Raw genomic sequence first — 143,133 nt, 5'->3', positions numbered from 1 at the left:
TTTGATTGGGGTTATTGGTGGGTAATGGGTGGGGTTAGAACGGGTTAAAACTATTAGAGGAGTTAGTGAGGTACTTAGAGAAAACGCTTTGTTAAAAACAAAGAAGAAATCACATGAAGCAAGTTAATTGCTTGTTTCAGTGCATGCAAAAAAGGCCTTTATTGATTTCAAAATATTTCAAAATATCCATCGAGCTTTTGCGATTTTACAAAAATAAAATTGCGATTGCAGTTCATTAGCAATATGGACAACAGGCTGTGACCAGCTGGCTCGCACCTGTTTCTGCCATGCATCATTAATTGCAAAACAAAATACCAATAATTGTGTGATGGAAATAGGCCGGGGTCAGCAAAACCGTTCGAAAACAACATGTCTTTCAATTTCTTGCGTGTGCATTTTGACGGAAAGCAAAATGCTTTTTTTACACGAAACGCAGATGTAAAAGGAACTCGATAAATATTGGTAGTCCCGGTGTATAGCCTAACCAGAAGTAAAACTGCCTTCCCGGCATACTTTTGTGGATTTATAAGTTTAATTTTAACGAGAACAATGCTGCTTATGCATAACCCCATGTATTTATCTAGTTAACACGGTGTGATGTGAAAATGCAGTGTTACACTGCTTCAAATAATAATTGATTATACTTTTTTTTTGGTTGTTACGATGTTTTAGCACATTTTAACTCCATAATACTCGAGGTGAAAGTACGCCGGAACAGACTTCATGTTTTTCTCACCAGGCCATCGCACCATCTCTCTCTGAGTCGTGGCCCTAGCAGCGTACTAGTCCCGCGAGTTTTGAAATCGTTGCGCAAAACCTAACCCACGGTAACCTACTTTAAGAATGTCCGATAACATCAGATCGCAGCCGATACCCGATGCCATGCCAAGTTGTAATATCGCTATTCTCCGATACTAGGGATTTATCGGTGCCAAAACCACGATATGTCGCGCGCGGCCGCCCGTGCAGAAGCGCCGCTTCTTTTGTTAGGTGACGATTCACTCTTTAACTCTGGCGCACAGTGCCGGTATTTTTGTTAGGCGACGATGACGTTGCTCTGCCAGCGATGGACCGGGAGTACAAATGGCAACCGACAAGTACAAACTTTGACATTTATATATATAGCCTACATATGGAATTTTAAAAAGTTTTTAAACATTTTGCCCCTAAACGCGTTAGAGAAATGCAACTTTGCACAGACTAGCTGAAATGAATTATTTCCGTTTTGTCGAACCTGTAACGGGTGCCTTGTTTCGACAACGGAACATAATAACATGGCTTATGTCTAGGAGAAAAATAAACACACGTATTGACATTTTTAAAGGTAGCTAACAAAAACTCAAGTCTATGTTATATGTTATTTATCTAAAAAACAGTAAAAAACAGCTTGTGGCAATATAATGGTTTTACGGGCAAAACTTTGATAAAGAGTTCCGTTCTATAATAATTGTTAAATATAAAAACTTAATATCTGATACCTATACTTCTGAATGGGCTTGGATATTCTTACTACGTCTTACTACAACTTTCAGCCATTATGCTCCAAAATATTTAGGAAATGTTTTTCGATAAAGTTGTTTAATTAACAATTAAAACAAAAACAATTAAAATAAACCTGTATACCATTTTATTGTCGGTATAGCTAATTTTTTTACATGAACTCCTTCATTGTATTCAACTTGTGATATTCAATTCTTATTCATTTCGTTTCGAATAATAACTGCTTTTATCTTGATGACGTCTTGTGGAATTTATTCGGAAACAGAGAATAATAGTTTAAACACCTCCTCGAACAAACAGCAAAACGTCTAAACACCTGATCATATGCTGCCAAACTGCAACGTTTTGGTGTTAATTAGGTATTTAATCGAATACCAGTGTAAAGTGAATTAATTTGAAACAACCCGCTTATTTTATTACTATAATAGTGGTTGAACATCATCCTAACCAGAACGCAGCTGTTATTTCTATTACAACATTTCTAAAACTAAATAGGCTTTAAAAACTAAAAATAGATATCCTTGTATGACGAAAATTTATGTTGTTAGTTGTTATTTTGAATGAGTCTCGCATGTGTTTACCGACATTTCAACATTACGCACCACACACTCCCACCTTAAACTGGTGGGCGCCGTTGCTTCCGGAATACACCCGTTTACTTTCAATTTGCTCCACTGCATTCTCTAAAAATTAAATTTACAGCAGTGGCACATCTAAAACTAATGAAGCAGTAAAGAGTGTCAGCAGGCTTCGTGGAGTAGTCTTGAATTTGCTTTACCATAATTCGGTTAGTTTTTTATCAGTAGGCCTACACAGAATGCCAATGATAACGGCACACATAATATAGTACACATATGATGCCTTACTTACCGAACACCGAAATAAGTCGGCCTAATCAGGATTTTTGTAAAAGCAAAGCCAGAATATAGAAAAACAATTCGCCTGCGTAGCTCAATCGGTAGAGTGACTGTCTCGGTTCGGCCGGAGGTTAAGAGTTTGAATCTCACCTCAGGCTAGTTGTTTTTCTAGCCTGGCTTGCACAAAAATTTTGATTAGACCGACTGATTTTGGCAAGCCTTTGGAAGGTATCATGTGGATGTATTTATTATCGCTTTATCTTGTTTAAAAGACCTAATAAACAGGGCGCGCGGTTACAAAACCAGCGCATTTGCCAGCGCTTAAACTAAACTTGAAGCGTCCAAGGGAAACGAAGATGGTAAGTTCGCAACGGTTGTCCGTCTTCGCAATTGGACTCACTCTTGTCATACTGTACGTCGATACATCAGCAGGTAAATATACACCGGTTTCTTTTTTTTTGCTGTAATACAAGGGTCCCAGAACTACGGCCCGAGCCTGATCCGGTCCGACGGGTCAATTAATTCAGCCCGACGCGTATTTCCTCAACGAACATAAAGCGAATTTTAGTTAAAAAGTTGTCGAAAGCAATTTAACTCCCGAGTCCGACTCCGGACAAAAAGAAAACGATTCCGACTACGACTCCGCAGCCCTGATTTAAACTAAATTTTAATGACTTTTAAAACTGTATATGCCAATTTATAAAGGCTTTCTACAGTTGTTATACCACAGTTTTTTCATTATTTTTAGGCCTGGAATGGTTAGGCCTTTCAGTTATCCGGCCATTTATGAAAAAAGTTTGGTGTCCCCTGCTGTAAAACGTGTTATGTCTCAACTTATTAAAATAATTATTATTTTTATGTCAGAAATCTTGTTTGCATTTGATTGCTAATTTACTATTTAGTAAGAAATGTGCCTTTAATTAAACTACAATTTGTTAAATCGCAAGCCGTTGTTAAAATACTGAAAAAAATGGATGTCGGCCGACTACCAAATGCTACCACTTGGTCAAGTATCAGGTTTGTCTTGATAAGTGGGACGCCCCTAACTCACGTTTTGATAACAATCGTGAGAGGCTAGCATAATTTTCCTTATAAACGTTTGATGTAGAGTTTATTATAAGATAAAATTGGGCCCGTTTTAACTGGTTCTCTTTTCAATTAATAAGTTTCCGTGCTAATTGTGCACTCTTATCTGTAAGATACATGATTTCTTCAACCTTCCTTAAAAAAGGAATTCTTTTTTTTTCGGTTAGTATCTCGTTGTTGCTGTCAAGAGTAATTAATGCATTAAGGTAATCCGGAAAGTGAAGAAACTAAAAAAATGCCAGCATTCTAGTCGAGTCGAATTATATCTATGCTTGTCGGCGTTAAAATAAGTTTAAGGACCCCTGGCCTGAAGCCAAAGCAAAATACTTTGATCTAAAACGAGGATGATGTCCTAAACATTCATAGGACAAAGATTCTGAAAAAATAACAATTTGCAATGGTGAAAAACACCATAAACAAATAAAACAAAAAACCCTTTAACGCAGTGTTTCTCAACCTTTTTAGCTTATGGACCGCTAAAATTTCAAAGCAAATTTTGCGGACCAATGGACCTTTAAAAATTAAACTCAACCTAAAATTATAATTCCGACAAAAGTATGCAACCTGAAAGCATATAGTTAAAACTTTTTTTATGAGCAATATGTCGCTGTTTTTTTTGATATCATACGTGTTATACGTGGTTCTATTGCTAAGTTTTTTATATACGTGGTTCTAAGTTTTTCACATAAAACTGGTCATAAAGTTTAAGACTTAAACGAGTTGTAGCCTACTTTTAAACAGTTGGGCACAGCACTTCAATTAAGTCTATATGTTAAGTCACAATGCTACAAATTACAGAACTGGCGAAGTTATAAGTTTGATGGACAAGCATTTACATCTTGCACTTTGCAATTGAGATATGGAATTGTAATATATGGCGGAGCGTCAGGTAATTTGACGCGGCCCGGCGGAGAACCATTGCTTTAATGGGTAGGTTGGATCCATCTGCTCTGTTATATTATGAAGCGTAGTGGGTTGCGAGAAAAAATGGTAATTAGTTCCTCCCACTCAATTTCAGTTGAATACGTTGGCGAACTAAGCACCTGTGGAAATAAACCAACGCCTATTGTGATAAAACGTGTTTTGTCATTTAGCTGCTGTTTTTGCATGTTGCATTCAATGATATCGTTCAAATTTAACACAGCTTCATGCACTACTCCACCTGGTGTGGTCCAAGGAACTCTTACCCCCCCTTCTGGCCCTCTTGGAGGGTTTCTTAATGGTTCAATAGTCACAGTAGCTTGTAATATTGGATTCGCTACTTCTACGTATGCATCGACTTGTCTTGGTGTAGGCAACACTTGGAAACCAGCAACTTTGACATGTACAGGTAAAACAAAGTTGGAATGATATATTAGGGCAAAAAAGAGAATCAGGACCGCTAGTGCCCGTTTTAAAGTGCATATAGTCAAAGCGATAAAAATACTAGGCGATACGTCACATATCACATCACTATAACGAGGGCAATCGTAGCAACACGGTGTCCTTGTTCCCCAGAAAATGTATTTAGCAGTATACTTGGAGGTTTAGATTAAAAACGAGGCGAACCCACAGCGTAGTGTTATAATGCCATGAGCCAGTGTATGTTTTCCAATGAAATTGATCGACAAAAAATCAGTTACCCTAAAAGCTATGATTTAATTTAGGGCATGAATATGCTTTTCAAATTCAACTTACGGTTGTACATAGTTATAATGTCTTCACTGAAAACCGATGACCAAGCTTTAACAGTTATTATTTAACAGTAAATCACTTCCACTTGCTTTAAACAGTCAGTCATGTTGTTGTTCAGAATATAGAATCATGAATTTTTCATGTTTTTTTTGTATAACGTAATAGGCATACCAATTAACTATAGGTGGTATAATTTATGGATAGGCAACCCACGGCCATCGGGCTGGATCCGGCCCGCCAACGCAAATTATCTGGCCTGTTGAATATTTTTAAAACTAGTCATGAGGTTATGACTCACAGATTTTGGCTATTTTAGCAAATCAAACTTTTCGTGCCTTGCGCAAACCTTATTATATTTTCTGGTATATCAGCGTGAATCGTCTTAGCCGCTTACCACAAAGCTCTCATTAAAAAAAGTTTTTTCGATTTGTACAATATGGGTATTTACAATATGACCATTGTAACGTAGAAAAGACATCTCCAAGGCCACTTCAACAAGATAATTATTCGATGATTGAGGAGTACTATATTATAGTGCTTAAAAATATCAGTTGGGCTTTGGGTATTTCACAACTTAAAGCAATTGTAGCAGTATTAGATGTGAAAAGTAATCCAAATTTATTTCTCTATTTTGTAATATTAGCATTCGTTATGAAAGACTGTTTAATACCCATGCTTAAGGGAACAAGGACGCAAAACTTAACTTAATTTTTAGCAAAACATTTCTCGGTAATTTATTATAAAATTTTACAACAGTTGCCACAAACCGTTTTGAATTTCTGAAGACCCATCCGCGAGCCGGTAATAAGTTACCTGTATTTAAATTTGGTTTAAACCTGCTTTTTTAAGTTTGCCTTGACACTCGTCATAAAATTTTCCATATGCCACACCTATACCAAGTAACCGTCAGACCCAAACAAGAATCTCTGGTCTATGCTTTTATGCCTATAGAGTAGTCGTTTGGTCAAACTTTTATATTTTTATCATATGTATCCAGCTATCGAATGCGCGGCATTGACTATAAGCAACGGAGTTGGGACTTCTGGAACAACAGCTTTCAGCGGATCCATAGCTGTTACTTGCAATGCTGGATACGCCTTAACTGGATCTGCCAACTTGACATGCGACGGAACCGAATCCGACAACTGGTCGACTGCTCTTCCCACATGTGTTGGTTAGTATACTATACCAGACATATGTGCAGTGTTGCAAGCAAGTCATTTTGAAATGACTTAAGTTCCAGTCAAGTCGTTTAAAACGTCAAGTTTTTTTGTAAAAGTATAGCCAGTTTATTATATAACTGAACTCGTTCCTGTGCTCGTTATTATTATTTACAATATGTTCCGTCACTTTGGAACTTTCATGGCTTTTTTTAAACATAAACATAATTATATTATCTCAGTTAATATTATATGACTAATCAAGTTGTTAAATTTGCAAACTTTTTTGTCAATTCACCAGATTGTCTTTTAATTAATTTTCATAAATATAGATGAAGCTGTCCCAAATCTAATAAAAGTACTCCCATTATTTTATGTAAAAAATATTTTTTTAAATGAGCGCAGTACATATAAAAAGATAATCGTGCCTTTACAGCTGCATGTACTGCTCTACCTGGCGTGGTCCAAGGAACCCTTTCACCCAATGCTCTTCCTGCTTCTGGAGGTTTTCTTGACGCTGCTACAGTCACAGTGACTTGCAATGCTGGGTTCGATATTTCTACTTCAACATCGACTTGTACAGCAGCACCCAACACCTGGACTATACCCACGTTGACATGCACAGGTTAAAGCTAACCTTTCTCATATTGCACGTTCATTAACGACACAAGTAAGCGATAAATGCCGACACAGAAATACCAACACCGTGACCTGTTGCCCCCAATATTTACCGGCATACTCCGGTATTATGTCATATTTCGCTTTTCTGTTTTCCTTTTTTTTCTTTTGATAAAAATGTTAAAGCATTTGCTAAACTACGGTTTGGTATAAAGCCGGTGGTTAATATTAATTGCTTTAACTTAAAGAACGATTTAAGTTAACTTGTTTCAAACATATTATTTTATTAGTAAAAATCTACGGATTCCATTGGTTACAATTGTTTAATATTAAAATCAAAGACTTAAGTTTGAATTAGGTTTATTTTCTACCAAGTCCATACCTACTTGAGTTGATGCAATAATGGTTTGCAGTGTAACTTGACTTTTCGAAATACAAAGACTTTATATAAATTTACGTTAACATAATTTTTAAAAATATAATTAAAATAACCCGAGTCCGGCTCTGGCCAAAAAAATAAACCCGAGTCCGACTCACGAGTGCGACTCCGGTCAAATGTGCGATTTCGTCAAGTCCCAAGTCCGGCCCTAAGTCTACTCTACAGCCTGTATTCCGCCAATTTACGAAACTAAAAAAACGTGGATATTCAGCAATCCACTTATAGGGGTGTCGTTTTATTCATACACTCACAATACATGGTTGGAAAATATTCACCATATACTATTCCACCTTTACATTTTCCAGTTGGCGGCCATATCAGTTTTTTAATTTGGTATTGCGGATGCGCATGACGGATTCGGGACTCGGGTAGTTTTACGTGGTCTTACTCGAGTCCTGAGTCCCGAGTCCGACTCCGACTCCACAGCCCTGGATTCTAGTAAGCAACGAGCACGTGAAAAACAATTTCATTCTTGCTACATATTCCCCGTTGGTTTATTTTAAAATTTTCCAAACAGTTGCCACTTGCTCCGCTCCACCGACCCTGATACAAGGGACTTTCCCAACACCTATCCCTGTTGGTGGCTACACTGGCACGGTGTCAATCACCTGCAATTTTTCATGAACAATTTTCAGTGATTGACTTCCAAATTTTTCAAACAGTTGCCACTTGCTCTGCTTCACCGACCCTGACACAAGGGACTTTCCCTTCGGCCCCTATTGGTGGCTACACAGGCACAGTGTCAATCACGTGCAACATTGGGTATAAGGTAGCTGTTGGTTCGTCGTATTCTTCGCGATGTATTGCGACAGATACCTGGAGCCCAACTTCACTGACTTGCATTGGTAATGCATTAGCGTACCTTTTCATAAACACATAGTTTGAGTTAATAGAAGTATACAATCTTATGTACCCTAATATGTAAATATTGTTTAATTGGTGTTCCAAAGGTTGTGCATAACAGTTCATAAAAAGGCGTGTTTACTAAACTAAATGCACTTAGGTTAGAATTGTATAATCCTATATTTTATCGGCTTTAAATGTCAATCGTAAAAGACAAAGACACCAAATAAACTAGTAATAATAAGTTCAACAAATTAACAAGTTCATAAGAAGGTCTTACTACGCACAAGGAGAGTTTTGTTATAGACATAGTTGAACAACTGTGCAAGTGAATTTAAGTTTCAAATGTATTACGCTGTGTAACTGTAAAAAAATCAAAGTTTTATGCTTTTTACTTTACTAGCACCTTGACATTTACATTTGAAACCGTTATATTAACGGTACTATTTCTGATATCTGTATAAACTGCTATTTTCTTTGATTTATTTTTATCTTCATCTTTCTACTTTTGTATTTTATTCTTTAATACTTGTACTTTCTGAAAAATAATAATAACATCTATCCCCAGCTATTGAATGCGCGGCATTCACTATATAAATAATGGCGTATCTTCGCTTAATTTTCCAAATAAAAAACTAAGTCGAATGAACTTTACATGACATAATATCATGTTTTTAGTTGCAACGCCTTACAAACAAATGTTTCGTGGGAGTTGTACTGCTACTTAAATTGATATTTTACTTCATGTAAACATAGTAGGCTACCAACAGTGCAGTGCTAAACTACACGCAAAAACAGATTCTATTTTTTATGAACTTTTTTAAATGATTTACTTTCAAATTTTCCAAACAGTTGCCACTTGTTCCGCTCCACCCACCCTGACACAAGGGACTTTCCCAACACCTATCCCTGGTGGTGGCTACACAGGCACAGTATCAATCACCTGCAACTCTGGGTATGAGGTAGCTGCTGGTTCGAATTCTTCGCATTGTATTACGACAGACACCTGGAATCCGACTTCGCTCTCTTGCATTGGTAATGCATTAGCGTTCCTTTTCATAAACATAGCTTGAGGTAATAGAAGTAAACGACCTTTTGTACCCTAACATTTAAATATGTTTAGTTTGTGTTGCAAAGGTTACGCAACAGTTCATAAAATGTGTGTTTAATAAACTAAATGCATATTGGTTATAATTGTATAATGATATATTTTATCTGCTATAACCTTCAATCGTAAAAGAAAAAAAAATAGTATTAATACGGTCAACAAACTAACAACATCTTAAAAAGGCGCACGAGGAAAGTTGTGTTATAGACATTGTGAAACAACTGTGCAATTGAGTTTGAGTTCCAAGTGTATTATGCTGTGTAACTGTAACAAATCAAAGTTTTATGCTACTGTCTTGACTAGGACCTTCTCCTTTAATTTTGAACCGTTAAAAGAACGTTACTATACCTTAATCGATAAGCAATGCTCTTTCTTGTAGTTGTTTTTTTATCCTCATCCCTCTATTTTTGGATTTCATTCTGTAATATTTATACCTTCCCTAGAATAATAATATCATATATATATTCAGCTATCGAATGCGCGGCGTTTTCCATAGCCAACGGAGTTGGAACCACTGGAACAACAGATTACAACGGAGTCATAACTGTTACTTGCAATGATGGATATGTTTTATCAGGCACAGCCGCCTTTACATGCGACGGATCAGAATCCAACAACTGGTCGACTGCGTTACCCATATGTGTTGGTGAGATTAACTGTTTACATTTGCAAGGGTATAAATTCTGTTTTAACGAACGAAATCAAAGAAGACAATATACAGTAAATAATAAGGTATCTTCACTGAGTTTTCCAAATAAAAAGATAAGTCGAATAAACATTACGTTACATAATATCTTGTTTTTAAGTTACCGCGTCACGTGTGTTGGTGAGTTTGACAGTTTCTATATGTATTCTAACTTTTAAATATTGTCCATTTGTGTTGCAAAGCTTACGCAACAGTTCATAAAATTTGTGTTTGCTAAACTAAATGCACATTAGTTATAATCTTAAAATCATATATTTTATCGGCTTTACCCGTCAATTGTAAAGGGGAAAACAACAAATTAACTCGTATTAATAAGGTAAACAAATTAACAAGGTTTTAAAAAGGACTACGCACGAGGAAAAATTTCTGTTTGATTTAGTTGAATAACTGTGCAAGTGAGTTTTCGTTTCATATGTATCACGGTGAATACTGAAACAAGCGGAGCTTAATGCTACTGTCTTTACTAGGGCCTTGTCATTTATCTTTGAACCGTTAAATGAACGGTACTATTCCTAATATCTATATAGCCTACCCCTACAATGTCCTTTCTTATATTTGTTTTCATCCTCATCCTTCTATTTAAGTATTTAATCTCTAATATTGGTAATTTCTCAAAAATAATATTAACATATATCTTCAGCTATCGAATGCGCGGCATTAACTATAACCAACGGAGTTGGAACCACTGGAACAACAGCTTTCAGCTCAGTCATAACTGTTTCTTGCAATGCCGGATACGTTTTATCTGGAACAGCCACCTTGACATGCGACGGAACAGAATCCAACAACTGGTCGGCTGCTCTACCCACATGTGTTGGTGAGTTTAACAGTTTAAATTTACAAGGGTATAAATTCTGTTATAACGAGTGAAACAAAGAAGACAATATACGGTAAATAATAAGGTATCTTCCCTTAGTTTCCAAAATAAAAAACAAAGTCGAATGAACATTACGTTACATAATATCATATTTTTAATTACAACGCCTTACAAAAAATGTTTCGCGGGAGTTGTACTGCTACTTAAAATGATATTTTTACTTCATCATGTCAACATAGTACCAACAGTACAGTGCTAAACTGCACGCAAAAACAGATTCTATTTTTTATAAGTTTTTTTCACTGATTTACTTCCAATTTTTCCAAACAGTTGCCAGATGCTCTGCTCCCCCGACCCTGACACAAGGGACTTTCCCAATTATCCCTGCTGTTGGCTACACAGGCCCAGTGTCAATCACATGCAACACTGGGTATAAAGTAGCTGCTGGTTCGTCGTATTCTTCGAGTTGTATTGCTACAAACACCTGGAATCCGACTTCACTGACTTGCATTGGTAATTAATGCAGCGCCCCGTTATATAAACATATAATTTGAGGTAATAGAAGTAAACGATCTTATGTACCTTAATATTAGAACATTGTGTGGTGCAAAAGCTACACAACAGCTCATAAAAAGTGTGTTTGTTCAATTAAATGCATATTGGTTAGGGTTGTATAGGCCTAATCACATTTGAATCGCCTATAGCCGTCAATCGTATAAGGCAGCGTTTCTCAACCGGTGCGCCATGGAAGGCTGCCAGGTGCGCCGCGAGCAAAAGGAAAAATAATTTAATATCTAAAAAATGTATGTTTACCTTCCTTCTAAGCTTAGCTTGTTAATTCCACAGTACTTTCAAGTAGAAAACACAAGAATACCTACAAAGCTACAATATCTAAGTCAGATAATCCATCCCATATTACTAAGACAGCCGACATAATAACGCCAAATTCGCATTAATGACCACGACAGAAAAATATCTAAACTAGTAGACCAAAACATGTTGAATTAAGCCCCAAATTAATCGGAATAAGGCAAAATTACGCCCAGGACTGTAGGGAAAGGGTATGGGATGATTAAGGGACACCTGTTTGGCATTGGACGTTTGCTGTCGACGTTTGGGCGCCGCTGTTTTGATTGTTTGCCTTTGTTTGGGCTTATAGGCCATGGTTGGTGGTGTTAGCAATTGGTTAGGGTTGAAAATATTCGGGAAGTTAGTGATAATTATGGATGGTGTTTGGGTTAAATAAAAGGTTGTATTGGCTTTATTTTGGCCATTTAGGTTTGATTGCGATTTAGTCATTTTTACGTCTTATTCCCAACTATCTTTTATTCCGAATATGACGTTGTTCTTATTTTGGTCTCAAGGCTGGAGTCTCTTTAAAGGTATGTGCAACTATAAAACCTATATAATAAAAAATGGCAAGCAATTTAAGAGAAATACAGGTACACATCAAAATTTTCGCGCTTGCTTCGCTTGCAAAGTGCGCCGCCACGTTTTCTAATGTCTCTAGGTGCGCCCCCAAGTAAAAAAGGTTAAGAAACACAGGTATAAGTTAAACCTTTTAATTAACTCGTAATAATAAGGTAAACAAACAACCAAGTTCTTAACAAGAAGGTCTTACTACGCACGAGGAGATTTTCCTATTGAGATAGTTGAATAACTGTACAAGCGAGTTTTCCTTTAAACTGTACCACGCTGTATACTATAAAAAACAGAGCTTTAATCTACTGTCCTTACTAAGACTTAGTCATTTATCTTTGAATTAACGGTACTATTGCTAATATCTATATAGCCTGCCCTACAATGTCCTTTCTTATATTTGGTTTGATCCTCATCTTTCTATTTTAGTATTTTATTCTTTAATATTGGTACTTTCTCAAAAACAATATTAACATATATCTTCAGCTATCGAATGCCCGGCATCAACTTTTACCAACGGAGTTGGAACCACTGGAACAACAGCTTACAAAGGAGCCATAACTGTTACGTGCAATGCTGGATACGTTTTATCTGGAACAGCCGCCTTAGTATGCGACGGAACCGAATCTAACAACTGGTCGGCTGCTCTACCCACATGTGTTGGTGAGTTAAAAGTTTAAATTTGCAAGGGTATAAATTCTGTTTTAACGAAACGAACAAAGAAGACAATATACGGTAAATAATAAGGTATTTTTCCTTAGTTTTCCAAATAAAAAAGTACGTCAAATAATCATTACTTTACCGATACATAATATTTTGTTTTTTAATTACCGCGCCATATGTTTTGGTAAGTTAAACAGTTTAAATTTACAAGAGTATAGGCCTAACTTCTGTTTTAACGAGTGAAACATAGAAGACAATATAAGGTAAATAAAAAGGTTTCTACCCCGAGTTTTTTAAATAAAAAACTAAGTCAAATAAACATTACGTTACATGTTATCTTGTTTTTTAATTACCTCGCCTTACAAACAAATGTTTCGTGGGAGTTATAATGCTACTAAAATCGGTAGTTTTTATTTCGGGGCAACAAAGTACCTACAGTGCAGTGCTAAACTGTACTATTAATCCAGCTCGCAATAACAGAGTCAATTTTTCATGAACATTTTTCAGTGATTTACTTTTCAAATATTCCAAACAGTTGCCACTTGCGCCGCTTCACCAACCCTGACACAAGGGACTTTCCCTGTGGTTCCTGCTGCTGGCTACACAGGTACAGTGTCAATTACCTGCAACACTGGGTATGAGGTAGCTGCTGGTTCGTTATATTCTGCGCGTTGCATTGCGACAGATACCTGGAATTCGACTTCGCTCTCTTGCATGGGTAATGCATTAAGGTTTTCCTTTCATAAACATAATTTGAATTAGTAGTTTTGCACATTTCAATTTACCTCAAATAAGATATGTGCTCTAAAAGTTGCCCAACAGTTCATAAAGAGGGGTGTTTACTAAATCAGGTTTTGTCATTGGATAGGAAATATACTGCTGGTTAAGCAATACTCGGTTATATATTATGCCTGGCAACAATAGCTTATTAATGGGCAATATGTTTACAAACGCTTGCAAAGAGCATAAGCCATGACGAAACAATACATATGTTATTGTCGGATTTAATTTAAGGGCACTTAAGTCTTGGTTTGAGATGAATTGAATTAAAAAAGATTGAGAATTTTTTACTGGACTTCGATTAATTTAGACACAATATAAACTTGATTCAAGCGTTTGTGATCAGAACTGTTGATTTAACTTTTTGTTCACGTATAAAATACGATGCTTGTTATTAGTTTAGTTTTGTATAGTTACTACAGGACATTTTGATCAGAATCGAATATGTACAACAGTTAAAGTTGTTTGTGTGGTTATGGCTTTTCTTGAACCTGACAAAGCTTTTTTAGGTATCCTTGTAACCGTTAGAACAAATACTGAGTATATAATTTACGAATTTTATCTGAATTTATAACGACATGTATTGTGTGCGAAACGTTTTTGTTCAATTTTAACTAAAATCTGTTTGTCATGCTTAAAAGAAATCACATGTATGGCCTTGGACGTTACCAATGGAGCTATCATCCCTACTTCCAATCTCACGTACATGGAAACGGTAACTGTAACATGTAATTTCGGGTTTAAGTTAAATGGATCAGCCTCCCTTAAATGTGATGGATCACTGGGTGATAACTACAACGTGACAGCACCTACGTGCAATGGTAGGCTGAACTTGTTTATTTGTATTGTACGCCTATGTGCATTTTTATTGCTGTACTGCACGATAAGAAGATAGATGCGAGTATTGAAGAGAAGTCAGGTAATCTCGAGATAAACAATGGTTGTAGCGAATAAAAGCAAAAAATGAAAAGTGTAATATGTAAGACTATTGAAATAACTCGCACTGTCTGTATAATATTCTATACTTATTCATTGATACTGACGAAATAGATGTAAGACGAATGTGTTTGTTAAAGTAATCCGTAGATTTGGTGATGAGTGAAGTGAATGAGACGAAAAGTAGTCACCGAGAAAAAATGTTTTCGCTTCTGTGCCATGTAATGTAGAAGAGGGTTGCCATTTAGATGTAATGTAGGATAGGGTGGTGTATTATTGAGGTCCACATGGGGTTCAACCTTCGAAAATGTAACTAGACTCTAAACACATAGACAACAATATACGATAGCATGTTTTCGACCAACGTATGGATATAGAAAGATTGCGTAAGTCGAAAACCTTTTTGAAAAAAGTATATTAAACTATATTGATTACCTACTGAAAGGTAAATTACTTCAACTTACCGTTTTACATGTAGCCGCGTATACCAACGCTCATATAAGCTTACTAGTAGTATAGCAAGACTATGTATTTACTTCTAACATTCAGCGTATTTCAAAAGCCACAGTCTTTGACCAGGTTACTGCCGAAATGGTTTTTGTTTTACCATATTACTCTTTTTACTATTTATTTTATTGCAGACATTGATAAGTGCAGTGATGGCTCACACAACTGCACCAGCAACGCAGTTTGCACAAACACGGCCGGCGGTTTTAGTTGTGCTTGCTTTACTGGATACATCAAAGATCAAAAGGGAAGTTGCACAGGTAATCTTTGCCCGACAAAGAAAATGTAACTATTAAACAGTTGAAGTGAAAACGAATATAAAACAAGTTTTGTAGTGCTGTCCAAAAGTGAAAGGGTACTCATCAATTTGTAGCATCATTTCTAAAAGGACTTGACGGTATTAATAAACCGCAAAAACAAAATTCATAAATCTTGCAAATCGTTCGCTTAGAAATACATCACAAAAAGTAAAGCTCCTTATTGTTAAAAAAATTGTTACTTAGAATAAGTCTACCCCTGTCGTTAGTCAGTTCTACACATATGTGTACAATAAGATCCTTTGGCAAGTATCTATTCCCGACTATGGCGCTATTGTATTTTGCTTTCCAGCACTTTACGTTCACGAGTTCAGCCAAAACCTCTCGACAGAGGCAATCACAATTCATGACAAAAGCTTGGAACAGCGACTGGCATCTTCTCTGCTGCCAGCATTCAGCTACGGAAACCCTAACATAAAAAACGTAATCGTACTTGAAATCACCAGCAATGCTACGAGGTTTGTTTTGGTTGTATTAAATCGTCCGTTTATCGCCGATACCCGATTTTAGGGCGTAGAAACTTGTGCAAAAATTGAATTTTAATGAAGGTATTATTATTGAAATTAATAGCAGAAGACAACTAAAGTTTTTTTTTCTCCAGAAAATTTCACTCACAACTCGGTTATGTAAAAGCTACAAAGTATCAGACCTCAGTAGTTTATGGTATACTCGATTTAGAAATCTTGTTTATTGATTTTTTAGTAAATAGGATGAAAAGTCTTGATTTTGTGGGGCGTTATTTTGTTTGCAAAAACACTTGCTCTATATGTGACGTCACAATTATCCGTGTTTTGCTCCGACAATAAGGAGGACTCCAGCCTAGGCCATATTGCGATGAATTTAGGACAGATCTTAGATATAACCTCGATTAGAAACAACAAAAAATCTCATATAAAACAACGATTTTTTTAAACAATTGTTACCTCATTCAATTCATAGATAATTTTATCCTATAATAAATTCAAGCATTTAATTGTAAACAATGTCACCAACTAACGAAAATGACTGACTGTTTGCAGATATCTTGTTCAACTTTCGGGCATACTACAACCAAGTTCTAAGCTGCTTCAAAGTTACCTTGAGTACAGCAGTTCCAACTCGGTTACTTGGGTGTCTGGATTCCCCAATAGCTGTGAGTCGGCTTTACGAGTAATGAGTAGCACACGATTTCCAACTGACCTTTTCACATTGCAACCAAGAAGTCGAATACCTTTAGTTTACTTAATACCATTTAAACACATATATAACCTATCTTAAGTATACGCTTACTCTAACACGTTCTATAACAAACTCCGCTCGTTTAAAATATTTAAACCTTTTGCGGCAAACATTATAGTTTTAAATTGACAGCTTTTTGTCGGGGACAAGTTTACAACGGCTTCCACTTTCCGGAAACGGCCGTCGGGAAACTGAGCTACTCCGGAGAAATGTGTCCCAACGGTATGACTAGTAGCCTTCTAAAATGTTGATACAAACACAGTTGTCAAGTTACAGCTTTTGATCTGGCGATTTTAAAGTCGCACAGATTTACGAAAACGACCGCATAAACAGGCCTAACGCTCTCCTACAGATTATCAAAATCTGCTTCACTCAAATAAATGTGTGCATAAGCAAGTATACTTTTATAGATAAAAGTTCTTGTCAGATATTTGACACGAGATAGACATGTAGTATAGGTACTCTTCCTATACTATCCAATAAATTAGGCTAGATATTACAGTTATATTTTTCGACAGCTAAACGTTTTGAAACTTGATTCACAGAAACTTATATTTCGTTCGGAGGCGTGTAGTGACTCGGTAGCACACGACAGAGTTCATACTCCTGCTGTATTGTACCAATGGCCTTCTTGCTGTATCTGTTTATATGCTCAGTATACTCTCTTCGTGAGAGACAGACTCTGTCTCCCGTCAGGCCAGACTTAACTTCTCTGGTCTCCCTTGCTTCTTCCCTACTCGATCTTCTGTGATGGAATGAAAAATACAAGCTAACATCACACTTGTTTAAAAAATACAGCAAAGTACCATTTATTCTTTGTATAGGTAGATAGATACACCATTAATGTATCGATTCAGGAATCCGGCCCGTCAAGTACCTACTTCATTATATTATATGGGTCCCGCCGTCTGGAAAGGTTGTCCGCACCTGGTCTAAACTCTAAATATAGGGGTTAACGTAAGCTTTGCCTGTCTAAATTATAATTGTTTGTTATCCAAGTATGACAGAATTGGTACCGTGCCGGTGACTGTATATTTTGAGATAAGTGTGGTATAACAACCATTACTTTTCAAATTACTCAGGTATAGTAAAACAGCAAAGCTTTGGTGTTGACGTTTTTGTAAGTGGATTCAATAAAAAACATTAGCAATATTAATTTAGATTTAAATATTATGATTCTTGATCAGAACGAATCTTAATATATCTTGTTAGGCGAATTATTGTATAGTCAACCAAATAAAACGGTGAACCAATATTGAGGCGTGACACTTGGGTTTTGAAACACAGCATTACATGTAATACCCATTTCTATGTAGACATTAATAAACCCTTTATTAAATTAAACATAAGTGGTGGTTGTTTCGTTGTTTCCAGGTTATTCTCAGGCTTCAATAAGTTGTAGACCCCATCAATACATCACCACACATGGACAGCTGCAAACTTCCCGATTCGACAACTCGAGTTTCGCAAATGTAAGCTGCCAACTCAAGATTGACGACATTAAGGTAAAATATAATCAAATTCACCATAAGTGAACTCACTACAATTAAATGTTTAGGCGATGACCTAACTGTAACGGTTTATTAAATTGACTTGACGTTCAGAATTTTCTTTCGAATATAAGAGTCTGTCTAAGTACAAAACAAAACGTTTTTTTTATTTCCTTAATGTTGGCTCTCATTACTAATAGGTCAATTTGAATTTTTTTTGTACCAATATAGTGTTTTACAACATGGTGATACTCGGCCACTATTAGAAATATTTATGAGTTAGCCTTGCCATCTTGGTTAATGGGAAAACTGCAGAACGCAGGGTAAAGTGATTGTTCAGGCTCGCAAAGACTATCTGTTTTTGAATAATCTGACAAAATCCAATTGATATGCGATAATCTCTGCATGAGTTAATCCTGAAATCTCTTTAAGATCAACCGGTAGTTTACATAACAAAGCATTTTAGACTCACATGTCATATCGACAATATCATTCAACAAAAATCGTATTTGCTTTACGAAGTGATACCAGAAAATGGCTTTAAATAGAACAATTGGGAACGGGTATGTTACCAAGCGTAATATGACTAACATACAACTTGCAGGTCAACGCGACGGCGATGACCCAAGCTTCTGTGGAAAAGAGTGCGAATAACTTACAACTGATCACATCAGGATCATCGAACCTAACATCAGAAGAGAGGATTGCGATCTTCAATTTCGTCGATTCAGTCAGTCAGAGGGCACAAGCGGGAAATATCAACGTGAGCTACTGTTACCTACTTTCCAACTAAATTCTCCAACTAAAATTTATGGCTTTTGGACAGCACAGTAGAAAAATAACGGTGACCTCCGCTACAACTAAACTCAGCAGAAACTTAAACCAACAACTTCGTTTAGGGCAAAAACATGATTTAACTAACCTAAATCATCATTTAACGAAACGGTGCTCATCTAGGCTAATAAATACACTTTCTTTATTTAATATATTGCCTAAACATTACCCACACATTCCTATTAAAATGTTAACTGATTTAAATTTCTGTGTTCTTAACAGCAATCTAAATTAAAGATGCAAGCAAGGTATTTACTTCTTGTGTTTTATAAATTAGGTTTAGTTAATTTGAGTAATACACAATGTGGTTTATGTATCAACACAGACAAGATAAATCAACGTTACACTATTTTTATCAACATTTTTGTAATTTAGGTTAAGTTGCTTTAGTTGCGTATTTAGTAAAAAGTGAACATCTATAAATTGCGTCCTTTTAAACTTATTCATTTTATAGGTTACAACATCATTGCTAACGGACATTGTAGCCACAACTTCCCACGTGGTTGAATCAATCTCGAGCGAAGCGATACCAGAAACTGGTTTCACTGTTAACATGAGTCAAAACATTTTAAAATCACTCAACGTACTTGCACAAGCGGTCAAACTGGACAGCAACACTTCTTCAGTGCTGGAAGTTGCAACTGAGTCCATAACTCTTAAGGTTAGAAGATTAATAAGCGCGTTAGCTCGGCCTGGCAATTTAATATATGTATAATATATACGTGTATCCGCAAGCGACAAGTTTAAAGTATATATATTAAACATAGTTGCTAAAAAATCCTTGTAGGCCTTAGGGCAGCATCATTTTAAGCTTTTTGGGATAGTATTCTCAATAAGGTCAGAACACATATAAAAAATAATAGTAGACCATATGAAAGCATACTAATAATAAAAAAAAAATATATTAGACCATATAAAAAAATTAATATCATACCATAGGAAAGTCTCTTAACTCTAAATCTAATTTTAATCGATGAAGTTAGCTAAAATTGGTTTAGTCTATCGATTGATAAAGGATTTCAGCACTTCACCCGTTTTAAATTCATTTGTTTTTCGTGGTGCCAAAAATAAATCCATTAGAAAAGTTTAAAATCCTTAAACAAAAGCTGACAAGATTCATATAAAATGGTAAAATATTCATAAAAAATGCTATATAAATTAAAACAGAAGGCTAGAATCGTGTACAAATGGGTGAGAAAAGTAATATTTTTTTACCCAAAGGTGTCCGAACACAGTTTACAGTCAGCTGCCTCGGGCTTGTGGTTCGCTCCAGTGGAACAAGTTCGTGCTGACAGTAGTGACGTTTTCGCCATGAATCTGTCTCTTCCCAGCTCTGCATTGTCGCAAGCCAGTGAGAAAACCAACCAGTCAAGACTGAGGAGCGTGTTTTTCCTGTACAAAGGAGATTCTCTCTTTCCGTCCGAAAATAAAGTGAACTGGGTAAAAACGTTGATAATGGAGTGAGCAGGTGTTGATATTGTCGCGGTGTTAAAGAGAAGCCATAACCATCATACTTTTAGCTATGTGCTCAAAAAAAAGAGATATAGTACAGTGTTCTCGATCATTTAGCAAGAGGAAACACCCATGCATTTCTAAGGATTAAAAAAGTACGGCATAGGCCATTTAGTTTTAGGCAACAATTTAGCTTACTGGTATTCAATTGATTGCCAGAACTAAATATAGCGAGATACCATAGTGAAAATAATTACAGTGGAATGTGTTAAAAGTTAATAGATAAACCTAACACGTTTCAAGCAAGCTTTTATTCTTATTTAAAAATTAAAAAACGGTCGTAAATGTTAGGTTGTGTCAAACTATATTGGGCATCTATCTTTCTACAGGTTATATCTGGTGAGCTTGGTAACGGCATTGCTTTAAAGAATCTTAATCCACTAGTTTCCATACAATCCGGACAAGAAAAAACTAGACACGGACAAAAACTACCCCTAACTAAATTAAAGGTAAGTAATATAAACGCAAACATCTTGAGGCAATTTAGCACGAGACAGAAGTACAAAACATGTTTGTTCTGATTTAACAAACAAGTTTTCTTTTAGAAAACCAATGTTTTGTAAATTACCTTATTTTTTCTCATCAACCTAAATATTAGCCCGTGTGACATTTCGGCTATGAGTTTGTTTGTTTATTCTTCCTGTACCTTTCTGATTGTTTTTAAACTCTTTTTTTCATCTTTGTTTCGAAAGGTGAAAAAAATAGATCAAAAATGTGCTTACTGGGATTTCAAAGCCGTCGCTTGGAAGACCGATGGATGTTGTCTTGACAGTAAAGCTAATCCTCCAGTTTGCAAATGCAATCATCTAACCAACTTTGCTCTTTTAGTGGTACGATTTAGAAATAAAATTTACATTAAAAGTTAGACATACTTTTAAGTATTTTCAATTAAGAAATCAAAGCAATATTTCTGCTAAACACTAGCGAACATTTAAAAACTATAGCCTTGATTTTCCAACTCATTGAACTTCTACGTTTAATATCTGATAACATCTTAATAATTTTTTTTTGTTTCAGTCTAAAATCGAGGTTCCGGCAGATGTAGCCCTCGCAGCAGTCAGTGACGTGGGTTGCGCACTCTCAATACTTGGTTTCTGTGCAACTGTGGTGCTGTATCTCATAAACAAGTTAGTTACGTTTCGTATGTAGCGTTACTTCGGTACAAGTATTTTTTAAGGACTGTTGTTAATTTATATGCAAATATGATCATCATGAGTTTGAGCGTCTGTTATAAAAATTATTCCGCTTAATTTACCAATGGTCGGGAAAAAATATTCCCATAATGGGGGTTTACCTATTTCATTGCGTTGTCATATATAACTCAATAAACTGCGTTTTCCAATTTTGCAGAGAACTTCGCAAGAAAGTCACCAACCAGATCCAGCTGCACATTTACTTCAACCTAACAGTTGCCTATATTTTATTTCTTTTTGGCATTGAAATGGTTGAACACAATGAGGCTTGTACGACGATCTGTGCCTTGATGCAATTCAGCTTTCTTACGGCCTGGCTTTGGATGGCAGTCTACAGCAACAAGCTTTACAAGTCCTTTACCAATGTAAAACAATTTCCATTTGTTTTGTTTAGGGTTAAAGGAAACTTGAACAAGTTGAATTTTATAGAGATATTAGGCATAATGCGCATTTAATTTTACAGCTTTAAGCACTTTGTCTCACTGTAAGTTTATTATGGTAGTCATTTGTTACGGCAGCACACAATTTATATTAGTGTCTGGGACAATGAACATTAGCAAGATTTTCGGACAGGCGACATATCAATGTCTTAATAAGTATATTCCATCCAACAAGTACACTAAGATTTATTAACAAGCAACCTTGACTGGAAAAAGTTTAAACCACTAGAAATAGGTTTGTAAACCAGTAGAACTTATTTATCACTTGGATTAAAAACAGAATCAAAATATTGGCTTTTACTTGATGCAGCTTGTCAATTCCACTTCTGGTAACTACATTTTAAAGGCGAGTTTGTTTTCCTATGGACTTCCTATTGTAATTGTTGGATGCAACCTTTGTCTCACACACCTATACTTTGACAAGCAACAGCAAAACAAAAACCTCTGCGTAAAAGGTAAACAAAATGTTGGTTTGCAAGATATTTGGTATACGGAAAAGAAATCTTAAACACTTTTTAAAAAATCTTGGTGGAAAACATAGTTTATTTCGTTTATTATTAAAGATATTTTAGGTCAAACCATGAGTGGCAATTATTATAAAAAAGCTTTATGAAGACATAGTTTGTTTGAGGGTGATCAAAGGTACGTTTTTAAATGAGATTTTAGGGATCGAAATAGTATGTCCAAATTACGAACAATCTCTAAAAAATACAGTGCTAATAATATCAATATGTTTTTGAACACATATTGGTATTGTAGATGAAATAGTGGCTGTCACCAAATGTAAGCCTTTGGAAAGCCTAAAAGCTGCAGTCCGAAAAAGGCCTATTAACATTTTAGCGCTTATTTTTTTGCAGTTAAAGAAAATGATTAGGTGCATTAGTGCAAAAGCGTTCGTATTTCGTCTGGTTAGTTTTGGAGAGAACCGTAAAGGCATTTCTACTAAATTGAAAGCAAACAATCTAGAATGTGTAAACTGTAATTCGCAGTGTTTTCTTAAGCATTAGCGTAAAGAGTGTTTCCTTTCACAGATGACCCGGCGTTTCTTTCTTCAACTTACCGTGCCGAGAACATGTGCTGGATCAAGGGATACTCCCTCTACTTTGGATTTCTCCTCATCATTGGACTGATCTTGCTCCACAACCTTGGGGTGCTTGTGCTCGTAATAAGGGAGATTTCTTGCAAGAGAAAGGCGGTAGGATGTTCTCTTTTGTTAGATTTGGGACTGCCGAGAATAGGTGCTTATAGGAATTTGGCGTAACCAAACTAAATACTCGGAACAACGCTTCTTAACCAAAGGGTCAATAGAGCAAGTTTTCAATTGGGCCACGGACCTAGTGGGAAAATCTGTTTTATTTCTGAAACTATATATCTCTGACTTGCACAAACTGCAATTTTTGTCGCCTAACTCCGTTTTGTTTTTTACATTATGCATAATTTCAAGCTCTTTTTACGTATAACGTGACTTTTTGAAGTGACATATCTGTTTTGACTTTATTGTTTAGATTACCTGACACTTTTCTCGGCCATACAGTAACTGTATTTGTGGTAAATCCGTTTAATATTTGCTTTTTTACGCATCTAGCGAGGCACAATATTAACCTATTAAAAATTCGATTGTTGTTTTACAGTCTCAAGAAAAGTGGGGCATACCACGATTTCATTCCATTTACAAATTTTTGGGATGATTTAAAATTTGGTCCCAGGAATATATACACGTTTTGATAACAACTGGGTTAGCGTAATAAGCACAAATACAATGTTAACTTTTCTAGGAAAGGATTAATCACAAAAGTGCTCGTTGTTACATTGGTTCTTATCTAATTGAGATATTTACGTTCAGTTGTTCAGTTTTGTTGAATTCATTCGCAAGTTTGGGTCCCTAAAAAATGACCTACCCCTACTTATGACCCTAAATTGAGGTGTTACACCTAAGCGGAATAAAGTTGAATCACACTTTCAGCACGAGTTTAAAATTGTCAAAGATTTTCGTTACACAACTGTATAGAAATAACGACTGCTGTGTATAGAAATAACGACTACTTCGCGTGAGAAGTGCAAATTCTGTTTCGACCTAATCAATGCATCTTAAACTAGATGAAAAGGCCAGAATTTACACAAATATACAGGAATGTCATTAAGCCCGACTTACACAAATTCAATCTAATAGTCGGCATTCAGTTTAAGAAACACTCTAAAGAAAAATCCAAAATAATAAAAATGCATGTTGAGCCCTTGGAAAACTAAGTCGTATTTCTTACAGATTCAGTCGACTGCTTCCAAGGAAGATCGTGGCAAAAACGTTGTCAGAGCTGTGACTTTGTCCTTTACACTTGGAATAACCTGGATTTTTGGATTCTTAATGCTCTTGTCAACCGACCCAACTTATAATCTCATCCTGAGCTGGATATTTTCCATCTTTAATGCATTCCAGGTAAGATATCATTTTGAGTAATCTTAGGGATTGTAAGATAACTTGGACCAGATATACCCTGTAGAGTCTAAATTCATTGCAATGAAGACTCAATTAAAGTTGCAGTTCCCTTTACCGACAGCTTTGTTATTTAAAGAGTCCGATTTTAAGTTATTTTCATGTAAGTAAGATAAAGCCAGAAAAAACTAGCTTGTTGTGAAATTTTCGTGTCTTAATTACGGAACAATTTTTTTACGTTAAAAATGGTTTATCCTATTGGCCTCATAAAGATTTCAGGTATTTACCATTGCTAACATGTCCCATTATTATTGGTCAGTAAACGATTAAAAGACATTAAATTTAAAATTGAAATAAATATGTGATTCCAGGTTATATTAAATTAAGTATATCCGTTTTTTACATTGTTTGTCAGGGTATAGTCGTCTTTTACATTCTTTGTGTGAAACGCAAGGACATGTTCGACTTTTGGTGGCAACCGGTTACAAGCTGCTTTCGCCGAGTAATTCAAACCGTGGGTCTTAGATTCGGGTCATCCGACATCACTACAGCTACCCACTACTCATCCAGTCAACCAAACCCTGGTAGCTCAACAGCCATCACAGTGTCAGAAAAGCTTTGCCCAGGCGAATCTGTCAACGAGAATGCTTCAACTTCTCGTATGTAAAAGATCTAAACATTAACTTCATACCATATTATATGGACACTGTAAAATGGTGTTTTCGTTGGTGAATTTTCCTCGCTTTAATAGACGCAGAAAAATGATAAATGATTATATGTAAAATAATGTCACGAATCTCTTTCAACTAACAGCTTCCTGCGTGTGATTCCTTTCATGTGTTTAAAAACTTCCTAACTGAAAAAACAATTTCTACAAACTTGACATGTTTAGGGGTTTATTTTCGGGATGAGTTATTTTGTGAATGTTCAATATGATAATGGATCCAAATAGTTTTCCACCGACCTTACATAAATGGTAACGCTTTTTGAACAACATTCGATGGTGTGACATTGGAATTTCTGTTTTGTTGGCATTTGTGTTTGTTGATAGATTTTAACCTTTATTAGTACTCTTAATTTCGTTAACGTTATTTTGGCCTTCACAAACCGATTCATTACGTGAAGGTTGTTGTTTGTTTGACAACCAATCTTTTTTAACCAAATAATTATTATTGAACATAAATACCAAAATATAGCGCATCTCTTTTGTCGCAGAACAACAAATTAAAAAGTAAACACATATTTACTTTTATTATATATAAAATATTAAAACATTTAAACTTCTGTCTTTTATACTTAAAACAAGCATTAAATCAGATAAAATTAATAAATGCATCTACAAAATAAATTTTCAGACCTGTTTTAGCTACTAATACTAAACCACAATATATTTATTCGTTTTTAATTGAAGAATTAAACGATCACGTGATATTTACATTTCTTAATACCAAGGTATAATAGTTAAGTTGCATTAAATTTTCCATAATGTTTATAGCCAAGCGTGATTTTTTTCATGAACTTTAAGATTCCCTGTCCTGACAAAACATTTTCCACAAACTTTACATTTGTAAGGTCTTTCGCCAGTGTGAGTTCGTTCATGAATTATAAGATTTCTTGCCCAACTTAAAACTTTTCCGCAGACTTTGCATTCGTGTTTTGTTTCTCTAGTGTGAGTGTTTTCATGAAGTTTAAGATTTCCTCCACCGCTAAAGCATTTTTCACAAACTTTGCATCTGTAAATCTTTTTTTCGGCAGTATGAGTTCGTCCATGTATTTTCACATGTCCTTTCTGACTAAATTTCTTTCCGCAAACTTTGCATTTGTAGGGTTTCTCTCCCGTATGAGTTCGTTCGTGTATTTGAAGATGTGCTGCCTGGCGGAAACATTTTTCACACACTTTACATTTGTAGGGTTTTTCACCAGTATGTTGTCTTTCATGCGTTTTAAGAGTTGATACATGGCTAAACCATTTTTCACAATTCTTGCATTTAAAAGGTTTCAATCCAGTGTGAGTTCTTTCATGTATCTTAAGACTTTCTGCACTGGCGAAGCATTTTGCACAAGTTTTGCATTTAAAGGGTTTTTCTCCGGTATGGTATTTTTCATGCGTTTTAAGATTTGCTGCCTGGTTAAAACATTTTCCACATTTCTTGCACTCATAAGGTTTTTCACCAGTGTGAGTTCTCGTATGAAAAGTGAGATTGCAAATTGATCCAAACCGTTTCCCGCAAACCTTGCATTCGTGTTTTTTAAAATGAAACGTGGACAAATGTATATTGAGACGGCGGTGGTCTTTAAAGCACTTTTCGCAAATTTGACATCGAAACTCTGAGTTTTTTCGTTTGTTATTAATTTTTTTATTTTTCGTTGTAAGTTTGTAAAGTTTCTTTTTCCTTTTTGAAGTTGTTTGGCTTCTGTTCTCCATTTGAGTTATACTTTGATCCGATTCAGTTTTTTCTTCACAATAGGACTCTTCACAAACGCGTTGACGTTCTTGTGATGAACATTCTATTGTCGCCGTAACAAAACTACTTAGTAATATACCATGGCTCTGTGTTTTCAAATCTGTTAGTTCGAGACGTAGTTGGTGATTTGACATATTGCTACACCTGAAAAACAGATATTAGCTTAAATCTTTTAACGCAATCCAATCTAAGCATCGGCAAACAGCGGGGGTTGGACAAATTATCTCCAAACACCGCATTGGTATTCACTAACGGTGTGTATTATTGTAACTGCGATTTTGTTTAAATCAAACCGCATTTCCTCGGATTGTTACCGCTTTAAGAGTTCTCCAGTGCCCCTAATGTATACTTTCTTTACTATACAGCTAACAATATGCTGGTTATCATGGTGTAGGCAATGACCATTTAAGCAATTGATTCACGTCCTGTTTTTTGCAAGATATCGTGTCGCAAAAAAACTCGTTGCATGTTTGTTCTCCATAATTCCCTTTCTCCGTTATGCAATCTGCTACCTTAATGTGGATTATATTCATCTATTTTCCAACATTTTCCTTTGCCCAATGTCATTTAACTCCAAAGCGGTAGAAAACAATTAACTTTTCGATCGCTATACCCACGACTACGAGACGTGATTTGATGCGCAGCTATATTCACTGAAAGCAGAGCTAGACTTAATTATTGGAAGAAAATAAGAAATTCTGACAACATGCAATGTTAGGTTGCTGCGGCAGTTATGGTAGTAAAACGGTTATGGTTTGTAACTGTGGGCCAGATAAAAAAAAAACGTTGTCGAAATTTATTAACTTAATTATTGTTATAGGGAGGAAAAATGATTAACTATCAATAATAACAACTGTAATGGGCCTTAATAAATTTTTGTACAGTTTTATATTTCATCATAATTTAGTTTCAAATTGCATTCGACAACATTTCAATTGTACTTCATCTTCATCAAGGAAATAGGCCGCGGGCTGGATCTGGATAACGTGCCGTAGTTTGGTGACTCATGGGTTAGTCATTACTTGCAATAATTATGTTTGGACAATGTAAATGGGTTTCAGTGTAATTTCAATCGAGTTCTAAATCTTTCAAACGAGTCCAAAACCAGGGAAATTAGTCAATAGGACTAAAAATAGATATAACAAAATTAGGAAGCTTAATACAAATATCCGACAATCGAATATACGGGCCTTAAAGTCGGCTTTATGACCACATGCTACTTGACTTAATTATTTTGGGCACAATGACTTGACTTAACTCTTTCCGACAAATGACTTCACTTGACTTAAGTCGTTCTGACAAATGACTTGGGTTGAATTGAAGTGTTTACATGAGGCAATTTTATATAAAATTAAGCTATATATCCCAATTATTGCAAATAAAACATTTTGCTTGCTATATATGACACGTTCTTATTTTTAGCACAGGTATGACTCATAACGTTTGATTTTAAAGGCAATGACTTGACTTAAAGCTGACTTTCTCTAATTATGACTTTACTTATACTTGACTTTGACTGGGACTTGTTATTTAATCAAATAGACTTGACTTGGACAAATGACTTGACTGGTACTCAGGTCGTTTTGAAATGGCTTCTTTACAACACTGTAAACTGCACTGCTACCAGTTATACATTTTAGTCCCTCCAAAACGAAAGTCTTTCTCACTTGGGCCCAAATAAAAAGAAACGCCAGTCGTTGATAACCTTTAACCCTAGCATCAGTTAAGCGTAAGCGGTTTGGGCGAAGCTTCATGGCTTTTATACAACTGCATAGAAGCTGACAGTCGACAAATAGAATTACTCTTAAACAGACGGAAATATTTCACCAAAAAACAGTTAGTGCATCTACTCGTACTCACAAAACAAACCTACCAACACATAGTATGATATTAAAAGCAAACCTAGTATCGCAGATATGTATAAGTCCTCAAGGTACAGTACAACTTTGCTGTAGTTTGCGAAGTCGATCGTAACTAGATCGCTAAACAATGAGCCTACAAACCTTGCCAGTGTTCTTGCGCAACAGACCGGAACGTAAATAAAACGCGTAACTGTAAAAGGAGAAAACAAAATGGAGTCGCCACGTGCTTGCTTCAATCGCAAGCATATACTTTGTGGAAAGTAATATTTTTAATTTTTTCCTATTTTACACAAATTTCCCAATAGGTGGATTATGCAAAGTACAACGCCCGATTGCACTCCAGTCTCTTTTCGGTAAAGATCTTTGGCGTTGAATGCTTTCCCAACATCCCGTAACGCAATTCGCCATGAAATTTCACCAGCTTCGTGAACTTGCAACGACACAACTTTTTCTAGGGTATATATTCAGGGGCGCCCGCAGAAAATTTTCCAGGGGAGGCAATCAGGGGCGCAACCAGAAAAGCAAAAAGAGGGTAATGAATTTTCAACTTACGGAATTCCCCTATTTTTCGTCTGACGTTAATGAATAATGACGTCATAAAACAGTGACAGTATGACGTCATAGAATGGCGATTGCAAGACGTCACAAAAAAAACTAATCAGAAACAGCCAAATACGTCCAGCAAAAGTCGTTAACAATCCTGTCAGGCGCCAGCTGCGAAACCACAGTGTGCAATCGTTAACTTCAGGCGAAAAAATAAACAAAGACCGGGAAATATGTGTGATTAATTGTGGTAGAATCACACATAATTCGACTATCAGCAGCACAGTTTTCAAGTTCCATGAACGGAACTAGCGCTAAATTACAGCCACGCCTTTGACCACCTGCAATACTACACGAAGATCGGTTTTCCCGGGTGTTATCATACCACGTTTAGCGCAACAATTGCGCCGAGCTGTGTGCAAGTCCGCTAAATTACAAGCTGCGTTTGAGGGGAAATAAGTGTCCATTGCACACTTAGCACGTGATCTCAAAATATGCTTAAAAAGCATAATTTTGCGTTAACCATCATTACATAAAAGTGGAGACTTTGAAACGCGACAGTCACCATTATACCTCCTTTTAAGAATCTGCTTCAGTTAAACAAATGTCGATGTTTACACCAACATCGGATATTAGCGAAGAGACCGAACATCGAGTAACATACTGCGTATAACTCGACGTTCTTCAGCGAGAAAAAGAGAAAGAAAGTTTGACTTAGCGTTGTCAGTTGTCGAATACACACTTGCCAATTAGTCAACCAAAACAAATAACGAAAGGAAAAAACTATCCGGGGTTTACGGTCGACCAAACAAAAGACAAAAAACGGCGGTTTGCGCTCGATTTTGGTTTTGCATTAGATTAAAACGCGTGACCCAATTACTTAAAAAGCACGCCGCTTCTAGCAGTTTGTTAACCATGACAAAAACGAACAAAAATCAATAATATCACTTACAAAAAGAGGGGGTAATAACTCCCGCCCCCCTGGATACGCAACTGGGGGCGATGTATAATAATGTATAATATTTTTACCCTTCATAAGTGAAACATATTACACTTACAAATAATACTAATAATCGCATTTGAAATTCCAGGGGGGGGGCAAGTGCCCGCCCTTGCCCCTCCGTGCGGGAGCCCATGTATATATATCGAGTTTTTTTTTGTAGTAGGCTAAAGCAGTGCTTCTTAAACTTTTTTAGTTTAGTTCACCCCTAGCATCTATCTCCAGATTTCATCCACCCTTGTCTCATGATATGATAAAACTAACTGGTCTTAATAAAACAGCACAAAATGACTTGGGTTGTTTCGCGATCTATCATCCATTTCTGACGGTTCAACCTTACTCCAACCTTTTCGGTTGGTTCACCCCTGCCAAAATTTAATTCACCCTGGGGTGAACCATTCACCTGATTAAGAAACACTGGGCTATATCTTATCAATGAATAACCAAATCCCTTAGCAAACTATCTTGTTTGTTTTTAGTATTGCTGTGTTTTACGTCTCTCTGCCAGTCGATGAAAAAATTCCAAAACCGCCGATTCTCAGTCCTTGGTTACCGTATTCAGCTAAAACTAAAGGTAACATGATCTACATTATTGCGATTACTGCCATTGTTTGACTATTTGACGAAAAGCCACCAGACCAATGACTTTCGATTAGTTGCTGTTAGCTCTTACAAAAAATCGATAAACATCTGTTGAAGAACAATATGTAGGCATATAGCAAAATTTGCAACATATTAACGAAGTTTTCGACTGACATGCATAACGCTGTATCTATTACGATTTACATAGTTCGTATAATAAAATATGTTATGCCACATTTTAACCATTTCAAACGGTTATTTGAGTGAAAGGCGCCGTGTAAATTTTTGACTCTTATTTGCCTTCACAAAATGGATCCAGAATCCGTACAGAACAGTAAATTATTTTTCTAGTTAGTTAACGCAATTCTTTTAACTGTTTGCGCAAATAATCTTCGAAAAACTCTCTAAATCGTGATTACCATCTAACTTTAAAAACATACTAAAGGCCATGTATGTGTTTTTGCGCGTTGTTCGAACTTTTTGGGTGATTTCGGTGCATCCGTCAAGGGATGGAAATGACGAATTGCTAATCTTTTTTTGCGCCTAATTTGTCCAATAAAAGTTTAAGGTTAGACTTTTGCATATCCAAACTAAAAAAGGCATTTTTTTAGTCTAACTTCAGCTCACAGTTTGTCCAACAACAGCAAAATTCCTAAGATTATATAAAAACATGACATGACGGTATACGGTATATTTGAAAAATGTAGCCCTCACCCTGTGTGCGAAATATATCGTTTTTAGGACAGATTTGGGCTCTTACTTTGTGATATTAAATTATCCACAATAGGAGAAATAAATTTTCTGCAACGCATCCATCTGGCGTATTCCACGCGATTTATTGTTATAATATTTTTGTAATATAGCCACGATGACCACGCCTGACTCTCAAGCATTTTAAGGTGAAAACACAATATGCTTCCTAACATATTTAGGGAAGATTTTTGGGATTGCTCTATTGTTTTGCATTGTTTCTAAAACGAGATATAGAACAAAAATTTGACTCTTGGTCACTTTTATTAGGATAATTTTGGGAAGCTGCCGTGCGGAAAAGGTTGATGTAAACATTCCTTTGATTTAGTCCTCGAGTGCAAAACAAACACTTAACATTGATAACCCACATCTATACATGGATCGAACTTAGAATTTTATGTTTTGTCAGAAATTTTAATATGTTATTTCCTTTATCACAGGGGTTCTTAAACTTTTTCTCCACGGACCCCTAAATTTTTTTTGGGCTTCGCGTGGACCACGGTAGGCAAGAAATTTTCAAAAATAACGTCATGAATGGACGTCACAATCAAATAGACTTCGGAAATATGCTGATTTTTTCATAAATGTATATCACAATACAAATAAATCTATGTCGCAATACAAAAAAAGACTTTCAGAAAAACGCTAATGATTTAGGTAAAATGGGGTCTAAATACATTCAGTGATAAAAACTCTTAACCCTTTTTAAAACTTAATTGCTTCTTAAATATACACTAATGTTTCAATTTGCCTTCATAGACCCCCTAAAATCAGTTCACGGACCCCCAAGGGGTCCATGGACCCCAGTTTAAGAACCCCTGCTCTATCAGGTGATTAATCACCCGGCTAATGCATTGAATTTTCCACTCATAAAACTTCACAAAATACCGTCATATTTGCATCTGGCGTACTTGCAGCATGCGAAGAAATCATACGTTTGAAACAAAAGCGACAAAACTCGATAACTTACGGTGCATGGGCGCAAAATAAACTCGCGGGTATAAACAAGGGCATAAAGTGCTTTTAAAAATGATCTAGCGCACCGTTTCTCAACCTATGGGTCGATGACTGCACATCTCATAGGGTTAAATATGTTTAGACTTGTTCTAAGCAATTTTCAAATTTGTGTAATTTGTTCAAGAATACGATTACATAGCGAATTTATTCATGTTTTTGGTCTCACTTTTTTCCACTTAGGCCTACACAAAGTTGAATGAAGAAAATTACAATCAATTGGTTTGCCGTGAAAAAAGATTGAGAAACACTGGTCTGATAGGTCGCCTGTTTAGTTTTCAATTCATAGTTTGTGATTTTAGAACAAAGATGTTTGTTTTCAGTCTATAACTGATTGGCTTGTGGAACAAAATTCTATTTTATTGATCTTTTCGACTGTTTTCAGTCTGTCACTCACAAAATGTTTTGCAAAAGTAACCGTTAGCAATGCAAAACATAAAGGTTGGTTTAAAAATAGACGCTTTACTAAATGCTTAAATAAGCTGCCAGGTAAAAAGTCATTTCTCGACTGAAACTGCAACAACATACAGGTCACGTCATTATATTTGTTGCCATTTGTAACAATGTCATCCAAAAGAGAGCGAGAGCAAAAGAGATTAAAAAGGTAATTGTGATCGTCCTTGCCGCAGCTGGATTCGAGTGGGTTTTGATGACGTCACACGCACTCTTAATGTCGTCATCATTCTTTTGGTTCGTTAGAGTTTTGCTCTCTCCCAGTCTCAAACGCTTTTGCGGTCAGCGATTCCGCTCGTAGCTGGTTGAACCGATTGAAAGATTCGGAACTGAAAGTAGTAAATGCCGCTGTTTAAAAGTATGTTGCTCAATTAGGACAGACAAGTAAATCAGCGTGCAGCTAAAACATCAAAAACAGTTAAAATGCTTGCGAACATGTTTGTTTCAACAAAATGTCATTTACACAGCGCCTTACTTCATAAAACATAAGATATTAAAGGTTTAAACATACTGAATTAAGTTGGATTCCGTTATGTTACAATCAGGTTTAGTTTAAGTTTTTCTAAATATTGATAAGTTCCAGATAAGACTATAAAATGCACCTTGCATTGAAACATAAAGCGTTTCAGTGGAAATATGGAGAAAACTCGTTGTTGATAACTAGCAAGAAATCACATGGAGCAATTTAATTGCTTGTTAAAGTGCATTCAAAAAAAGACCTTGATTGATTTCTAATATTTCGACATATCCATCAAGCTTTTGCGATTGTACAAAAATAAAATGGCGATTGCAGTTCATTAGCAATAGGAACTACAGGCTGTGGTCAGCTGGCTCGCACCTGTTTTTGCATCATGCATTAATAGCCATGCATCATGCATTAATAGTGTGCTGGAAATACGTTGAGAGTCAGCAGAGCCTTTGAAAAACAACATGTGTTCCAATTTCTTGCGTTTGCATTTTGCCGAAAAGCAAAATGTGTTTTCTTTATACAAAAATCCACGATGCAAAAAGAACCGGAGAACTATTGGTAGTTTCGGTTTATAGCCAGAAGTAAAACTTATTTTTTGTGGAACCAATTTTATAAAGAGGTGAAACCTCATTTATAACAAAAACAGTGTTGCTTATGCATAATCCCATGTGTTTATTTAGTTAACTAACTGTAATGTGAAAATGCAGTGCAGGTCACTGCTTCCAAAATCAAAACGTTTCTATGTTTGGTTGTTAAGATGGGTTTATAGCACAATTTAACTCAAAATACCAGTTTTAAAACTAAGCGGGAACGGTTTAGAACTGCGTTCCGGTGAAAGAATTGTTCAGAAATTCTTTCAAAGTTTACATGCGCTCCAAAAAATAAAAAAACATTTCATCGTTTCGGTTAAAAAATATTCTACATTAATCCGGCAGAATAGATATCATTTCTGGCAAAGTTTAGCTCTCTGTGTTGTGGCCACGCAGCGTACTAGTACCGCGAGTTTTGGAGTCGTTGCACAAAAACGTAACCCACGTTAATTTACTTTAGGTATGTCCGACAACATCAGATCGGAGCCGATACCCGATTCCAAGTTGTAATATCGATACTCGTCCGATACTAGGAAGGTATCAGTGTCGATCCGACACCAAATGAATTTCAGCGTGGATTTGCGATCCAACCAGCGATTTTTTCATCTTGAAATATAAATTTATCAAAAAATCTTAGGTACAACTAAAAGTAACAAAACCGTAATAACAATGAAGAAAATTTTGACAAATTAACCTAAAAAAATTCCCTTTGTATTTTTCTTTTTTTAGAATATTAATGACTTCATTGGGTATCGTATGGCGATACTTGCTCAAAATATCGGGTATCAGTATCAGATCAAAATGTCAAGTATCGGACATCACATATCGTACACTCAGTCTATACGGCTCTCTGTTTAACCACTGAATTTGGAATGTGGCAAGCGAGCTGAAAAGTTTGCCCCGCACTTGAGAAAGAGCAACGCCGGAGGCCAAGCAAAACAAAATATGTAGATGAAAATATAATGAAAAACAAGCAATAAAAGTGCCTGTTTTCAAATAAAACATAATTTTACTTGGGGAGATAATGATGAAACATTTCTCTTCAAGTCTAACAGCAGGTAAAATAAACTTTCGTGCGCCATTTGTCGAATGCTATACCCGCTATAAACAGAAAGAAAGGTTTAATTGTATTTGTCTTCCGAACTGCTTCGTCTGAAGAATCTTCTGTATTTGCTTGGAAACAACGGACCAGGAAAACTGTGGTAAAACAGTGACCATTTCTGCTCAGAGAAAAACAATTTTGCGAGAAAATAGTTCAGTATCGATTTTTTGCTAAGCTTTTAGACCTTTACCATTTTTTGGTTTGATAAAACTAGCGGATAAAAGTAAAGTTAAAATAAACTTTGCTATGTTGCAATTAATACTCTTACATACAATTTTTGGGCATGCGTGGAAGCATTCGGCTTGTTAAATTTCACAAATTCTGAACGACAACTTCTGGGTTGTTTTATTATTATAAATACAGAAATAGTGCCGAGATCATATATTCATAATTTCAAAGAAGGTGATAGCACTGTTGTAAACAAATCATTTTTAATTGACCAAAGTCCCATTCAAATCATTCGCTTGACAACTTGAGTCCAAGGCAAGTCAAGTACAACGAACATCAAGGTAATTGTTTACTCAAGTCAAGTCCAGAAAAGTCATTGCTTTAACATTTAAATCTAAGCCACGTCATTGCCATAAATATAAATAGGGAATTTTCCAAATCGGTAAACACGTTTTATTCTAATCAATAGTTCGCATAGCAAATCAAAAACAAAACAATCGCAAATTGAGATATTTGCTTTTATTGTTTGAGAAATATAATCAAATTTTCTGAAATGTATTCAATTAAAGCAGCTTGCAGTATAAGTCAAGTCATTTACATAATTACTTAAGAAAGGTCACGACGTTTATCCAATTATTTTAAATCAAGTCAGGCCATTTGAATATAGTGACTTACGTGCACGCCGTTGACTTTAGGTATTATAACACTTAGTAATGGAATTAAGTTAGAATACAATTAAAGATCAGTGAACGTAACTTAACAAAAATAATTAAATTTTGCTATAAATTTTCGAAATTTGTATATTTTATATAAGGATGGGTAGAATCAGGCTTGAAAAAAATCGATTTCAGAATTTACATTTAAAAAATTCAGGTAGAAAAAATCGATAACAATCTGGGACGTACTTTTCTAGGCGGCATTTAAAAAAAATCCGAAACGTGTTTTAATCCGGCAAACAGGTCAGTGCTTTTATACCAGAAATTTTTTTTGGATTAAACTATACGGTCTTTATATTGCTGAGCATTGTTCTTTCGAATATACCATGCCTTACCACTTGAAAAAAAAACGAGAAAAAAGTTTTTATTTTCGATAAGAAAAAACTTCAAGCTTCCGTCAATGCGTAGGTTGTTTAACCACCCAATTATCTATATTGAACTTTTTTTAAGCTAAATCCGAACGAACACCAATAGGAATTTTTAATTAAATCTTAATTATTATGACCAATGTTTTCGTTTGACTTCCGAAATCTTCTTAAATTTTAGAGCAAGCTTGTTTTTCTAAAGAAGTTAAGTTTAATTAAATGCAAAGTATCTCAGGTCAGGTTATTTCATTTAAAACAATTATAGTTCAAATATTATGAAAATTGTAATATATATACAAATAAACATTAATGTATTCCTTATAGTCCTGAAGCAACTGATTGTAAAATTTGCAATACGTATATATGGCTGTGGAAACAGTGTGCACATAAAAGGCATGAAAGTGTGGGCAATCGGGCCAAACTTCTGCAGGCAGCGACCCAATCAAAATAAAACGGCGACCTAGTTTTTTGTCACGGCCTATGGGCGAGAAAAAAGCTTACAACGCATTCATAATTTTTTGGTAAGTTAAGTTGCAAACTGACACGATTATGAAGGACAAACTATCAGTTTGTTTAACTCAAAACACGTTTTGGTAAAACCTTGAGATTCCTGCAATATTTGGTAACATACATGGCGCAATTGCTTACGTTATGCTACCAAAAACAAACTTAAGTCAGGGGTTCTTAAACTGGGGTCCATGGACCCCTTGGGGGTATGTCAACTAGTTTTAGGGGGTCCATGGAGGCCTATTTGAATTGTTAGGGTATATTATAAAAGTAATCAACTTTTTGAAGAAAATAGTTTAATCAAAAACAAAACGTTTTTGCACTGAATGTATTAAGACTCAATTTCACTTTCACATTTTTGGACCGAAAACAGCAGATTCCTGAAGTCTATTTGTATTGTGACGTAAATTTATGATGTCATCTCTTAAAATTTCTTGCCTCCACTGGTTCATGCGAAGTAAAAATTTTTGTAAGGGGTCCGCGGTAAAAAAAGTTAAGAACCCCTGCTTTAAATCATAAGTATCGTATTACGCTTACTGGGAAGCTACGAATGTTGTGCAGTTTGCGTTGGTCTGTGAAGTGTTGCGCTCCTTTGTTCCACTTCTCCTTGTACTTCCTTGCTTCTTCAAAGTCCCTCCGCAGAACTCATTCTGCATGATGAAGCAGTGATGGAAATATTGGCGTAGTAGGGTTGGATGTAGTATTAAAGCTACTACTCTCATAAGGTTTGATTTGAATGAACTCTTTGGTCAACAATTGCGTAAGATTTGCTATGTCTAAACTGCCCAAAATTCGGAATGCGTTCGGAACAGCCAAAAACCACCTGTCCTTTAACTCAAACATATTACGGTATCAAAATGAATTAGTTCTAGAACAGTCCCGACAAAACAATTATTTTTGTTTTAAACTATTAGCTATTTAATTTGATGTTACATATATTGTATAACAGTTTAACCACAGCCCTTTGTTTTAGGTGTAAAATTTACAATACATTTTTGAAACAACATATTGAACCTCTTTGTTTTCATTGCACACTCAACAACAGGTTTTTAAATAAATAATAAAAAATAAAGGGCTGTATATAAATATATTAAATAAACGAACAGGCTCAAAAAACGTTTAAATTTGTGGTAATTGCGCTAAAATGTCACATTGGCAGTAAAAACGTTACGTGTGGAAAGGTTTGGTATAACTATAACCAGCCGTGACTTGCTGACAAATGTGTGATAACTAAAAAAAATTGAACAAATTCAATTGGCTTCGCGGACCGCAGGTTACACAACCTTGATTTTAAGTGTCAAAAGCGCCTCGTTGACTTAGCATTTCACGCCTTAGTAACGCTATAAAAAGTGTCCATTGTGGTCTCATTGTGACCGTGAGTGCGGCGCCCGCGCGGTTCGCTCCGGGCCACGAAACGCGTCACGTCATCATTCCACGAGCAAATTACGTAGGTAGGGGGCGGGGCAGGGGGGCGAGTGGGGCGCGGGGTGCATCGAACTCTTCGAATACCTTGCAGCCAATGCAGCTGCTCACATCGGTTGTGAGTCGGCCGCTGAATGCCATGTAGATCCAAGGGTTGGTACAGGAGTTAAGGCAAGCCATGAGATGCAGTACAGAGCTGACCAGGTCTGCCAAGGTAAAATACAGTTCGTTGTGAATTTTTGCGTCATTTAGATATATAAGGCAACCAAATGGTGCCAACATTTTTACTGTTCATATCATATATGCGGACTACGCCTGTGATTTCAATACTGCCAGTTGTTGATGTCAAAAAAACAAACAAATAGAGTTAAAAAGGTTCACAAAATGATTCAAAACAACTTTGGCCTGAACCAACGGTTTTACATTTCTATTGTTTTCCAACTAAAAAATTGTAACATTGCGTATTTTTAAATGTTGGATTTTTTGATAAGATTTCTCGTTTTTCAAAAAAAAATCTCTAAAACAATTTTGGCATACACTTACTTTAGGGCGTTTTGTTTTTACTTCATCAAAAGAAGAAGATTTTTTCTACACGAAAATAGTGTAGCCTACTCTGTTTGTTTGTGCTTTACAAGGGGGTGTTACATTTCTATTTCAGGAAAAAGTATTGATCATTTTACTCCCTTGTCCTCAAAAGAGGCTTGTTGGACTTTCAAAAACGGCGGGACTCGTTTAATCCTGAAATACTCCGGTAACTAAGTCCGATCGATTAACCAATCCTATTATTGCATTCATAATGCATGTATGTACGACTTGTACGCATATGGAAGACCACCATGGGTGTGGAAGCTGGAAAATACAATGTATGATCGATTCCACAGAAGACAGATTTAATTATCTAAATTTGTGATATTACAAAAGAATGCTGGTATTGTGTTTTAAAACATAGATAAAGGATATTCGTCGAATTTCGATAGAGTAATTATGCCAAAACAAACAAAAACCAAGAATTTTCAGCGTAAATTGAGTTTAAAACTGTACCCTTAGTTGTAATACATTTAGCGCTTTATTATTCTAATTTGTTTGACTTTATGAAAACATAGAAAGTTAAAGTTTTAATTTGTAACTTTTATTTACGTCCCGTTTTGATAGTTTGCCATGAGTAAAGCCTTTTACTAAACAATCTTCACTAAAATTCACTTTTCTCAAATTACTTTAATTTGATATCTTGGTCAAAATGACGTAATATGACTACAGTCATTTATAGCCTACAAGTGACTTTAACAAAAACATTTTTGTAAAATAGAACATTTATGTCAACATTTAAACAATGTTTCCCAGGTATTTATTTCAGATGTTTTCATGCGAAACATTGCTCGGCATGTCACATTTAACAAATTTCAAAAGTAAAATTTAGTCGCTTGAGAGGGCTTAAATCATTTCAAAACGACCTATTTACAACATTGCGGTTTAAACCTTCACAAAACGCAGTCGTTCTAAAATTTGTCATCGGTCTTAAGAGTCTCTGTGGCAGTGTTGCAAGTCTTAAGTCGTTTTGTTAAATAACCTAAGTTTAACTTAGTGTTTTTATTCAACATTTTTTTTTATTAATCATTTAAATACAATTGGATTATTTATCTCAACTTGTGCAGGTAAAACAATTTGCATGCTGTAACGCTGTATACTTATTTTTGTTATTTGTTTTGAGGTGTGCTATTGCCCATAATAATTCGACGACTTTACCGATTTCAATAGTTAAACGTTTTTCATGTGAATGACTTGACTTGAAATTGACTTGCTCTCATAATGTCTTGACTGGGACTTAACTTGTTATTTTTTACAAATAACTTGACTTGTTATTTTTTACAAATGACTTGACTTGGACTTACGTCATTTTGTCAAATAACCTAGGCTAAAATTAAGTATTTTCTTTTAAAATTTCTTAATACAATTGGGTTATTTACCTCAATTTGTGCATATAAAACAACCAGTATGCTGTATATACTTTTTTGTTATTTTTAGGTGTATAATTGTTCATAATAAGATGACTTTACTAATTTCAACAGTTAAATGTTTTCATGTTAATGACTTGACTTCAAGTTGACTTGTTTTCATAATGTCTTTACGGCAGCTTGACTTGTTATGTTTTACAAATGACTTGATGTGGACTTAAGTTATTTTTCAAATGACTTAACTGGGACCGAAGTTATTTTAAAAAGACTTGTTTACAACAGTGCTCTGTGGTCTGTGCACTTACTGTTGGGGTCGATTGCTCCCCAGACTCCCAGCATCTGTACGGTGAAGAAGGGAGCCCAACAGGCGACGTAGGTAAGGACCACCACAAGGGTCATCTTCACAGTTTTCATCTTGGCCCTCGAAATCATAGCGGTGCTGCTCGCTCGAGGTGCAAACGATTCTGACGCAAAAAACACTGTTAAAATATAACCTACTTTTTGGGTCTTCCTAAAATTTGATTTTGTTAAAGTAACTAATTTGTGTATACCACGGATCTGTAATGTAGCTTGATATGAATTTAAGGCGTTTCGATACGGGCTTTATCATCCTTAGCTAATGTAACTGAGAAGTAATTAAAGCATCGCTTATAAAAGGTGGGACGCAATTTTTATTAGTACAAGTATACACCGATGTACCTGTTTAACACCTGAAGGTGCTAAATAATGCTCTATCTATAGAAACTTAGACTGATAACAATTGCGTCCCACCTTTTATAAGTGATGCTCGAATTACTTCTCAGTCACATTAGCTGAGGATTTTACAAGCTCGTATCGAAACGTCTTAATCAAGATGATGTCGATCTACCTTTTGGGCTTTGCAATTCAATATCAAACTAACTTGTGTTTTGTGTATCCCTCAATTATCCATCAAGACTTTACCATTATATATTTCGTCGTACAATGCGTCAGCCAGCCTCGAAAACACGAGCTTACGACCTAGGGTTAATGCGACCACTTCATATTTAAAGAAGTTTTCGTTAAAATGTGGTCGTGTTATAAAGAAATTCATAACTTACTGCAAAATGGCAGCGCACAGTTTGGGGAACAGCTATGGCTCTAACAATTTAAAATAATTGGCAGCATAAATGCATTAAAATGAAAAAAAAAGTTAAAAAAAGTATTTATGTATTATTACATATTATTATAAATTATTTTTTTAGGTTTATAAAGCAGAAACTTTCATGAAATAACCAACTGGGAAGTTAACGCAGCCTAAGGTACTTGCAAAACTCCAACCCAACTCTTAGTCGTAAATAAATACGCTTTTCCCTGCTTGGAAAGTCAATTTACCAAGCCCTGGTATGGTATGCACATGAGCAATCGACGTATGTGTAGCCCAAGATCGAAACGCGTGGTAGCCGGAGCCTAAGCCACCAAAAAATATGACGTGGCTCATAACCTGCATCATTTATAACTTAATTAAAGCCTTTTTCCGACTTTTTTTTTATTTCGACGCCATTATTGCCACCGCATCTCGCCTAATGCAAACGATTGCGGTGCGTTGGCGGACAGCGCCATCACTCGTTAGCGTACAAAATGCACTGCTAGGTTGAGAAGCCCGGGACAATAATACGTGCTTTGCCGTATTTATCGGATTTCCGTCAGTTGACAAAACGCCTGTCACCTGCTTAATGGAAAGTCACCGGCACTCGGACCAATGGCCAATCGATTCTTTTAGTTTGTCGTCAAACTGAGCGAACGTTTTTAAAGTAGTTATCTTGTCTGTCGCGATCGAGCGAATGCAAGACTGAAAGGGCGAGAACGGGATTTAATCAAGTCATTATACCAAATGAGGCCAAAGGTCGAGATACTAAATGGTATACAAGGGTGACAAACTATATCAAATTCGTAGGATTATTGTCTTTTAAGGATAATCTTGATCTACTTTTACTTTATTTGTCTTCATTTTTAAGGTGAAAAGTTGTATTTTAGGCCCTAAACACTTTATTTTACATTTGTATTGTTTTACCGACAGAAATTTCGTTGTTAATAAAAAATGTTGATCATTTTATATGTCGAGATGCTGAATGGAATAAAAGGGTGACACATGGTATCAAATCCCTAGGACTGTTTTAATTATTAATAAATACCACTAAATGGTAAGTGAATGTACAAAATTGTAATAAACAGTATACTAGCTAAAAAAAACTTGGCGAAAAAAACAAAACACTGAAACCGAAATATCACCATTTTATTTTATCCATATGTTCACAATTTTTTGTTCCAAAAATTAATAAACATTTTAACCAGCTCTTTGCAAATGGCTACAAAATCGCACCCATTTCTTTAAAATTCAGTATGTCGTACGGTTAATGTATATTAAGCCTTAAAGACAAACCAATGGTTTCGACTTTCGGGTGTTTACAAGGTGAATTACATTACCATTAGTAATAATATACAAAGGTCATGTCAAAATAGACAAGATAAATCTATTGTCCCTTGGGGTTTTCATTCCTACCATTCGGTAACACTAGGTATTTAGCCTACAGTTTCGCCGAAATGCTTTTAATCGCAGCCAAATGGGTACTAACGGGCTTTCATCAAAAGTGTTTCGATCGCGGGTGCGCGAAGATGTCGGAATGGTGTTCCAGGACACGTTTTAACGCGCCCGAATCGACACGAAAACTTAAGAGGGAATGAAAAACAACGGACTTCATTATGTCGAAACGTTTTTTTACGTTTAACTGTGTGTTTTTACATTTTCATTCCGACTGAAGTTCGTGTAGGATTCTTATCGAGCAAACGCATTTAGTTTACAAGTTCTACAAAATCTAGAAAAACACTTGATCATGACCTAATCCCTTTGTTAATACTCTTTAACAAATATTTCAACATGACTCAAGTTTTTAATAGTGACTTGATTTAGACTCAGATATATAAACATTGCATGAATTGATTTCGACTTACTCTTTTCGAACATGGGGCAACGTGGACATAATTTATTTTAAAGTGACTCGACTTAGACTTAACTATGGCAAAATTCATGACTTAAACCCTTAAACTTTACCTTTACCCGGGTATTTCAAAGTGACTTTGACTTGGTCTCAACTTCATTAACATTGACATGATTTCGACTTGATCTCTTCGAAAACGGGGCAACGTCGACTCAATTTGTTTGAAAGTGACTTGTCTTTTACTTAACTATGGCAATTTATGACTTAAACCCTTCGAAAAACTTTACCTTGACTCGGGTATTTCAAAGTGTCTTTGACTTGATATCAAATTCGTTGACTTAATTTCGACTTACTCTCTTTGAGAAGGGGCGACATGGACTCATATGTTTAAAAGTGACTCGGACTTGCTTAAGTTATTTTAAGTCATCGACACGTCGATGATAATGCAACAAAATCAAGCAGTTTCAAACCGGTTCGCTCACCGTTGGTTTGCCGTCGTCGGTCGACCAGGTGGACGGTGTCACGTGACGCGATCTTCTGCGCGCGCACATTGGCGATGATGACGCGCGCAATCATCCCGTAGAAGTAGGAGAGAAGCACAGCCGGGATCACCTGGGGAAAACGCTATAGCTTAACGCAGTGGTTCCTAACAGGGCACTGCGGCTTCCATGGGGTGCCATTTTGAAAGCCCAAGGGTGCCGAGAAGCATTTTCAATAACATTTGCTAACTTATATCGCCATTTTATGCTGTTTAGCGCTATAGCTTAACGCAGTGGTATCTATCAAGGGTACTGCGGCATCCTATATAGCGTGCCATTTCTTAATCTCAAGCGCGCCGTGAGTTATTTTTGATAACACTGGCCAATATATATCGCCAATTCAGTCTTTTTTTAACTTGGTCTTTTCCGTATTATGTTTGCCTTTCTGGTGATAACTATGGGATTTTTGAACTAAAACACATCTATACCCTTTGTGGGTTTAAATAGTCATTTGGAAACATTGAACTCGCACATTTGTAAAGTTGCAAAGCTATTTTTCTCCGATATGTTTTAGTACATACACTGTATTTTAAAAACAGACCATAATGCAAATATGACCCTTAACTGTTGTCTTAGGCCCCTCCCATTGGCCATGTTAAAGCTTAAACAAAGCGGCCATGTTAAGCTTGAATAATTATCGTCTGATTTATTGGTCTGCATTGCAGTTTTTTTTTTCGGGTCAGGGGCAGTTTTTACCACCGAGAAATTTTATTGAATCGCACGCAAAAATACGTAGAATTATTTTGATCTATCATGTCGGCCAAGATTGTAGTTAAGTTAGCTTTGACAGCATTGTAAGTTGTTGATTTTTGTTTGATTAAAGTAAGACAGTTTAAAGCTACTGAGATACAACTGAACGTACCAGGTTTTACAAACCGGTTAAACGTGGCTACAATCAATTATAACAATGTGAATTCGTGTTTTTAAGTTTTAATATATTTCTGTCCGAACACTTCTAAAAATAGGACGATGGAACCACCATTGATACAAAAGGTAGCAACCTATAGCTATTGGCATTGAACGTCAGGCTGATAAACAGCGCCTTCAAACCGTAAACAAAGTTGTCGGGCAAACGTGTCGCGTTTCCTGCTGTGTTTTGTGAAAGTTAAAGTCAAAACAAGTGTGTTGGAATTAACATGATACGAGGACCTACAGTGATTCATAAATAAAGAGTTGGGTTCACGAAGACATTTCGCGTAGTGACATTTTATAGATTTTTGATAACAATACACTATATAGCAGCCACCTTAGACAATAATATAATTATTTGAAAGTGAACTAATATGTCATTTATTTATACAAACAAGTACAATTTGTTAAATCGTGTAAAAGTTTCTTGCTTTATTCATTCTTTATTATTGTGAGCTTCTCATTTTTTTTGTTTCTATGTTTTTGTGCTAAGCAGTTGCTAAAAGGATACGGCCACACATACCGGTTTATTGAAATGCTATACGCAGCAAAAAAAACAATCACACATGTCAGTACAAACACTGTGATTTAGGTCTTATGAAGGTTTACATTATGAACCTATCAACAGATACAAATTTGGTTGTCGGAATGTTTTACCTTTCCCCCAACGCCCAACAAAAATAAATGCTTATTTCGTCATGCCTGGTTGGCGCTCGTGCGTCCCGGGGCGTGACGCTTATTCAAATTGATTTCCGGCCCGATTCGTCGAGAAATCGTCAGCGACGGTCTTTCTCTTCCGATTACGAACGGATAAATTGGCGGCAATTGCGATTCCTCGGCCGTCTGCATAATTTAACGCCGAGCCGTGGCCAGGCCCCGATAAACAAAATTTTACGCCGGCGCCGCTTTTCGATCATTTTTCGGGCCAGCGAGATCGCCCGTGTTGCGGTTTGGCCATTTCCGAAATTGCTGACGGCATTTCGGCTGCGACCTGCCACGGAATTACGGAAAGGCAGGCTGGAGTCAGGTCCGATTTACACGTGCGCCTAATACACCAGAATGCATGCGGACAAGTTCGGGTGAGGCATATTTATGTTCTACATTCAACGCTAAATCTATGGTTTTAAGGTCGTATGTTTATTAGGTCCGATTATGATGTAACTTCGTGACGTCATCCCTGATTGCTTTTAGCCATTCCGGTTTAAAATGTTGTTTTCACACCCGCGGCATGCATTCTCCGAGATCGTTATAATTTAGGTTGAAAGATTCAAAATGCATCAGGATCCAATGTTAACGGTATATTGATGGCACTATAGGACATGAAATCCACATCGGAATATATAAGACAAGAAATCCACATCGGAATATACTGCGATCTATGGCCCTGCTATTGTACACTGATTCTCAAACTGTTGGCAGCGGTATGCCAGCAGAAAATGGATTTACAAGTGTGTCGCGAAAGACTTTGCATTAAACATCTGTAGTTTGTTATGATTATGGTTTGAAAAATAAGTCGTTCGAATTACAAATGAGTATGCGAGTATTCAGTTATTCGTTTTACATTATACACCTTTATGCTATTTACCTATTGCTTTTTGTATACCATGCTTTAAAATTTGCAGAGTTTAACACTTATGGAGCAACTTTTGAAGAAGATGTATTTTTGTTTGTTTTAAGTGCATCGCAAACAGAAAAAAATAAAAAAATACTCGCATACTTGAGGCCGGCTGCGTTTAATTAGCCTAAAACGTGGCTCCTTGAATAACCTTGTGGTTATCGAGCCGCGATTGAAAAAATATTGGCAACGTTACAACCATTACCGTTCACAAAACTAAACTGAACATCATAAACCAGTCCCTCAAATAATATATATCATCAAGCCCATGTCCTTGAAGTTAATTAAGATTGCGAGATAACTGTCAGGTGATAGTGTCGCAAATGACGGGCGCCTGTGCACTGCTGGAGATCGACAATCCGACAGCTTCCCAACCCCCATATTTGCGGTGTCGGGCGGGGACATTAGTACATGGCGCGGGTTAAATCGATCGGTTAGTCTGCGTCTTGTGCGCTCATTTTAAAAGCTGGAATACGTTGCGTTTGAATTAGGCATGAAGCCGATACCCGATGACAAATAATATTATCGCTACTCGTCCGATACTTGGGTGGTATCGGTGAATAAATGAATTTTAGCCATGCTTTGCGATCCACTGTATAATCTATACCTCAAAAGGTAACATTATCGAAACCTAATAGGTTTAGGTTACAAATGGATGTCACCAAATTTCGACTAAACTTAAAAAAAGTAGCAATTTTGCTTATCTGAGCATAAGTACATACAACCATACAGCTATTTCTCATTTGTTTTGAATAGTAACTCACCATAAGGAAGACAAAGTACCAGGTGACGTAACCTTGAATGAACGGGAGCTGAATTTCACGGCGCATCTTGCAAACCGACTTGTTGGCGGGTTTCTCGAAAAGAAAGAGCTGAAACGGCAGGTCAAATTGTGAAAAGTGATATCTCTTAATGTATTATTCCGTTACCGATTCATTGTTTGATAAGAGTTTTGTATTTACCGATCGATAGCAAAAATTAAACCAACAGTGTATACAAAAAACTGATTATTTCCCTCCCCTTCCCCTGGAGTAAAGCCGACGTTTAAATCAGCCAATGTAGAAACGCATATGTTTCGTTGATCAGCGGAAAATTATGTTTATTGACCAACGCCCAAAAGTCTATTAGGTCGTCATCGAAAGAACGCTAACCCACTTCACAAGTAGATTGCGTTTACTGACTAAACAAAACGCAATACGCATTCCGCCTAGGGATTTCGCACGCTTGCCAGTCACTGCATCTGCGCCATCGATTTGCCAGGCCTATATCATAATCTCACGCCATTGATTTATCTCAGGTTGAGGGTGTGTGGGGGGCGGGATTCGGCCAGCGAGTTACACGCGTCCTACTTTCCAGTTTATCACGGCTGAAAATCGGAAAATTTTCAAACGTAAAATTTTACGACCTTATTTTTATCGTAAATAACAAATTAGCGTGAGTTCTGGTATATTTAATCTTAGCGCTAATGTTCTGCCTCAGTAAGATTCTCAAAAATACCAAGAAACGTAATTATCATTATTAATTATTGACAACAAAAACGAGTTTGTTACAATAATTTACTAAACAATCAACAACTAATGAAAGAATTTTACATAACACTTTTCTTAATCATAAAATAAATCTTCAAAACTGCATCAATACATAGCGACAATACTCTAACAAACAATAACATTTCCTAACAATAACTTTACCATTCCATTACAATAACGAAAACATAATCAAACAATTTCGTCTCATATACACAATAATCGAGTGATCTCACATGCTATAGTCATACACATATTCGCGAGGTGAATAGCGTGGTAACCGGCGCCTATGAAATGCACGAATGTTTAAAACGCATCGGGGTACTGAGTGTTAATTTAGAATTCCTTAAGTATAATTACTAAAGGCTAAAGATGTTGCAAGACCGCAACATAAAACAAACCATATCCAGAGTCAAAGCCACTAAATGTTTAGATGATATTGTTCACTTGATATGATTTTGACAATATTAGCGATTCGCGTACAACATTCGATTCACGTTCAAGATCACTAGCAGTTGATCGAAATTTGTTTTCCAAGTTGGGTTTTGAAATTGTTTGCCGGAATACGATAAAAGGCTTTATTTATTCAAGTGTGTATATAAAGTTTATAAAACGATCCTTAATTTAGTGATCCCTAATTCCAGTGAGTAATATGTTGCTTTAGCTGTTTAACAAAACAAACAGTGACCCTTTCCAATCGCAACGGCGCTTTTAAATCGGTTAACCTTAACAACTAAACCGAGAGTATATTATTCTTTTACTGGGAAATATTTAGTTACCGTTCCGTATGCAACAAACAAATATGTTAAACAAACAATAAATGCCTGAAATAAATTAAATTCCTTTAGGAGACAAACAGTAGTTGAGTTTGGAATTCCTGGACATGAACCAAATTGCGGCGAATTCTTACGAAGCCTCAAAAAATAATTTGCCACGGGAAACCAGACACCGAAACGCCGCAAACCAACATTGAGGGCCCAATCCACTTACTTCGTGCTAAGCAACCGGGTGTACTGTATACCCAAGGCCTGATCAAAGCTAGGGTATGCAATTGATTAAAGCAGTGGTTCTCAACTGGGATGCCGCGGCGCCCTGGTGTGACATTTCTAATGCTGAAGGATGCCAATAAGTGTTAAGAATCTGATCGCTTCTTGATACAACTACATTTGTGTACCATTAGAGACCGTTATATCAAATGACATTTTCCCACATGTTTTAAGTTGTAAGTATCTTTAATTAAATGTTATGTTACTGTGGATCCCCTTCAATTTGAAATTGCTTGTACTAACAGAATGTAGCAAGCACTGGCGTCATTGTTGTTTCTTGAATCGCCCCTCTCTACGCCTGTGTAAATCATTTGATAGGGCGACGGTCCCGGTATTGCCAGAGTTCGTGAGTTCGAACCTTTTACAAACAGAGTGCAGCAGGCAGCGGTAATAAGGTTTTTTACCGGAGGTCGTAAGTTAAACCTCACTGCAGGCTATAGTTAGGCCAGGAATTCTTTAACTGGGGTTCATGGACCCCTTGGACGTCGTTAAGCTAGTTTTAGGGGGCCCATGAGGTCCAAATTGAAATATTGGTGTATTTCTAGGAAGTAATAAATTTTTCCAAAATTTAAAAAGTAATCATTTTTTTAGGCTTAATTAAAAATAAAACGGTATTGCACTGACTGTATTTAGACTCCATTGCACTTTGACACTTTTTGTGCCGAAATCAGCAGATTCATAAAGTCTATTTGTATTGTGAAGTTAATTTACGCCATCCTTTTCGAATTTTTTTTCCTACCGTGGTCCCTGTGAAGCAAAAACGTTTTCGGGATCCGCAGTTAAAAAAAGTCTAAAAACCTCTTTTTTAGACAGACATGCTTGCATCATCATTACGGACAGACTCGGTGAGTCTGTGGTGGCGTTAGGTGTATAAGTCATCAACAACCTGTTAAAGGTATACAAGAAGAAAGGGTTGACGAACACTGACTTAACTCACCTGGGGGACGGCTATGAGTAGCGAAAGAAGCCAGGAAACGACAATGTGCAGATAGAGTTTGCGCGCCGAGTTCTTAAAGGACTGCATCGGGTGTCGGATGGCCATGTAGCGGTCGAAAGCGGCGCACAGCAGCACGTAGGTCGTGGCGTACATGCTGACCACTTGGAAGTACTTAACGAACCTGGATAAGATCATGAACGTAAGACCTGGCTGGCTGTATAAAGGAGATGTTGTAAACGAACGAGCGAAAAGGTTTGGTATTACTATGAGTGATGGGTAGGGATGTTTGGTACTTTGTAATTATCCTGATACCGATACCCGGTATTTTGGACAGAAAATACCGCAAATTGGACAAAAAATACCGAAATATAGTTGCAATTGTAACGTTCAAAATCTATGTTTTCCAGAGCATTAGGCCAAAATTTGTTTATCGCTAAGAATTTCGGATACGCCGGTTAGTAACCTACACTGTTAAAATAAATTACTTTGAAGATAGAAATTTGTGCGTTGGATTGTAAATTAAGGCTGAAATTTATTAAATGAATTTGGTATCAGCACTAGCAACATCATCCAAGCATCGGACGAAATGCAATACCACCAGTTTGCCAAAAAAATGCTCCGATCAGATGCTTACTATTCGACACGCTTAGCCATGTCTACAGAGAATATATTTTTTGGTCTACATGGTCCTTGAAGCGATCAGGGAGGTTTCATAGGTCCCAAAAATGCATTTTTACACTGGACCGCAAATACGTCTTGTGTCAATGTGCGCATTCGGCGCACAGAACGACATCGCTGCAAAACCATTTGTTGCAAACCATTTGCAGGAGGTGGCATGTTACATAGCCTTATAACATAACAACATACAGCAAGCTCAACAGGCAAACGAGGCCGTGTATTTGTTGTGACTCGTCATCTAGGAAGGAAGCAGTGTTGGCTTCCCCCGAGAACTTGACGAAAGAATACTGGCGAATTTGGACGAACTTCAACGATCGTAATGCGAGTCAGGAAGCGATTTATATTACACGTCATGTTGCGAGTATACCGTGGCTCATGTTTTGGTGACTAAGTTAAATTTTAATACAAAAAAGTGTAGATTCTCTCCGACAGCTTACAATGGCGCGGGTTGATTTGTTCTTGCAATTAAACAGACTCTTTATAATCTGTGAATATGGAGTCTTGTTTATCCAAAATGAGGTGATAATGCACACACTGCCATCGACGACAATCATTTTGCTTTTATTATGAAACTTGCGTTTTAAAATGATGTGTAAGCTTGGAATGTAATCTGTTTTAACCGTAGCCATTAAAAACGACAATAAAGACTCTAAATATACTTACAATTAACAGAAGAATATTTGGTAAATCTAACGACGATAACCTTACCCTTCTAAACACACATGTTATCCCATGTATATTTGAAACGCAGTAAATTTTGCTAAAATGGTTTTAATTACAGTTCAAAATCGATCGCCAATGTCCATTAAAGAAAGAAACACACGCATGTTAAAACTGTCAAAATGTTAACAGTAAAAATTGTAGGAAATTCGGGATTGCTAATCTTGCAAACAACGCGATGTAGATCCCACAAGTGTTAGACACACAGCAAACTCATGCGAATGCTGCAATCTGCAAGCTTCGAATATGGATGCTCGAGTAGCCAAGTGCCTTTCCTAACGCAAATTTGTTTTCTCCAGTTGTCTCAGTTACGATTTCCTATCGCAATAGATGGTCGTTTTTTTACATTTCCCATCGAAGCTTTTCGTCTGTTTTCTTTCAAGGCATATGATAGAATTACGAGTTTTATTGTTTCCATTTGTTTTCGTTCTGGCAACAACAGCGTTACAACCCCACATTGGGTTCAAATGTAATTTCTTGGTTTTGCAACCAACGTTGAATGCTTAGCAGTGTTGTGATGGCTTGATTTAATGACTAGATTTAAGTGCGGTTAAGTCACTTTAATTATTATATCAGTAATATGACTTAGAGATGACTTGCTCTAATAATGACTTGTATGATCGAATAATGACCTAATGACTTGCATTGGGGCGTCGTCACTTGGGTATTTTTTTAAAAGACTTGACTTGGAGTTGGTCATTTCAATGTGACTTGTTTACAAAACTGTGATGATTCAGTGCGGTTTGGTATCATGTCAGACATGACATTATTTTCTGAGGTAAATTCGGAATCGAGTTGTTTTCAACGAGCCGTTTAATCTTTTCACTGCAGGGCTGCAGAGTCGATTAAAAATAACCCAAGACCGACTCCGGCCAAATGTGCGTTTTCGTCGAGTCCCGCATCCAGCTCCAGATACAAGTACTTCACTCATTTGAGTAACTACAATTGGGTGGATTAGCAATCTAATCGTAGGGTTTTTTCACCAAAAAAATTCCACCAACCAACAATACATGTTTGGAAATATTTCACCATGTTTTGGTATTTCCACAATTTACAGTTTGCGGTTTTATCAGGGTAGAAATTTCATTCTGCATGCGCACGTCCTACTCGGAATTTGGGTAGTTTTACGTAGTCTTACTCGAGTCCCGAGTACGAAGCCAAAACAAATCTTACTTGCAAGCTACATCGGTGCTATGGAATCCCCTTCCAGCTCGGATCGCCCATTCCGGCAGCACTTGGAACAAGGCGGCTACCAGGTCGGCGATGGCCAGGTGCATAATGAAGAGGTGCATCCGACTCCTCTTCTTGTACCTCTTCCCAAGAGCCACCAGGACACACGTGTTGCCCAGCTGGGATCGCGAAAAAACATGTGTTATTTTGTAGGGTTATGGTGGACAAGGTTTCGGAATTCTTTTGTTTTGCGACCCCAATTTATTTAGCAAACCTCTCGACCCTCTGAGTTTAAAAGTTGCAAAAAAACATTTCGTGATTTGTAAACTCATTTTTAGGCCTTCTTGGGCCTTCAAAAACAGTTAAAAAAGTTCTACGTGGTTTTGTTTGTCATTGAACCACATCTTGTCTAGGGAAGCGGTTATTAATCTTTAATGTTATATGGCTCATTTAGAGAGAACCTTCGCATTTTTGTGGCCTTGATAATGTATTTTGTAGTCTGTAAGTTGTGGGTTTATTTGTCTAACTTTAACTATTATCAAAAGACATTAGCACGAATAAACTCGCGACCAATAATATAAACAAGATATTCTTTTTTTTACTTTTTTTTTCAATCATTAAAAAACTATCAACTAAACAATATCTTAATAATTTGACTATATAACAATACCGCAGTCAAATCAAATGGCGACCAATTTTAGCGTGGGGACCCATGGGTTGAAAACATTGCTACACAACTTTGTCACCTGAATTATTTTCCTTTATATGGGTGCAATTTTCTAACAGCAAATAACAGGCGTAACATCACCAGTTTTTCTGTTCAGATAAGCTTTGGTTATAACTTATAATGCTTAAAAAATATCCTACAATATATTATTGGAGGCGAGGAGTATGAAGGATTCCATTTTACCACAGATACATGTCTGAAACCAAACCCAAATCAAATCCAAAAACTTGCGTACAACGATTATTCACGCAAAAAGATTTATATTTATAAGATAACTGTTATATCGAACCGAATACATTTATAATTATAAAAATGCGGTATTTTAGGCCTCACAGTATTGGTCAAACAAGGACTATGGAACAAATTGATCTTAAAAACCGACAGGAAACAATTCGCCATTTTTCGGATTTGCGTGAAAAGTGTTTTGGCGCCGATATTTTTCTGCTATTGTTTTGAAATTCGATCGGTCACAAGGACTAACAAATCCGTTTCGTTTTATTGCTTTGAAAATTTGCACGCCAAATAGTGCTTGGCGTCGCGAAATCAATTTACAACGTCCTTCCTTTTGCAAGATTTCAACCTGCGCCGGGAACATGTAATGGCTTTCAATACACCTCACGGGATGTTATATAAATTGCCGCCGAAGCTGTACAGCAGGGGCTTCGATGATTTGCTAGTGGCAGCTGCCTTCGTTTCATTGCCAAATTATGCCGCAATTGGCTTTTTCGCCACTTTTACAGCTAACGATCGGTATACGACTAAACGCAACTAGGAGCGGTGATAAACAACAAGATTTATGTTAACCTAATAAGCTCTTTTTCGAACTATGATCCGTTCAAAATAAACAGTTCAGTAAGACATTTTAATGTTTTTGATCTGTTGTAAGCTATTTCCCTATATAAGATTTGTCATAACTGTACCATATATTTCACTATCGTTTCGTTTTTTATATTCTATTTATTTTTGTGTTGTATGTTTACCAAGTAAATGGCAAAACCTGTAGACTCTTTTTTAATGCAATGTAATTTTAATTAACAGATTAAATGAACCTTATACATGAACCTTATACATGCGATTAAGGTGAGAGTAAAATTTCGTAGAATATAGTGTCTTACATTGTAGCCGTGGGCCCCTAAAAATATCACACCACCTGTTATACACCTCTACTTTAAATTAAAACATGCGTCAAAATGCAATCATCCTATCGATTTTTCGTGCGAATACCAATTAGAATGAATTCATTTTCGACCATTGCATGAAAGCAGATGCTTCATTTCGTAAAGAAAAAAACAACCATTTTGCGATAGGATTGTCTTTTTACCACATAAAATAACGACTTTTAACACCATTGGGAAATCTACTGTTGGTTTTTAAATTTAAGTTCACGTTTGCAAAATATGCGTCAAACCGACAAAACGTGGAGCCAAGTACTCTTGTAAAATATTTTAAGATTAAGTCGTTGGTTTTCCTTATACTGTAACGAGAATAAAGCAACAGTCGTTATTGGGTTAAAACGAATGCAGTGTTATTTTATACCAGTGATTTCAAACATGTGTTCTGCACCACGAGTATACATTTTTGTAAGACAAATAGCCATACACGCCATACAGGCAAGCAAGTGATACGCCATGCTTACTATTTTTTAGATTATGATAATTACCCATCGCCTTGCTGTATTGTAGGGCTGTCAATTTATAACAGTGTTTCTCTAAATATATGCCGCGACCGAAATATCTCGTGACTTTATTCGGTTTGGTCGCCGAAGGCAATAGTTTTAGATTCACATGATTCGATTTATTGACAATGGTTTAGACCAGGGGTCGGCAACCTTTTTCTATTCTGGGGCCAAAACCAAACTCAGAAAGGTCTTTTCGGGCCGCACAAAATGTTAACTAAGAATTGTGGTATTGAAATGTTTGAACAACTGTGAAAGCAAGAGCGATTTTGGGGGGTATAGAGGTATTTCTTTTAATTTCATTGCCGAAAATCAAAAATAAAATGATGTTAAAAAACATGTGTGCAACAGTTTTTAATACATTTTCCGTTTTTGCGCGACGCACTTGGCAGCCTTCGCCGGCGCAACAGTAAAGAATCGCTGATCTAGTTGAAAAGGTAGCACCAAAACGTAAACAAAAGTAGCGTAGAATGAAAATTTTTCGCCGTAACTTACTTAACATAGTCAAAAAGTTTATGAAATAGACTCGTGTCTAATTAGTCTAAGAGGCGGAGGGCCGGATGAATTACATCGGCGGGCCGTGGGTTGCCGACCCCTAGTTTAGACTTTAGAGCAAGATTTCCCCCAAACTCGAGAAAGTTGCAGCGGGTGCAATACAAATACATGGCTCATGTCGATTAAAATCGATTTGTTAATGCCGATGTCTTATATGTGATTGGTACACTTTAAGCCTACAAACCGCTGATTGAAAAGAGTTGAGTTACCAAAGATCAGCTGTTATACTTACGCTTGGTATTTGGGTCGCTAAAAAAAGGGTTAGAAACACTGATTTATGATACTAATGTCTTGTAAAAAATCGGCGCCACGAATATTACTTGATATTTTTTTAGAGTGCTTCGAGCTGAAAAAACATCACTGCCATTGACCGGGAATTTAATGAATCAAAAAAAAAACAAAAAAACTCACGAATGCTATCACGAAAGTGAAGCCCAAAACGTAGAGCTCGGTCTGGTATATCATGACTTGGTATGCCGTCCATCCGGTACGATTTCTGCCAGGATTCGAGCTCCAATAACCGGCCGAAGAGTTCGAGCCATTGGGGCTCAAAGTGAAGTCGACATTGGGAAGCGCCGTAGTCATTGCTTCTTTCCCTTGTTGTTATGTTGCTCCGACAGCAGGACAGATGTCTTTAACTCATAAGTTGTTTTTATGCGGCAATTAGCTCATGCTGTTACAGCTTGCGTAAAATGCGTCGCCGCAACAAGATTGGGCATGTACCGGAAAGAATAACAGAAATTAACTAAATCTGAAAAAAAATCAAATATTTTTAATTAGCCATTCAAACAATATTAAGTTTGAATAAGTAGTTTAAGAGATGCTGCAATTGTCTCGTTTTATCTTTCCACAAGAATTATTTCAAGAAATCTCTCTACGCAAAAATTACCCGATCATTATTGACTTTTTAATAAAAGTAAATAAGATAATGCATTTGGAAATGCGCAAAAAATCCTCTTTTATTTCATTATTTTCTATAAATCACACAATATAATTATGTAAAGCACTTGAATATACCCACAATATAAGGTATATTTTTGTTTTACATCAGAATCGCACTTTAAGCCTCAGGCGAGCAATTTATATCTGTTAAAACTGTAAAATTGTTCATCAAAACTGTAAATCAATTAACATGATTGGAAAATTTGCTTTTCGCTTTTTAAAAAAAAATTCGACATTTCTTCTTTTCTTTTCTCTGTGGCAAAAGTGGGGTGGAAAAGTGTCTTTTCAAAATGCTTTGCCTCGGCCCAGGTAGATTCGTATGCTGAGTTAACGGCTCTGCTAAGCCCAGCAATCAGCTTCCAATTGCTCGCAATATTATCCCCACTTCGACTGATTCTTCCACAAAATTTTTCTTGCTGACCACTTTACTTACCAGTCTAGCTTACACGCCATTCGGGCGTCAATTCGGTTCACGGTTATTTTTCATTGCCAGGGACTTGCCTGCCATCCTTGTGCGCCTTTGGGTTACGCCGGAATCGATTGGAGGAAAATCTTCGGCTGCCCAAACTGCTCCGAATGCTCACGTCTCACATCATTGCCAACTCGCAGCCGCATCGGAGAAGAAAACCGTTGATAGCATTGGAAAAAGATAAATGTTGATTTGATGCTACAATGCGAACACGGTATCAAAGGGTCAACGAACACAGTAGCAAAAGGTTGACGGCGGCAATGATCGGTTTTCCAAAAAGTAATTGGAGATGCAATCGACGAAGGTTTGGTTTTGCATTTCGTTTATATCGGCCCAGCTCGGAAGGCTTTTTTTGCCGGTGATATCTTTGTCGGTTTCGAATTTGCAGAGGGCATCGCTAATGTCAGTTATGAAACATCGCAAAGAGAATTCAGCACCCTTGGTCTGTTGAGATGAATGTAGCCGACGCAGTCGCATTCTTACCCTGCTTTCCAACTAAAATATTTTCATAGCTTTTCAACTATTTGCATAAAAGGAGTAATGCCTTTTAAAGTGGGTTGGTCACAAGCTAGACCACGGTAAGGGTCAAAACACTATTATTTTTTGTTCTAAAAACTGGTATTCCTAATTTGAAAAAATGGATTACAATATAAATCCGGTAGCCAAAGCTGCACTCAAATTCTAACGTTACACATCTGCATCTCAATAGGCAATACAGCTCTTTTTGTGGGCAGGTTTGTCCATGTTGCTAATCTTTTTTTCATGTACTAAACCAAGACACTTGGGTAAATAAGATTATAAGATTTACCTTTGCCTCAATACATACAACCAGACTTATAGACAACTAGATAATCCGAGTAGGCCTATTGTAATTCAATGATTTTGAGCAGAAATCGGCTATTTCCAATTGTAATCCAATTCTTATTTTTTTAAAAACACTACTTTGTCCAACGACTTTTTTTTGGTGTTTCGCTTTTAGTGTTGTTATCTTTGAACTTACCACCTTAACGGTAGCAAAAATGCAATTTACAACAACAAATCAAAACGAAAAGCGTTGATACATCTGTATATCTATTCGATGTTAACGCGTCTTTATTGCCCAGACCAGCAGGTCGACAAAGGTTTTTTTTAAGAAACATACCAAATCCCAATCACGGCCAGGCAAACGAACGTGCTCCAGACACCTTATACCTTTTTTCTATCTGCGCTCAAAACAAGCAAACAAACAGATGTTGATCTTATTGGTCAAAAAATACTCTTGACATAAATTATTTTTCATTGCTACTTTATAAGGCTTTAACTCGCAAACAAAAGGCGTTTTAATCCGCCTGCCAATGCGTATGTAATTCGAACCTGCATGCAATTTAAGAAAGATATCGATTTACCAGAGGAATTTCGCGCTGGCTTCCCACCACGATTTAGAGATACGTAGGTGCGTCCTGACGTAACCAACGTCAAGAAACACTGGGCAAATCTACTGTATGTCTAATTACTCACACTATTTTAAATGTATTACGACCCATTTATAATTTCTCAAAAATCCGAGGTACGCCGTTCAACAACAGCAAACATAATGCAATGCATTTAAACTTCACGTTTTGACAACAAAATTGACTTCCGAGTGCTTTCTGAATTTGGCTTCGGCCCGCGACTAAAAACAAATCACAAAATAAAAGGCGTTCTCAAGCGTTCTGAGAATTGGCTTTATGTGTAGTCAACCAGTTGCACTTTATGTTGTCCTTTAAGGATGCTGAATTCTTATTTTAAACCTTAAAAGCCACAAAAACCTTGGACAAATAATTGTATTTTTCACATTTCGGGCGTTAAAAAATTGTACATGTAATAGGCGTGCGGTAGAGCACATATGTTTATAATACCTTAATACCTTTATGTGCGTATTATAAAAGAAACATAACAAAAGTACATGTAATATACCCATAGAAAATAGATTTAAGTTATTCGTTTTTTTAGCACTTTAATATAAATCTTGCCTGGAAAACTTCACAACGCGTGGTTTTGAATAATCAAGAACAGAATCAACCGTTTAAAACTCCACAAAATTATCTTGCTAACAGCAATAACTATGCGAAAACCAAACACCAGTACACATCTTTCTAATCCACGCCGCTGATACCAGAACACGGCATAAAGAACCTTCACTGATCATTCAAACATTTCTATACTTAGTCTTGCGCGAACCGACAGTACGAGGCCGATTGCTTTCTTGACTGGGCTAAACCTCCTTCAACTTGTCGCTTTTATAGGACTTTAATTAGCCCGCTAGAGTGGGCCAGTTCTCGAAGGCCGACTCCCTTTATATGACCGTATATCGTCCAACCTTGAGTGAGGTTGTGGACATTGTGCAACCACACAGAAGCTGGCCGGCTCTTTTTTCGTTCGTGGAAGAAAATCAGCGAAAAGAATACTGAGAAAAAGGAAAGATTTGCGTGTAGGCCTACAAGATGTAAACAGGCGCAGCGGAGCCAGCTAGTCGAGACACAGGTAAAATGCACGCAATTTTTACAACTGTAAGGATTTTCCGATACTAAATACAGATACACGACATTTTAGACATAAAGTACCGCAATCTGATCCGAAACCGAATGACGTCATTGGTATGCTTTTGAAAGCATAATTCATGAAACTGAAACACTCAAAGGTAATTGTTTCTTTCAGTTTTTAGGCAAAATTAGCTTTTCCGTAACTGTTAAGCCACTTCCGGTTGGTAACGTAAATTTGATAAATTTTCATTTCAAAGTAGACGTCGCTTGATGGGTCGCAAATCGTTGCTTAAATTCCTATATTGAATTGATAGCGGATCGCTACCGATACCACCCTAGAATCGGACGAGTACCGATACTACCACTCAGGATATCGGTTGCGACTATTATCGCATATCTCTATTTATAACAAACCAAACATCCCGGTTCGGACAAGCTGGAAATGTATCGGTCAATCAGAAAGCAACGAAGCTCATTATTCTCGCGTAAGCAATATGCTGTCAAATTATACGTAACTTTAGCTTTCAATTAGTTGGTTGTCTTTTAAAATGAAGAAACAACCAAATTCTTTGAGCAATTACAGCCATAGTTTGCGATACAACGCAGCGTTTCTACAGTCAAAGATAAATTTATCGAAAATATCGACAATAGTTCAACAACTGAAGGTAAATTCGTAACGCTAGAGCAAATTTGGGCCTTAACTTAGAAATAACTTAGAAAAATATACCTTGGCCCGACATTATAATTTTTCTCGTTTTGCCTTTGTAAGGATATCCTCTGCATTTTAAGCAAAATCCGGTTTGACTACAAAGACGGCATTATAATGACAAAACGAGAAACAATTTATGAATTCGAGCGTTACGAGGTGACTTTTTTAAGATTATTAGGCCAATATTTGCTCTAAAGAAGTTTATTTGGCCGACAAAACAAGAGATTTTTTTTTGTGTATGATGAGTGTAGGCGTCAAAGGCTCAAACCTAATCCCATTAGGCCAGTGCGAAATTGGATCGAACTCATCGACAATTCTTCACCTTAATGACCAGCTCTACACGGGGCTGATGCCTTCCGTCACTTTTATAGCTTTGTTTTTGATGCTCATTCGGCTTAAGTGCGCGTTGTAAGTTGAAACGGCTTCGGTCGTGGGCTTGGGATTTTCGAGAAACGGAATTAATATGTTTGACCTTTTCGGGCCAAAAGTTAAAGAAATGTTTGCAAATTACAATGTGCTTGATAGCGTTTTGAGTTTTTTCGTTACATTCCACATTCTTTGATTTTTCAAATTTTTTTCTTTTACACGATCATACGCCTGTAATTTTTAATAACTAATTTGATGTTGCTTTGAAATTCTATTTTACTATTTCTATGGGTTTCACGTCTGTGACAATATTTAACCTACGTATACACAAATACATCGCCTGTCTTAAATTGCCTTGCTAATTCTAAAAAAAACTGCACCTGCCCAATACACGTTGCAGTTTTACCCACAGAAATCTCGTGTCACGCTGCAATCAAATCTTTTAAGCGGCAAGTTCAACTACGAGTGTCAATATTTTAATATGCATGGCTCTCCACGTCCGAGTATATACGCCGTAAATTGTCAGCGCTCGTCAGTACAAAAAAGAAGAAAAGACGGAAAAGTTTTGACAACCCAATATTCTAGGAAATTGCGCAACTTACTTGAAGTCAAGGCAATCCTATAAGCGATATAGACAAAAGCAGCAAAACAGAGGTTGACCTACACTTTTTTTATATTTTTGCTCCGTTTTTACACGCCTTATATGCTCACCAACCCAAACACCAGTTTGTGTTTAACACCGAAAAAACAACATACAAAAGTTCACAAGTATAAGTAAAGCAGTGGTTACCACATTTTTTCACAATTGGCTGGATAACTGTAAAGATTGAAGATCGCAGGTCGGGTATAAAATTGTGCTTTAACCTTATTTCCCAGCTTTTTTAAATTGTGGTCTAGTTTCGCGTAAATTTATAGTGTTGAGTCGCAGGGGGCCGAAAAAAAGACAGCGTCGCGTACCCGTAATAAAAATTAACTTTCACGGCATTGATTTTGTGTCACATATTTCTAAAACTGCGAAAATGGCCAATTTATCTCCATTATTCGTACATAGTAAGAAGTTAGATTGATAGACGTTTGTTTTTTTGTATTTTTCCTCAATATTCCTAGGGACCTTTCCCCTAACTATTTCCTCATACCACCGAATTTGATGCAAAAAAATGAATAACCGAAATACGTTTTCATGCCAATAACTCGACGTTGATTTGGCTTTCTATGATAGTGACTTGGATCGAGATTTACGCTTTAAAATCACAAGATAGGGGATACCAGCTGAAGCGCGTGCCAAACCCAAATCACTAACCCGTCCCGCTGCTTGCTGTTTATGGATTATCGTGCTGTCACTTGTCACACCGCCTTGTCCCAGTTAATGATGCGCCGCCAACAACGTAGGCTGCGCTGTGGGGCCTCGCGTATTGCACTGACAGCGTCTCAACGTGCGTTGCCGCCAGTTGATTATATTACTTTAATATTTAATGAGCCACACCGCATATCATAGCCGCCCTGGCGTTCCCTTTGATTGCGGTGCATTCCGTAAAAACAGAAATAATACAAGTTCGAGGCCAAGTTAGTCGTTTTTCAACTGCCGTGGTAATGGGAACTGAATTGCTTCCGGTTGTTGCCGAAAATGAAAGACGAACGTCCTGTTCGCCAGGTCGCCTGCTACACGATTAAACATTTGCGAAATTCCGCTTTGAGCGTTCAGAACTGTGCCATGACCTTGTAGTATCTGGCCAATTGACACCGCAATGTTGCAGGAACAAAAGGCGGGTTAAGCCTGATTGTAAACGCCAGCAAAACTCTAAGTTACAAAATGATAGTTATTACTTATACAAGTTGGTATTATGGTTTAAATTGGGTCGTCAATCCTAAAAAATATATTCCATTAAAAAAAATATATATTTCATTTTAATTGCCCCTTATTAAAATTTAAAAAGGTAAAACATTGAATAATAAATGATCAATAAGCAATGCGGTAATAAGGTAAAAGTTTAAATTTAAATTGACATAGCCTAGTTAAAAAGACATGATAATATTATAAATTCAGGGGTAAAAGTCGCACATTATTAGCGAGGTGACCAACTAAAATTGTTTCCCACTTTAACAGTGCTTATATCCACAGTTTAAGGAAAGCGCTGAGGTCGCTATATAGTGTCATGTATATCCATCTGCTTCCGCCAATTTGACTTACACGTCGCACACTGCGGTTTATAAATAGATCGAAACGAAGTGTAAGGTGGACAAGCGTTTGCGCGAATTCATTATTCATGGAATACCTTGTATAGAGCCGGATATAAAATTTTGCGTTGATCTTGTGTCACTTGATAATTATTACTGAACGAAGGAAATAAAACAAAATGAAAATATATAGTGTCCTTTATAAAGTTGTCGTTAGTTAAAAAAATTACGAAAATGTATAGGTAAGCTTTTGTAGCTAACAGGTATTTCTTTTTACAACCTATGAAAAACTTGTAGAAGTTTGCTGCTGATCGAATAATTAACCGGCGGGCCGGATGTGGCCGATCGGTCGTAGTTTGGTGACTTCTGCTTTAAGATGTTGTGCGGACTCCTTGACAGACCCCATCAGTTTAGGCAACACCTGGTTTAAGGGTATTTTAAATTATAAGCTTTGGAACCGAATACTTTTTTATGTTTGTACGTGCGCTACAAATAGTAGTATTCGGTTTACACAAGGACCATGTCAACATTATAAACTTTTCAGCCATAATTGCGAACCCACAACGCGAGTTTCTCGGGAAACTCAATCGAAACCTGGTTTTGTGTTGTACTCTTCAATCATATTAATTAAGGAAAAAGAACAACTAACTGCTGGCGTTTGTTTCTTTTTTATCTAAACATATAGTCCGATCTCCTGTAAAATCAAACTTTCAGCATGCATTCAAATAAGACTTTGAAATGCCTATATTGAAAGAGTGTGCGAAAGGTTTGCAATCAAACTGACTATAAGCGGACGAGTCGGACTAATTAAACGAGGTATGGGTCTACATCAGGGGTTCTTAAACTTTTTTTACTGCGGACCCCTAAAATTTTTTTTAACCAAGCGTGGACCACGGTCGGCAAAAAAAATCCAAAATGACATCATAAATTGACGTCACAGTACAAATAGACTTTATAAATCTGCTGATTTTGGTCCAAAAATGTGAAAGTGAATTAGAGTCTAAATAGGATTCAGTGCAAAACCGTTTTATTTTTAATCAAACGGTTTTCTTTAAAAAAAGATTACTTCTTAAATATACACTAATATTTTAAGTAGGCATTCGTGGACCCCCGCTAAAATTGAGGTTAGTATCACAATTTTCTTACAATACTAAATGCAAACACTTAATTTCTACACAAGTTATTTGACACAATGATTTAAGTTTAAGTCAACTCATTTATCCGAAAGACTAACGTTAAGTCAACTTAACTGAAAACAGTAACTTAAGTGCATTTATGTCAAGTCAATGACTTAAGTCACTACAACACGCGGAGGTATTTCGGACGGTACGCGAGCTTTTTTAAATATTTACGAAAATAAAAAATATTTTTATTGCGGCTGTAGTTAAGATATATCCGCTATGCAATCTAGCATATGTGGCTATCGCTACAGAAGCGAAATTTGTATTTCTTTTGATAGCTTTAGCAAACATTAGAAAAAGTGGTCACGTCAGAAGCCAGGTATGTTAGGCAGCATTCCGTACAAATTGAGAACACTGATTGAAACAGTGGAAACGTAATCTTCCAAGCTATCCGAAAATATTAAACATTGCAAAACAGCAGTAGTCAACCTACCACTACAGTATGTCAAGCCACGAGTTTTTAACCTGTTATAATAAGCAAGGAATTTCCAGGTGGTGTACACCTACTTTTTGTGCCATTTTGCTGTATAGGTAGGCGAAACCATGCAAATATATTTTGCAGCTGAATACGTCATAGTTTTGCTTGTCAATTTGAAATGACATTTATTTAACTTCCGTTGTAAGAAAGGTGTTGATCATTTATTGTGCAAATTGTTCCGAACGTAAGTTAATTTGACATGATCTATTTTTATTTCTGATTCAACTGAAAAATATAGCGACCGTAAATAAACACCACATGCTTCGTCACACAAGTTTGATTACCACTGCTCAAACGCAAACCACACATCGTCAAAACGTCAAAAAACTCGTAAACTTCAACTGCAAATGTTTAAAAACACTCTTAAACCACATGACTTGAAAACGCGAAAAACACCCTACATACAAGAAAACATTCCTTTTGTAGTTAAACTTGAAAACCAATTATAACTTTATCGTTTGGCCACAAACAGCAGTTATTTGTTTTGTTGCACGCGAAATTAAACACGTCCGCCCTGTACACAGATTAACACACGCAACATCAAGTTTGCCGAAGGTGATTTATTGTTTGCACATTTGCGCTTAGCACCATAACGTCTGTCCCTTTTCGTATACTCAGCGTGTTGTAGTCAGCGCGGCACAGGCTAAACTTGCACAGGGGTTAAAGTGCTCAAACTTGCCACGTATAAATCTTCACACAAAGCTGAAACAGCGAAACTTTAAGTTTGGTTACAAAAGTAACAGAGTTGTATTTTACTCTTCGACTTTGTTTTAGTATTTGGATACACGTTGTTTTCAGCTGTTAATTTTTGTTATATATAGGCTACTTTATTATAAAAGAAATGGCACAAAGTGTTAAGCATAGCGTTTTTTAGGTGATTTTTCTACTTTTTTTGCCTGTGCAGTTGAAACTGTGTTGTTTTTTTCTCTGTACCACCATAACCTTAATTTTGCGTTTGCTAACGGAATGTTTACTGGAAAATACTGTCTCGAGCATGAAAGTGACAAAAATAACCCTGTTTTTCGCGTGTTTTTCACCTGTGCTATTTCAGGATATATTTGTGCCATAATTACCTACATCTCGCTTCACCTAATCAAATAGTTTGGCTTTAGGTATTCTAATCACTATTCTGTACATTTTAATCATTGTGTGAAGCGCAAAATACACCCCGCCTACTTTCCAGCGCTATTTCCAATCTACAATTACAAGAGTTCGCTTAACTTGCAATTAACTATACCTCGCGAATTCCAAGAGCAATTATAAACTGACTCGAGGCTTTGCTTGTAAAGCTTACATGCACCAGGCTGCTGGGTATAAGTGCGTTGAATTTAAAATGCCACAAATTTACCTAATTTACGATCGGTTTCAGCCATGGCCACAAACAAAACTGTAAACATTGTTTCGCACTACACGATATTTAATAAAAAAAATTATTTGCTATTTTAGAGGAAAAAAAAGAACATCATAATAAAGAGACGTTAAACACTGATCATGATGTGAAGTTGGTATAAAATATACTGTGGGTACTGCGGCTTATAAACAATTAGTGTGGATCTGTTTGCGACTTTTATCTTGAAAACCTTTTTATCCTGCCTTAACAAATGGTACATGTAGTGACATGTACTGTATAAAGGCCTTTATCATTAGTTTTGAACCCCTTTTGTCTATTTTTATTCGCAGATAACACGGTGTTTGTCACTGATAAAGACGAGACTGAAAATTGTGACCGCAAAGTTCGATCGCGGCATGACTTTGAGAACTTGATTCGATCCACAAACTATAAGAATTCAAACCAAATCGATCCAGATGGAAAGCCGCCATTACACGTCACTATGCAAAGCAATCATGGGTAGAGAAAAACAAAACCTTACTACAACCGTTGTCTTCATTGTTGCACTGCAACTGCCCTGCATAAACAATATCTATGTTTCGATTAACCCCAACTTAATAATCCCAGGGCGCCCGCAATCTAGCAGCCGAGCGCGAGTCAAAGCAAACATGCAAGGGACTTGCTCACCCCTGGGAAATTAATTATCAGACGCTCTGACAATGCAAACGCTGTACTGGATTTGCAAGTTGTGCCAACCGCTGTATCCGTTTCCTGACGCGGTTAGCAGCGCCACGTCACCTGCTGATGCTCACATGACGTCTTTTTACTGGTGACGTCATTGTTTTCACACCCGCAAATACTAAAGCGCACCAAATCCGCCAAACAAACCGGAGAAACAAACCGATCAGCGTTACCTGTGAATATCATGGCGCTGTGCATTCTTTGTGTTCGCGACTATAGGAATGTCCGATAATATCGAATCGAAGCCGATACCTGACTCCAAGTGATATCATCGGAACGCGTACGACACTGGGATGAGTCGTTGCCAATCCAACCAAACTTTGGAGCATAATGGTTGGAGGTTGTAGTAAGACGTAATAAGAATATCAAAGCCCATGCAGAAGTAAGTATCATTTTGAACGTTTCGAATAAGTCTTTATTCATTTTCAACATCAATACCAAACTGATATAGGAAATTTAGTCATGATATGCGATCCAGTGCAATATTTTCTACTTTTAAAGGTAAATTTGTCAAAAAATAGAAATGTGTTATTAAAGGTAATTAATTAACTTCCAACTGCGACAGTGAATTTCGCTGTACCAACCTAAAAAATAACTACATTTCAATGTTTCAATTTATTTCGTTTTGCTTGCTGCATAGCGATGACGTCATTTGGTATCGGATCGGACGCGTTACTTTTTGTCTAAAAATATCGCGAGTCAGTATCGGAACAAAAGTATCGGCCGTCCCTATACCGTACGCGCAAATCTTACACCGACTAATTTCGCGTAAATAAAACAAGTAATAACGTTATCGGCCAACACTAAAAACCTTTGCGTTGCGCATTCCAGTTGCGACGTCACGTCGGTCTTATTTTGAGTGACGTAACAAAACCCACCTGGGCGAAGTTGGCGCGCTGGATTGGTTTTGGGCAATATCTCCAAAACTTGAAAAAGCGAAAAAAAAAAAGAAAGTTCGTCGAGAGTTGCTCGGCGCGCCGAAAATCGGCGACCAGTTAATAAAAACTCGAACCTCGATTGAGGATTCGCTTTATAAAGAGCCAAGCCGCGGGCGGAAGCGGTTTTTCAGCCTATTTCGAAACAGACCACACGCTTCCGTAACGTCATCAGGAATTATAGAATTTTCGACAGATTTTTCTTTTTTAGGGAAGCTAAACTTTACAGTCTAGCGACCACTCAGTACTTCGGTAGGCGTGGCTGGGCGTTGAAGTGCGGGCTTTTGTTTATTTGGGGCACACTCGTAGACGCACGCCGGGGAATTTCATTTCCGCTCCCTGCAGTTTTAATCTATTTTTTGTTTTATTCGGTGCGCGCCCGGGCTGTCAAATTCTCGCAAATTTGCGCGCTGGCCTAGTTGCGAACGAAAATCGATAGCACCGATGCTATGTGGTTATGCCTGGTCTTGGCGTCTTTTGGCTGCCCGTACAAAAAAGATAAAAAGGGTAGGCCTATATTGAAGTTAAAACCGAATGTTTATCAAAATATATCGCCTAGCCCTTGTTATTAAAATATGAAATTAGACCCAGCTTACTATCATGTGTTTGCGATTTAAGTTAATACCGGTGCTTCAATCACCAAAATTTCGCTTTACAGACCCCTCACAGAAAGCAATGATTCCGAACGGAGCAATTTATTTTCCGACTGCCATTTTATTCAATATCCGAGAAATGATTTACCAGTAACAACTTCACCTTTTTCTCTAGACAAATTGAGAATCACGCTAGTATAAAGAGTAGTTTACGTTGGTCTATTTTTCGTAGAGGCTGATAAAATGCCACTTCTGGCAAGCATTTCCTCTTATCACTTATAAAACGACTAACTATAAATGCGAGAACGTTTCGAAGACAGTTCAAAGACAGATTATAATCATCCAAGTGTCAAGCTATACTTTTTCGCCTTGTTTGATTTTGTTTACCGTGTTTCGCTATAATTTTTTCAATTTCCTTCACTTGACCTCGCCTTGCCTATCACCTGGTTTGCAATAGTTGCTATTTCACCTTTTCCCCAGCCGCCTTCTTATCGCAGATTGATTTTTCCACTTACGCCATTTCAAAGCCCCCGGGATTCAACTCGCCATCACTTATATAGGTGCGCTGGGATAAATTAGTAGTACAACGTTGCAAGGTTACTCGCTTGTTGGCTTCCAGTTGTTTCTTTCAACATTTGTTACGGGTGGTTACCAGCCTTTATGGCTTTTGGCAATCTTTTTGGCTTACCACCCTTTTGGGCAATCTTTTAGACTTTTTTAACTAAATAAAAGTTTTTTTTCGCGTTTTGCTCGGTTAGAATAGAATCGAACTCATTTTGGGCGCGATCAGTTCGCTCGAAAACACCAGGTTTATATGTTTTCACTTGTTTTACGACGTCACGGTATGTCGTAAATTTGTGACGCCATTCCTGAAAAAAAAAACAATCATGACCTGCCAAACGACAATCGTGGATCGGTCCCTGGTGTATATAGTGGTTCATTAAAACAACAAGCATCAACTGCGCATAATGTAGGAAAACACGTATTTGAGCGGTTCGTGCATTTTTTCTACATTGTTTGCAGTTGATTCTAGCGATACTCGATACCATTTTTTATTGTTCGCTTGTCAATAAAGAATTAAAGTAACAAACACAGTCCACAATATCTCTCGGCAACAATCAGCATCATAAACGGCATCCCGGTCTGGCACCACTTGTTGTATTTGTTTTGGTTGATACACCACGGTAGCAATACATAGTTTACCGGCGCAGCCAAACAGTATTAACTTGTAGTAAGAATATCAAAGCCCATTCAGAAGTATGTAGCCTGGTCTTACTACAACCTGCGACCATTATGCTTCAGTGTATTAACGTGCTGTGATCAACGCATGCGAAGTTGTATCACTTAACCGCCCAAAACGGATATTAGGAAAGCAACAGTCAATTTACACTATATTCGACAGAAATTAAATTGGCCATTAAAACCGCGATACTTAACCTAAGCGAGTTGGATTTATCGCGACGCTATTACATATTTATGTTGCACCAATGAATGATTGGGCAAACTGTAAATGAATTTCGCCGAAATCGAACATGAAAAGTAGCAAGTGTGGCACTGTCGATTAATAAATGGATTAGGTGTTGGCAAACCATTCGACTTAACAGGTTTTGGTTTGATATAAAGAAAGTCGCCTAATATAATCAACCAAACCATATTATCTTCAGCGCCATTAAACCGCGTTAAAAATGTAACAGCGCCATAACATCATACCAACCACAAGTTCCTTTCTATGAGAAAATCTCGCCAGTAAAAAGCGTTTTGACAAAATTCAGTTACCCCAAACCTCTATTCTCGTCTCTGCACGTGAGATGATTGGCACCGCGAAGAAGCTGTCCATCTTAAGATCGTCACTTTCAAGTCACTTGCTGCAAAACATGCGGCCAAATACCAGAGGAATTCGACACTCTTCCATTCCTCGAGTTACAACCAGATACAATTGAATTTACAACCGCCTTGTAAAATAAGAGAAAGGAGACGGCGGTTTTGCTGCTGCATAATGGAACGTTCTGCAGAGAAAATATTGTTTCGACAGCCAAGAAAATCAGCATTATGCAGATGCAGCGTCTGTGTCGTTTACTGCTTTGCTTGCAACACACGTGCGCGTGCAGTATCGGGTTGTATCCGTCCTATAACCAGCTAATTGGAAGGCAAGAGCGTTGCGTAATACCTCTTCAACCTATGCATTTCCCTGGAAAATAGCGTCAAAAAAGCTTATCAAGCCACCTAAATGACAGCAGTATGATATCCTTACCAAACAGAAACCTGACTTAGTTTTGGTATTATTACGGTTTCCAATAAGTCATTTCCAATGTGAGTTTCTATAAAGCAATTAAAGTAATTACTGCAATGTGAATAAAACGATATTTGACAGTTACAAGTATAAATCCTTTCCTGTGATTTCATCCTGCATTCCGAAAGGAATGTCAATAAAAACTTAACCACTAACCTTACAAACGTTGTTGTGATTGTCAGAATACTAAATAGTTAAAGTTGATAGGCTGGTAAACTACTTGGACAGTTGGTAATCGGCCATTCGATGGCGCTCTTGACCAGTGACTTGTTTAACGAGATTTTGTTTTTCTGGTTTTGCTGATTAATTCATATGGATGTGTACATTACTTTCACTTAACATTTAAAAAACAATCGTTCCCGCTTAAACTCTTGGGGTTTTTACACCGTATTATGTCATAAAATTTATTTTTTTAACATCACAATGTATGGCAACATTATGCCTTCCTAAATGAAGCATGCAATATAACCAAGGGTCATGCGCATCTTGAGTATTCCAAAAAGCTAATCTGAAAAAGTAAGAATCCCATTTACTACTGACTTCATATAAAAAGTAGGCGACGTTGTATATAGATCTGTATATAAAAACAAAACCTTATGAATGTCAGAAAACTTAGCCTGGTTGTTTTTCTCCTTGTCAATCGGCAAGCCCTTTTCCATGAATTTCAAAATCGATGAAATGATGTCGTTATAACGATCATTGTATTGGTTTGCAGCGTATTTCACCAACTTCATAGGTCTGATTGACAATCACTGCGTCAAGGCAAAACAAAGAGTCACTTCATTCTCGTAAATCAAACTAATAATGAAGTCAGATTTGTTTTACGTTTGTAAATCGATTCTGCTTTAATCAGTTCGAATGGATTGAAATGAGATGGCGTAGCGACATGCCAGAACTAATCACATCATGGGAATTTAGAAGGAACATAATTTATGTTGTGATAATTTTTGTCAATAAATATGGGTTAATTATCTTAATTGTTGGGCATAAAACAATTTGCTTGCTATTTTTTTTTAATTTAAGTTATTGCTCACAATTTGACGCGTTTACGATTTTAATAGTTTAACGTTTAAACTATTTTTATGCCAATGACTTGATTTGAAGTTATCTTGACTTGTTATTTACTTGACTTTACTTCGACTGAAGTTTATCACAAAAGACTTGACTTTGACTATAGTCATTTTAAATATCTTGCTTACAACACTGAACAAATCACTACAGAATAACAGAACCTTAAGTACAAGAACATACCTTGGAGTAACGCTTCACTTAAAACATAAAAGACGGAGTTGAGTTGACTTGTCGGTTTGTAGTTTAATGATTTTAGTTTTTGTAATCATTTGTGTGACATACACACTTTGTAGGCATACTTGTTGACTCAGAAGCAGTGCATCACTCAGCCAAATACACATAAACGCGATAAGTCGAGCTCGGTGACTTCACGCATCAACTGATCATCGCATTGTATACTGGAGAACAATTTAAAGAAAATCGAAATTATAAGGGTCAATTACGGGGCGGATCCAGAGGAGTCACTCAGTCCATGCCCCCCAAACTCTGTTTTTTGCAGCTTTTTGTTTTGACTTTTGACGAACTTTCCGTTCTTAAACTCGTAAAGTCTGCAAAGTCCAATTACTGTAAATTAGATAATTTATTTTATGTCGAGCAATATTCAAATTTCTTAGATATATATATGATACGTGTAGCGGTTTGGACTTTGGAATTATGATCGGGCCAATATCTGCTTATTCTTTAAAAACAGCCTGTTGTGACGCCAACACACCTGTCCGTGTGCATCATACAAGCTGCCAACCTATTTCCCGCTGCACAGTTAATTGTCAAGAACTTCCTGTTTTTAGTTTTGTGTTTGAACCAAGTTGTTAAGAATATCAATAAACGCCATCTGTAATGTGTTATTTAAGTGATGGAATTTGATGTCAAAACGAACAGTCTTATAGTACTGTTCCATCGTTGAGTTCTGGTCGCGCAAGTTATTATTAAACGTATCGTAAGTACCTGTAAGTACCGTTTTACCGTTGTCGCAATAAATATTCTTCCATTGTGGTTCGCACCCATATACGCCACTTTTCCTTTAAAGGTCTTAGTTCTGTCAATCTAAACCCAGAATACGATCTTATTTGGAACATTGGTGATAGCCTTTTTTAGTTGCATTTTTGCGCATGAGTTTACTTAAAGCAGCAGATGTTTTTAAGATCATTTGTTTTATAAAGTTATGACGCAGGTTTGTGACGCCATATACCTGAAAATTGTCATGACACGGCCAATATAATTGGAAAAATATAGACATAGACAATATTACAATTGACCTAATGTAACATCGGTTTTACTTAAAAAAAAAAAAAAACCTTCCGCGCAGCCGTGCGAGAATATACCTATAGATTAACATGCAACCGCGCTATGTTTTATTAAATAGCTAACAAAGGTTAAATCGACCCCAGGGACTTTTACATGGTCCTCGTCATAAAGCGTAAATCGATGCGCCGTGCTTGTTACATTTAAGAAAGAGGTGGGTGAACTAGGAATTAAACGCGCGATTTTCAAACTCTTTTCGCATGCGGCGCACTGAAATTAAAACAAATATGCTGGGGACGCGACCCCATCCCAAAAATTGTGATTTTGCCAAGTTTTACTATGTAATTTATGCGGCCTAAGGGGTCCCGTATGCTTATTTCTGAAGCGGCGCGTAGAGTCGCATTTTAGACAGCAGCGACGAAAATAATCTCCAAAACGTTAACAGGGTTTTTACATCTACGTCACAGTTGCACCGCGCCACTCTCTAGTGCAGTGCTTTCCAAACTGAGGTCCGTGATGAGAATTCAAGTGGTCGTCACATATCGTCTTTGGAATTATTTGATCTATTAAATACATTAGCTGGAGCAAAAAAATATTACAAAACTTGTGACAACCTATATGTACAATAATCAGTAGGCTATGTTGAAGCAGTTAAAATGTGAGAGAAAATTATTGTAGGACGATTTAAAAAAAGAGTCCGCCATTATATTAAAGAATTTTATTAGCTTCGAAAATAAAAATGTTCAAGAGTCACTGCTCTAGTACTTTACCGAAGGTCAGTCACATTTCACACAGCGGGAAAAATTGCGTTTGTGCAAAGAACCTAAGCATGGGAAAGTCCCTGATGGTTCCTAAAAGCGAAACCACAGCTCTTCCGCCATCAAAAAAATACTTTCAATTTCTTTTCACACGAACAGTTTTAATGGCGAGCACATTTAAGAATGGAAGCATTTCCGACGACATAGAATTAGAGCATTTCTGTTATTTCAAGAATATAAACTTTTTGCAATTTAAGCAATTTACTCCCATAAGAATGTAAATGGCATTATAGTTCTGTGCTGATTTTTATAGTTTTAGCATAGGTTATGCTTTTGAGACATAAGTTATGATTTTCCGACATTTAAGACAACGGGAAGGATGCATTTTAAAAAGGTCAAAGCATTGGAAAGTCAAGTGGTGTTTGAAAATGCAAGCGAAGACGTTTTCATAACTGGCATACTATCATAGTCAGGCTATTTCACATGTATCACCATCGAGAGGCTATTCACAGACCTACATCTCCAATCTCGACCAATTTCCCGAATGCCAGTCACACTTCATACAGCGGAGTCTGACGATAAGAAGAAAAGGAGTCTTGAAGCGCGCGACGCGAAAAGACAAAGGGCAGCGCGACGGCGCTTCTATCACGTCACAGACGCCGTCAATCGGCGCGCGCGCGATTTCGGCATCCTGGGAAAGTTGGAGCGCTCGCGCGGGAAGCGCCCGACTGGCTTCCTCTTCAAGCGCGATTCCATTGTGACGTGTGACGCGTCAGCGATCGGGCGCTCTACAACAAATTCCCCCGGTTCCTTGGGCCGGAGCTCGACGGGCTTAAATTGAGGCGTTTTGCTCTTTTTTAGCATTCGATAGTGCGGTAAACGCCAGGAGACCAAAGGGTAATATCTTTTTACAAGTGCGGAATATAAGTGCAGTGTTCAAACAGCAAAGAGAAAAAAATATAAAAAGAAAAAGGGTAATATCTTTTTTCGCTTTAGAAAAGTATTCTGAATACTTTAACCTGAAAATCTTTCATGTAAGCTTTAAAAAGCCGCCGTACTTTATATTAGAATTCAATGTTGTCCGTTTTATTTGTCGATTTTATCAAACCTGAATGTTTTACTCGGTTGATTTAACAAAAACCCAAATCTTGGCTTGGTGTGTTGTAGAACAGTATCAACAACAATAATGATATTACCACTTTTGGGAACGGTTAAATAATATCAAAACTAATAAACTTGCGTTTACATAACGTTTCATTTACTTTATACAAACTTCGACTTTTAAACGGTTGTTGCTTAATAAAAAATACCTAAAAATTAAAAACAGTTCAGGGAAAAAAATCCGTCCGAACTTTACAGAAGACTCTAAATTTAAAGTAACCACTTTTTTTATCAGAAGTCCATTTATCTAAAATCGAAAAATTCAGTTCCAATTCTTGTTGTGTAAAGAAAGACAGTTTACGAAGCCTTGCAGGGCAAATTTTGCCAAAAACCGAGGCGTGTCTAAGAATTAGAGCTAGATTTAGCCTGAGCTTGAACTTGTTTATGGCGTTTATCACAGTTTGAAATTAGAACAGTTTAGGATTACGCATTTCGCAGGTCAAACGTAAAACAAAGGTACAGTGGGTTCCTCTCAAATTTAACAATGAAATAATTCAAAAGCCATGCTTATTTAGAGGCTATGGCTTCAGCACCGTTGGATTTCGGCCAATTTACTTCAATGTCAAAGCTTCTGGCAGCGAAACAGTTCTAGGTGAACTGATTGACGTGTATTTCTAAACTGCGACGAGGCGTCGTTAGTCAATTCAGAGATCTGATTGAGACTGGCAGATTCGGGCCAAAGGGTTAGCAGCTCATGTCCTGTTAAGTTTGAGTTTGCTTTTACAATGCTTTTAGACGAAATTTGGTAAAAGCGTTTTCTAGGATCCTAGGTGGTAAAGTTTTATTTTAAATGCAGAAAAATAGCGACTTTTTATACGTTTGTTGTATCATTTATCCATTGGGTAACGGTAAAAACAAACTGTGTAATATTTTCATTGATCATGGGTTAATTTATTATTCTTGTAACAAACTGGAGAGTAAAAATTTTTTTTAATTTCCGATTAAATCTTAGAAAAATTGCTAAATATCAGGGTTTTTGAAATCCAAGTTTTTCCTATCAATTCTACAAAGGTTAGAAACTACGGCAGTACACAACAGACGAAAGCCTAAAACAAACAATAAAGAACATGACCACTTCAAACTGGACAACGATACCGGCGATTGAAGAGGAGCTCTATACAAACACCAGCAGCAACTTGAGCATGAGTAGCAACCCCATCCATCGTGCAGGCGGCTGGTACAGAGAAGGCGATGAAATTCACACAGTAGTGGGCGAAGTATTCGATGCCGTTTATCTTGTGATCGTCTGCATTGTTGGAATTGTGGGCAACTCAATGTTGATCGCCTCTATCGTGCACAGTCGATCCGTGTTCAAAAACGGCAACGTCTTCATCATTAACCTGGCCGTCGCTGATTTGATGGTGAGTCCAGTGTTGGACAAAAAAGGGGGTAAGATAATGGACCATGGGAAAATGTAAGGGGGATTTTGCTTGTTTGGGGTATTTATGGAGGGTAATTATAACCAATTTTTGTTTTAGAAATTGATGCCGAGATTATCTATAATTATTGCTGATTTATTGCTAATATGAACCAAAAAACAGTACATATGTTAATGCACTGCCGCGAATTTGGTCCTGTTACAATAAACTGGTGTGAGGATTTTGCTAGCCTCGGAAATGTTTAGGGCACTTGGTGCGCTAACAAACATGGTCACTGCTAGACGTTTTTAGGCCAATTTCTAATTCCTAAATATTCTAAACATATATGCGGAAACCAAAAATTCGATTTGAAACCGCATTTATTGAATAAAAGATAATGTGGTTGTTTGATATTAGACACTTCGTTCGGATAACCGATACCCAATATTTTGGGGCAAAAAGTACCGCGATCCCAGTCGAATGTCGATACTAAAAAAATGTCATTACCGTACTTAAACAAGCAGATATATGAAATTTAAATGCTCCAATGTAATATTGTTCAGGTTATTTAGCCAAAACTAGCTTAAGCGTGAAAGACGTTTAATCACGTTCGCGGTTGTTGACTTACCATTCTTTGTTAAATTTACCTTTAAAGGTGGAAATCGCTGCAACGGACTAAAAATCATGACTGCTATTCTTATATTAATCTGGTATCAGATCAGCAAGACTATTTATACTAACACTTGGCATTAGGTATCTACTTCGAGTAATTCTCAATTGTTTTTTGCGACCACCCAAATACTTAGCTTCAAGTAACACCCAATTCTCTTCACTGAATTTTTTTTTTAATCAACTTAAGACAAATAGCCTAAAAAATCGAATTTAACTAATATGAGCCATGTCTTCGCAGTTCGCATTGCGCAAATTTCCTAACATTTTAAGATAAATCTTGCTCAGAACAATTTAAACAAGGACCCAACTTGGGTCACTACTCAGGATAATCGAAATCGATAGCCAATGTCAAGTGGTTGCATCGGTAAACGTCCGACACTATAGGGTGAAATCGGTTCCGATTCAATATCAAATTGATACAAGTATTAAGGCCATGATTTGCGATCTAAGGCAGCTTTTCAAAATCGAAAGGTAAATTGATCGACAATTATAGTAGGTTAACAACTGGATGTAAGTAAACTCCTCAACCTTGGAGCAAATTTTGGCCCTCTAACCTGGAAAACAGGCCTTTGCATATTTCAACTTCACAATTGTTGCTTGTTGTAGCACAGCAACGATATCATTTGGTATCGGATTGAATGGCGATATTTTAATATGGATTATCGGTATCGGATTAAAATAGCAAGTATCGGACATCCATAGTCGCTACCCATAGGTTGGGAAACACCGATTTAAGGCGTGTTATCATCTCGCAGGTAACTGGTGTGCTGACGCCGATCATAGCTGCAAATGTTATCCAGTCTTCCAACGTGCTTCCCGAGCACTTGTGCAGTGCTGCTGGCTTCCTAATATGCACCTGTTGCGTCATATCGATTCACACCCTGATGACCATCTCAATAAACAGGTGCGCGCCGCCAATTTGGCTGCTTTATACAATGAGGAGGTAATGGCTTGAGTTAATGACTTGACTTAAGTTCGCTTAAGTCACAGTTTTCAAACGACTTGACTTGAATTAAGTCGTTTTGGTAAAATAACTTCACTTGTATTAAATCTTGTGGACTTAAGTCATTGAGTCAAATAACTTGAAGTATAATCAAGCATTTTTTTAACAACTTGTCATAAAATGAGTTATCTATCTCAGTTGTTGCACAGAAAACCATCACATTGTTATATGTTGTTTTTCTTATTTTTTGTTGTTGTTTTGGTTTATATCGGACAATCTTTGCTTATTTTATTTTGACATCAGTGATTTGATTAGGAGATGACATGACTTGCTCTAAGATTGGCTTAAATGTGACTTGACTTGGGTAACTGATGACTTGGACGGGAACTTGACTCGTTTTTTTAGACTTGGAGTTATTCCACAAATGACTTGACTGGGACTTAATTCATTTCAAAATGGCTTGTTTAAAGGTGTATTGGTCTAAAATAAATTACGATTTCCACCATATTGTACGCCATCTTTCAATAGAATTTGTCTTTTTTAAAGAAAAATTAATGGACCTCCGAGAACACTGAAATGCCCAAATGCCTTAAAAAATATTTGTATTTACATGGCAAAAGTTTGGCAAAACTATAGTTTAGGGGTGATGGCCTAGCACAGGGTGGTCCAACTTCTTTTCATCGCGGGTCAAAAACAAGGTTTTGTTTTATCTTGCGGGCCAATGTTTTTAAATTGCGATTCTTCGGCTTATTGCTGGCAAATTATACATAGTTTATGGGATATATACTAACTTTATGGAATGTAAACCTTTGTCAGTTACGGTAGTTTGGCCCGCGGGCCTGCAGTTGGCCCACGCTGGCCTAGCATATAACCGGTAAATTGCACTAACGCAAACCCCTTACAAGTTTTAGACAACCAAGCCAATGTGGTACTTGGCGCCACTTATTTTTTTCTTTAAGAAACGCCAAGCAGTATAACTTTGCCTCGTTACAGAAAGCACAATTTTTTCACAGGTTCTGGGCTGTGGTGTATCGCAGCTCGTTCGACAAGGTCTTCACAGTGCGACATTCGCTCATTATGGTTGCCGTCATATGGATTTGGTCCAGCTTGTTGGTTTCGCCTACCGTGGTTGGCAACTGGAGCACAACAGAGTAAGGGCAGCTATTTGCTTTATAAACGCCGCACCTATATAGTTAAACCAGTGTTGTAATAACCTGATTTAATGTGTCTCTGTTTTCAAATTACTCTAGTTGGGTCGCTTTGGTAAAATAAATTGACTGTACTGAAGTGTTTTTGTTTAATTTTTGTTTAAATTGACTGGGACTTAACTTGGGCGACTTATGACTTGGCTGGGATTTTTCAAAAGACCAGACTTGGACTTAAGTTATATGACAAAGGACTTAGTCATTTCAAAATGACTTCTTTACAACACTGCTGCAAACTCCCCCCGTATAGAGGCATTGATTTGATTTATGGCTTGGTGAAGTCTGCCATACAGCTGTCGAATAAGATTAAATAAAAAAATCGTTTTTGTTTTAGTTAAGGGCAACTATTCATTCGCTAAGTCAAAATACCATCCTCGATGGAACCAGAAATTTCATGGTGACTTGAACAAAGTGGTTATTCCTGTAAACAGGTTTCGCAGCTAAAATTGTTTTATTAAGATAACAATAACTATGCTACACTGACGGGAAATGTCAGACACCACGAAACATATCACGATATCGCACATTGACTTAAAATCCGCATGTGCTGTAAACATGTCATTTTGAAACGCCTAAAGTCCAAATCAATTCATTTAACATTATAACCCTAACCCAAATACTCAATAAATAGCAAGTTAATCTCTGTCCAAAGTTTTAACAAGTTCCAACCAGGTCGATGTTTTATCGAAAACAAATCTAGGAACTATACACACCATTTAAATTTGTTTCGACATGCAAAACACCAGAAAAATTCCATGTAAATGACTTCCGGGAAAATCAAAGTTTTTAAAATTGAAAAAAAAAAGTCAGTCATATAGGCTTCGCCATTTGTTAAAGTTGAATTTTAAACAAAATTTTATAAAAGCGACATTATATTAGAGCCAATGAGTTCAATACAATGTTTGCAATAAAGTTATGAAATACCCTTCTAAGTCATATAAAGATCTACTTCCCGAGAAATTTCACTCGAAAAAAAAACAGTTACTCCAACACAAATGAGTTTATCCTAATTTTTTTAATTTGAGTTTTATCTTATTATAAGTATTTTACCTTGTAGATTCGACGAAATCATCCTGCTGTGTACTTGGGACAGTACTTACTCACGGAGCTACACTCTTACAATAATGTTGACGGGATGCATGCTTCCTATGGCCCTTACCTGCGTATTCTACTCTGTTCTGTTCAAGTAAGCTTGTTGTTTTATCTGTCTACGTTCAGTTTTTAGAGTTTCGGAAAGATTAACAATTTAGCACATTAGATTACCTGATAAATGCCACCGCCATTCCGAAGCTTGGTTATTTTTACCAGGAGGTATACAATTATTTAACAATGTTGCTGTTTAAAATCTTTACACGAATTACCACCAAAGTAAAAAGCACAAGGCACCTTGTTTTATATTCCACACTGGGTGCAAAAACACAGTTTTCAAAGCCTTTATGCCGTTTTAGCATAACACCCAAGTTTGACTCACAGTCACGCGAATAAGTAACATAAAACAACTGTACGGTAGTCCTGGTGCTTTCGGCAAAGCTCACCGATTGCTTAATTAGGATTATTGCGGACGCAAGCAATCCTAGAAAATCTAGCCTACGGCGAGGTTCGAACAGACATCGGTAGGCCTAAGCAAGGCATCCGGCGTAGTATTACTAGTAATGTGTAACGTTATCGGTGGTCAGTACTACTTTAGATGGCCATGTTCACACGCTATACATGATATGTACGTAATGGTTGCAAATTAAGTGGTGCTGCTTTTACAGTTACTTTAGACCAGGTGTTCTTAAACTGGGGTCCATGGACCCCTTGGGGGTCCGTGAACAAGTTTTAGGGGTCCATCAACGCCTAATTGAAATATTAGTATATATTTTAGAAGTAAATCAATTTATCAAAGAGAACAATTTAATTAAAAATAGAACGGTTTTACACTGACTGTAATAAGACTCATTTCACTTTCACATTTTTCGGCTGAATTCAGCAGATTTAAGTCTATTTGTATTGTGACGTAAATTTATGACGTCATTTTTTTAATTTTTTGGCCTAGAGTGGTCCGCGCGAGCTCCAAAAAAATGTTTGGGGTCCGTGGTAAAAAAAGTTTAAGAACCCCTGCTTTAGACGCTTTCCCTGAGCAAGATCGTTCTTCTCGCAAATAAATTGGCAGTTTGTTCAATTGCGATCCATTCGCATCCATCTTTCGTACAAGTCGATTCATTTCTCCAAACGACTTAAGTTCAAGTCAAGTCATTAAAAAACAGTGACTGAAGTCAAGGTATTGACAACACTATAGATAGACCAAGTTAATTTCGCCTTACAGAAATGTCCGGCACCACGATAAGGCTCTCCGGCAACGAACAAAGCAGTCCAATGCGAGTAAATGTAAGAGGCACGCCAGCGAAAGGAGGATGCTGAAACGTGAGGTGGCCCTCTTCCGAACCCTAGCCACTTCTTGCACCGTTTTCGTGGTCTGTTGGTCGCCCTACGTCAGCTACTCCGTCTTCTCGCCACACGACGTCGACCCAACGTTTAAAATGGTAAAAGTATTAGGTATTTTACCAGTGTTGTAATTACTTAAGTCAGTGACTTGTAGTAAACTATAGAATTAGTCTCTTGTGCTGCATGCTATTCTTTTTTTAACGTAAACCGAATGTTCAAAGTCGCAAAGCAAGTCACGTAACACACATTTTAAGTACCTGGCCCTATTTCGCACTATTTAATTTAAAAGTTTTTTGGTATACATTTGCCTAACGTTCGATATGTCAAATAAAGTTTCCAGGTTAATATAAACGAAATACCAACAAAAGTGTGCACCATTTTTATAAACCGCAGCCAGATTGTGCGAAATGGGGGTGCGCCAAGTTTATGAGTTAGTGAGTTGTGCAACTCTAACATACCAACATATATGTTCCGTTAAAATCGGAGCGACGGTCCCGGACTGGTCAGGGCAGTAAAGTTGAATCCATCGCAAAATATTTCTTCCATTTGTGCTTTGCTTTCATAAAAACCTTGGTGCAATGAATGATGTTGACTAGTCACGTTTCGGGACTACGGCTGTATTATCATAAATGTAGTTGACTTCAGAAGGGCCAGACGGCTAGACATGTAGGCCTACGTACAAGTATTATATGTTTTCTAGGTGGTAGCTAGAATGATTCTCTCAAACTCAGCAGTCAACTTCATCATCTATGGGCTGATGCACAAGGGATACAGGGACGGATACAGGAATCTTCTCGTCCATATATGGAAGCTAATAAATTGCCACAACTACTAAAGAGCATATTTGTGGATCACTCAATGAAATGGACCGTTTTAATCGAAAGAAAACTGATACCGCGGACCAATAACACCCTTTTACGTGTTCGTTCTTTTTTCACGTTGTATTTATGCGTCACATGATCGCGACATCTCTCTTACACGACTGTGCCTACATTTCTGCCATCCACAAATTATAATATTTAAGCAGACCCCAATAATGTATAACTGTGAAAAATAATCTGTAAGTAAAATCGTTTCATTTGTAAATATGTTCATTATACATTTGCTTTTGTTTTTATAAGATGCCAACATTTGTACCAAAGGACGATTTCTAAACGGTTAAATAGTACCGCAACGTCATATAGTTATCGTTGTGTAGTGCCACAAAACAATACTTTTTCAGAAGGGGTCCAAAGAGCCAAAAAAATTGGGAATCACTGGTTTAGTAGAAGGGGGCTGTTTTTATACCTATAGTAACTAACAGCTAAACTCGTGTTCACATGATTGAAATCAGATGAAATACTGAGAACAACAAAAACACAGGGTAGGAAGCAATTTTAAACATACAGTGACAAAAAAATCAAATCAGGTGCGGCACAGTGGCAGTACTGGCGGTGAGCGGTACAGCTTGATTTTGACAATATTTTACAAATAATGAGATATAGTCTCATTCGGATTAAGGTGATCGGACGATTTCTTTCAGGTTTTGTAGAATTTTAGCAGAGTTTTTACTTTTAATTTTTGTTAAACGACGTTTGTTGCGGGAATCTTTGAATGTTAACCACATAAACATAAGGACTTGGTATACAACGTTAAAATATCATCAGTTGCCGTACAAATACCAAACTGCGGTGAAAAAAATACACATATTAACGCATTAGAGATTGGTCGACATCATCTTGTGGGTCCGCTACCGATAGCAAACAAACACTGTTAATTCAGCCATATTTTCCTAATAAAAAATCGGCAAAATGTCGCCTCGAATTTTGCGATACCGTTACATCGGCATATAATATCACTACAGCGATATAATGGTCTATCTCTCGTAGTAATGTCTGTCTCGGCCGAACGAGAGTTTTAACCAAAATGTTTTTTTGGAGTCTTAAAAGCGACCAGCGCCAACCAAAGTCTGCCCCGAAAAAGTTTAGAAAGCTTTAAAACGCGAGTAAAGCAGAATGGAAAGCTCCAAGCGTAAAATATCGCATCGCGAAAGTATAACACGCTCTCCTGTCTTTGTCGGTTTCATATTCCAATTTTTGCCTCTAGGAAACCAACGACAAGATCACTCCACGTCTCTAACCGAACATTTCGAGCTCTGCGCATTACAGGACCGACATCATTTTGATCCCTGAGCTTGGACACAACGCATTTTTGGGCTTCGCAATATGAAGAAGCTCACACCTTCGTATCGTCGAGTTCCAAAGTCTCTTCTAACAGTTGCTCTTTAGCTTTGATAGATGGTGAACAGTCGCTTGGATTAGGGTTGAGGTTAGGGTTAGATATCTGCTCTGTGTCTGACAGCAACTGCGACTCTTCCTTTGCATTATCGGCGCTGGCATCGTCGGAGTTGAAGCTATGGCTGGGGCTTGCGTTGGGGCTCGAAGGCGGACTAGGACTGGATCTGGAACTGATACCCGAAAGTATGTTTGGACTAGGATTGTTACTGGAATCAGGGTTGGATTTAAGGATGGGTTTGGGTTTCGTGTGGGTCACGGGGACTGCAATGGGTTTGGGGCCTGATACGTGAGAGTGTAGGTCCTCCTCGCTTGATACCCCAGAGCTTATGTCGGCCCCCGAGCTGTAACCCTTCAGGTGGTGAAGAAAAGGGGGAGGGGCGAGGGTGAGCACCGGTTTCCCGTTGGGGATTTCTGACTGGGTCCGGCGGTGTATCAAGGGGCTGTCGTTTTCGTCGTCGCTCGTCTGAATCTGAGAAAAAAACGAAAGTTTTTGCCTTATTTTGTTTGTACAGAGACTTTTTGACGTTTCGTGCAGGCCAAAGTAGTGTTAGTGTAGTAGTGCATTTAATTCACTTTACGTCAGTTCACGCAGGTGAAGTTAGGCGAAATATTTGAGCACGTTTCAGACACTGTTATCGAATGGCTTGACTTGTTTTCTCTGTTATAGAAATTTGTTTGATAATTTTTGTTAAAAAAATATTTTGTTTGATAACTTAAAAAAAAACGATTTGTTTTTGAGAGGTTGTTATGTAAAATTTTGTTCGCCTTGGTCGCTTAAGTCCACTTAAGTTACTATTTTATACTTAAATAAGTCACTAATTACAGTACACTTAGTTTATGTTATTTATCACAGTAAGTAACTGAAGTCACAAAAGGACCTTGCTCGCCATAAGTCATTTGTATAAAAAGAGGATTTGTTTTAGACTAAGTCGTATTGACAACGTATTGACGAAGGTTAATTTTTAGGGCCAATGATTTCACCTAATTTTCACATCGTTAACTATGGACTGCGTTTTAGATAAGGGCGTTGTGACTTGTCAGTTATATAGGGCTTGTCCGATAGAATCGGATCGGAGCCGATACCCGATGCTAAGTGCTGGTATCGGTATTCATCCTATACTAGGGCGGTATCGGTAACTATCCGGTGCCGAATTACTGTAGAAATTTGAACAAATATTTGCGGTCCAAAGCAGCGAAATCTATTTCACAATAGTGACTTAATAGAATGATGACAAAAAAATAACACTACCCCCATAGAGCAGTGTTGTAATGACTTAACCAATGACTTGACTTAAATACAGTTAAGTAACACTTTCAGTGCCATAACTTGACTTGAACCATTCAGTCAAATTTATCTTCAGTGTTTTTAAGAAAAAAAAAATTTCGAGGCAAAACGGGTAATTTAATTAAAAGGGGCTGTGATCTAGTTCTTCTTAAACTGTCTCAGATTGTGGTAAGTTGTTACCTGTAGCAGCATGAGGCTGTTCCTCTTCCTCCTAGCTTCCCTGCTGATCTCTGCAGCAGCCCGGTTGTTGTTGGACTTCCCTCTCCTCAATAAGCTCCCGGGACGTTTGAAAGCTCCGATCGAAGTCGGTAGGATTTTCTGCACAAAGCGGAAAGACAGAGTTGTAATGACTCCATTCAATGACAAGTGCGCTTAAGTCACTACTTTTAACTCACGTGACTTTATTTAGTATTTTGACCAAAATTACTTGAATTAAATATTTTGCACAAATGTCTTGACTTGGCTTAAGTCTTTTTGTCAAATAATTTGGGTAAAAAATAACGATTTTCATTAAATATTTTTTAATACCAATGTGTTATTTATGTTAAGTTTTGCCCGTAAAACAATTGTGCTTGCTGTACATTGCGTGTTTGTTTTTTCAGTTGAGTTATTGCTCATAATCGGGCAATTTTATCAATTTTAGTAATATAATTTCATTAGTACTTTTTATGTCAATGACTTGAAGTGACGGTGACTTGCTCTCATAATTACTTGGGCAACTGATGACATGGACTGGGACTCAACTTGTTATTTTTTGCGAAAGACCTGGTTATTTTTTTTAATAACTTATCCGGTACTATTTCGAAATAACTTACAAAAGACGTCGCGTTATGCTATGTCGACCAAAATGGTCGCATCGAAAATGGATTTGCAATCTACGGACCTATGCCTCTAGTTGTGGTCGCACGGCTTGTATCAGTGGTCGAAAATAGGCCTACAAAAATTATCGTCTGGGTTAAACAGGGTTGCCAACGTTTTATTTAATAAATTCAAAATATTTTCTGAAAAATATAATTCTTTTAACTTATAGGAAGACATAAAACTAGAAACGTGTTTTGAAGGAAATTCGGACAAAAAGTAAATGCCTTGGAAAGCACGTGAACAAATAGTTTAAAGTTTTGTTTTACTACGACAATTTCAACACATATATTAGGCTAAACATAAAAAATTTAGAGAACAGTGAAAGGCATTTTACAAAATCAGTTGATTTAGAGACTTTTCAGTACACAAATCAGTTTAAACACAATCAAAAAGTTTTAAAGACCTGGTGGTAACCCAGTAAAACGAGAGTTGAAATGTGACAGGTAACTGCACTCACAAACCTTGGATGTAGATGGGGCTGCGGTCGGGGGTGGGGGTGTTGGTTCAGCGGCGGGGTTCGGTACTGGGGCCTGGGCTGGGGCAGGAGGCGGGGCAGGGTTGGCAGACGCCCCAGCGTCTGACACTGGCCTCCTGCCAAAACAGTGATGGTTTCCGTTGTTGTTCCGCATCATCTGAGGCGTGCTGGCCGGCGTGGATCGGGCGCTGTTGTAGTAGCTCTGTAAGTGTAAAGCGACAGTTGTTAGAGGACTCCAGTCAGAAGACCAAAATATGAACAACACCAACGTCGTTGTTGTATGTTTGTTAGATGAAATGTTGTTCGCCTGGGTCCGATAATGTATTAGAACTATGCGGTTGTGTACACGACGGTACGTGTTATATAAGCCAGAGATGGTAATATTTTTCAGCGCCCAACTGGACTTAAAAACAAAAACGAAATATACCCATAGTTTTACTAATAAATAATGATTTACCAAGTATTTGTATAAATGTATACCGTGCTTAAGTTTTACTTTAAAACAAGTGTAACAGCAAAATTTTTCGTTTTTTCGTGGCTGTAGCCGATTTAAGGAAATCTTGCATTCACAAAGCCCTGTTCTTACCAAAGTAATCAAAGTTTTGCGAACGTGGCTGGTGTATTTCTTCGTTTTAAAAGGTCGAATTCCCAACACTATTTGCGCCACCCTAAACTAGATGTTGAAAAACATCAGATAACTCTCAAGGCAACCAAAATTTTGGGCTTTTATGGCTTCCTTGGCCAAAAAGATTCCTATGCCTGGCTATTAAACAAAAAAACCAATGATCCCGAAGCAGATTTGCCCGTATATTGCGTAATAGCGGTCGATTCAATGTTTTTTTAATGTAGAAAAAAATGCGACTGAAATATTTCAAATACACAGATCTTCTTTCATTCGTTTGCGTAGTTTGGTACAGTTAGACTAATTGGTCTTATAGGCTACTCGCACCCGTTACTGTGTTCTCTTAAGTTAGGCCAATCGACCCGCGGAAAACAAACATTGGTCAATTTCATTATTTTAATTTTGATAGTTTCACTTTCGCAAGCGGACTGAATCTTAACAATCCCACCAATGTTTTAATGCTTAAAATTAAAGTAAATTTTCCAATCATAAAAAAACGGTAAAATCACAGGCTGACATACATTGCACGTTTTATATCGGAAATCCTGTACGCCTGCTTAGAGTTTTATACATTTTGTTTTGGTTTACAAACGTTTAACAATCTAATCGCGTTCCCTTGATTTATTTTAGGCAACGAACAATCGAAAACCATACAGGGACTCAAACGACAGCTATATTTGTTTGCTGTAATACGAGTAAAATTGATTTATAATGACGTATTATTACGTCCGAAATAAATGACTTAATTTTGAAATTTTTACGCTTTAGATTAAGTTTCTCTGATAAACAACTGACAACATGAACATTATTAAAAAATATATATATTTTGTAGCTCAACTAAGTCGCGAGCAACAAAAAAAAATGAGAATTTAAAAAAAAGATAGGAACTTAAGTAAGACCTTAAAGCTTTACTGCAAATTAAAACGTCTCGATTAAAATTCGTGGTGATTGTTTTAAAATTTAAATTTTCTCAAAACTATTTATAGCCGAGCAATAAAATTGAGGGGATTTGAGGACTTCAGTCTAAGATAAATGTTTCAAGACTATTCTTGGTTTAAGTCGGGATTGTGCAATTGTTATTTGTGAGCATGCGAAAGATAAACTGTCTTGTATAGCCGGGTTAATTGTTTCATTTTAATAGAAATATGTGTATCTTCTTGTTTTGGCAGGAGTATGGAATAGTTTAATTTATAATTAAAAAATCTAAAACCAAGAAAAAAACTATAGGCTTATATTTGCTTTCAAAAGCGTTATGAAAAATGAGCGTGAGTCGGATTAAATTGGTTGGCGGGTCGGAAAAGTTTGTCCAGGTCTGCATTAATAGGTAATAGCGCGAATTGCAAATATGTCACATATAAGAAAACCTATTGCGAACCACACCTGAAAAAATGCCTTATCTTATACAACCCGCAAGGTTTCGCTTCACCGATTTCCTAATGCGAAAACGCGATCGACGAATGACGTCAAAGTTCGCCGCAAATGACGTCACGGCGTCCCGTTTTACCTGCGGCACGCTGCTCCGGCCGACATTGGGGCTGACTTTGTTGATGGTAATTCGGGTGCTGTTGGGAGTGTTTAGGCCGCTGGAGCCCTTACGACGCGACCTGAAAAACATGCGTATATTAGCCAATGTGGAGATACAAGTGCTGCAGTAAGTTTCTTGAATTTAACCTTACGAACATCACATACACACACTACATATATCAATGTTGTAAACTAATCAAGGTCAAGTTTTTTTCACAAACTGTCTAGTCTCAGTCCAAGTCATCAGTTGCTCAAGCATAGTCATTATTAGAGCAAGTTATTTCCAAGTCAAACCACTAATATAGTAATAAAACGATAAACGATTAAAATTGGTAACTCGTCCGATTTTAAGCAACGATTCACAAAACACTACAGGCAGCAATCTAATCGTCCAACGTGAAAACTTATGCAAGCATAATTTTATAATAAAATGTTAAATGAAACACTTAATTTTACCCCAAGTTATTTGACTAAATGACTTAAGTCCAACCAAAGTCATTTGTCTAAAAGCCCCAAAACGAGTTAAGTAAAGTCAGGTCAAGTCATTTGAAAACAGTGACTTAATTTCACTTAAATCAAGTCATTGACTGTCATTACAACACTTTGTAGGTAGCCGGAATTGTCTAATTTTAATATGGAATCAGACGGCACTGTTTTATGACAAATTGTGTTAAAATTTTTAAAAGCTTCCGCACTGAATTAGGATTCCTATCCGGGAATGTTTCGACGGGAAATTCCCGGGATTTCCCGCGAATTAACAATCCCGAATCCCGGGAAATTTTTTTTTAAATCCCGGTTATTCGACAACCTAGCAAAACTTAAAAAATATTGTTGTTTTTGACTAATATAAAGAAACAAATAGTACCAACCATGTTAACGTCGTTGCCTGAGTTGCTTTATTTGCACTTACCAGCGGAAAAACTTAATTTAATTTATTCTACCAATAAAAATGCATGCGCTTTTTTTTTTAAATAAAAACAAATAAGGGTCCTGACTTTAATACGACACGGTCTTGTAAGATTGCAGAAGCAATACTACAGAACATAAATGGGCGCTTCTTCAGTTATGAACGTATAAATTAATAAAAAAAATGGTCTTCAAATACGGCATACCACAACGCATATTATTTGGGTTAGGGTGCGGGTTAGCGTTTGGGTGAGGGTTGGTCGAGCGTTATTATTAATAATAAACATAATAATACTTGACCAACCCTCACCCAAACACCAACCCAAACAATATGAGTTGTGGTATGCGGTATTTTTTGTTTTGTTTAACTTTCCAGTACATAAGTGAAAGAACGCCCATAAATGAGCTTAATTAAATGTTTGGAGCTAAAATAAAAAAATTTCAAACGTCATAATGACGTAATTTTATGTATAATTTTTTCGTCGGAATCCCGGGATTCCCGGGAAGTTTCATTTTTCAATCCCGTTTCCCGGGAGTGAAAAAATCCGGGAAAAAGAGGAACCCTAGTTTATATCACACTACGCCATTTGCAGGAATTTTTACACCTATAACGTACTGTTAAGTGTAGACCACCAGTTATACTTGTTTTTGCATCAGTTTCACGCTGTTTTTCGAGCGAGTGTCTGTGGATATATTTGACTTGGTACTTGTTATCGCATTTTACTTGCGCTTGAGCTTCTTTCATTTCTATTTTGACCTGATGAAGCACGGTTGTGGGAAAGCTTGTCGATATTTCAATACAATTTGTCGTGAACGAGTGCCACCTGATTTCTAAATATAGGCTGTAGGCGAGCGGTTTTAAAGCTAATTGGCTGACAGCATCCTACGGAAATAAGAAAATAACCTAAGCCAACCTTAATATTATTATCGTTGGGTGGTTTATCGTTATAAAATTGTAAGAATAAGCAACAACTATATGCACACCGTAGAAAATTATTCCCGGATGCGTCTTATCAGTACACAAACAATTGTGTCAACTGGCTTACCAATTGAGCAAAAATTATAATCTATATGAAGATATGCCAACTCTCAGCAGAATTCATAACGCAAATCACCATAACCAACACTAATTAGGTTCAATTTAGACAGGTTGTGCTTTATTTACGTTATTATACGAAACTAAATATAACGTTGACTATAGAATATTTACTAAAGAAAAGGTGTAGGCCTACAGTCCGGCCTATCTGGCGTTAAAAGATGTTTCGTGACGAGTTGCCAAACGTAAAGGCAATTTTGAACATCATGGGCACTAGAAAATAGGCTGTAGGCACTGATAGTTGTGTTGTGTTGACGTTTTGGAACAACTAACGGCATTTACCGTTATTTGGCAACTGTTTTCAAACGACAAGTGTACCCTCCCGCTTAACTGGCGTTACAACTAGTTTCGACAAAATTCCTACCCTAAATTGCGTTTAAAACGTACCATATACTCATAGTTGTTCTACGACTATGCCCTGCGACACTTCATTAAACGAGTGGATTAATAGTTCTAAAGCTGACGGAAAAGTGTAAAAAACTCACGTTCTCGCCAATCCTAGCGTTACAAGTGTGTTTAAGAATGTTTGTCAGCATAGATTGCGCATCAAACAGTATTAGCACTCATAGCTAGGCTACATACCCAACATATAGGGTGATTTGGCTTAGGTTATTGCATTTAAGACAACTAAAACTATTATAAAAAAGGACAAGTGCACAGCCCGGCCTATCTGGCGTTACAAGTGTTACTGCCACAAGATGGCAAGCTTAAATTGCGTTCAAAACGTCATGGGCCTCACATACACTCTACGTCTTTCTAGGACGCAATTAAACAGGTAGGTGATTTAAACTTTGGCTGTTGACAGTTTAAGATGCCCAACATGGCTTATGTGGCGTTACGAGAGGCTGATGCTACGGCGTTGAAGTGTTTAAGTTTGTGTACGCGCCGGACAAATGAGGCGTTAATAGAAAGGTTCTGAGCTAAACTCAGACACCTTCGAACGAAATTGTCTCACAACATTAGGTTATTGCAAACAACCACTTATTTCTCTGACGTCATTTAACAAGTATCTATACTTGACGCTCACTGTAAACTGTATAAAAGACAGTTGCACAGTATTGCGATAAAGTGCTAAATGCTGCAAGTTTTCAAGCTTAAAAGTGTTTTTGTTTTTCAAAATTTCTAAAAGGGCACAAATGAGAAACCGGAAGTGAGACGACATATGACCTGAAACAAGTTTTTTTTAACAATATAATTGACGATCTCTAAAATGGACAAAACCAGTGTAATTATCAAGCTTAAAACTGCTTCGTTTTTATTTATCGGTAAAGCCACGGACCCCAATAAGAAACCCTATAAGTACATATGACCCTGAAATGAGCAACTTTTCGTTTCCTAGAAACAAGTTTTTCTTCCGCCAGGCTTTACATCAAGACCTCAGTTTTGGAAAGCTTTATTACAATAGCTTTAAGTTTGTAAAGAAATTTAAATTTTGTCATATAGGCTACTAACAATGGTTCCTAACCTATGGTAAGATACCCCCCAAGAAAAATTTAAAAATTTATAAGGTGTAATTTTACTAACCATATGAGAAACGCAATGTTTAGCCGTTGAAGAGCATTTACTAGGATTATTCCATTATTTGTCAATATTTTTGTGGAATGCAATTAATTATGGCATTGAAGTGTTGTTTATCTATTTAATGGTTGCTGTCTTAACTTTATAGACTTTATAGCCATTTTTATAAAGTAGTAACTTAAATCCATCAACTCAGGGATAACGAAACTAAAAATGTCTACTGATAGTAATGAATGCAAATTTTTATTGCAAAGCTTTTCACATCCACAATGAAAGGGTGGCTGTTTGAAGGGATATAGTAGCTGGTAAAATTGGTTAGAAAAAGTTGGTGTAATACTAACTAGTCTCTACTCTAGAAAGACGAAACCTTGCCGTTTGTTGTTGTTTTTTCAGCTTCGTTCGAATTGCTTTGATTGGTGCAAACCAACGATGCGTAACTAGAGAACTTTCGTGAACCAGTCGACTGACGACAAGTAACTTATTTAGCGATGACAGAATTATTTTTCGTTATTTGAAAGTTGGCCGAAATTATTCACATACAACTCAATAAAAATATATAAATTACAACATCTGAAACACGTTTAAGATATTTTAACCCTTGTGGGTCAAAATTTAGATCCGGATCATGCCTTTTAGAAACCCCAAGCACTTTGGTGTCCTAATGACTTTGATACCCTAAATGTGTCATTCACAATATAATTCTGATTTATGTGACTTTTGTTTTGGAAATAGTTCTTAAGGCTTACCTACAAACATTTATTGAGAGGTTTAAGATAATACTAACGAAAACAAATAAGCAAAATTTTGTATTAACCGGGCTGCTCTTGATACCTGAGTCGTCTGACCAAGTCGAATTATTTCATTAAACCCTGGCACGATTAAAAATTTGTTATAAAAATGTATGTGCATTATTTTAGTGCAGCTTTGCGCGTATAAGCTACTCTTCCTTTTATAGTAAGTTTTACATTATGCCGTGGCAGTGTTTTGGGCATCAACGCGCCGTGTAATATTTCACACTAAAATGAAATATCCCGAATCCGCCCTGTTTCATAGTGGTTTTACGTCGTGGGGCTTCAATAGCTCTGAAAAGAGTTCTTTGGACCGCGACAAAAAATGTTTGCCGACCACTGCCTTACTGTTTATTTGTTTGTTGCTACAATGCGAACACAGTAGCAGAGGATCAACGAAGAACCACAAAATGGTTATCGAGTCAGTTGGCCCTTAAGGTATAGGGAATTCAGGTTACATACCGTAAGAAAAATAGGAAATAACAACGATAAAAAAGAAGATTAAAGCAAAAATGCATAAGCAACGTTGGCAATACAAACAATACAAACCGTAGTGCCTATAAGCACGTATTTTTTGCCTAAATCCCTAAACACGCTTAGTTTGCCTAATGGTTAATCCAGGCCTGGGCTTACTTGTAAAAGGAGTCGGAGTGTTGCTGGGATGCCTGGAGTCCAGTCGAACTGATCTTCCGCGCTGATTTGCAGGTGAAGATAAGGAGAAAGAGGTTGCGGTATCCTCGTCGGAACACCGGGTTCATCGCTCCGTAGATCACAAAGTTCACCGCCGAGTTGCTGAGGCCCATCCAGCCGATAACCTGATCGAAAACCAGGTCCTGTTTGTTTTTGCTGTTTAGGTTTTTACAACTTAAAATTGCTGATAAGGTCCGATCGTAGTTTCAAGGCAAAACTGTCTCTCACCCGGGTAATCGTGGCGTTTTATAGGTTAAATTTTACAAATAAATGATGTTCTAATGCAAATCATCCTGATAACATTAATTAGTATCAGCCTTATAATTTCAAAGGGCATTCGCGTCTATTTTGTCCTTTTTGTTTTTACTATTAATTTATAGTATGTCGAATCTGTTTGTTTCAATAGGTGAATGAAATCCAGCAAACTTCTTTTAGGGTATAACGATGGTAAAACTGTCAAAAACAGAATTACCTATAGACTGTACTTATAGCAAAAAATATTTATAAACAACCGGTAAAAGTTATGTAAATAGTCGCTTTTTTGATGGAATTATCACTCAGTATTTTCTGCCCAATGTCTATACTATTTTTGTGATTACTCAGATTTAAAGACGATGCCTTTGCCGGCGATATATATATATATATCATTTTCATTTTCAAGATATTTATAAAGTATATGACTATAACACTAGTATTGCTAGACCATTATGCAGTAATATTTATGGGTTGTGGCCGAAAATTGTTTTGCAAGGTTCAAGTCAGTGCAATATCCAGTATCGGTATTAAAATGAACCACAAAGTATCGCTTTTTCCAAAACAATAGCAGCGGCGACTCGTCTTCTTAGACTGCGCCGGGATGCATTATTTGTCATTATTATTAGTTTATTGTAGGTCAAATCTGTTTGTTTAAATTTAAGTCTATTTAAAGGACAACAATGGCGAAATTAAAAAAAAACGATTACATAAAGTTAAAGACTATGCATATAGCGAAAATGGTTTACAACTGACCGGTGAATTTGTGTAAAGATTCGATTTTATAGCGGTCGTACTACCACTCAGTATCGGTATGGAGATAAAACACAGAGTAAGTCCCGTAATAGCAGTATAGCAACTTGCCTTCTTGGCTTGCGCCGGTATGCCTGGTGCATCGATGAGGATTGCGAGGCCGTAGGGAAGCCAGCAAATGCAGAAGAAGGCGACTGTGGTGGCTAGAGTCTGTAGTAGGTTGCGCTCCTTACGTTCAGAACGACGATTCTGCTCGCTGTTTAGCACTCCGCTTCTCGCACTCAGGCTGCGCACCCAGCGGCCGCTAGAGCGAACCGTCCTGTGGAAAATAAATTATTTTGTATGGGGACGATTGGTAAGAAGTAAACCAGGGATTTTGGAACACAATGCACGTTTTTTTTCGTAATTTTAATAAAAATGTTAATGCCATAATATTCGATAAAATCGACATTTCGCAGTTTACAGATGTTTCAGCAATACTTCATGCCATCATCAGTGTAAAAATCCAAGTCACTTTGATTTTATCGAATATTATGGCTTTAATATTTTTATTGAAATAAACTAGGGATGTACGATAATATCGGTTTGGAGCCGATATTTCATACCGAGTGGTAGTATCTCATCCTTTGCGAACCAACGTAGCGATATATATGTAAACGGTAAATTTATCAAACAATAATAGGTTAAAAACTGGCGGTAATTAAACCTTTAACGCGTAAAGCCAATTTTCGCCGAAAGTCCTGGAAAAATCACCTTTGAAAGTTCAATTTTATATATTATGCTAACGACTTTAGGTGCCGGATATAATCGGGGAACTTTCAGTACAAAATATCGGGTATCAGTATTGAAATATATATTGTCAAGCATCGGGCATACCTAAAACAAACTAAGTTTAAGTTAGGTATGTTTTTACTTTTATTTATTTTGTGTTGCTATGCACCTAGCAAAGAGTTATTTCGACAAAATAAATGTTTCTATTTATAATTATTTTTCGTGGCTGTGTACCTGGAAAATGTTTATTTTGATAAAAATCTAGATTTAATAGGAGATATCACCTGTGAACGTCTCAGTAAACTTTTTTGGCCTTTTAAATACTTTACTAATTAGGTTATTTTGGATGGAAAATAGGGGTAGTTTGGTCCGAAGTATCGGGTATTAGCATCAGAATAAAATAACTATCGGACATCCCAGGACAATATTGATAGAAATTCTCCATAAGGTGACCATAATCAATTTTTTCATTCCTTACAACCTTAGTATACCGATAAGCTTCATTATCTTTGTGGTTTGTAAAAATGAGCCGTACAATGCCAAGTTTCGTCGGTGTTTCGACCACGCAAGAGAATAACCAATGCGGTCACAACACAAACCAACATTTCATCGGCGTGTATTTTCTCACATCTTTGAGTCGCATAACAACGAAGTATCGTATGTTGATGCGCCTGATATCGACTGCGGTCTCGCGAGAGACTTTCTTATTCTAGACAATATCAGACTCAGAGGGGCGCCAGACCCCCGTGCTGGAGCATCGCCGATCGACGCGTGACGTCACAGTTTCAGCACCCTCCTTGCCATGGCCACATTTTACATGATACTTAATGCTGCAAGATCAGCAATTTTGTCGCGTCGAAACATAAGCTATGAAAACTGTTTAAACCTAGAACTTAATTTATGTTTTTGCGATTTGGTATAAATCGTTTTTTTTTACATTTTCGCATACCAGAAGCAACGTTAGTGATAAAGGTGTACCGCTTCGTATTTGCATTCGATCTGTTTGGCATATAGTTGTACATTTTGTAAGTGGCACTGTTGTAATAACCTAAGTGCAATCAAGTCTCGTTTTCAAAAGACTTGACTTTGACTTAAGTCATTAAGTTAAATGACTTGGGTAGAAGTTAATGTTTCCCTTCAACATTGTATTTAAAAAATGAGCAATTTTATTTCTATTTCTGCACGTTAAATGAATAGATTGCTACAGTTTTTTAGTTGTGTTATTGCTCACAATAGGACGAGTTTACGAATTTTAATAATAACTCGACTGGGACTTTACTTGAGGAACTGATGACTTGGACTTGACTTGTTTACTTATTACTCTTTGCCAAGACTAGAATAGGACTGAAGTCATATACCAATAATTGGGCTAAAGTCATTACAACACTGTTCCAAGATAACGACAATGTAGCAAGTGTGAAAAGGCATTTCTTTTTGGAATCCAAATGGTCACTTAGACAAAATTTGCATTTCGTTTAACCAGGCTTCTGATCCTGTATTTTCCCGGGTTGTTCAACATTAAGGTTTAACATAGCCAGTTCGTAGTGTTTCGCATTGGTCAGCCTTTTTTGCACCGCCACGCATATCTTATAGTTAAACTTCCTGCTTCTAAACATTTACCCACAAAGAAAGTGTGTTGTGTCTTCCAATAGTTGAGGCCCCATAAGCAAGTTTATCAGCGCTTTCGTGAGCTGTTACGGCGAGCCGAATTGCAATTAATTGAGAGCCAAACACTCCACTCATGCTGTCGGAAAAGGCCGGCAAACAATGAATGACTCAAGTCACCAAAACGTTAAACAAAAACGTGTAACTTCACGTTTTAAGACAAGGGTTGTCTATTGCTTGATGCGGCTAAATGTTTTTCCTAACCTTTTGGCGAATGTTAACCTGTCAAATAAAACTGAAAACAAGTTTGGTTAATTACTGTCCATCGTACGCCAGTGAGTTGAATTATAAAATCTTTACCTTTTTTGACGCAAAACATGGTGAAAATATAGCGGATGCCTAAAATAAAGTTTGGAAAAAACAAACAAAATTAACTTGAAAATTATACAGATACAAAGTAAAATGACAATAGAAATACTGTAAAAACAAATGCTACATTGAAAAAACCCACAAATCGTGATATGCTTAAGGGCTTGTCTTTCTCATGCCGAGTACTCGACTTCCTTTGGTCAGCGAAAATTAAGGAAATGTCGGTTTGAAGGAATGCAATTCAGCACGTCATGTCATATCACGTTGTTATGACGTAGGCGTCCGGGAAAGAAACGGAAAAGCGCCCTCCGTTTGACATCTATCACTTTTCTAACTTCCTTAAATATATGCGGCCTAGACCTTTTAGTACTTTAGGGGAAAACGCGCATGTACAAAGCAAACCGTCTTTCAAACAAACTCTAAAGATTACAAGTTCTGATGTCCGATACGTGAAATATTTTTTCGACACCGATATCCGATATGTTGAACAAAAAATTCGCGATCCGTTTGAGAGTTTTTTTCATGTTATGAAGCCTCAATTAGAAAAGCTAGCGTTAAGAAGTTTAGTTACCTCCAGTTTATAACCTATAAGTTTTTTGAAGTTCATCTTTTACAGTAGAAATCGCTGCCTTTGTCGTAAATCAAGGAAAAAATTCCCATATAGTATCGTCACCGATACCTCCTTACTACTATCGAATGAGCACCGACACTACAACTGGGCTTCGCGTATCGGCTCTGATTCGATATTATCATACATCTCTATTACTGGAAAACTTTACTAGTAAACAAATTAAGAAATTTGACAGTTGGCTTTAAGAACGGTGTAGATAAGCTTTATTTTGATTGAAAAATATCTCGTGACATTTGAAACTGTCAAAGCTGGTTAGGGGCTAGCAGTATTAAGGTAATAAATTAGCGGTATATAGCCGCCTAAACTGATTTTAGGAAAATATGGAGTGTACAAACTCAAGCAATAATACCATATCGTCCAAATCGCAATAATACCCAAACCACTCGGAAAACGACCTAAATGGTCAGAATAAGGCCTATGCGGCCTTTTACCTAGCACAAAGCCCCCTCTTAACTTCATCACCAGCTCACCTATATAACCATTACCAATTTCTTAACACACCTCTAAGCCCAAATAGGGGCCAACAACCCGGTGCCAAAACAGTGGTTATTTGTCCACCAATGGCGCGGTTTAATCTAGGGCGCCCAAACGTCGACAACAAAACGACCGATGCCAGACAGGTGTCCTCCAATCGTCCCATACACTCTTCCTAAATTTTCAAGCGTTATATCTCCTTTTGTATCTTATTCCGATGAATTTAGGACTTACTCCGACAGGTGTCAGGTAATTATTCGGGCCATTTAGCGACACTACATCGACCCGGATTTATCGCGTTATGTTTGCCTTTTTCTATATTTTTCGTATACCTTAACCATTTTAAATCTTAAATCTATCAAAATTATTTGTGTGAGTAAGAAAGGAACGGAGTAATTTTCATTCCTGTCAATGTATAAGGTGTGGCTCTTTGGGGATGTTACAGTAAAAAATGCGGCTCTTGGTCTCGAACCGGTTTACGACCCCTGAGATAAGTCATCAACTAACCCAGTGCGTTCAAGCGGGCGCGTGGCGCAATGGATAACGCGTCTGACTACGGATCAGAAGATTCCAGGTTCGAGTCCTGGCGTGCTCGCATATTTTTGGTAAAGGCTTTTAGGATGATGCCGGATTGACATTTTGATAGAAACAATGTTTTACATACAATTTCCTGCTCGTTTAAAATATGCCTTTAAATATTTAATTATTCAACTGTTACGTGCTTAATTAGCAACCGGTGATAATTTTGTAGTGCTAATTAAGCACGTAAGCTTCATGGTATGTTTGTAGGTTTATTCGTACAATGTTTCTCTTTCTTGGTTTGTTTCAAGGATCTATATTTTACAGTTTCCGCGTTAAAACGTGCTAATTCACTTGTAAGCTATTGACTTGTTCCTGCAGCACATCTATAGTTAAAACCGCTGAAGTTTGCAAAACACAAACACGTGCAATTTCAAATAAAACCTCGTCAACAAGACAGAAAAAAGGGAATAGCACGTGCATATATATAAACAAACATACCATAAAGGAGTGTTTAACCAAACTTACATTCAATAGTTTTTTTAGGTTAAAGCTTTGGTGAACATTGAGATAAGAGGCTGACACAACCCGCTTACAAAGACTAAATGCACCGTAGTTACAGAAGTGGGCTATTTTATGACTGGAGAGATTTGGACAGACCGTTTCAATGCCCCAAAGCAACATAAAAAAGGCACCCTACATTTCCTTAAGCATTACTTAATAGGCGAGTTCACTGTGACCTGACGAGCTCGTATATCAGGCGGCCAGCGTGCACGGCAAACTGCAAAGTGGCTTGGGTTACATAAACAACATGTGCGCTGCCTACGAGACACTGTCGAACGAGACAAGCCGTTGAAACGTAATACGCGATCTCGCATAAGCCATTGCGCAGCGGCCGACAGTGAAGAAATGTTAATACTTGTCGCGGTGCTTTTCGCGTTATTAAAGACATACGAAGAAACCCCTTGCTGACCGCACTCTGTGTGGAGGTGATGTTGCACAAATTTTAATGGAGTAGCGAGAAGCTTTCGCAAGGCGGGGTAGGGAGAAAAGGAATAAAAAAATATATATCTTTTAGTGAAAACATATAACAAAAACAAACAGAGTTCAAGCCAATGTAGGGTGGAGTCACACAACAATCAGAAGAAGGCTCTTTCGAACCGAATTCTGTTGTTCTAATTGCGTTTATTCTTACTTTTAACCTAATGACGCACGGTTATTTTAAAGCTTGTTAATAATGATATACATTATCAACCAAGACCGAAAATAAAAGATAAGATTATTGAAAAAGACAACACACTACATTGTTCATTGATGCAAACTGTTTTAAACACAGCGGCATTGGAGCATATGGTTGGAAGCTGTGGTTAGATATTTATTAAACTTTTCAACCAATACAGAGTGGGTAAATCGTGCAGAAATATTTCTTTAGTTTCAGTTCCTTTCTACAATATGTTGAAGATAAATGACGTTTATACGGGACTTAAGACAAAATATTGTTTTGTTATAAAGTGGTAGATATAAGGTGTTGTTAATTGTATAGATGCAAAATTTCCCTTATTAACCCAAAAAATTAAGAAGTCTACTAGCACCAAAATGACGATGTCGGCATACGATGTCATTCAGTGGATTTAAACTATAAGCTTTCCATGCCCACTGGATTTGTTCAAAAAATGTTTGGTTTTCGTGTAGTCCAGTCCCCTCTAAAAACTCAAAATTGCTCAATTTTTACGGCGAATCCTCAGCAATGTAGCTAAAGTATTTAGCAACGACAGTTTAGGCGTAACGCATAGGAGGAGCGTGTGTTTGTTTATATTGGTTAAGTAAGCAGGACCAGCATAACGCTTATGACCGAGGTAGGGGTCGCAGGAGCAGACGCATCACGTCCGTCTATTGACACTCTCGCGCCTAGATCCGTTGATTTATGGCGATTGGCGACACGCTAGCCTATACACTACACCACAGTCACGCCGGTTAGGCGAAAACGGGGATTCTGCCTTACGCTTTAATTCAGGAAAATGAAATAGTCGTTCATGTCAGTCCTAAAGGCCGCACGTAGGGCGTTGTGACGTTTTTCTATTGGAACGACGTTGCTATGTTTAATTAGACTAGATTTAAAATATAACCTGAATAGACTTAATCTTAAAGTACATTTCATTTTACTAAATAAAAAAGTACACCAAATTGAAACCTCTCGGCCCAAACCGGATAAGTAGATAGTGTAACCACAGTAAAATGATACGTTTCTCCATAAAACGTCACTATAGTGTTACAAAGATAGACATACCTATATGGCTTGATATACAGACACGGCAATGCGTGATAAAGGTAATACAAAACAAAGTATTATATACCCTAAACTGGTCTACAGTTTAACAAAGGAAGTCCATAATAGCCCCGGTTTAACGACAACTGAATTTTGGAGTTTCTGCATTAGGCTATTTTAAAAAGAAGGGATATGCCAATACTTTTGATGTAAGTATGTAGGTGAAGTCATCTCTAAATATTCAATGCCGATCGTAATCCACGAGAACCAAATTTCGTTTAAAGTATGCGGGTAAAAAAAAAACTTTGAAGAACCAATGATCTACACAAACGGCAATAAGACAAAGGTTGCTTAGCAAAAATAAAATACACTCCTGGGTTTGTTTTTACAAGCCATTACAAACACACAAAACGACTTACGAAAAAAGCTTGTAGTAGCAGAATGCGATTATGAGGAGGGGAACAAAGATGGCGAAAAGGGTGAGAAAGATCGTGTAGCTCTGTGACCTGGTGTCGTTCCAAGAGCACAGCATCATCTTGTAGTCGTAGCTGATCAGCAAAATAAATAAAGGCATAAAAAACGTCATTCGTGGAAAATCGTTGAGGGCATAAAATTAATAGAACCCTTTTGTGTATTCTTTTTTATTATAATTATTCTGAGATTTCTTTTTACAGTTTTTACCAGAACTGGTGATGCCGTTTGGGGCATAACTACAGTACTCTGTCTTTGATAGAAATTATCTGGTCTAAAGAAAAACTAGTAACGTTTCAGAGAAGTGCAGTGGTTCTCAAAGTTTTTTGGCTTGCGACACTAAGAAAACCAAAAAAAATATTCGCCGCACAATTTCTACAAAACAAAATAGTTTACAGTCGCTTTAATACACGAAACCAAATCGCATGATTTTAATGTTTAGGCTGTCCTAGTTTAGCATACAATTGTTCATGTGAGCAATCGATCCTGTTGCAGAAAATACAATTGTAATTTTTGATTTAAATAACTAACTCTTTAATATCGTTGGAACAAAAAAGGTACAGACGAATAAAACTCATATCAAATTGTTGCAAGTTTTTAAGGTACAAAGGGGTCTAGACCCACCTTATGGCTCCCCACCCGAGAAGAGTTGGCATCGAAACTGAATTGGAGAAGACCCACGAGCCCAGCACCATAAGGTAGATCCGCTTCCTCGTAAAGTACCTTGTGTAGGTCTTGCTGCGTACCACCGCCCAGTACCTGGGGATAAAAGCACGGATTTATTGTGGTGTATACTTTTTGCTTAGAAAAATAATTGCTTGGAAAAATGTTTAATACTGGCAAGGATACAGTGTATTAAAACCAGGGCTGCGGAGTTGGGTCGGACACGGGACTCGAGTAAGACTACCCGAGTCCCAAGTACGAAGTACGCAGGCGCCGGTTCAATTTCGAAACTGATAAGGCCACACACTGTTAATTGTAAAGGTGGAATAGCACGTGGTAGAATGGTCGCCAACCATGTACTGTAGGTGAATAAATTATATTACAACCCAGTTAGTGGATTGCTCGGGGACTTGACAAATCGATTATTTGACCGCACAAAACATGCGTTAAAAATTGGGCAACAACAACAACAAGTGAGTCTGACTTTATTTAAGGTTTATTTACCTTTCAAGCTTATGCCAGCTGGTCGTGTGCCGAAACGACCGGTGACGCGGTGAGTGCTAAAGTGACAAAATATCAACAAAAAACGCGCGCAGCACGTATTGCACAGCGCAGCATGAAACTGTAATTTCTAAAACAACCTAATAGCCAGTTGCTTCAAAAGTTTCATGTTTGGAAGTTAATCTTTTAAGCAACAATTTGAATATAGTACGCGCAAAGTTTAGATTAGTCTGAATTTCAGGGGCATTGCCTTTTCTCGGGTTTACCTAAAGCATGATCGTTTTGTGCAACCTTTTTAAGGGAACCTTCGACGCGTTAACCAATCATAACGCTATTTAATGCCTAAGTCACCAAAACATTCACAGGGGAATTTTTTTTGTTGAAGCTTTTGGCTAGTGACTTTAAGATCGCAGCGATATTTTTTCTTTTTTTCATCTATAAAGGCAAACCAAATCACTTTTGAGAGTTTAAAGGTGATTACTGATTAATTACTGACTAGTAAGCGACCCTATAAAGCTTGGTTAATATTTTTTTTTTAGAAACGTCGTTTCAATATTTAAAAAAGGGTTGGCAACCACATAAGCTTCTGATTGTAACAGGCACACAGCTTAATCAACGCGCAAGATTTGCTTAAATTTGAGCTTTAGGTGGAAACTGGGCGAGGATTGAACCCGTGAAAGTGTGTATTATCCTCCCAGCTTTTATCATTGCGGGTTAGTTTATCGTTCCAATCTCACGCCAGAGTTCCAGGAAGTAGTCACGTGACCCAACCGCAACCCTGTTCAGTCGCCCATGACGAAGGCATTGGGTCAGAATTGAGTCGGGATTACTGAGAGGTTTCGGGGAATTTTGGAATGGTCGACTTGCATATTGCTGGGTTACCCGATACTTTCGCATTGTAAGAGTTTTTCCTTTGCGTTTTTCAAGGAAAGTATACGGAGAGATGTAAATATTTTGGTTTCGTAGAATATTTTATAGGTGTACTTCAGCAAACAAAGTAGCCAATGTAATATGTTCCTATGGTGCACACTGCACAGTCAATCAAATTAAAAGTTTTATTAATTCATTTCAAGTAATGATATCATGTGTTTGGTTGTTGAGTTTACAATTAAAATAGATTCTATTAATTATTACTATAAGATAAACCAAGGATAAAAACTCAGTAATTCGTTAAAACGGTCATTACATTTATTTGACTTTTCTAATTTTTTTTTTATCTTACTGAGTACAGGAATAAAAACAAGAATAGTACAGTACTGTACTGATTACCTCGACAGTCATTAACCGTAAATATCAAGTAGTAGGTACCGCAATAAAGAAATTATAACGCATTACACACCAAAATTAATTGATTGGGGTGAAAAATGTTTATTTTTTACAAACTGTTTTTAGAAAACTTCAAGTTTTTGTCTAATTTTTAACAAAGTAACAATCGCAAAGCCAAACCTATTTTTGCTTTCCTGAACTTTAAGCGTTTTTCCACTACAAAATTCAAAGTTGTTTCAGGTGTCAGGCTGTAGAAATCTGTTACCGTTTATTTCTGGTGGTAGGGCAAAGGCATCACTTGATAAAGGACACAGCCCTAGAACTATCCTAGTGTTTCTCAATAGTCGCCACCAGAAGTTGGGTGGACTTTTAAACTATTGTGGCCGACTGTAGTAGTTGGCATTGTAGGATTTACTGAGTGAAATAGTGCCCCAATATTTGATAAAATTGCGGTATCGCAAAAAATATTAATTAAATTCTAACTTATATTTAAATTTTTGTATGTTTTGTTGGTTTACAAACGGCCAAGAAAAGAAATTTAGGTCGCCAAAGTGTCGCTGTTAAACTTACGCTTATATAGTATTTAAGTCGCCGCGTAAAACGGCAAAAACGGTGAACTAACCTGTTGATAGCGATCACCATAAGGTTGCATAGGGAGCATGTGCAGGTTACCGTCACCGTATAGCCCACAATCTGACAAACAGTGAAGCTCAGGGCGTTGGTTGAAGCGGCCACGTTCACAATCACGGTTGGGACCACGAAGCCGGTGACCTGGAAAAGTAGTGACGTCATTGTCAAATGGTGACGTCAATGTCGTGACGTAAATTGCGGTGCTGCAGAGGGGTGAAAATGTGTTTGATAATTGTGAGGTTTGTACTAAGGATAAGCTCCTTCGGCACTAATTTCTTTATCCGACGTTTAGGCTACCTGCTACCTATGCAGGATGCATTCATCAGGTAATGTAACAACCACACTCAACTCCACACAAAGTAAAACGCCAAAAAAGAGATGAAAATGTGATAACCAACGAAATACCCCACTGAAGATATATACCCATATCGCAGAACATAGCCGTTTTCTAAATCATTAAATCATTAAATTGCGAGCGGGTATTATGTTGGATTATTTCTTGATTCCTCTGACATTTTTATGATATTTGTCGTTGTCTTATTCGTGGAATAAATTGTTGTTAGGCGTGGTTAAAAGCATAAAGGAATTTCCTTTAATTGGGATATAAGAGTGGGTAGTATTCCTTGCACGCGAATGACGCTATACTTGCAAAACACATTTTAGCAAAATAAAATTGTATAACTAATCGAACGATGGGCAACACATAAAACACTGTTTCATAATTCGTCGCCTCAAACACGGATGCAATTTTGCATAATTGGTCAAACCAATGTTTTTCTTTTAATAAATCAAATTTATTTTAGACAAATTACAATGCTCATAGCTTTAATGACAACAAAATGAAGCCTTATAATCGCGACTGCAATTATCATTAAGAGATGCTAAACCAATTACCAACAGGTTTAGTTACACGTATACCCGCAATATTGATTAGTGATTATGCGTGGAAATGGCCTTTTTGAAGATCAAAGTTTTTTTGGCGATTGCTGCTTATCGATTTGCTTACAAATGTTTGCCAATTGAACGAAGATGATACCGAGTGTATGAGTCTGCAGAGTCACTTTAGTTATGGTCAGTTTAATCGACCGTACGTCGAAATTGCTCGTGAAATTAGTTCTGTTGGGAATAACGTGACTGTCGCTTCGTATAGCATGAACGATGTCGAATATCGAGCACAATTTAAATACTACCACGGACTGGGCAAAAAACTGTTACGTAATACGCGGCAAAGTTTTATTTCTTTTTTTTAAAGAAAGACCAATGTTCCTACCAGAAAATCGGTCTCAATGAACAGAAAAAACATAGGGTTATTACACATTTTTATGATATAAATTCAAAGGCATTTTGTGAAGATTGATAGGACTTAAGACTTTGGAATTCCCAAGACTTTTTAAACATTCAAAGACTTTGCGACGAACCCAGAGTCCAGAAGAACTTACCAGCAAATCGGCTACTGCAAGGTTAATGACGAAGATGTTGCCATGGGCGTGCACGCGTCGCTCCGAAATGATCGAAAAGATCACTGTGAGGTTACCCAGCGATCCCAGCACAACGACAATCGAAAGATAGAGGATCTCAAAGTACTGCAGAGGTCCTAGCTGCCCGGCCCAAGGGTTAAAAGGCGTTGTTGTTGTTCCTGCTTCTGTTGTAAAGTTGAAATCGCCAGTCGTGTTTCGGGGGTGACCGACGATGGCTGTTGTTTCTGCCATGGCCAGGGCTTCAGTAATTGCACGAGGGTGTGGCCCTAGACGTTTACCTATATTTTTAATATTGTCCAAAGCTCAACATTCTGCAATCATAGAGTTTTAAAAAATTATAAAAGCAGGAATCGTGGATAACATCGACACGTCATAGATAAATCAGAATATGTTAATGCTATCAACTATAAACTAACGTTAACAAAAGCTTTTAATTGAAATATAAAAGCCTATATGTTTGACGAAAGCGAGAATACGTTTTACGATAATTTATTAATTCGCTGAATTCAAACTTTTCACAATATATGATGTAAAAATAAAAATATTTTCGTGATATTCTGTCTCTATTCTAGATTTAAACGAACAAAACTTTACGTGTTGGACCATTTTTCTTCCTAAATGTTTTTTACTGGCTAGAACATAATTTTATTGTCTATACTTTGTTATTGGCGGGGTTTAATCATAAGTAGGACGAACCTAAAAATAATAGCCATGGGGTGAAAGTAGAATAATTTTTTTACCGAAATGCTAAAAAAATCCTACTGCAACGCATAATAATTGTCAGGTATGACGTCACAAAGTTACGTCATAAAAGTTCCGGCTTACTTTCTCCCCTACATTTGGCTCCGTACATATCTTAGGCTATTTTGGAGAGTCTAATAAGCTACGACTAAAAATCCATTTTCGGCTGAACATTGCGGTCAACCTAAGTTCGCTACTCACTATACGTTTGATAAATTCGCCGAAACTTAACCGCGACTAAGAATCGAAATACATTTTGGAGAATATTTCCCAGGAAGGACGTCTACTTGCTGCCCAAAAATAAAACACTAACGAATTAATAAAGCACATATCAAGGTACGGTGACACCTGTAGACGGATATCTATAAAAAAAGTATTTGGACGACTATGATCAAGACAAGTACTTCTTAAACTGTTATTTGTTGCATGGGGAATTTTGACAATGGTTTGAGATACTATTTTCAAGGGCTTGGTTGCAAAAATCTAAGACAGTCCTTGCATAACATTTTTTATATTTTTTTAATTTCGAACTTTTACTTCTTTCTTGTCCGATTTTAAAATAGCAATAATTCAAATATTTTTATGTTTTTAACAAAAACTGCTAAATCGAATGTTTAATATACTGTATTTATACAGACTAAATAAATTATAATTTTAACTTATTTTGATGACAGTATTTACTTGTGTACAACCAAACAAGTTGGGTACTCAACATTAAAGGTCATGCGTTGAATACTGTACAAAATAAGCCATATGTCACAAAAAGCAATAGTTTCTCCTCACCAGGACGTAAAGCGATGAAAACAAATCGCTAATAGCCTAACATTAAAAAACACAATGCGTAGGCTACAATGAGCAACTTATGTTTTATGTAAGGCTCTTCTTTCGTGATTCACGATTTGGCCCAATTTACTACGTCTTTCGCCTGCGAATTCTAGTTTTCTTGCTTTCAAGTGTGCTGTATCACAATATAACCATCGTTACTGTGACTCATTTTCGGCATAGAGTTGTTCACATTCAATCCGCGAATGATACACGCGTCATTTTGCAGCTAATATTGGCGTACCTTGTCAATTGTATTGGGGCTGATATGACGCATTAAGTTGGACCTCGTAATTTTATTTCACTTAATTATTATCCAGATTTACTTGTGAAGTCACAGGTAAGCCAAATACATTTCATATTAGCTTGAAAAATACTAACAATGCTTTACGTTTAACCAAATGCTGTAACTTTAAATTTTTTTAAATCTAGGACACACCTGCTTCTGTACTTTTCCCTCTATCTACAAATATAATCTAAAAGTGAAAATATCCTAAACTCAGAAAATATCTCAGCCATATGGGCCCTTTGGACTGCAATAAAGATTGTCCTTCAGAGCAGTCTTGGAACTATCACTGTTTATTACAGGATATCCAAATTTCCTGTTATTGCTTTAAGTATGCCTGCTGTCAACCAGGAAAGAACGTTTTGTGATTGCTTTCAACTTATTTGTGTCAGATTTCTCCACTGTTCTCGTTTAGTCAACTTTAAACTACAAAATGCACGTTTTTGCACAACGTTACCAGCGACCATTGATTACAGACCACTGAGCAATCAATTGAAACCAGAGGGCTATTTACTCCTGCCATTCTTACTGCAACGCATGGCTGACAGTGACTGTCTTGCCCTGTTTTGCTCTCTCGTTAGCCCCCCTTACCTATGTAATGTGTCTCGCGTCAAAACTATGTCATAGTCAATAACACAGCATCAAAAATATGAAAATTTTGCACAATCCATTTAGCTGACAAACTTGAAAACCAGGCTGAGCTCTGTAGCGTTTTTAAACGTCCTTCGTTTATTACAAAACAATAGCAATCGCAAGAGCTCTGTTAAAATAATTTTGAAACTAACTTTATGTATTTTTAACACAAACAATGATGCAGTCGCGATATATAACCCGTGACCTTTTGATGGCATCTAAACGTCATCAAAAGTAACTGTTGCGTCACAATACGTCCCAAATCGACTTCGAATTGCTTAACTTTTTTATGCACACGGCCTGCAGAGCTATATCAAATTTAAAATACATTATTCTAAAGCAGGAAATACATAAGACGCCGCTATTTAACATTTACATAGAGCGTTACACCTGCTGCAACCATTCTTTCGTCTAAAAAATCTCATGTTTATGTTAGTTCATGAACTTTTAGAGCTCAGTCAGCACATGGCCGACCCCTGAATTAATGACAGGCATAGTGAGTTAATAGAGTTAGTATCAAATTTCACCACTTTTTTGATTCACTTTGCTCATTTTGTTTTCTTTTTTCCGAGGTTTACACACTTTCTCGAAGTTTATTGCTGAATCTTATTCGATAGCATTCTGCAAGTGCGCGAAACACAAATTTTCGTGTGCAAACAGTATAGTGGTGCTGAGCTTTTGCTCAAATGCGCACCTAAGGTTAAAAACACTGCGCTGAGAGCTAAAATTCGAGTCGCAGTTTTCTGCTTATCACTTCACACTCGATCCGGCCAAGCAAAACAAGTCACTGCGATCTCTATAATCAATGGCGGGGGAGTTTTCGCGGTCACCTAGCCGAAACCAAGCGACGGAAGTCAAGCTGCGATCGCGTAGCGTGGGTTTATGACGTCACAACGCGACAGGGAAGAGTCGCAAAGGCGGATTATTACAGGAGATTTCACGTAAGACTAGGGTCGGGTTTTTCTGGCTGCTATTTTTGCTAGCGGCGCACAGGTTTAGGGTTCGTGTAAACTGTAAAGTATGTCGACCGCTTCTCTTTTTAGAAGACATTCTGATCATGTTTTTGCAGCAGGTTGAAAACAGTTATGTTAAATGACTAACGTACGAGTCAATTCATTATCAAAATAACTTAAATCAAGGCGGAGTCATTTTCATCAAATCGCAAGTCGAGTCTTAGTCCAAGTCATTTCCAGGGCATGTTAAACCAAAATCTTGTCATTGGCACCAAAAATAAATATTAAATAATTGCAAATTCGGTAAAAGCGCTCTATATTGAGTATATCGATTCAAAAAGTAGGTGAAACCAGTGATTTATCCGAGCTGAGGATTATATTGCAAACTTAAAATTTTGTACAGAAAATTAGTTTAACTACAAAACTGCCAAACACCTACACTCTAAATGTTAAAGGATATGTTTAAATTCAATGAGTGCGACATGTTAGGTTACCCATTGTTTCGGTTAGGATTTGTCTGTTATCTTATCACTTTCCACACGACTGTTCTATATTACTATGGTGAGATATTGTTTTCAAAATAGTAAAATATTGTGACCGAGAAAACTTAACGGTGTTAGGTTTATATACCATCGTAGGCCAAGGATTATTATAGGAAACGGTTATATCATGAAAACGCCAAACCTGCCGTAAAGGTTATGTTACATAGCCGCAATTACGAGGATGCTTCGAAACTAGTTTCGACATCGACATGCGAAACATGCGAAACTAAGCTTGGTTATTCTTCGTTTCGGTACAACGCGTTTGCTTGCTAAACACTCAAGTCTTTCAGGGTTGCCTGCCGTACGAAATTTTGCTGGACCAGGAACATTTTTTAAGCAACATAATCTGCTGCATATTAACGTTTTTCTGAGTTAATAGTACGACGGAATGGGTTCACTTAAATTAAACGAACTGGCGCTTTTGTTTGTTTTTGTTAACGTAAAACCACAATCCTTAAGCGGATTTTTGAGAACCGCTATTTATGACAAACAAAAACTAACATAAACAAATTACGAACCTTATACGAATGTTTTAGGAAATTTTAGCAGTTCTATGTGTAATAAAATTTACGCCCAGACATGAACTTCAACGTACAATACCACCGAAACCTAACCCCAAATCAAAATAGCAATTTCGACTCATACATTCCAGAGTCGATACTATCTCAATCAGTGATTCTCAACCGCGGCTCTCAGAGCCGCATGCGGCTCTCAACTGTACATTTGGCGGCTCTCTAACCGAGTGAAAAATTAGTTAGCAGTAGCAGAATTGCAACAAAGTAAGCAAGAGAAATCAAGAATTAATGAATTGTATCAGCAAGGATCCCGAGTACGAAGTACTAATGTTACCGGGTACTTCCATCCGGCTCTTTAAAATAATTTTGTGGTTTGTTACGTCACAATATATTTAGTCCTGATCGACAAGCTATGGCAAACACTTTTAATTAGTTCGACTAGGTTAGCGTAATGTATATTTGTTGTTTTCTTGTTGCTTTCTTAATGTTTTTTAATTACAGGCCTACTGTAATTTTTTATGCGGCTCCTTGCAAACCTTAGGTTTGAAATGCGGCTCTTGCTCTAAAAAAGGTTGAGAATCACTGATCTCAATTGTTCGTCTTTTGTAAACAAACTAGTGTTGGGCTTTTTGGACTTCGTTGCTCAGTTGGCAATTTTTGGTCTACATTTGAAGCGCGAAACAAGAAAGTATCCTTAATTATTCAAACGTCCCACATACGAACATAGGCAACCTGCAAACATAAATGCAAACTTTAATTGAGACAATAACTGCAAAGTAGTATGACAACTGATAAACATTTTCTCTTCTGAGTTGCACAGACCAAAAATAACTCTTCCAACTTCATATCTAAACCTTACTTACCAAGCTATTCAACAGCAGTTGATAATTTACTATGAATCTCTTGTAAAACTTTTAAAATAAACGCTGGCTTTTAAAAATATATTAATGTTTAAAAACAGGTACACCGAAAGCCATCGCAGACTCACCGAATCTGTTGATCTATGCTGCAAGCAGAGCAGACTAGAAAAACAACTAGCCTGCAGTGAGGTTCGAACTCACGACCTCCGGTCAAGCCGGGACCGTCGCTCTACCAACTGAGCTATGCAGGCTCAGAAGGGTACGAGTCGAGAAACAGCCATGCGCCAATGCTTGCTCAATCTGTTAGTACAAGCAACCTCATAGAAGGGGATCCACAGTACCATATCATTTATTCAATGAAACATTCACACATATGTGTGTTAATAACTGAGATCTAGCCCTTCGAAGCTGCTTTTTGACCAACGACTACGGCTTACGTATAATTGGTACACCGAAAGCCATCGCAGACTCACCGAATCTGTTGATCTATGATGCAAGCAAAGCAGACTAGAAAAACAACTAGCCTGCAGTGAGGTTCGAACTCATGCAGTGAGGTTCGAACCCTCCGGTCAAGCCGGGACGTTATTGTTATATATGTTTAAAAACAGTTATTGTTATATATGTTAATGCACAATAACCTGTAGTTATAGGATTATCTGTAAAACGTTTAAGCTAAGCAAACCTTTAATATCAGCTGATGTTTTTTCATGTTGCGTCTTAACCACACTCCGTCGGAATTCTGGCGTATTACTGCAAGCGATGTTTGTCTGATAGAACAAAATGCTTTACTGATAGACCAAAATGCATAATTCATATAGTTAAACACCGACCAAAATCAGTACAGAACATAATTTACCAAATGACAGACTTTATCCCCAATTTAACAGAAGTAATCACACATGCCTATTGCATTCACCGTTGCGAGAATTATTGACATTAAACTGCAATTATTTGTCAAGAGTGCCTTCCGAATTAATGCCGTTGAACAAGACACACATGGCTTTCTATTCTTGCCACTTGAACATTTTGTCCCCGACCTTTGCTAATATTTGTTCTTTTCTGTCACGACACCACCAGATACCACCAAACCCTAGAATCAAAACTACAGCAAGCAATTCTACATAAATTTCGTATCGTATTGAATCTAAAAAGCCTTCTCGCTCTACACAGGACGATAATATGAAGAAGGTTAAATAGAGAGACCACATATGTGTAAGTATACGTCAACGACCGACAAAGGCAGAATATGGTAATTGCCACCGACCGGCGTAAGTCTATGTAACTTGCAAGGCAGTAAAATCATGAGGCCTATTAAGCGTGGTGGGGCGTCATATGTCAAAAAATCGGCCAGCAGTGTCTATTAGCTTCGGTAAAAACTTTAAACTTACAATTTGACCAATGCGGGTTTTAAAGATATATGAGCACGAGCGTTTGTGTAACGTAATAAACCATAATAAAGTAGCCTACAAGGCTTTGTTTGTTTTCGTACCGCTTTCTAAGGGTGTACCTGTGGACAAAGATAAATACAGTTGGTAACGTTCTTTTTACTAGAAAAATAAACTTAACAAATTGCTGTCTTCGGAACTGGGTCTACGGTATATCTAGGTTTCGGGCTGGAAATTACGGTGCTGCTTACTGGGGGAGAAACGACGATTGAACTGCTTCAAATGACCAAATAATTCAACACAAGAAGGCTAAAAACGGGATCAAAACGAATAAAGGTTGTCTCTTTCTACAGACCTGAATACGATGGTCTGACGCGCTATTATAAACTATTTTAATAAATATGCCCGGGATCGTCACATAACGAAGGTGGTTTGCAAACTTTAGCATACAAACCTCAGCAGGTCTCTATTGGCGCAACGACTCAAATCTTTAAACTGCGTATACGAGTCCGACAACCTGAAATAGTATGCCAACGAATAACTTCTTTGCACTGTTACACAATAAACATTGGTCAGAGAATGTTAAATCTTTGCATTTCAGTTAACTGTATGGCATAGAAATACTGGCAAACGTCTACGCTTATTGTTTGAAAACATTGTGTGTTCCCTTAAGTTCAAAGGGCCAGACTAGCTTGACAGCACTAGGTAAACAAGTATGAAGCTATTATCATAAACGTTAAATTTTCCTCGCTAAACGAACAGCATAAACGCTAAATTGTACGCTAAGGCCAAGGGTACAAGAAGCTTCGCAATTCGCCGAACAAATCACAAACCCGTGAAGTCCAACGATACAAACAACTGACAACTTTAATGTCTATTTCCACGCTTTTCGCAAAGGCGGCATCGTCTTTACCGAGTAACAGATTGAACTGGCTTCCGTTGCTAGCAGACTGTCAGAAGTACTTCGGGTGAGTGAAACCAATCAGCGCGCTTGCGACACCTCGAGGGATACGTAGCCTACATGGCTAGATTAGGCTTTGAAGATGCCATAACAACTTTTAACAACGTGTAGGCCTAATACAAAATTTAAACATGCGTTAAACCAGGGGCACTTAAAGTGGGTCTGTGGGCCCCTTGGGTTGAGTGAAAAGATTTTTGGAGTTCCAATAATCCCTGATTAAAACTTTAGTGTATAATTTAAAATGGAAAGAAATTTCATTTTGCACACAAGTTTGATCAAAAACAGCAGGTTTCTTAAATATCCTTGTTTTATGAGGCCATCGCTGAAAAATGCGTTAAACTATTAACAGAGTTACATAATTTTGGTTTAGTTTTTATCAATGTTAAATTTTGCTTAGATTAAACAGGAAATTATCATTATTATGACAATCTACGTCAACCTAAACATTGGGCTAATAAAATTATTTTTGTCGGTTTATCATATGTGGATGCCTTATAGGCCAATTTAGCTTAATGGCTAATAGGCCTACAGCGCGACTGCTCAGCAAATCTCGATGTACATTTAGTACTTTATAAAGCTAAAAAGAGTGTATTTGTCCCTGAATCCGAAGAGTGCCTTGTCAAGACTAACCAGTGGTAGCAAATAGCACAATATCACACCACATCTTAAGTCGAATTCAGGGAAATTATACAGTGTCGGTTTTTAAAAAAATTTATAGCCTGCGTTTTTTTTAACAAACAAGTAACCAACAAGCATGAATTCGACTTTTATTTGAGACCATACACAAAATATACTAACACCTGCTTCAAATAATATGCGGAAAGTTGGAAATAATCTGGTCAGCTGACTAACTGAAAAAACTCGCCACCAACCCAATGGCAAAAGGCAACGAGCAATATCTGTGTGAATATTTATTTGAGTGGCCAAATAAACATGACAACCATCAACCGCTAGATGAAAGGATAATGCTAATCCACATAAAAATATCAATTTTGATGAAAAAACAAAGTAATGCAAAATGCCAGCTTTATAAAACGACAAGGACGAACGTCGGTAGCACTTCACCAAAAAGCTAAATAAATATTCTTGGAATATCCGTCGATAAGAAAATCACAAGTCTTCCATGCCCGAAGCAAATAATATGTTGACGGCGGCTTGTACGTTACCACCAGCCACAACTAGTGCTTGTCTGCTCGCCTGTTCATCCTGTATCCCCATGCTGCGCAGCTGTTCAAGGCCCTCCTGAAACGAAAAACGCTGGGTCAGCAGTCGTCACGAGCAAAAATTTGCTGAGTCAAAAGTGGGGATGTCTAGTGTTGTAAACAAGTAATTTTTAAATAACTAAAATCCCAGTCATGATTTTTTTAATAAATAGCAAGTCAAACAGTCCGAGTCATCAGTTGCCCAAGTCAAGTCATAATTATGTAAAGTCAACTTCAAATCAAGTAAGTCTTAAAAAAAAAAAAAAAAAAAAAAAATTGATAAACTCGTCCTAATATGAGCAATAATATTACAACTTATAAAAAATCAACAAATCCCAATGTGTAGCAAGTAAATTGTTTTATGTGAAAAACTGTTACAAATAACCCATTTTTTTTGAAAAAAATATGCCTAAACTTTTCAAAAGAATTCGCTTTATCCCAAGTCATTTTTCCCGAAAGATAAGTCAAGCCATTTTAAAAACGATGACTTAATTCATTGTAACGAGGAATGCTCTGAAGGCCAAAGTAGCGATCATTACAACCTTCGAAGTTAAATAAGTATAGCCTGTCACTGCCACAAAAAATATTTCTTCACCTAACTTTGTGTGAAAATTTTACATCGTGGCCTGATGGCTATGTACAATAATAAACGTTAAAAAACGCGATATTCTGTCAAATCTACCCAAATTTTTCGATCACCGACCAGAAAAAAAAGGATAACAGTTTGGCACTGAACTGCACCACACCAAACTGACCTTTATAACACTTTCAGGCAGCTGTGCCGGTGGTCCGCCCGCTGCTGACTGGCTTTCACTGCCACTTGCTCCAGGACTGGAAGATCTAAAAATATTTGACCATCAATGAAATGGCTAAAAGATTTTTAAGAATGCTACGAAAAATACACCTTTTTAGGTAGGATATAACGCAGACAACCAGTATCGCCGCATATTACCACAATTTATCATGCCACTACACAAAATCGGTTTTTGTTTGCATTTTATGCCTTTGCATTCAAAGAATACAGCGAAATATAATCTTTCGTTTGCAAACCTTTATATAACTCATTTAGTTTCCATAGTCAAGTGCTAGTGAAACGTTTAATTTACCTATAATAAAAATTAAAAATATATATTAGAATTGAGACAATACAGGCCAGGTCCGTGAGAGAACAGTTTCGTTTCAAAACAGGAAATGTAAACGAGCCTAAAATACTAAAATTTGTATAAAATACTAAAATTTGTATAATCATTACGCACAACAAAGCCCGTTTTGATAAAGTAACTTACTGGCTCAAGGCTTGCTGCATCGCTTGGCTAAAAACATCAGGGGTGAGCATACCAGGGACGCCTTGCGACGATGTTGCGGCACTTCCAGACCCGGAAGATGGCGTGACAGGGAGTGGGCTCTATGCAGGATAAAACATTCCGATGGGATGGGGCCAATATAACAGTTTGCTGGTTTATTTGCCAGTTACGGATACACACTACACTAGTTTTATGACAATTTTTTACCAGTTTGTGTTGTAAGGTCGATTCCAAAAACTTTTCTAATGCATTGCTGCCATAGTTTATTTAAGGTTTTGAAAACAAAGACCCAGCAAAATTAAAGAGTAAATTTGATTGACTTTTTCAAAACTTTAACAGTTTTGTTTTACCACTTGTTATTAATTTCTATAATTAATTATTATTATTGAACACATTATTGTACTCAATTCGAGAACTTTTAAAGCCATGAAAAAGTAAAAGAGAACAAAGAAATAGGATAAAGAAGAAATGTATAGAAATAGTAATGCCGGATTTACAATTTATATTCTAAGAGTTTTACATGCAATAAAAATCTAGATTTGATAGTATAACTTATAATGTAGTCACCTGTAAGCTGGCAGGAGTACCAATGGGAGAGGGAAATATTGCGGGTGAATTTGCCATGGATAGAGCTGTGGCCAGTTGACTTGACGTAATGATGCTCTGGCCCCGGGGTGTTGACAGGTTTGGGTTCGGTCGATTGGAGCGTCGTGTTGATTGCGAAGTTCCCTAAAAACAAAATCACAACACATTAATCTTCAACCCTTTAAATGAGTTCGTCTTGAACTGCGTAAAAAACATTTTTTGAATAATAACCTATTTGTGTTACGAATAGGCATGCATGCAAAGATCGGATATGCCACATTTTTCTAAGGGCTAAAATCTAAAGCTGTTTCTTTTTTAGATATAACACTGTTGTCTTATTTGGTTGGTAGTGTAATATTGGTATTGCAGTGGACATTATTTACCAACTACAAAGTTAAAATAAAACATGAATATTCAATTTTATAGACATCACACAGTTCATACTTGACATATAAGGTTAGTAGTGTTAAGTAATTATTATTAGGTTTTATATTTGGTAATTTATATCATAAAAATAATAATGATAATTCATTATAAGCTCTGCTAACAAATATTGACAATAATCCTGGGCCGTTTTAATACCGCCATATTTCTGTATTGTATGAACTGACAAACTAATAGAAAAAATTGCATACCGGAGATCCGTCGACGTCCATGGCCATCTCTTGACTTCCCGATGATGAGGCTCCCGTGCTCAAAGAAACTTTGTGCGACAATGCAATCATGGCAGCAGCTAAAGGTCTGTGTAGCTCCATAATGCTGCAAACATAATGTGCCTTAGGATTTAACATCTTTTTTTTCTTTCAATGTTGAGTTAACAGAGTTTTACTTTGGCAATGAACAAAACAATCAAATTTGCAGTTTTATTCTTTGTTTTGGGTATGTTTTATAGACCTATGCTATAAATTCTCTTTTCCAAGTGAAACCAACTCATCTATTTAATCTGAAATTTTATTCAGTGAATTTCGAGAATGTAAACTTTATTTTATAGATGGTGACTGACTTAAACCCCCTCCCTAAATATTCGTCATTGGAAAATATTGAATACTTGTGTTGTCATCATACTTGTTGCAATTCTTTGGGTCCACAACCGAAGCAAACAGATCAGGGTTTCTCAAAATATCTATGAAAACAATAGAAATTACAGGGCTTTTTAATGGAATTTGGTATATAAACAACACATCACAAATCCATTTAAACTTTCACACAAAGTGTCAACTAACCTAAAGAAAGCGTGTCTGACTTCAGAGAGGGAATGCTATTAACAATTTCAGCCAAGCTTTCCTTGCTTTTTAGAATTCCTAAAACCTGTAAAATACAAGTTGTGAAGTACAGGGCATTTCAAAAACACAGTAAGTGTACACCAGACTTAAAATGATCTTACAGATTTTCTGCTTTTCCACCTTTGATGTTTGTTGTTTAGCATGAGATGTAAGCCTGCCATGCACATTTTCAGTTCACCCTGATCGACAGAAACTAAAAAACAACAATTTTCTCTTGCTAAATATTAACACTAGCAAATAACCCGAATTCAAGCTATAATTTTATTTGTCACAATTGTCAAAAGGCTAATCCAACCTTAGCTGAAACCAACATAATTTTAAAACGCACTAAAGGTGTTACATTTGAAATAAACTACTTTAGTAAAGGGCAAATTAGAAAGACATATAATTATGAATTTGTAGCAATGTTTTCCAAGTGTGGGGTTTTAAAATTGAATATAGGCAACTTGGAAAAAATACAGAAAGCTTTTGCTTTATTTAGACGATTAATTACTTAAAATCAAATAGTCATTTAACACCAATACAAGCAGTAATTACAAAAGGTAATTTAGAGTTTTAGACAACCCCAACTAACTAGAAATCTCACAAATGGTGTGATTACCAAAAAAAGAATTACATTTGGAGCTTGTTCTAGAGAAATTCAATCTTAGTAACAAAATTTCCTTATGAAATATGAATAATAATTAATTATAAATAATGTAGAGGTAGCATAATTTGTTAAAGTGTGATATTCTTTTCCTTGAAGGCCTTGTAAGCTCTTGTGATGATTTTACTGAATGACTTTTAATTTTTTTTTTTTATTTATACCTGTATCTTCAGTTTTAGGTTCAATAGGTTTATAGAACACTTGTATTTTGCTGCCACTTTCAAACCCAGTTTTGTCTTTCAATAAAAAATCACTTGAACTTTGAATCAGTCTGCCTGCGAAAAAGAGATCTGAAAAACAATTCAATTGGCATTTTGTTTATAAATGTGCTGTTCGAAACAAATCACAAAGTATTAAAAAAGTCAAAAGTGACACAACAAAAAGTGCAAATACCTATTTCATCTGGAGAAGTTTTTAAGGTTTCAGCAACTGATTGAAGCAGTGTTTTGCCGTCGATTTCTTCTTTGTCAAAACTCAGATTTTGCTCAGAATGAATTCGTTTCTCCCGGTAATCGCATAATGAAAAACGAACTTCTAATCCCATATTCTTAAAGCTTTTCTTAACGCTGTGGTGACGGAGTTCACCCTAAATTCCCCAATTTAAGTAGTTGATTTATTTTAAAGCAAGTTTCACGTCAGAAATATCGGTTACAAGCTTTGTTTTGCTGCTTTGTGACAACGCAAAAAAATTAAGGGACTTTACCACTATAGCAACCGCTTATAAAAAACATCATAAAATACTTAAAAATAACTTTTTAAATTAAACACTTTTTGTCCAAAGGCGTTGTACTTACATTCTTCCGCCGTCTGTTTTTTCAATTCAGTTCCGCGAAACGGCGATTATGACATGCATTTGGTCATAGATTGGGAATAATCACAAACATACATGTTGTTTTCTTAGTTTAGGGATTCGTTCTTAGGATTTTAAATTTTTCTGCAGCACATGTATATCTGTGTTATCTAAATATCATGTTTCCTAGAATTGCCTGGCCCTTATTTTGTTAATAACAAAAAGTATACACATAAACGCAATGTATTTCAAAAGCAGCGAATACGACACCTTTCACCAAATCAGCAAGCTGGTTGATCAAGCTGCTTAACAACGACGTTCACCGAACAAACAAACCATTTTCTAGTTGCAACACGAAAACACAAAGACTTAAAATGTAACAAAGAAACAGTGACACACGTACTAACGCAAAGGGGTTGTAAAGACGCAAACGTTAGACTGCGCAGAAAACACGGTTACAAGTCGGAATCGAAATTGCCTAAATCGATACATTTACAAACAAAAAAAAATCACACTTTTTTCCTAGCTCCATAATAAACAGCATTAAAAAAATAATTTACCATACTGAAATGACGTATATTTATTTTTCCACACTTTTTTGGTACTCCATTTATCCGCAAATCAGTTTTTGGAATGAATGAATGAAGACAAAATCAAAAAAGTAACAATGAAGACACACAACGCCCTAACCAGAAGGTAAAAACAACAAATCTGTACAGTACAGTTACGCACGAGGCAGCCAATGCTACCTGGCAGCTAGGGTTTTGTGCTGTTTCAGGCATTTCATTGAACAAAACTTGAACTGGGAATATTCGAAGGGCACTTTGGCGAACATATCTTCGCCGCAGAGGTAGCATCTCCTGAATGAAAGTAAAGCGGATAAGGTTGGCCGTAAAAGACTACAACAACAGGTTTGTGATTGGCAATTTATTTGAAATTAGTTCATGATGGTTACGTACAAAAAAAAATGAGTGAGTTGAGTTAAAATGTAAGAAAACTACCCGAATTCCTTGGGTACAGTATAAACACCATTTTACCCAAATGGTTTTGGGTAAACAACTTTTTGCCCATTATATTAGGGTAAATACTAAATAGCTTTGGCTATCTCTTTTGGGTAAAAACCAATGGGCATCAAACTTTTTTCCCAAAATACTTGGGTATATACTATAGCCTTTATACCCAAATTTACATAGAACGTTTTACCCAAAATGGTTTACAGTGTAGTTACGCACAGTTCGCAAATAAATAAAGAAAAATAAAATATCCTTTCTTTTTGTCTAATAGGTGGCATACAACAAAGAATATGCCGTTTAATGAGGTCTAATCAATGAAATAAATATAAATCTGAAATTAATAGTGCTTAACTAAAAATGCGAGTTATTAAATAAACATATATGAGAGCCCATATAGGGGAACAATTTTTTTACGTTTCAAATAACTCTTTATTTATTTTTCCCTTTTTGCCTATTTCAAGAAAAAAGTAATATTTAAAACGTACAAAAAACTTTACCTACTTCTATTTTGGCTTTGATTACCACTACGTCTAACTAAAAGCTTTCAACTTTTTGGCTTGAGTAAGAAAGAAAATTGGTTTGGGGGCATTTTAAGAATCGGGTTAAAAAAAATAAAAAATAAAATAGAATCATCGAAATCAGGAGCACTTAGAAATCCAACGTTTTTAATTATTTATTTAAAAGTGCAGTCGTTATACCTTACATGAGTACTCGGGTTTTGGTTTGGAAATAAATTGCGAGAAATCTCACTAATTCTAACCCAGTGGTTCTCAAAGGAGCCACTTGGCTCCCTTAGGGAGGATTTTTTTAATTTAGGGAGGAAATTTCTTCCAGGGAGGAATTGGGGATTAAACGAAACAAGTTATTTAATCGGTTATATGCAATGAAAAGCTTATTTAACTAAATTTATTGGTATTGTAAAAGGTCTATTAGGCCCATTATCTAATTCTATTGTTTTTTACAGTTACTTTCTCTCACAGTTATACATCGAAGTTAAAAATATTAATAGGTAAAATACTTCGAGTTTTTAGTGGGAAGGAGGAATTGACAAGTGTTCGAGCTTGTAGGGAAGGAATACAAAAAATGGTTAAGAACCACTGTTCTAACCTTTCGTGCGTGATCTTCGAATCTGGATTTTGTTTCATCCTTCGCTCCACAGCTATCAGCCTCTAAAAAGAAAAGTGGTGAGCTTTTGTTGTGCTAATGTTGTTAAAAACTCGCTAAGATTTTTCGATGAAATTCCATTTGTATGAAACTCTATTGTCATGAGGTTGTTCCATGGTCAGTTTGAAAACATACTAATTGAAAGATTACTTAATTATACAACGTTTTCGGGCAAATAGTTGTAAAAAGAGGTAAATTTTTTGGTTGATAGCTAAAAAATCTTGCTTTTATAGCTATAATTTTTAATCTAAATTTTTTTAATTAAAACCTTCCGCTATCAGTTAACGTTATGTGGAAAATATTAGAAATACTTTAGTTACGTTTCGATACAATGAGGCTTAAAACCATTTTTTCCTGTGGGACAACTATGGGTTTTTTATAGGCGCTGTACATTTTTTGCTACAGTCATTAAACTGTTTGGACAAACAAAAATTTATTTCGAAAAAACTCTGTGCCAAATTTAAAGTCAGTCAATTATTTCTTTAGGATTGTAAATAAATATGTTAAAAGAAAAAAAAAGAAAAAATGAAGGTTCACATTTAAAGCCCATACAGAAGTAGGTATTATTTTGAACGTTTCGAATAACTCTTTATTTATAAAGAGAGTGTTATTCGAAATTCAAAATGATACCTACTTCTGCATGGGCTTTGATATTCTTATTATGTCTTACCACAACCTCCAACCATTGTGCTCTATAGTTTCTCATTATAGTGTTGTCTTACCTTCTCCCGGTCGGAGAGCGCCAGAAACCTTTCTTTTTCTTCCTGCTCTGCTCTTCGTTTCTCCTCCTCCGCTCTTCGCTCCCGATCCTTCTCCTTGCGAGCGCTCCTTTGAGCCTTCTTCTTCTCGGCTTGTTTCTTCTTCAACTCAGCCTCTTTTTCGTCGCTGAGGGGAAACGGAACCTGAGAAGCGATTGGAAATAACTATTAAAAAAGTGAACCCTTAACCAAGTATTAGATCTTAGGTATTGTCGCAGCCTTCCTCGGGACACGATTCCCAAAGTCGCTGCTTAGGATAAGATTAACTTAACTTTCTCGAGTCAGACGTTTATTGGGCAATGCTACAATCAGTATAAGGCAAAACTCACATGCACACCAAGTGCTAGCATTAGGCGAGATTGTAAGCTGTGCTTAAAAAGCTCGTCGGAAATTTTTCAAATTGAATCGGCCAAAGGTGACGGTTTCAGTGGTGTAAGACCAATATTTGAGGTAGCGTTAGAAAGTAGTCAATTTCCAATGATAAATTTTGTATTATGTAAAGTTTCCTTTTTTAAGCACAAAATAGAGGATGATGGCCGAAATGAGTATCGTTTAAATTCCATGCAAGTGCCAGACAAGTTTCGATACTAAGACCTGACATTGGTTCATAAAAAAAATAATGATGGAGCTTTATTAGATTAAAGTTGCGTAGTCGGAGTCGGACTCGGGATTTAGGGCTCGGGTAAGACTACGAGAGTCCGAACCGAATTCGAAAACCGATACAACCTGTAAATTGTAAAGATGGAATGCTTTTCAACCACGTAATGTGAGTGGATGAGTTATATGAAACCCCTATGAGTGAATTGCTGATCCACATCATTTGAGTTACGTAACTGGATGGAATACAGTACCAGTCTCGAGAATCGACGAATTTGGAAAATTTCGCAGCAGTTGGATTTTAAACCGACTCCGCAACCCTATTAACGCATTCTTCGGCTCACTACAATAGTTTGAAAGTTTTGTATATTTGTTAACGTTACTTTAGTAATGAAAAAGTTGGGGCGTCGGTATCGGAATCAGTAACGACTTTTCCCCACTTTTAAATAGGGAATATCGGAGTCTTCTCTATAACAGTGGTTCTTGAACTTTTTTCAACGCGGACCCCCATAAATTGACGTTTTTGATCTTTTGTTTTGAGAAAGTCGTTTCACTCCTTAAATATTCACTAAGATTTCAATTAGGCTTTCATGGATATCCAAGATAGCCAAGGGGGTGCACAGACCCCAGGTTAAGAATCCCTGCTCTATTAGTAGAGGTACGTGTTCTGTATTCTAGCCATGCTTACCTGTGCTTTAGAGTAGTCGTGTAGGTCCGGGTACTTCGCCCTATACTTTCTGAAAGTGTTTCGCGCCTCCTTGTTTGGACAAACGCAGTAGGGAAGAAACGACTGGTAGTTTCTGTACAATTAAATAAATCTTAGCGTTTAACGAGTCGAATAGCTGACATTTGGTTTAGATGAACTAAGAATACCTCTAACAAATGTGCGTACGGTAAAGTGTGAGTCGACAACTATGTTAATCTGGTAAAAATATTAAAAGCACAACCCTGTTTTAAAATTATCTTTTAGTGCCTAATGCTATAATTTGCAAATTTGTTTTCGGCCCCCGAAATGAAGCTTACTTCTGTAACTACAGCAGACAATAAGTTATTACTAATCAGTTTTTGTATGCGTATCGTTAGGCCCCTTAAATATCTCTAGAAGTACGCAAAGCCAATATGTAAAAAACTACACACTCTAAACCAGCTATAAAAAACTCACTTCACAGTAGGGTCGGCGCCCCTCTCCAGCAGTTTGAAAATGATATGCTTGTGCCCACTTTTTGCGGCCACGTGCAGCAAGGTGTTACCACTGGCATCGATTCCCATCGATAAAAGAGAGGCGAGGTTGTTGTGCGGCGAACAGGGTGTATGGCGGTCATTCTTTTCTTCAGTCTGACGAAAACAAAGTGATTTAGGTTGAAAGGTCATTTTTAGGTAATTTAAATTCAATCGCGTTTTTTTAGGGCAAATTCTCAAATTATTGATTCGCATTGTTTTAGTTTCTGTATGGTCTCAGGTCCAGTATGCGTTACTAAACTCAAAACAAAGGGCCGATTTCGTTGAGTCCCGAGTAGGTACAGTCCCTACAGACAGTACATCTTGTATTTTACCCACTTGCGTAATTCAAATAGAGTGGATGATTAGCATTGGAATACCATCTTTATAATTTGCAGTTTGCAATCTTTCTAATTTGATGCTGCGCATGTCGGACTCGGGACCCCGAATTCGGGTAGTCTTACGTAGTTTTACTGGGGTCCCAAGTCCTACTCTAGAAAAACTAACCGACACCTCGAGTCCCGAGTCTGACTCTGCAGCCCTGATTAAAATTACAGGAACTTCTGCAACTCTAATTCGATGAATGTAAAACAACAAATCTACAGAAAAAAAATATATACAATCATCCACATTTATATGTAAGCAACCAAGATGTAGCAAAACATTAGCGTTAAGGATGGAGCTCCTTACTGATAAAACCAAGATCAAAACCACCAGAACCGAATAAGTGAACCTAACTACATGAGAACAAACAGTTTACATACTTTCGCCTTCGTATATAAGGAATCTCCCGCAGACAATAAAATGTAGATGAAACATTCTTGCTTTCGAATCATATTAGATTCAGACGGTTTGGTCAAAACAGGTCTTAAAGCATTTTTTTCAAGTTGAATGATTTCTGTTAATTTCGGCTGATATTCGAATTAAGAAACTGACCTGTTTTTGCAGTTTAAATATCGTTGGAGCACAAAGGTTGGAGGTTTTAGTTAGACGTATAGTTGGAATATTAAAGCCCAGATGGAAGGAGATAACATTTTAAAAGTTTCTTAAATCTCTTTATTTATTTTAAACGTCGTCAAATGAATAAAGAGATAATCGAAACATTAAAAATGTTAACTACTTCTATATGGACTTTGATGTATTCTTTTTTTAGTTTAAATATCAACATAACAGTTGTATTAGTTTTCGCTTTACATAGGTTTGACTCCACGTTTGAAAGAAACCAGTAAATACACTCCAAAAAAGTTTAATCTACGGCCTTTCGCCATTTTGGCAAATGGCGAAAAGGACCAAATTAGACCGAACCTCACGCAAACTTATTAGAGTTTCAACATGTCAAGCAGTTGAAACGCAAACCGACCACTACAAACCTCTGGGTTATCGGGAGCGTCGCCTTTGTCATTCAGACAGTCGTTGAACGCGATAAGGTCGGAAGTCTTGCAAGCTGTGTAGAGCTTGTTGACAATGTCGCGATCCGAAGGTGAGAGTTGGTCCAGGGCGGAAAGACACGATTGGCTCTTGCGCTGCAAACACGGAAATTATGAAAAGACGTGGCTGTAATATTTTCAAACTTACAATGAGGAGTTCTGGAGTTGCTAATCGCTTCGGCAGTGAATACTTTAGCAAATAAGTGTGGGGGCGGGGTGATACATATACTGTATCAATCAGGTCTGACATGTGATGCATATTTTGGCTGACATCAAGTGTGACAGACAATAGAACAAGGGTATCCAACACGCAGCATGCGTGCCAAATATGGCACGCGACTTAATAAAAAGGCACGCAAGCCCTCAAAAAAATACTAAATTTGTTGTTCAGTCAATTGTCACAAAAATACTAAATTTTTTATACAGCCAGTTGACATTGGTTATTCACAGAAACAATCGCGGCAATTCCGACAACTAACTATTACTTCTGATATGATAAACATTATACAGTAGTGGAGGCTAAAGCATTAACAAAATTATAAAGCTTGGTGTGAAGAAACAAAAAGCAAAGTCCACTCCCGGACGGATAGGCCTACTTAGATGCAGTAATGCACACTACTACTTTACAGCCTAAGGCCAATCTTTCGAGTTTGGCTGACAACAAATGTTTGCAAAGAAGCAGTTTTGGTAAAGCTTAATTAAATAAACAAATGTTTTTCATGCGTGAATAAACGTTTTTATTATTTGTAAAAAATCGTTTCTAATATTACGAAAAATAAGTTACTGAATTTTTGCACTTATATAAGATAAAAATTAGCAGGTCGGCGTGTTTGTGTTGGACACCCCTGGCATAGAACATTAACTAAATTAAATTTTTAAGGGTAAAAAAATTGTTCAGCTGTGCTATAAAAACTTGCGCGGTTCATCGAACAGTAAAACCACACGTCGTCTTAAAAAGCTGAACTGTTAATATAGATACAGTTTTAGTCGACTGTAGTGTACAGCAAACCTGATACAAAAAATGAAAAAGTCGTGGCGTAAGCAATTTACCCTGATTCTTGGCGTGCTCGACTCTCCGCTTGGTGGCGTAGCACCGCTGTGAGCATTTTCCCCATTCGACCTTTCCTTCTTCTTCTTTGCTTTGTTTCGCTTTTTCACTGACGAAGAAAATATCTCAAGCTCCTTGGTCGAAATCTCAAGCGGCTCTATCGTAAGTTCGAGGCTATCCTCTTCGTTGCCTAGAAAAATATTCGTTAAAGTAACCCACACAGTAGCAGTATTCGACGGAGTCGGATTATTTCGCTAAAATATTACTCCGGACTCGAATATAGCTACGTTAGTATGAACCTGATTCCCGAGTTCGACGTGCACATGTGCAGTACCAAATATAAAACCGTCAAGGCCGCAAACTGTAAGTAGTAAAGGTGGAATAACATACGGTGGATTATTTTCCAGCGCGATACCCGAAATTTTGGACAAAAAGTATCACGATCCGATCGTATAGTGAACGACTTCATTACTAAATGTTAAAGTAAGTTATAAGCATAAAAATGTAACCATTAAAGGCATTTTTTTCGTTTATGAACCCAATTTTTGCATTATTAATTACATATAGTTGTCGAACAACTATTTTAAAATAAATTCACCTTTCAGCTAGAATAATTGTGTCGGATGGCAAATTAAAGCTGAAATATTTGTTCTAACTTAATAACGGATTGGCACCGATTCCACCATAATATCAGACGAAAACCCGGTTCAAACGTATTTACCTGCTTGAAATTCGACAAGTTCTTTCTTAGCAGCTTTATCCTGTTTCCTGATGTTAACGTCAGTTGGTGGTTTCTCAGAAACGTTATTGTTGTTGCTTGATTTGGGTCTGGGAGGCGAGAAAATGTCGGTCATCGACTTCTTACCTATACGTTTTCGTTTCAATGTTTAGAGATTTCGTTTCAATGTTAGAGATGTTTGTTATCCTCGGATCGAAGTCCATAGAAAAGCACGTCTAAAGTATTGATATACGTTTCGGATACTAATATGGCATCAATCGACAAATGAAAACCAATCAAAACGTTTACTCATGGTGCGATCCAACACACTGCTGTTCGATGGTGTAAACGACGTCATTTTAAAATGACTGAAGTCCCAGTCAAGTTGTTCGTAAAATAACTTAAGTCTAAGTCAAGTCTTTTTGAATAAATAACAAGTCAAGTCCTATATTCACTAATTGCTAAAATCAAATCACAGTCGGGCATAACTAGAGCAGGTGAATACCAAGTCAAGTAATTGTCACAAAACAAAACGATTAATAACTAAACTTGATAAACTCCTAGGATTATGAGCAACAACTCAACTAAAAAAATAGCAAAAACGTAATATACAGCACGTAAATTGCTTTACGTGCAAAATTAAGATAAATAACCAAATTTTATGTCCTGAAGAAAACACCGTATTTCAACTCAAGTAAAATCAATTAAATACTACCTTTTCACAAAAGTTAATTATAGTTTTAACCTATTTGAAATTCGACTTGCCGTGAACTGTTAGCGAGAAGAGCTCCTGATGTACTCTTTGGACTTCGTTGAACGTGGGTCGTCTCGTGACGAAAGGCACCGAACGAATCCTCTGGTCTTTCACGTCGAACACTGCCTCTTTGCCGCCGTAGAAGAAAGGCTGGAGAAGCGTGCATTACTTTGGAGCAAAGATTGCCAAAGGGCGATTATCCGCCCTTCTTGTGATATACGTAGTACGTAGGTCTGCCACATTTTATTTCGAAACTACTGTAGTACTGTTTATTTGTTTTTTTAACACTAAAAACATTACATGATCAGGAGCGGATCTAGAGGCATCAGGCTATCACCCCCAAAATAAACTACATTTAGCCAACTTCAACATATAAAAGCAAAATTTGAACTAAATTGCTTTTCAGTATGTTTAATCCACATATTTAAATTCGACGAAAACGTGTAAAGTTTAACAAAGGTGTACTAGTTATTTGGACTGTAGATGAAATATTCCTACATTAAAAAAACGCTAAAAAACTAGAATTTAAGTTCAGTCATTGTGTATTGCATTTGTCTTGTGATGTTTAGTCTACTGTGTTGTTGCCATACAAATAGCTAGACCATAACAGGAAGTTAAGTGAACGCAATAACGACAAATATACACGGAGTAAAACGCGTACAACAGGATACTGCAACAGGATTTTGCGTAGTGGTAGCGTCTATTTTGCGTAGCGATAGCTTTAGGGCTTATACGTTCACTCTAAGCCAGGGGTTTTCAACTTTTTTTTTATGTGTTACCCTTTTTTATGTATAACAAATTTACCCCCAATATATAAAGTGGTACTCATTTATTAAAAAAATGAAAGTAAATTACATTAGTTATATTCAGTGCGACGGCTGCCCTTGTTTTTGTCTGATAAAGTAGTATATAATGCACAATGAATATCAGATTCAACATGTAAAGTCGGTTTTGTGCTTTATATTTGATATGCAGTGAAGCCGCTGCGCATAGGTTAGTTGAAGAAAACAGAACCAAAATATTGAGAGAATACCTATTCTTGGATTTACCCCCTAAAACGAAGAAATCTGCCCACTGGGGTAAATGTACCCCAGGTTAACAAAGGCTGCTCTAAGCACAGTTTTAAAAGAACTACAAACCTTTCTGTGGTTTGGAATGCGCAGGAAAATATGCGAGCATTGGTCGATGTAATCTTCTTTCCACGACTTCAGAAGGCTTTTGATGTTTTCTTCAAGTTGCAATTCGTTGTAGCGTCTCAGGTTTGCGCCAGCGGATCTACGCACAAAAAAAGAATTAAAATCGCCTAAATGGGTCCCAGTGTTGTAATGATTAAGTCAATGACTTGAATTGAGTCAATGATTTAAGGCACTTAAGTCACAGTTTTCAAATGACTTGACTTAACTTAAGTCTTTTAGCCAAAATATGTTGACCTAACGGTAGTCGTTTGGACAATTTACTTGGTTTTAAATGAAATAATCACAATATGAGTTGTCACATTACAACAAACATACTTTGCTGTACTTCCTCTGTTCATGCTGTCGTTTAGACTCTGTGCTACGCCTCGCTTGGCCCGAACCACATAACGGTGAAAAGTTTTGTGGGCAACAACCTTCGAACCCTGGAATACGCCAGCAGCAAAATGCCCGGCACTCAGTAAGATCACAGCCCAGTACTTGTCGAAAGCTTCGTGGAGTGTATCAACTGCAACTTTGGTGATGCCAGCATCCAAATCGGAGCTCTAAAGATAAAATGAGGATGTAATGTTCTAAACAAGATGTTATAGCAGGACTGCGGAGTCAGTTAAAAATAACCAGAGTCTGACTCACGAGTCCGACACCAGCCAAAAAAATGAACCAGAGTCCTACTTGACTATATGTGCGATTTTGTTGAGTCTCGATATTGGCCCCGACTCTAGAGACTGTTATTTATCCATTTGCACAATGCAAATAGGAATTATTATCAGCAATCCACTCATAGGATTGTCATTTAATTCATCCACCCACAATACATGGTGGGAAAACATTCACATTCGTATTACACTTTTACAATTTACATTTGTGGCATTATTAGTTTCAAAATTTGGTATTGCGCACAACGGACTAGGGTACACAGGGTAGTTTTACTCCAGTACAATGTCCGACTCCAGCAAAACAAACCAAGTCCTCAGAGTCCCGACTCCACAGCCCAGTGATTCTTAAACTATGGTCTGGGGAACCCTGGAAGTAGATGAGAAAGTTTCCAGGGCTCTGCCACACATCTTTTTTTAAAAATTAAAAGATAAATGACCTGAGCCAAATTCATATTATTCTTATTGAGTTTAAATGCATTTAAAATCCTGTGTACAGTAAGTGGTTTCTATTCTAACTAATTTGAAAGTTCATTTCATATTGTACAGAAAAAAAATTGATGAGTCACAACATTGAACCCCCAAATTAATAGGGGTCTTCAAGATAAAACTTTAAGAACAACTGTTATACATGGAAGACCATCTACATAATTAACATTTTTTCAATTGAAATTGACAGAAAGGAATTTACTGTTAAGAATTGTCAAAAAGCACATAAAGTATGCTTGCAAAACATACGGGTATATGGTCGGTAAATATCAGTCAAATATAATATATGTAAGGTTTTAAAACTGCCTTGAATTCACTTACTTGTCTACTATAGAGGACTTTTTTGTATACTGACACAATATCTTCGGAAGAGTTTCTGAAGTACAATTTGGGTCTCCGGTTATCGAGCTGAGCATCGCGATTTTCGTCAGAGTCTTGCAGTAAAACTGACATAGAAGTCTTACGATTTTCATCACTAGAAACATTCAATGGAGTATCTTCATTGTCAGACTCCGACCCCGATATGCTGAATAAGTCTGAAAGAGTGTTTTACTATAGTTATACATGTTTTGTGAATAGGCCATTTATTAATTTAGGTACACTGTGCACAGATATGTAAAGTAGCTTGATAATAAATATCAAAGCCACAAAGGTTAAGTAAATTGACATCTTTATCGTAATGAACATCTTAATTAGAATGATATTGATTTATTGACCCTTTTAGCTGCATTCTTTATCTAGTTTGGTAAAAAAAAACTATGAAGCAACTATTTTAGATCAGAGGTGGTCAACTTATTTTGCATAATTACAAGTGGCGCACTATACGAGTATGCCATTTAAGTAACTTGAAAACAGCAATATTTTTGGTATACATCTATTAGTTATCTCCTTTACATATAAAAGTGTGGCACATCTTGTAAAAAGTGGAAAATCTGGGTGGTTTAGCAATTTTAACAGAAAGGTTAGCACCACTATATTTGTTCAAATACAGTGAAACAAGATTAATAATTTTCTTAAATATAACTGTTTAGTAATGGAGGCAGTAACATTTTAACTGTGTAGCCCACAAACATGAACAATCTAAATATAAAACAAGCTTTTAAATGCTAGATCTAAAAAAATTGGGGTGCTGCCTTGAAACCACTCATTTGTTACGAACCTGAATTGTCCACAAACTCTTCTGCTGACACTGCTGGCTGACCAAGCAGCTTGAGCTTGATGTTGTATCGATGCCAGTCACCTTTGTAGTGCTCAACCTGGTCTTCTCTTTTCAGAATTTCGCATTTACACGTCAAACAACGGTTTGCCGAAGATCCGTCAGATTCAGTCTCTTCCAGTGCTAAATTATATTGCACAAAAAGCAGGCTTTTGAAGAAATAAAATAGAAAATACCACATTTAAAACGTTCATATTTTTAGGGGGACGGTAACCCATTTATAATGTTTTAATGAATCTTTAATCTTCAAATGAAATGTGTTACATTGCCAAAAAAGCCATGATCTCGGCGTAAAGGTGAAATGCAGACTGGTCGTTTAATTTAAAACAACAAAATTTAGATTTTCTATGAGCATGCATTCAAAATGTTCAAATTCTGAACAACCAATATCAAATAAATATGTATATTATAAAACGAAATAAAGTCAATTTACTTGTTCCATTTGTTTCAGAATCACTCTCAGCATCAGTTTGTGAAGAACTTCTTGCCAGTTTGAAGCCATGCAAGATTTCTTTGATGCGGCGTTGATCACTTAAGGTTATTTTGTACGGACGGTCGACTTCCATTGTTTACATTCAAAGTACAAATAATTAAAAGAGACAAAACACCAACAATCAATATATATCTGAAAAAATTAATAATGTTACTGCTTTTGTTAAAGTGATTAAATTAAATATTTCAATGGTTGTTCTCAAAGGGGACTGTGGCACTCTAGGGTGCCATTTTTAAGGCTCAAGGGCGCCGAGAGATATTTCATACTCTTTACAATTTAAATTTTTGCTGTATTGGTAAACTTCTTAATACAATTTTGTATGTACAATAAAAGTGTCACAAATTAAACAAGGTTTTATCAACCTTGTTGCACAGATAATGTGCTGTTTCAATCTTGTTTATTGTAAGGTTACAGTTAACCAATCCACAAAAATATGAGCAGGTGTGCCACAAACCATTTAGAATTTCTGTTGGATGCCTCCAAGGCAAAATAGGTTGCGAAACACTGATTTGCATAAAGCAAACTTTTAACATTTTTCTTTACTTAATTTATACCTTACCTTAAACCACAAGGAGTTACTTTGTTAGCCCGGTAAAATACCCTCGAAAAGTGCCATTTCGCCATTTGTCCAGCACGATTTCTATTTCATTACGCATGGCTACCATACATCTATTAGTGGTGATCATATAGGGATCAAACTACACGCCTCTTTCAAACGTTCATGCAAAAGTACTTTGTATATCAGTTTGGAGTGTTTATTAGTTTCTCACCGTTACACAAGTTTGTTATATACGTTATACGCATGTTACTAAAGAAGCAACATACTTTTCTTATTAATTACCAAATCACATTTGAAAAGTTTGGCCTAAATTTTAAGCGAATGCATAAAACTTCATTCATCTTAACACTTATGGTAGTATTTAATTACAGCATTGAAAATTTTAAAGGTACCTTTTTTAAAGCCGCAAAATTAAAGGCTTCTAAAACACAATTCAAACTGTTTCCAATTAAATAACTGTTGCTACCCAAATGTTTCTCAAATCCAAACAAACTTTGCACTGTTGGCATTGGGAAACTACGGTCAAAATGGTGCAATACAACTTCCACGCAGTTTGTTATGGTTAACTGTCTCAGTATTTGCTAAAAAAATGCCGAGCTGATTTGCTGAATGAAGTTTCGTTCGTTCGATGTTGGCATGTTGCATCGCCATAGTCAACTAAACAATTGCTGACAACATAGCTAATGCTGACGCATCTATATGTCGGTATTGTTGGATTGTATTGCGGAATATGATATTTTGTATCATTAAATCTCAATTTTATATAGTTTGGCAAGTCATTGAAAACTTGCTTATTGATAGTTGCGCAACTAACGTAAAGGAAGTTTTGGTATTTCCCCTTGGTATTCCCCTGTATCAATGAGATATAATTATTTGCACTTTAATGCTTTTTGTCTGATGCAGACTTAATTTGCTCTAAAACGGAGTAAACCTATCTATTTTAAATGAAAGGCAATAAATAGTTCACCAGCAAATGTATCTGGCTAAATGCCTGCAAAAATGGATGTGAAACGAGCATTTCCTGGTGGATATAAAGAGGAAAAGGTAAAATTTGAGAATTGCTTTCATTTTTCCCTTTTTTAGTAAATTGGTTTGCTTGCTATTTGTTTTGTTTCGTTGATTGGTACGTGAAATAATGCTAAAGAAAAAATCAGGGAGTCGAACCGTTTGACTTTTCCGGTTCAGGTTCGGTTCGGGTTCAAGGATTTTTTCGGAATCCGGTTCAGTTCCGGTTTCGGTTCGGAGGAATTTAAAAGTTCCGGTTCAGCTCCGGTTCAACCATCGTTATTTTAAAACCGGTTCATAAAGTTCCTGTTAAGATACAATATAATTTGCGTTAAATCTCAAAATGTGTGTCGATAAATTTAGAGAATGATCTTTGAATTGTAAGTCATTTAATTTAAGTTACGTGACTTATTAAAAAAACAGCAACTCATTATTGAAATACCTAAAAAATAAAAATCAACGATTTTTTCATTCAATAATCATATTTTTTTCCTAAAATATCGAACATGGCGTAACTTGACTCTGTAAAATAGAAGTTGTGACGTCATGCAGGAGCGAACCGCTTTTGTTAACAGGTTCGGGTTCGGTTAAGGTTCATGTTCTTTCAAATTATTCGGTTCAGTTTCGGTTCGGTTCCTTAAAATCTTATAAAAAACGGTTCAGGTTCGGTTACGGTTCGAAAAAAATTGACCAAAAACCGGTTCATAAAGTTCCGGTTCGGTTCCGGTTCGACTCCCTGGTAAATAACCCTAGTTCAAAAATCATGTTGGGTTTTTAATGCTTTAAAAATTATTGCTTTTACACGCAACTAAGTCTATTGTTACGTCATAGAGTCACAATGGCAGGTTTTTGCCAAAAATTTAACAAAATTTGAGATATTTTGAGAGGAGAGATAGACAGACGTGTTTCAGAGAGTTGTTACAAAAGTGAATATTGTCAGATTAAAAGCAATTTTGTAGATTCTGCTGTATTTCAGCAGCATCTGGTTTGAGAATAATGAATTCACAGGTAAAGGAGTTCCTTCTTCATAAGGAAAGAAGAGCTTGTGCTAATCAAGGGTACAAAGTGGACGACAAATACTTGGGAGGTGGGGCCACAGGTAGAGTATTTTTGGCCCGACCTACTAAGAAGAAGATTAGGTCATCCGAGAAGCTGATGTTGGTCAAAAAAGAAAATAAGCAACTAAAGGTTGGGAAATGACTGAAATGTCATTTACATTTTTTGTTTAACTGTTATGACAGTCAGTTTTAGTTTTATAAATAAAATAAATGTGAGAAAGAAAGTGAAATGTATATGTGATTCATATAGAGCAGAAAAAAATGTAATATCACTTGTAAAATATATTTTCGGCCGTTTTTGTAGTGAAACATTCAAACAAATGTTCCATTTTTTAGCATGTTCAGTTTTATTGCCATAGTAACCATCACGTGATTGGGCATTACATTTGCCTGAAAATCCATTCAAGTTTTTATGACGTAATATGTAAAACTGTACTGCTGTTTTACTTGTTTTTGATTTACTTGCTTAATGTTGGTGTTCATATTAGTTAAAAGTATAAAAATATTACGTCCGAAAAGTTGAAATCGCCTTACGTTTGCAAAATTTCAGGAATAACAACTCATTTATTTACCAATTAAATACATAAATGTTATCATTATTAACTAATGCGTTTAAATTAAAAAATAACTTATAAAAACAAGTTACCGTAATAAAAAGTCTAATATAATTTTTTTCCCCACAGGTTGCAATTAAGATCTGTTATGCGGATGTCGGAGCCGATTATATATCAGCTTTATGGACATGCTTACCGGCGGAAATAGCAAACTGCAACAAGTGTTTTGGACTTCCAAACGTTGTACGTATAACATATGTGTGATGGTAGAGTGTTTTGTATATCAGCTTTTACAAATGTCCCACTCGTTTTAGGTTAACCTATTGGACGTTTTCGTAGCAAGTAAGCGAATATTTTTGGTGATGGAGTATGCGGCCAAAGGCGACCTAAGGCAGGTTTTCAAGGAGCACATTTGCCGAAATCCACAGGGAAAAAGACATTTAGAAGAAGGGCTTGCCGCTCATTATTTCAGCGAAATTGCGAAAGGCGTTAAACAAATGCACACGAAAAACATCGCACACAGGTAGCACTTTGCTTAACAACGAATGTGTATATTCGCTTACTTAAATATCAAAATATAATGTATCTCCGTAACCTTCGTGTTTTCACGAAATAATATCCCTCGAGGTAAACTACACCGCTTGATTGTGTTATTTGCAGAGATTTGAAGCTAGACAACGTACTGGTGACGGGTGATGGGCAAGTGAAAATATGTGACCTTGGGTTTTCCGTCGCCGCTTCAAAGCAGCTGGAAATTCCACAAGAATTACTTGCCATTTCTAATTGTGGCACCCGCGGTTATGTGGCTCCCGAGGTTTCAAAAAGACACGAAACGCCCTACAACCCATTTAAAGCTGATGTGTGGAGCTTGTACGTATAATGTCGTTTTTTATACAAGAGAGTTAAAGGGGGTTAGGTTATTTTAATAAATAACCACGATTTTAGTGATTTGTTGTTATGCACCACAAATGTTAGAATTAGATAAATATCTACCTTCTATCGAATGCTTATAAAAGTTAATGGACCATTTTCTTTCTAGAGGAGTTATTCTTTTCCTATTGACAAACGGATATTTACCATTTGACGGAAAAACTTCAGAAGACATTTATCAAAAGATTTCAGATTCCGAAGGCCAACCGCTGCCTTTTCGTAAAGGCGTTTCACTTGGTAAGTAAATTTACTAAATAAATAAATATACCAATTCTTGGCATTTAACAATATTGTCAAACAGGTTGTAAAGAGTTACTCAGTCGGTTATTAAAGAGAAGTCCAAAAGACCGACCGACAGTTGACGAAATTGTGCAAGATCAGTGGTTAGCGCAACACGGGCTTTCGAACGTAAGTTTGTTTTTAGTAGATTTTATCCACTGTGGAGCTTTTCTTACACAGCGTCTTTGCGTTGCAGAAATCGCCGCTGGATACGAAGGACGTGACTTGGGTTTCTGGCAATTCGGGTTCGTGTAGCAAGTTAAATATCATTTGAACTATAATTAGTTTTTTTTTCATAACTCTGTTTTTTTGTTTTTGCAGTTTACAAGTTTCAACCGACCTACGTGAGTCACTACCTGTGGCAACGTATGATGCTGCTGGAGGAGCGTCGAAGCTTCCTCCTCAATGCGGGAAACAGTCCGGAGGACCTGCGTGATGCCGGAATCATGATCGCGCTTCCGAAGCAAGACACGGGCGGAGTTCGCGTCACCGAAGTCTGGAGGTTGGAAGAAAACGAGCTGCGTAAAACCGACGTCATCCCCAACCCCTACAAGAGAAAACACGATCGGAAGAGCGAAGTCCTCGAAGATCCCTGGACTTGGTCTCCGGATGTTGAAGAGCCGACCCTCGGCATTCGCTGCGTGGAGCGAGTCGTTACAAATTCGCCGTTGCTTGGAGAATGGCGAGAATTCTTGGAAAAGGGAAAATCGCCGGAAATGTACTTCGAGTATCGTATGATAAATCGCAACACCGTTGATCTCGCCGAAAAGTCTTGGCGCCCGATAGAGCGAGTTACAAAGCCATGCCCGAAACGCGATAAAGCTTACCAGTGGAAAGCCAAGTTTGCCAATGTTCGTCAAAATATGCTTGGTTTTTGTCTTTATAAAATGCTAACCAGTAACGAAGAAGATGTTTCGTCCAAGGATGGGAGTGGCGAAGAAAGTTTAAAAAAATCGGCTATTTCTTGTAATGTTTCTTCAGCGAAGTCTCGCACAAAAGAAGCAGTGAAGGTACAGGTTATTGTTGGTCTAACTAAATCAAAAATGATTCCTTGATATTTTGGGTCTTGATAACGCCTGTATTTTGTTCATTTGACATCTTTTTTGTATTTTAGATTACAAATGACCAAAAGAAAAGTACCAATTTGGAAGAACAAAGCCATAAATGTAATCAAAAGGAGACTCGAAATATACACATTTGCCAAGTTGGTGAGAAGCAATACTCGCCGATAGGTATTTTTAGCATATATCTTCGATTATTGTTCTGCACAGGTTATTACAAATGTGTTACGTAACAAAGAAATTGATGTAAGCACTAAAAAATGTTAGGCTATCTTTTTCAAAAAATTTGCTACTTTATCAGCATCAACGTTATAGTTACTTTATAAATACTATTTCTGTTAAAGATTTAACAGCTCATACATGTTTTGTCAAGGCTTGACTTTCTGTTATATGTTGTCACGTCACGTCGTTTTCTGTTGAGTGGCAGGTTTCAGTCAAATCAGCCGACTGCAAGTCACCCATTTGTTCTGTCTTATCTGTTTTGTTGTCTCGTGGTTATCACCAATCCTCTTCGATCAGCTAAGTACCCTAAATCAGCACAAGGCGAACAGATCTAACGTGTGTTTATTTGCAGCTGGAGTTGGGAAGTCACAAAGTGAAGCAAATAGCGAAAAGTCAGATGTTCCTTCACCCACATCTCATAAATCAAAAAACAAAATTATTCCATCGAATGAGGAAAAAATTGACGAAAAGCCAATTCTTGGAAATACAAAAGCATCAGAAACCCCAGCCAAAGTAAAAAATGAGCGAAACGCTAAAGATAAACAAGATTTTCGTTCCAAACGAAAAGGTGATAAAAATCGTCGCAGCAAGAAATCCAAGAGAGCGAATAAAGTTGCAGAATATACCAAAGCAGGAAAACAGAGCCGAGTGGATGTACACGTTGAAGCTATTCCAAAAGGTAAATATATTTACACTATGCACAGGCAAGCAGATGGACCAAAGTTAAAGCAATAAATCGTGTATCGTAAATAGATAATTTCAAGCGGAAACAACTTTTAACATCCTGGTTTTAACAGTTTCAGAAAATCCTCTTAGCAAATTTTCAAAGCAGAAAGTAAGAGAACAGCCAATTATGAAGCCGGTTGATCCGTTTATATATCGTGCCGTATTGGAACTTTTGAGTATATCTGACTCTGAAGTTTCTAATGAAACGAAGGTAAAATGGTGGTTCCACATTTTAGAACATATAGATTTATAATATTATTTTAATTTCAAAAAGAGTTTTGAATATTATCTTTAGATGTTATTAATTATAGCGTTAAATTTATTTGTGTACACACGCTAAACCGTTTATTTTTGCAGTGCAACTTGCATTTATCGCGACCCCATTTGAGGAGAAATGTTGCAGCGGCAACGAATGAATCACGAAAGGTGGGTAAAGGCAATTTGTGGAGAATTTACTATGCATGCGTACTGAAACAAGTAACGTGTTTTTCTCCGAGCAAATTTGTTAGGTTCATTTGATTTCATTTTTCTTTTTAAAACGTTTTGATTTTAAATTTTACTAGATTTTGTTTTATTCACAGAATTTGAAAAGAGCTGACTCAAAGAAGGTTAAGAATGTGGCACAAACCCATATTACTTCCGACGTTGTCAGTAAGTTTTCTAAAGCTTGCTTCAGAGTAGGATTAATTTAAACGCAATAAAAATCTTACCTTCTTTTTAAAGAAAAAAAAGGACGAGCCGACTTTTCAAAGCCATCTCAAGCTGACGACAAGTTAAAAGAAGATGTTTTGAAATCTCGGAGACGAAGTTTAACTTCAGTTGGTAAGTGTCTTTGCATTTTCTCAGTTGCAGGTTTTTTTAACGTTTCACGGTATTTCGAGGTTTGTATTAACGTATTGTAATCGATGAATATTGTTACGTCACAGATCCGACAATTGGTGACCCTCGTGTCGCCTATGCGTCGTTGAAGAAGCAACCTATAAGGTCCAATAAACACATCATAGAAAACAATGCAGGTTGGTGTTCCTTTAAAGTTAAATTTCTCTATAAAACCTACTCATATGCAGGTACAAAACATTTACTTCGTATTCCGTTTGTACCTTGATAATATAAAGGGTTATTAATAAAACTCCAATTACTGTTTGACTCTAGCATGCAGATTATATTACCCACTTTGTCTTATAAATATTTTCCCTTTTATACCTCCACAGCACAACTAACGACGGTTGTCAAATCAAAAACCTCAAGGTCTTCGAATCAGGCGATTGTTGGTGCAATTCTCGATGAAGTAAACCTTGTTCCTAACTCCAGAGCATTTCAATCCAACAACTCAATAATGGTGGGAGATAGCTCGCACAAAGCACAAGACAGTACAAAATCGTTAGTCGAAAGATCAAAACAAAACATCAAACCGCATTTAAAGAGTGACAAGCCTTCGGAATTCCCAGAACATTCTACAATGTGTCCAAGTCCACCTAAAGTTGACCGGAAATCAACACGGCCATATCCATCTGTGATGCGACGCTCATTTGTGGCTTCAAAGTCTAAAAGTGGAAAGAAGGTCAAAAATGAAGGACCAGCAGGCCTTGTTGAAGAAGGACGCGACTTACCTCTACCAAGAGCGCCTAAGCCGCCAAACCATGCGCAAAAGTCATTATCAGTGTATAAAGGAAGAATGCTCAATAACTGCCAGTCACCGCAAAAACAAAACTTAGGGAAAAAAGAGACAATTACAAATAATGTGTATTCCCGCACAGGAACCTCCACTGAATTTTACGCCCCTCGGCCGCCAAAGCAGGACAAAAATAACTCTGCGCGGATTCAAAGACGAAGCACTATGCGACAATCTGTCGACATATGCGAAAAGGAGGACAATTCTCGGACAACTTTAACTCAAAGTGGAAAACTGTCTGACTCAAATGCTGTAGAAGGATCCAGCATTCAAGATAACCCGTACAGCAACGACAAAAGCCAAGGGGATCAACCACGCACAAATGGTGTCAGCATGCCTTCAAACCACGACGTTAAGGCACGTTCAACAAAACCAGAAGCAAAACAAATCCAAATTAAACGGGAACTTCCGCAAGCTGAGAACTACAACGAAGTAAAGAAGGCCTTTGAAGTCGTTTCGCGGAGATTCGGTCGAATTCTGCGTCTAAGAAGCCCGAACGAAGGCAAACCGCGCGACGTCGGCAGAGCAGATTTAAAACCTGTGCGTCCGCAGGAAACGAAGTCGGAAAAAATCAGCAAAACGCGGTTTGTCGAATCGAGCGAAACGAAGGGACCTGAGCGACAAGAGTCAAATGCAAGGGCCGAAGTCGTAACAGGCAAGCCGCCCGCTGATCCCAAGCAAAGGAGGTCGGCCATCTCGCAGCGACGATTAAAGTTCCTCAACGAGTGACGTCATACTACATTTTCTTCACTCCCTAAACGCAAGGACAAGCTCTGATAACAACTCATATTCGTTGTGAACTGACCAAACCTATTTACGAGTGAATTTGTCGTACAACATCGTCAACACGCGTATTTGCAATATTTTGCGTCGCCTTTATGTGTCGTGCGATTTTTGTGCAATATTGTTTTCTTAATCTATTTTTCATTATGTTCAATATTTTTAATGCCAAATGTGACTTGCACTTATATCGCAAAAAATATTCAATAAAACAAATTTAGTAAAAATATATTCTGCGTGGTTTTGTTTTTTACTATTCAGTTATAAATGCCTGAACTTTCTAATGGCAGATTTTTTTATGAATAAGCCAACTACCAAATAAGAAATTTTAAATACTTGACATTAGACTTTATCGATGGACTCGCCATGCTAAAATAATACAGTTTAGGTATTTGCAGTGTTTTTCTATACGTTTTTAAAGAAATATATTTGTATGTCGATAGGTGTGTTAGGAACAACACACAATAACCCAAAAAGCAAATCATTTCAAGCAGAATTACGATAAAACTAATATCCACGACATAATTAAACCTTTTATTAGCAAACGTTTCGGCAATTTCTTTTGCCATCATCAGTGCAGTAAGCACAGACTTACTGCACTGATGATGGCAAAAGAAATTGCCGAAACGTTTGCTAATAAAAGAATGAATCTTTTATCTATAATTAAACCTATTGCACAACAATATCTACGACGAAAAAGATGAGTAAACCTAAATATGACCCGTTGGAACAAGATTAAAGTTAACAAAACACAAATAACATAGTGCCATACAGGGTGCCTTCAAAAATGCTATTAACGAAATCAAAAAAAAGCTTGCGGTAAGGTGATCTAATTTTTCTAGCCTTGCCTTGTTGCTTCTTCACCAGGGCTGGTAACACTATATTACAATGTTACAGCGGGTTGTGTCGGCTACAAATTGCACCGCTGGTTTGTGTGAGTAAGTTCATAACAGAAGGTCACCGTGAAAAGCGGAAGGTACCATAGACGACTGTTCTGGCCTGGCTGGAAGACCAAGACGGCCTCTCTCTTGGTGTGAGTAAAGACAAGGAATATAAGCTAGCTGCAAGTACAAGAAGGATCCAATTAAAACAATACAATATGATTTCGGTTTGGCAGATAAAGCAAATGAATAAATGGAAAAAAAACTTTTCCAAATGCAAGCAATGACGTAGGAGAGGGTGACAAAAGTGCTTTCAGTGATAGAAATTAACCAGATTATAAATCAACTAGGCCTAGTATTTCACTGCACCGCTTTGCCAAGATTTTCATTTTGCCCCACTTTCCCTATTTATAGCCTCGAATTCCTGATGTCGCGAATTCGCCACAAACACATTTTCCATAAAAAGTTCCTTTTTTGTTCTTTTGTTTTCCTAAGTTAGAGCAAAACCAGTGTAAAGAGGCAAAAAAAACATTTTTTTAGCTTATAGAAACAAATTCGGGAAACAATTAAAGGGTTAATATTAAAAAGGAGGAAATTTGGGAATTTTTCAGAGGACCATAGATTATTTTTTCTAAAACGAGGATATATGGTAGCCCTTGCTGAGGTCATTTGTAAAATCTGATAGTTAAACAAAGCCTATAATTGAAATAGTTTACAAATCAACAAGTCTGTTAAGTTTAAAGAAAGTTGAAACATATCTGCGCGAGCAGTCATATGTTAATATTTTAGATTTTTTTCAAATAAGCTTAGTAGCCTATACCGAAAAAATAATATTTTATATTGTGTAAGTGTATCAGATTTTTATGTTAAAACATTGATGTTAGTTGATAAAAAATGGCAATGACTTGGAGTGGGACTTGTCTTGGCGTTTGTTAAAAATGACTTGAATTGGAGTGAACTTTTTAAAATGACTTAACTTGAATTAGAGCCAATTCAACTTATTTACAACACTACAGTTGGGCCAAGCTTTATGACCAAGCATCCTTGCAAAATTAATAAACTGGTATGGTTTGGCGATTCTAATGTTTATGACTGACGGCCCTAAAAAAAGTGCTGACACGCAATAATATAACGCAATAAGCAAGTGATGATACGTCATAACATTACCCACTAAAACAAGTGCTGATACATCATAACATTGCGATTAACGCTGACACAATATTCCTACCATTTTGCTGAGATTCCAATATTTATCGATGCTATTGCTATTTGGAAATGGAAATCAACTTTATTAGAATAGACTACAAAGTTGAAATACAACTCGATGTGATGCACTACAACAAAGCGTGTGTACTGTT

The 143,133-nt window shown here is 36.9% G+C and overlaps 7 protein-coding genes, 1 long non-coding RNA gene and 2 other non-coding genes across 10 annotated transcripts; 4 read left to right on the top strand and 6 right to left on the bottom strand.

The window, feature by feature from the left end:
- Window positions 1-10,680: 10,680 nt before the first annotated feature.
- Window positions 10,681-12,829, top strand: LOC146167424 (uncharacterized). Its single transcript, XR_014494630.1, has 3 exons — window positions 10,681-10,808; window positions 11,139-11,321; window positions 12,714-12,829. It is a non-coding gene; the product is annotated as an uncharacterized LOC146167424 (long non-coding RNA).
- An 8,974-nt stretch (window positions 12,830-21,803) lies between these two features.
- LOC146167423 (adhesion G-protein coupled receptor G7-like) lies at window positions 21,804-27,075 on the top strand. Its single transcript, XM_083383304.1, has 5 exons — window positions 21,804-22,042; window positions 22,428-22,572; window positions 23,149-23,312; window positions 24,381-24,551; window positions 24,964-27,075. Exons 1-5 carry the CDS (start codon window positions 21,926-21,928, stop codon window positions 25,213-25,215), a joined length of 849 nt encoding a protein of 282 aa, XP_083239430.1. The 5' UTR covers window positions 21,804-21,925; the 3' UTR covers window positions 25,216-27,075.
- On the bottom strand, window positions 25,756-27,184 carry LOC146167422 (uncharacterized). Its single transcript, XM_083383303.1, has one exon. It carries the CDS (start codon window positions 27,145-27,147, stop codon window positions 26,038-26,040), a length of 1,110 nt encoding a protein of 369 aa, XP_083239429.1. The 5' UTR covers window positions 27,148-27,184; the 3' UTR covers window positions 25,756-26,037.
- Window positions 27,185-33,443: 6,259 nt separating this feature from the next.
- Window positions 33,444-56,302, bottom strand: LOC146167421 (arg8-vasotocin receptor-like). Its single transcript, XM_083385618.1, has 9 exons — window positions 55,974-56,302; window positions 52,609-52,784; window positions 50,038-50,218; window positions 47,293-47,400; window positions 43,948-44,077; window positions 40,814-40,972; window positions 38,644-38,762; window positions 37,672-37,784; window positions 33,444-33,546 (listed from the first exon to the last, which is right to left on the bottom strand). The coding sequence occupies exons 1-9, from the start codon at window positions 56,145-56,147 to the stop codon at window positions 33,444-33,446; spliced, it is 1,263 nt and encodes a 420-aa protein (XP_083241744.1). The 5' UTR covers window positions 56,148-56,302.
- Window positions 56,303-75,571: 19,269 nt separating this feature from the next.
- On the top strand, window positions 75,572-81,961 carry LOC146167420 (melatonin receptor type 1B-B-like). The gene is made up of 6 exons (XM_083385607.1): window positions 75,572-75,865; window positions 77,290-77,438; window positions 78,491-78,628; window positions 79,740-79,868; window positions 80,991-81,207; window positions 81,810-81,961. The coding sequence occupies exons 1-6, from the start codon at window positions 75,572-75,574 to the stop codon at window positions 81,942-81,944; spliced, it is 1,062 nt and encodes a 353-aa protein (XP_083241733.1). The 3' UTR covers window positions 81,945-81,961.
- A 145-nt stretch (window positions 81,962-82,106) lies between these two features.
- Window positions 82,107-106,030, bottom strand: LOC146167418 (uncharacterized). The gene is made up of 10 exons (XM_083385595.1): window positions 105,761-106,030; window positions 104,314-104,462; window positions 101,886-102,020; window positions 101,210-101,338; window positions 94,267-94,474; window positions 93,094-93,275; window positions 88,133-88,232; window positions 85,993-86,208; window positions 84,851-84,988; window positions 82,107-83,854 (listed from the first exon to the last, which is right to left on the bottom strand). Exons 1-10 carry the CDS (start codon window positions 106,028-106,030, stop codon window positions 83,324-83,326), a joined length of 2,058 nt encoding a protein of 685 aa, XP_083241721.1. The 3' UTR covers window positions 82,107-83,323.
- On the top strand, window positions 98,528-98,600 carry Trnar-acg (transfer RNA arginine (anticodon ACG)). Its single transcript has one exon. It is a non-coding gene; the product is annotated as a tRNA-Arg (tRNA).
- A 5,297-nt stretch (window positions 106,031-111,327) lies between the features above and the next one.
- Trnaa-ggc (transfer RNA alanine (anticodon GGC)) lies at window positions 111,328-111,402 on the bottom strand. The gene has a single exon. It is a non-coding gene; the product is annotated as a tRNA-Ala (tRNA).
- A 3,024-nt stretch (window positions 111,403-114,426) lies between these two features.
- Window positions 114,427-119,061, bottom strand: LOC146167416 (ubiquitin-like protein 7). Its single transcript, XM_083389981.1, has 10 exons — window positions 118,911-119,061; window positions 118,679-118,807; window positions 117,973-118,064; window positions 117,812-117,896; window positions 117,654-117,711; window positions 117,224-117,347; window positions 116,571-116,732; window positions 115,986-116,104; window positions 115,455-115,539; window positions 114,427-114,739 (listed from the first exon to the last, which is right to left on the bottom strand). Exons 1-10 carry the CDS (start codon window positions 119,059-119,061, stop codon window positions 114,608-114,610), a joined length of 1,137 nt encoding a protein of 378 aa, XP_083246107.1. The 3' UTR covers window positions 114,427-114,607.
- Window positions 119,062-119,816: 755 nt separating this feature from the next.
- Window positions 119,817-132,166, bottom strand: LOC146167415 (tRNA endonuclease ANKZF1-like). The gene is given in 14 exon segments (XM_083385585.1): window positions 119,817-120,167; window positions 121,428-121,489; window positions 122,207-122,386; window positions 123,528-123,639; window positions 124,002-124,174; window positions 125,428-125,580; window positions 126,535-126,722; window positions 127,254-127,397; window positions 128,016-128,154; window positions 129,144-129,279; window positions 129,516-129,742; window positions 130,661-130,891; window positions 131,512-131,678; window positions 131,989-132,166. Coding segments are annotated over 14 exon segments (2,160 nt in total). The 5' UTR covers window positions 132,122-132,166; the 3' UTR covers window positions 119,817-120,052.
- Between the last annotated feature and the right edge of the window lie 10,967 nt (window positions 132,167-143,133).

This window comes from Ascidiella aspersa, chromosome 1, assembly GCF_963924565.1.
Source record: "Ascidiella aspersa chromosome 1, kaAscAspe10.2, whole genome shotgun sequence".
Classification (NCBI taxonomy): domain Eukaryota; kingdom Metazoa; phylum Chordata; class Ascidiacea; order Phlebobranchia; family Ascidiidae; genus Ascidiella; species Ascidiella aspersa.
This window is presented reverse-complemented; position numbering and strand designations above follow the sequence as displayed.

What these genes read in the sequence shown, in the direction of transcription:
- LOC146167420 (XM_083385607.1), top strand. Translation starts at nt 75,572, where the DNA reads ATGACCACTTCAAACTGGACAACGATACCGGCGATTGAAGAGGAGCTC. An exon ending in TGGCCGTCGCTGATTTGATG is followed by an intron (nt 75,866 to 77,289) that starts GTGAGTCCAGTG and finishes ATCATCTCGCAG; the next exon opens with GTAACTGGTGTGCTGACGCC. An exon ending in GGCAACTGGAGCACAACAGA is followed by an intron (nt 78,629 to 79,739) that starts GTAAGGGCAGCT and finishes TTTACCTTGTAG; the next exon opens with ATTCGACGAAATCATCCTGC.
- LOC146167423 (XM_083383304.1), top strand. Translation starts at nt 21,926, where the DNA reads ATGGTTGAACACAATGAGGCTTGTACGACGATCTGTGCCTTGATGCAA. An exon ending in CAAAAACCTCTGCGTAAAAG is followed by an intron (nt 22,573 to 23,148) that starts GTAAACAAAATG and finishes TTCCTTTCACAG; the next exon opens with ATGACCCGGCGTTTCTTTCT. An exon ending in CCATCTTTAATGCATTCCAG is followed by an intron (nt 24,552 to 24,963) that starts GTAAGATATCAT and finishes ATTGTTTGTCAG; the next exon opens with GGTATAGTCGTCTTTTACAT.
- LOC146167421 (XM_083385618.1), bottom strand. Translation starts at nt 56,147, where the DNA reads ATGACTACGGCGCTTCCCAATGTCGACTTCACTTTGAGCCCCAATGGC. An exon ending in AGCACCGATGTAGCTTGCAA is followed by an intron (nt 50,219 to 52,608) that starts GTAAGATTTGTT and finishes GATCTTATCCAG; the next exon opens with GTTCGTTAAGTACTTCCAAG. An exon ending in GGTACTTTGTCTTCCTTATG is followed by an intron (nt 44,078 to 47,292) that starts GTGAGTTACTAT and finishes CGTTTTCCCCAG; the next exon opens with GTGATCCCGGCTGTGCTTCT.
- LOC146167416 (XM_083389981.1), bottom strand. Translation starts at nt 119,061, where the DNA reads ATGGGATTAGAAGTTCGTTTTTCATTATGCGATTACCGGGAGAAACGA. An exon ending in GGTGGAAAAGCAGAAAATCT is followed by an intron (nt 117,897 to 117,972) that starts GTAAGATCATTT and finishes TGTATTTTACAG; the next exon opens with GTTTTAGGAATTCTAAAAAG. An exon ending in TGCCTGAAAGTGTTATAAAG is followed by an intron (nt 114,740 to 115,454) that starts GTCAGTTTGGTG and finishes TTTTCGTTTCAG; the next exon opens with GAGGGCCTTGAACAGCTGCG.
- LOC146167418 (XM_083385595.1), bottom strand. Translation starts at nt 106,030, where the DNA reads ATGGCAGAAACAACAGCCATCGTCGGTCACCCCCGAAACACGACTGGC. An exon ending in ATGGTGATCGCTATCAACAG is followed by an intron (nt 102,021 to 104,313) that starts GTTAGTTCACCG and finishes TTTTATCCCCAG; the next exon opens with GTACTGGGCGGTGGTACGCA. An exon ending in GCCGGAGCAGCGTGCCGCAG is followed by an intron (nt 86,209 to 88,132) that starts GTAAAACGGGAC and finishes TTACACTTACAG; the next exon opens with AGCTACTACAACAGCGCCCG.
- LOC146167422 (XM_083383303.1), bottom strand. Translation starts at nt 27,147, where the DNA reads ATGTCAAATCACCAACTACGTCTCGAACTAACAGATTTGAAAACACAG.